The 112,161-nt window shown below is 38.9% G+C and overlaps 1 protein-coding gene across 6 annotated transcripts; it reads left to right on the top strand.

Annotated features, from left to right (window-relative positions):
* The first annotated feature begins 15,492 nt into the window (after window positions 1-15,492).
* On the top strand, window positions 15,493-106,616 carry gria3a (glutamate receptor, ionotropic, AMPA 3a). Of its 6 annotated transcripts, none has more exons than XR_007438612.1 (16): window positions 15,495-15,940; window positions 20,614-20,772; window positions 42,583-42,822; window positions 53,846-54,033; window positions 60,510-60,563; window positions 61,762-61,923; window positions 63,663-63,830; window positions 65,256-65,360; window positions 65,669-65,776; window positions 70,913-71,119; window positions 76,615-76,988; window positions 78,981-79,179; window positions 87,948-88,195; window positions 90,341-90,455; window positions 96,886-97,000; window positions 100,429-100,522. XR_007438612.1 is itself a non-coding variant. In XM_007235838.3 (16 exons), the coding sequence occupies exons 1-15, from the start codon at window positions 15,853-15,855 to the stop codon at window positions 100,672-100,674; spliced, it is 2,661 nt and encodes an 886-aa protein (XP_007235900.1). In that variant the 5' UTR covers window positions 15,498-15,852; the 3' UTR covers window positions 100,675-100,682; window positions 104,369-106,616. The 6 variants fall into 6 exon arrangements, 5 of the variants coding, with proteins under 5 accessions (XP_015457541.1, XP_049332784.1, XP_007235903.2 ...); XM_007235838.3 differs by lacking the exon at window positions 96,886-97,000 and adding an exon at window positions 104,369-106,616 and having other exon boundaries at window positions 15,498-15,940; window positions 100,429-100,682; XM_007235839.3 differs by lacking the exon at window positions 90,341-90,455 and adding an exon at window positions 104,369-106,616 and having other exon boundaries at window positions 15,499-15,940; window positions 100,429-100,682.
* Window positions 106,617-112,161: the final 5,545 nt, after the last annotated feature.

Here is a 112,161-nt window from a genome sequence, read left to right as displayed (position 1 = left end):
AAATCAGGAAACATTTTTCCAGTGCTCCCCAATTATGTAGCATTTATGACATATATATATATATTTGACGGAATTAACTATTCTGAAAACAAAAGGAACTTTTTTTACCAATAAACTAAATTTTTGGGTGTATTACATATACTACATTTTAAGGGGTGCCAATATTTCTTTCTATATCTACTATACTATATGGACAAAAGTATTTTGACACTTGGAGTTGAGTGGAGTAACTGTCTCTACTGTCCAGGGAAGACTTTCTACTAGATTTTGGAGAACAGATGTAAAGGATTTGATTGCATTCAGTGACAAAATATTAGTAAGGCTGTTAGAGTTTTGGTTAATCACCACTCTACCTTACCTTTAACTCCTCAACTCTACAGGATCTAGACAAGATATGCAAATTAAAGTAGCTGAATGAATTCTGTAGAAGGGGTGTTCTTATACGTATATTCAGATTTGGATATGTAGTGTTTGCTTAGAGAGTCTTGTTCATATCGTCGCTGTCCAATCAAAAACATGTATCTCCAAAACAGCAACTTTACAGGACAGTGATACAACCATACAACTTTCAATGGAACTTAATGTAAAAAAAAGAAAAAAGAAATTTCCTTTAGTCCGTTCATCAAGGAACTTTGACACAGTGTAAGGGACAGTTTGTCTGTTTAAATTATGTTGTAAACTAATATTGAGATTTTCACAGTTTATATTATAAATTCTGTTTCTACCTGGGCTGAATGATAAAATGTAAAATGTTTAATTTTGTGAATTCTGATCATTCTCTTGAAGCCTTGAAGCCGTGCCAGAATCTCATCTCTCTCATCTTTATTTAAATATCACTCAACTCAGCGCGGCACACATACAGCTCATTAACACATTTACATATCATTAACATCATATTTACACTAATGGATATTCTCTGGGACTCTGAACTCTAAACTACACTCACTTCTGCTTTCTGTCTCTCTCTCTCTCTCTCTCTCTCTCTGTTTTTTCTCTCTTTCTCTGCAGTAGAGTGTGTTTTTTAGTATTTGATGAATTATTGAAGAGTGTGTTGTGTTTATGGTGTGTGTGTGTGTGTGTGTGTGTGTGTGTAAGCTGTGATTGTATATGTCAGGTCTTTATGGGGCTTTTTTGAATTAGTGACACACACACACACACAAACACACACAGACTTACACAGACCCTTCTCTCCACTGAAGTGTGTGAATGCTTTGACTGATGTAATGATAGATTTGTTTAGTGGGGAAGAGAGGCTGTGTGTGTGTGTGTGTGTAGCTCTGAGCAAGTCTGAATGCTTCATTGCACCTTCACTGAAGAATCTCAGCCGGGGAATAACACACACCAGCGTAAAGGACAGGAGTGTGTGTGTGAAATATAGTGAGGGAGAAATGGAATGGAATGAGAGTGAGAAAAAGAATGAGGGAAGGAAGAGGGTGAAAGATGGTCTTGCAGTGGGAGTGTGTGTATGTGGTTATGTGTGTGTGTGTGTGTGTGTGTGTAGTTGTTAGGGGAGGATTGTGATGTGAAAACTAATGCAAAAACACTGTATCTCCTAACTGCTAACATTACCGCAGAAGGAAAAATGTGTCTAGAGCCCTATCCGGACAGGATTAGTTTCTCAGGGACGTCTGTGAAAAATATTTCACACTTTTACTCAGTGATAAAACTTATGCATCTGGAGTGGAGTTTTTTTTTTTTTTTTGCTTTCACTGTCACGTGACATTACGTTCAGTAGCTCCTCTATTTTCACTCGCTGTTGTGTTTACGTGGATCTCTCAGCTGGGCCAGGACAAGGTGATTCAAGTGCCGATTAGAAAACACAGGTTTATTACAAACACACATCCCAAAGGGATTAGTTTACACAGTACAGCAAGATAATAGAAGGGCAGCAATAAACAGCAACATACCAGAACGTAGTGAGCCAAAGCCAGGGTTGGTACACTGTAAAACAAGCAGGTATAATGGGATAGGGTAGAGAGTAGTCAGAGAGAAAGCAAAGTCAGTAACTAAAGAACTATATGGCCAGGCAAGAGAATAAACTAAGAGCAGAATAGGGTCGATAACAAGAAGGCAAGAGAGCAAGGAAAACGCATCGTAACAGAGCTAGAGAACTAGATAATACTCGGCAGGAAACAGAGGACTGTTTATACTGATGCAAACCAGTGGTGGATGCTGGTCTTTCAAGGAGGGGAAGCTCAATTTCGGCCAACATCTTAACATATGTCGTTTTATTTATACATAAATTCTACTCTTCCTGAGATTTTTATTTTTTGTTAACAAAAGTCATTATTTTCAAGTTTTCACTACACAACAAAAAGGTACCCATTCTTTACATTAAACAATTACATAAAAAAATGATATGACATGAACAAACATAAAATGATCAGTAAAAAAAACATTACGCAAAATCTTTAAAGTTGGTAAAGGAAAAAAATGCAGGTAAATTTATTTCCTTTTTGGACAGTTTTAATTTCCTTGAATAATCCCTTTATTATTTTTAATTATTTTCATTATTTTTAATAATAACACAATACTTACTACTGGCCCCTGTTTATTTATGCCCTTCATCAAGAGGCATGGACAACTGTACATTTTATTTGTTACAGCACTTCCAGTCAGCCAGCTCACTTTATCATACCAGGACAGCTGAAAATACCTGTTACTTTTCCCCTCATTTAGCACCGAAATTAATCTGAGCAGTTGATTTGCTGCTGTTTAACTCTATTATTTGTGCAGCTTGCACTGGCGCGAGGCTAGTGTGAAGTGTGTCCGTCTGTGAGTGCTTTGTGACGGGCTGAGCAGCACCCGCTGGACAGAAACTGCGATAGAAAAGAGTGATAAAAGTCAGAAAGAGTAACAGAAGTCAGTCTCCAAACACAAGCAGCTACAGAAAAGCACCAGAAAATGCCGTTATAAGGATTAGGAAAGTCTCCGGTTCAACTCAGAACAGAATGAAAGTTAAATGCTTCCAGGATGTTTAAAGATCGCTGATTCGCTCATTTCACTGTCAATCAAAAAGGGACTCCGCTTCAGACAGATCATCCACTCATCATGCAGAAGCTGAGCGTCCGGGCCGGCCGAGGCCAGCCCACTGTCCCATAGACCCCCAGAGACGCTGAGCGTCCGATGGGCGGGAAAAAGCCCAGCATTTATCCAATGACTCGTCTCGTTTCGCCGCGCGCTTTGCTCCGCTATTGAAGTCTGTGTACGCTCAGCGTCTGCACTGTTTAAAGCAGCGCTGTGTAGCTGCGGGAATGAGTGAGAGGAAAGCCGCGGCGTTACCAGTGATAAGAAGCAGATTCTGAACTAAGTTCAGCGTGTTGTAGAACATATTTAATCAGTGACATGTACACACAATAGTATATATTTAATCTTTTTTTTTTTTTTTACATTTTAGGGGAAGCTGAGCTTCCCTTGCAGTCTTAGAGCAATCGCCACTGATGCAAACAGGTGTGGGAAATGAGCTATCAGAATGTGGGCGAGGCTAAACGCTGCAGAGTCACATATTCAGCATTGAGTCATTGTAGTTAATGGGCTGAGAATGCTGGGAAATGGAGTCTTTAGGAGAACCATAGTCCTAAATAGGCAGACTGACATCATCAGGGCTGACAGGATCTCCGTGGAAACGTGCGCACAAAGTGCGATTACAGTGCATAGCAGAGAACAAATGGCTATTTTTTAAATGCGAGGTGACGAAACTAACTTTACCGGAGGACCACAGAGTAGAGGTGGGCGATACAGGGAATTTTGGTATCGATCCAATACCAAGTAAATGCAGAGCCAGTATTGCCGATATCGATACTGATACCGATACTTTTCAATATTTAAGCTTTATACATGCAAATGATCCAAAAATCCAGGATATAATTTTGCCAAACATTGTAAGTGATAGCAAAATACTCTATCACAATCAACATTTTTTGTTTAGAAACAATGGAACAGTAACAAAACAAAGTTTGCCTTAACATTAGGAAAATTTATGTCTTTAAAAAAATAAAATAAAAATTCTACCCTCACTAGACATCTTTTCTAATTCTAGACATCTTTTCTAAAAAAAAGGAATTGTCTTTCTTTCAGTGCAGTTATTTCAGTTTTTTTTGTAAAAAAATATCACTCAACACAAATCTCCTGAGGTAGATTCGTGTCAACTCATGGAGAGCGCTGAGTGGGCGGGGCCAGGCTGAGCCACGTGACACATGTGCAACAACAAGAGACCAGAGAGTAGACTGTGGTGAATCTCGTGCAAAGCAGTCAGTGCGTGCGGCAGAGAAAAAAGCTTGAATATCGATATTTTTACACGAGTATTGCTCAATACCAATACCAGCGTTGGTATCGATATTATCGATATTTGGATCGATCCGCCCACCTCTACCACAGAGTTCAGCGAAAAACAGTAGGTAATTCAGCCTGTAATTTTCTCAGAGAAGGCCTGAGAAAAACACATACATATTCTTTCCTGAAGGGAATAAAATCACAGAGAACCCCCCATGGGCGTGGTAGTGGGGGGAAAAGTGGACCTGACTACCCAGGGCCCGAGTAGGGAGAGGGGCCCATGAAAATCCTGATTTTTTTTTTTTTCGCTCACTTTCCTTTGTTTACTGGCATGGATAGGGGCCCATTAACATAGAGGGTGTACAGGGCCCAGAATTTGCTGCTACGCCCCTGGAACCCCCCTTAAAAGAGAAAATTACCCCAGGACCCCCTGAGAAACTAATCCCATTCTGATAGGGCTTATGTGTTTCTCTGTCATACTCATTCATTCTGGAGCATTTCAATTGGTTCATCCACCATGAAATATTGACTCTGTAAGTGCGTTCCGAAGCCTGGGCTCTTTAGTAGGACTGTCCTATAGGGACTCCTTCTCAGTAGCCTGTTGTTTGGTCACATATTGAACAGTCCAACAAGGCTTTGTGATGATCTCACCAAAAAGCTTCCCCCTCTTGCAGTTGTAGCTCAGAAATGGAGGTCATTGCATTTGTGCTCTTTTCTAATATGCTATAAACTAACATTTCAAAATAAACTTTGCTCTGAAGTCTTATGGAATTTTCACACCTAAAAGTCCAGACCAGAGACTGCAGAAGGGAAGGTAGCCCTTGTTGAAAAGACTACACACACTGATGGTGAGTTAGTTGCGGGGAAACACACCTGTTATGCAAATAACTGATGGCAGATACATGGGTTAATATGGTGCTACATTGTTTTAGTACAATCTACTAAGATACAGTGATTAAAATCTACTTCCGTGAGATTCAGTGTTACACAGTTACTTTTACTGAAGAAATTCTAAATAAACCCACTAAGAATTGTAACATCTACTTGAATACAGTGGTGCATAAAGATATATTTATGTATAAATTGGATCTAAAACATGATTAGACTTTCAAACAAAGTCCTAAAGTAGATAAAGAGAACCCAGTTAAACAAATCAGACACAAATATTATACTTGGTCATTTATTTATTTAGGAAAATGATCCAATATTACATGGTTTGAGTGGTAAAAGTATGTGAAACTTTGCTTCCAGTATCTGATGTGACCCTTCTTTGCAGCAATACGTAAACCAGTAACTGTTGATCAGTCAGGTACATTGGCTCCCATTCCTCCCTACAGGATACAGACATCCCAAGTTGCAAAAGTTGATTTCAGGGAGGTTAGGGAGGCTTGTGTGTTTAGGGTCATTGTCTTGTTGCGTGACCCACCTTTCTTGAGATTTAGTTCCTGAAAAAATGTCCTGACATTTACCTTTAGAATTCTATGATTCAGAATTAAGGTCTTTTAAAAATAGAAGAGCTTGGTAGTACTTAACATCAACATCCCTCATTTTAAATGTAACATATTAGTATAGAATTGTCCTTTCACAATAGATAAAAGTGCTGCAACAGTTCTAATAGGAAAACGTGATTGATATTCATGGTTGGGTCTCGAACAGCTCCAGTTGGGAACTGAACCTCAGGGGTCGGACCGGGTCAGACTAGACTCTTTCCAGGATGCAGCTCAGCAGAGCTCTGCAGCTCTACACCTGTGTTCAGCTCCCACAGGCCTCGCTAATCTGCTGCTGAGCTGAATCAGGAGAGTTAAATGAAGAAGAACTCTAAAGTTTGCAGTGTTTCAGTCGCCAGGACCAGCATCCAACACACTAAATCATCAATATGCTGAGCTACTGGAAATTCCATCTCTCTTAAAGTAGAAATAAACTCTACATTGCAGCATTTTTTTCTTCTTTTATAATAAATGATTTGTCCAACAATAGCCCTTTCATGCCATTACTCAAACCCGACTTAAAGGGGACATATTGTATTCAGGGTTAGCTTGTGCCAAATGGCAAAACACAAACACACTTGGCAGAAGCACACAGACAGTAGCTAAAGATCCCTCAGTCTGATGAAGTCTGCTGGATAATTCTGCTGCGTTCTGTCCAAAGTTCTCATCTTGCAGTCTGAAATGGCTGACCTTCAACTGATCTAGTGGGTGGAGCTCTGGTTGGGGTTGACTGGTGAGGGGTGGTGCCAGAGTGATTTAATGCACATTTCCTTATTGTGCCGTCACAATAAGGGAGCCACCAAATGGCTCATAAAAGTAGATGATTCCTGAAAGCAAAATCTTTAAACTGATCCACAAAAAACGCATAGGTGGATGTTTTTTCTTTTGGAGTGTTTATAGGGGCAGACGAGACACAAGTGGAAATAAAAAAATGCGTAATATGTGCCCTTTAAGTGCACTCCAGAGGATAAACACTGCCTTAATTTATGTTGGGTGCTAATACTAAAACTATTTTTTGAGTAGAAACGATGTACCATACAGCTCTGAAAAAAATAAGAAATCACTAATAAAAAAAATTTGTTTCTTTGATTTTACCTAATTGAAAACCTCTGAAATATAATAAAGAGGAAGATGGATGATCACAAGCCATCAAACCAAGCTGAACAGTTTGAATTTTTGAATCAGGAGCGGCATAAAGTTCTCCAAAAGCAGCATGTAAGACTGGTGGAGGAGAACATGCCAAGATGCATAAAAACTGTTATTAAAAGCCAGAGTTATTCCACCAAACATTGATTTCTGAACTCTCAAAACTTTATGAATATAAACTTGTTTTCTTTGCAGTATTTGAGCCATTTCTCATTTTCTGCAAATAAACACTCTAAATGACAATATTTTTATTTGGAATTAGGGAGAAATGTCTGTAGTTCATTTTACTCAAACATATACCCATAAATAGCAACATGCCTGGAACAATATTAGGGAAATTAGAGGACAATTGCAAGCCACTGTATAAAGTAAGGAAAATTACTAATTGAATCAATCAACAAATAAAAAAGTTCTGGAGAGCCTTGTAGTAACATATGTTGGCATAGAAATGGTTGATTAACTTGGTCAAACTGGTCATGGTGGTCAACCACTCTAGTGATGCTGGTTGATTAACTTGGTAATGGTGGTCATGCTTGGCGATCAGCTTAGTTATTTTGGACATGTTGGTTGTCCAGCAGGGTCAAGTTTGGTCAACTAAAGCTGGTCAGGTTGTTGTTTTCAGCAGGGATATGTGTGTGTGTTTCTGTGTGTGTGTGTGTGTGTGTGTGTGTGTTTGTGTTTGAGATGACTCAGCGTGTGGTAAGGTTTCAGTCGCCCTGCCTAAAGGTTTTCAGGTCTGTTCTGTTGGTTCTCTGTGACTGTTGTCTGTGTGTGTTCACACTGTTCAGTGATTGATTAATCTGACACTGACATCTTATTGGCCGGCCATCCACCAGCAGAGCCTGCTGGGTACATTTATTATTGTGTCTTTTCTTGCAGCTGTCGCTGTGGTGAGATCACAGGGATGACTGCCACAAACACTGAACTTTCAGAAACAGCTAATCCCCCCCCCCCACACACACACACACAGAGGCATAAGTCTGCCTAAGGAGACAGTGACCACTGAAGCATCAGCACTTTAGCCTGTACTAATTACACAGACATCACACACAGTCTCGCTCTGCCTGTCCGTGCTAATTACACACACACTCAGTGAGCAGCAAGTGACACGAAACTGACGGACACCACCACATCATTTCATGTACATCTGCACACACACACACACACACACACACACACACACACACACATTATTGTATTGATGTAGAGCTTTTAGACCAAAATCATGTGTTTTTCATGTGTAGATCATGGTCAGCAGGTGTTAATAGTACATGGTGCTGAACACAGAACACAGAGAATTGGTCATGATTCAATGATACAAAACAATTTAAACCCCTCTATGTGTGTTTTTCAGGCCTCTCTCTGATTCATTCATTCATTCCTCACGTACATCCTCATCTTATGTTACAACATTAATTACATCATCGACTTATGGTACGATATATGGACATGACCTTAGTCATTTTTGCTGACCCCAACATTATTGCCCATTATTTTTACCTATCAAGGCGAGCCCATTAACATCAGTAGACTGATATGTTGACATTTAAAAACGTATAAAAAAATAAAATGGCTTTATTTTGATGGGAGCAATCTGGGAAGCCTCCACCCATGGATTCTGTACGTATATATCCTTTAATTTTCATTTTATCCTTTTATTTGATCATTTTATTCATTATTCTTTTTTTTATATTGATTTTATGTGATCATTCAATAATGATAAACCCATTACAGCAGCTAATGTAGCACATAGCAGACAACGACCTTTATATTCAGGGTTAATTAACTATATATTTTACATCAAAATCAACAGCCAGACAATCCTACTAAAATACACACAATGCTATAGGTTGCTATACAATGCAATACAATCTAGTCCTGTTAAATTAAAGGCACAGGCCATCCAAAAATCTAAATCTGTCAGCAGTTTTTTTGACCTGAACAGAAATAACATCAGTTTATTGATTCACAACCTCCAGAGTATGTTCACATTTGCAATTCCATCTTAAAATGATACATATATAACATTGGATCTGTAGTATATGAAGTGCTTTAGTGATTTTTTTTAATACATTTCTGCTTATGTTATGCATAAATTAAAAACAGTCCACATAAACTAGACATGCAATCTTTAAAGCTGAAGATCCTCATCCTGAAACCTGTGTGTCGCCATAGCACAATTTAGGTTGGAAGGGTAAATTGGCAGCATTTGAGGTGGAATGGTAAATTCAGACAATTTAAAATCTTTATGTGAGTGATTTACTGAAAGCAACAAAGTGTGTTTAAGAAAACTAAATAGCAGCTACTTAAACAAAGTACCACGACTTGTGCAGGAACTACCTTACTGAAGACCCAAGCCATGACTTTTCTTTCTTTTGTCTCGTTTTGTCTACGGTGTTTATGTTACTGTCAGCGTCAGTGTACAGAGCTAACAGTAAAATTATTTATATATATAGCCCCTGACCCCCCACCTACAACCAAATCACCCTTTTTGGGGGGCCTCACGGCTTAATTAGGGGGTTCAGACCCCCCTACCCCTGCCTTGTGGTTTTGACTTTTATAATCACACAGGTATATCATAGCAGTTGTAACACCAAGTTATCTTGAATGGGATCATACATGTGAAATAGATAAGGGTAATTAAATTCATAGGATTAATAGTTTTTTTCTTATTACTGTAATTAATATATACTAACGTTGATTAACATGTTTTACTCCATAATCCGTACAATTGTTATGCATTTATAACCATGCATATATGTCACCGGGGAAAGGACGCACACCAAATGACAAAATAACTTTTTTTCCGGGTATTTTATTCTGATTAAAATTTTACTCAAAACAATTAAAATAAAATGAATACACTGTAAAACCCTAGCTCACCTCGATTTACTCAGCTTTACTCAACAAGATTTGAGCATTTCATCAAGAGAACTTGGACAAACAGCTTCTGTAACCCAGAAAAATACAAGGCTTGAACACAAGGAGCACACTACCCCACAGAAACAATGCCATCTGCCCGCATCTGGTTGTGATTCATTCAAAATACATGTTGTAGGCCAACTAAACCTTATATTGTTCAGTATTTCCTGATTTTTACCTCTTATTTCATTAGGATGACTCTGGATGGATCCTAAAATGGAGCACCACCATACACTGCAGCTTGAGACTCCTTCTCTACCATGCTCTTAGCTCCTCCCTTTCCTCTCTCAGGGTGACAACACCTCTGATTGTGTTTCTTAAAGTTACAGACAAACATTTTAAAGGTGTATTCTCAATTCACCACCTGGCTACACATATCACCAGTGGTAGTTACCAAGTACACTGTAATTGTGTGGATGAACTAACAGGTACAATTTTATAACATTGTGTTACCTACTGTCTGGCTTCCATATTGTATGAATTCACAATACATAGCTCTCTAACTAGCTTATCTGTTAGCTCTCATCATACAGCATGCCCTAAGCTGAGTATTACAGTCAGCATGACAGAATGACTGATTATCCTTATCTGTCTGACTGATGTGAACATTTATTCACAAGAGGTGTTGATATGGGAATAGAAAATATGTTCTACTGGAATCTATTTAGCTACATAAAATATCAATAGAACAGTTTACCCCATGATATTGTGAGCTCTTGTACTGCTGAAGGCTTACATTGATCTGCAGCTCTCTGATTAGAGTGTAAAGAGATACTGAGAGGAAAGGGTGAAACAGAAATCATGGATAAGAGACGGACAGAGAGAGAGAGAATGAGAGCTGGACGGAGAGGACTAAGAAAACAAAGTCAGAGGAGTGATACGGGATAGTCCCAATAGTTAAATATCTATAATCTAAATAGTTGCAGGGAAAAAATGAAAAAATAAGACTATAATCCCACAGTTAGATCATTCCAAACATTACTCAACTATTTTAAGTTAAATTGACATTTGGGGCCACACATATATCATAACAGATTCTTGAGTTGAATTACCTTATAATAACCAAGTTTAGTCTGATGCCATTGACCTCTTATTTTCTATTTGCATACTGGGTGTGTCCACCAGTTTCTGACTCTCACCATCAGTGTGTAGTGATTCCCTCCAGGCTACCTTAAGTAAACTTGTAGCACATATATTATGAATAATTGTCTGGACCCTCTGTTGTATGCTGTAAGAGGAAGCATCCATTTCTGATCTGCAAACTATGTGCTGTTGTTCACAATGTAGCATTTTCTTTCTCTTTCTCTCTAATTTTAAATGTTAAGTATTTCAAATCTACATTTCACTGAAATGAAATAAAAAGTACTTAATACAAATCTATTGTATTCCTCTGAATTCAAAGTATATAATTATATAAAACAAATGATATTACATCTTACAACAACTCACAATTAGAGCAAAATAACTAAAATAACTCAAGGTTTCAGTAAACATTACTTAAAAATATTTACATAAATTCACCTTATCCAGACTTACAGTGTAGGTGTAGAAGGAGAGAAAGCAAAAAAAAAATGAAAAAAGGAAGGAAAGAGAAAGGGAGAACAGTAAAGAGAAGGGAAAGGTTGTCAAAAAGAGTGAAAAGAGTGAGACAGACAATTAAAAAAAAGAAAGTTAGGTGCTAGTTTTCATTGGCCTTGTAGAGACTGTAGGAACAGAGAGTGAGGGGAGTGAGTGCTGGTGGTTTTTAATGGCTGTGTGAAAATAATTTTATAATTATATAAAACAAATGATATAACATCTTACAATATTACAACTTATGATTAGGGCATAATAGCTATGATTAACTCAAGGTTTCAGTAAACATAAAATATATATATAAATTCACCGTATCCAGACTTACAGTGTAGGTGTAAAAGAAGATAAAGAAAAAAACTGAGAAAAATGAAAGAAAAGAAAGGATAAACAGTAAAGAGAAGGCAAAGGGTGTAAAGAGTAAAAATAGACAGTGAAAAAAAGACAGTTAGCTGCTAGTTTTCTTTGGCCTTGCAGAGACTGTAGGAACAGAGAGTAAGGGGAGTGAGTGCTGGTGGTTTTCAATGGCTGTGTGAAAATAAAAGGAGAGAGGGGGATGATACAAAAAGAGAGGGGGGGATAGGAACAACCAAAGGGTAAACAAGTGAGAGATGGAACAAAAAGAGAAGGCGTAAAGAAGATGTGCAACGAGTTTGAGAGAACGACATAGGGATAAATTAATGTGGGGTAGAAAGGGGGTCGTGAAAGTGTTTTTTTTTTGGGGGGGGGGGATGAGAAAAAGAGAGAGACAGAGAAAGAGAGAGACAGTTAGCCGGTGGAGTGTCAGTGGGTGTATTTGGAGCACTGATGTCTCTGCTGGGCCGAATATAGGACAGCTCCAACCCTCAGGCTTCTCACTGCACTGTGTGTGTGTGAGAGTATCTCCTGTCTGGTCCAGTTCCCGTATTGTACTGTGTGTGTGATGGATGTTCAGTGAGAGATTAGACTCTGAATCAGTTCAGCTGCTGATGATTCTGATTCTGATTCAGACTGAGCTCTGAGCAGTGATGTGCTGTTAGGCTTAGTAAATCAGTGCAGCTGATCCGATCAGAGCGACTGCAGTCTGGAATAAACACTGTGTTAAACAGGTCAATCAATGTGCTGCAACCCCCCCCCCCCCCCCTCCATAGCTGTTAATCATCAAATTGAATGGACCAACAGAAATTACGTAAGGTGACTTGTGACATTACCTTCCATTAAAAGTTAAATTAACTTGAATTTAGAGAACTTCTCTCTGTCCTTTAAAGTTATTTTTATAAGGGATTTAGTCCTGACAGTGATGATGTACTTCATAACCTACATACTGGTGTTGTGGTACTCAAGACGTGTCTCAAATGATTAGTCTCTGCCCGGTCTCAGTGTCATTGTTATTTTTACGTTTTTAAGGTTTCTGTTCTGATAAAAGGCAAAGATGTTTGAGGCATGTAAACCTGAGAATGCCATAATAACTGTATGGTGGTGAGAGCATCATGCTCTGGGATTGTTTCGTTGCCAGTTAACAGGATAAACAACTGAAATACAGTTGCAAGAAAAAAGTATGTGAACCCCCAAATGATTACTTGGATTTCTGCTTAAATTGGTCATTACATGTTATTAAGTCACAACAATAGACAAACACAGTCTGCTTAAACTAATAACACACCAAAAGTTATATGTTTGCATGATTTTATTGAACACAACATGTTAACATTCACAGTGTGGGTGGAAAAAGTATGTGAACCCTTAGGCTAATGACTTTTTTAAGAGGTAATTTGAGCCAGGATGTGATGAGATTGAGATTGAGATTGAGATTGGATGTGTTGGTTAAAGCTGCCTTGCCCTATAAAAACACACACCAGTTTTGAGTTTGCTGTTTTTAAGAAGCATTGCTTGATGTGAATCTGGAAAGGGTTACAAAAGTATCTCTAAAAGTCTTGATGTTTATGTGTCGTCCTGTAAAGATGACTTCAAGAGCACAGCGCAGAAAAAAATCAAGAATCATCAGCGCTACCAAAAGAATCTGGACAAGGGGTAAATTGCTAAAAAATGATTTGGACTTTAGACTGTGTTGAATCTTCGATGTAGCCTATGCAAGTGCCCTACATTGTTGTGGGTCTTTTGTGTGTTCTTTTGTATTTGTTTGTTGGTTGGTCTGCGTCGCTCTGCAGTACCGCAAAGGTGGAAATGCAAAAGTAAAAAGATGAAGCACAGTAAACTAATCATAGTTGCTCTGATTTGCACTGCCACAAAGAATAGTACTCTTTTAGAAAGCTGTGTGTTAGGGTGCCCCATTGGTTACGGTGTTGTGTACTTGGCTATGCATAAGGTACTAGATTGTGGCAAAACTTGGCAGGTACTTACTGTATATCTCAGGCAGATATCTAAATAATTACAGGCGTGGAGTGATGAGTCTTGCAACAAGCAGTCACAGAATTGCTTCCCTTTGCTGTCCTATAAAAAATGATCTCAGAAGATATATTTTTTTGGTAGTGTACTTCTTGGTGAGAGATCACTGGCTCAAATACATGCCTCTATGATGCACCAGTTGACAAATTTCTTGCCAACCGTGTGCATTTATGGGACCAGCTGGGACACCAGGTCGGCAGCTTACTGTGCATAATCGGTGCATAAATGTGCAAATGTCTCCGTGTCCAACTGTGTCTCATCTTGTATCCAGAGGCAGCTGAACATGTTACTAGAGCCTTTCCACAATTAACTTATATTTCGCCTAAATTTGGTAATCACTTACATATACTCCCTGGCCAAGGTAGGTTACCACCTGGATTTAACTGAGCAAATAGGTAAGAGCCTCCCATTGGACAATTAGTGCATGAGTGATAATGTTTCAGCTGGCAACAAGTTATTTAACCCGAACTGATGCAGTGAGTAGCTTCTAATTTTTTAAACAACCATGTGGAAAGACTCATCCTATGGTTGACTCATCCTATGGTTCCTCTTCGAGGAAGGAACGTGGTAAAAATAAATCTTGTTTAATAGTTAAAGTAAGAGCACTTCCACGTGAACAATGTGGAAGGGATTAAACTAAACAGCTGTGTAGCCCTAAGAAAGCCACTTATCAGTGAGGCTAACCGGCAAAAATGGCTTCAATCTGCTAAGGGGCATGGAAATTTGACTCAGTAACTTAGAGCAATGAAGGAAGGTCATGTTTCTGATGAGTCCAGTTTTAACTGTTACAGAGTGATGGGTGTATCAAGGTAAGAAGAGTGGTGGCTGAAGTGATGCACACTTCATGCCTAGTGTCAACTAGAAGCCTGTGAGGACAGTGGTATGATCTGGGGTTGCTGCAGTTGGTCAGGGGTAGGTTTAGCAAGGTCAGCAGACTACCTGAATATACTGAACGGCCAGGTTATTCCATCAATGGAATATTCAATATTCCAAGTTGACAATACCAGAACTCATCGGGCTAATAGTTCAGGGAGCATGGGATCATCATTTTCACGCATGAATTGGCCTCCACAGAGTCCAGACCTTAACTTCATTGAGAATCTTTTTGGGATGTGCTGGAGCAGACTTACCACAGTGCTCCAAATCTCCCATTATTAATACATTAAGATCTTGGGGGGAAATGAATGCAACTCGGAACAGAAATAAATGTTGTGATGTTGCAGAAGCTTGTGAAAATGATGCCACAGCGAATGCGTGCCATAAACAAAGCTAAAGTGTGTGACCATTTTTTTTTATATCATCATTACATTCACACACATAAAGTTCCTTTTTGGTGCGGTATTTTTTGTCAGTGAGTATGAGAGGATAGAAATCACAGAAAAAAGAATCACAGACAGATTAATAATGCCATGACATTCAGGATGTTCAGGATGGTGAGTGTCTGTTAACTTTAACCAGACTGTTTAAATTAAGATGAAATGCAAAAATAATGTGATTCAAATGTGCACAAATGTAGTCGTTAGTCCTGGCGCAAACGAGACATTTCTTCACAGTCAGCGCACATGTATGGGGGGATGCTCGAGGCTCGGGCTGATGTGTGTGTGTGTGATTTTTTTCTTTCTCTCAGAAATCTCACCAGTTCACTCAGAGCCCCCCCTGCAAACCCCCCGAGTGAGTGCGTGTAAGTGTGTGTATGTGTACGTGTGTATCGGCCGCGTCCACACGAGGGGAGCTCGCGTGCTGCTCCTCTGCGCTCACGCGGACGGAGCGCGGCTGCGCGGGTTTTCTGCAGTGGCGCGGGGTTGTGGGCGCGCGCGCGCGCGCTGCTGGAGTTCCACGTCACATCAGGTCGATCAGCGCTGAGGGCGCGCGCCGCTCTGTCCGGCTCTCGCGCTCGTTGCCTGTGTGTGTGTGTGAGAGTGAGTGAGTGAGCGTGTGAGTGTCTGCTGCCTCGCGCTCCCGTCCCCCCGGTGCGGCGCGGCTGAGGCGCGCGCTCCCCGCTCTCTCTGCATGCGGCGCACGAGGCGAACAACCGGAGATCATTAAAACCGCCATCAAAACACCCGCCATGGGGTCCCGCGCGCTCGCGCCGCTGCTGCTCCTGCCGTGGCTCGCGAGCCAATCGCGAGGCGGGTTCCCGAACCAGATCAATATAGGTGAGCGGATTTTTAAAAATTGTTTATTTATTTATTATGAGGCTCATGTATTAATTTATTAAAAGGTTCCGCGCGCCTGTGATGCCAGTCTCGCGATGCTGATTTTTTTTCCCGCCGGAAAGTTTCCCCTCAGAAGGTTAATTAATAAGCCTCTAGTCTAATGCTGTGATGAACACTGGATTTACTCTTCAAAAACCTGCTGCACTCGTCTTTCTCTATTTATCTTTTTACTCTTTCTGTCCCACTTTCTTCTTTCTTTTTTATCTTCCTCCCTGCTGTGAGAATGAACATGCACTGAATGTTAAACTGCTTAGCGTTTTCCCACTGATCACACACACTGTTTCACTTCTCTTTTTTCACTTCATTCCTCTCTTCTCACTGCTTCACTCCTCTTTCTTCTCACTGCTTCACTCCTCTCTCTTCTTACTGCTTCATTCCTCTCTCTTCTCACTGCTTCACTCCTCTTTCTTCTCACTGCTTCACTTCTTTCTTCTCACTGCTTCACTCCTCTTTCTTCACTTCATTCTTCTCTTCTCACTGCTTCACTCCTCTGTCTTCTCACTGCTTCACTCCTCTCTCTTCTCACTGCTTCACTCCTCTGTCTTCTCACTGCTTCACTCCTCTCTCTTCTCACTGCTTCACGTCTCTCTCTTCTCACCTCTTCACTTCTCTCTCTTTTCACTGCTTCACTAAGATCTCTTCTCATTGCTTCACTTCTCTCTCTTCTCACTGCTTCACTCCTCTCTCTTCTCACTGCTTCATTCCTCTCTTCTCACTGCTTCACGTCTCTCTCTTCTCACCTCTTCACTTCTCTCTCTTTTCACTGCTTCACTAATATCTCTTCTCATTGCTTCACTTCTCTCTCTTCTCACTGCTTCATTCCTCTCTCTTCTCACTGCTTCACTTCTCTCTCTTCTCACTGCTTCACTCCTCTCTTCTCACTGCTTCACTCCTCTTTCTTCACACTTCTTCACTCCTCTCTCTTTTCTGCTTCAGTCCTCTCCCTTCTCACTGCTTCACTCCTCCGTCTTCTCATAGCTTCACTCCTCTCTCTTCTCACTGCTTCATTCCTCTCTCTTCTCACTGCTTCACTCCTCCGTCTTCTCACAGCTTCACTCCTCTCTCTTCTCACTGCTTCATTCCTCTCTCTTCTCACTGCTTCATTCCTCTCTCTTCTCACTCCTTCACTTCTCTCTCTTCTCACTGCTTCACTCCTCTCTCTTCTCACTGCTTCACTCCTCTTTCTTCACACTTCTTCACTCCTCCCTCTTTTCTGCTTCAGTCCTCTCTCTTCTCACTGCTTCACTCCTCCGTCTTCTCACAGCTTCACTCCTCTCTCTTCTCACTGCTTCATTCCTCTCTCTTCTCACTGCTTCATTCCTCTCTCTTCTCACTGCTTCACTCCTCTCTCTTCACACCTCTTCACTCCACTCTCTTTTCTGCTTCAGTCCTCTCTTCTCACTGCTTAAGTCTATCTTTTCTCACCGCTTCATCCCTCTCTCTTCTTACTGTTTTACTCCTCTATCTTCTCACTCCGCTTCACTCCTCTCTCTTCTCTCTTCAACTCTTCACTCCTCTCTCTTTACACTGCTTCACTCCTTTCTCTTCTCACTTCTTCACTCCTCTCTCCTCTCACTGCTTCATTGCTCTCTCCTCTCATTGCTTCATTATTCTCTTCAACTCTTCACTCCTCTCTCTTTTCTGCTTCATTCCTTTCTCTTCTTCACTCCCTTTCTCTTCTTACTTCTTCACTTTTCTCTCTCCTCACTGCTTCACTCCTCTCTCTCTTTTCATTGGTTCATTCCTCTCTCCTCTCACCACTTCACTCCTCTCTCTCTTTTCATTGGTTCATTCCTCTCTCTCCTCTCACCACTTCACTCCTCTCTCCTCTCACCACTTCACTCCTCTCTCCTCTCACCACTTCACTCCTCTCTCTTCTCACTGATTTATTTTTCTCGCTTTACGGCTTAATTTCTCTTTCTTCTGACTGCCTCACTCCTCTCTCTTCTCACTGCTTCATTCTTATCTCTTTTTGGTACATCACTTCTCTCTTTGCTGCTTCACTCCTCTCACTCCTTCATTCCTCTCTCTCTTCACTGCTTCACTCCTCTTTCTCCACACTGCTTCATTCCTCTCGCTTTACTGCTACCCTCCTCTCTCTTCTCACTGCTTCACTCCCCTCTCTCCTCACTCCTTCATTCCTCTTTCTCTTCACCGCTTCACTCCTCTCTCCTCTCACTGCTTAATTCCTCTCTCTTCAACGCTTCACTTCTCTCTCTTCTCAGTGCTTTATTTCTCTCTTCACTGCTTCACTCCTCTCTCTCTTCACTGCTTTATTCCTCTCTCTGTATTCACTGCTTCACTTCTCCCTCTTCCTTGCTTTCCTCTTTTCTTTTCTCAGTGCTTCATTTCTCTCTCTTCATAATGCTTTATTCTCCTTTGTTCTCACTGCTTCATTCCTTTCTCTTCAACGCTTCACTACTCTCTTCACTGCTTCACTCCTCTCTCTCCTCCCTGTTCACTCCTCTTTTCACTGCTTCACTCCTCTCTTAACTGCTTTTGTTCATTTGTTTTTCTTTCTTTTTTATTTATTACGTTGTTTCTTTCTTTCTTTCTTTCTTTCTTTCTTTCTTTCTTGTCTCTTTTTTCTTTCCCTCTATGCTCTTTTCTCTTAATTTTCTTTTTCTTTCTGATTGTTTAATATTTGTCTGTTGTTCTTTTTTTCTTTGCTGTGCGTGTGCTGTGATCAGTGAGAGGTGGAGTGTGATTGTGAAGTGACTCTGACAGGACGTTTCTGTTAGCCTTGCTGATTAGTGGAACACTCAGAGCCGCTGACTCAAACAAAAGCACACTTGTTTTTTACATTATATTTAATTAATGTGGCTTTAATAGGACTAGCAGGCAGTTATGTCATCACTCCTGTGAGACAGGCAGGAATCTACTGGAGTTACACTATATGGACACAAGTATTGGGACACTTGCTCATCAAATCAAGGGAATTAAGAGTTTATCCTACTTTTTTGGGGATAAATGCACATCAGCATGTATGCGTGGTATAAAACTGATTTTAAGCACTTATATATGGGATGTTATACAGTTATACATGGGTTGTTTTTTGAATAAATGAACCAATCAGCTTACTGAATACACTGCAAGTGGAGAAGAGTCACTAATCAAATACTGTGATGCTGGTTGGAACCCCCCTAATGGGAGTTATTGTGGATGGTGGATTCCAGAGCATCAAAGCTGACATGATTCTTAATTCACATGGCAGCATTAAGCAGAGAAACTGCACAGCTTATGTGCTAATGATGAAGTGTCGCTTTTTTAAAAATGCACAGATGTGAACATCAGTGAGCCAGCAGATGAAAACAAAAAAGATGATGAGACATCTACAAAACTTCATATGGTATATTGTGAACTGGTTAATCACATCAGTTTGTACAGGCTTTTTTTGACACAATGGCAAGATTAGCATTAACGTAACTTTGCTCACTTTTCACACTACGTGGTTGGATCAGCTGTGAGCACATTACCTTGCAACAGCATGTTAAGGACCTGGAGAAGAAGATATGCTGTATGTAGTGCAGTACTGTAATGAAGACATTAATAAACTTTTATTTTAAAAAATCTGCCAGTTAAGTGTGTCTCATCATGCACATGCTAAAACTGTCTGTAACAGATTGTGCCTCATTTAGTAGTGTATCACAGGTACTGTATCACACAGCAACACACTGTATTACATGTTACATAACGTAACGTGGGTTATGTGTTACAGCAGTGAAACTTTTTAGACCATGTACCAACAATGACTTAACTAAAACGTCCAAGTATCACCTACTAGCCATTTCACAGGAACACATGTACAACACCCATGCTTATATATACAGCTTTGGAAAAAAAAATAGAGACCACTTAAAAATGATGAGTTTCTTTGATTTTACCAAATTTAAAAAAAAACTCTGGAATATAATTAAGAGAAAGATGGATGATCACAAGTTATCAAACCAAGATGAACTGCTTAGATTTTTGCACCAGGATTGGCATAAAGTTATCCAAAAGCAGTGCGTAAGACTGGTGGAGGAGAACATTCCAAGATGCATGAAAACTGTGACTAAAAACCAGAGTTATTCTACCAAATACAGATTTTTGAACTCCTAAAACTTATGATACTATGAATATGAACTTGTTTTCTTTGCATTATTTGAGGTCTGACAGCTTCTGAAAAGCATCTTTTTTGTTATTTCAGTCATTTCTCATTTTCTGCAGATAAATGCTCTAAATGATAATATCTTTATTTGAAATTTGGGAGGATTTGAGAAAAAATGTTTTGCGTAGTTTATAGTATAAACACATACCACTAAACACAAACAAAAGTAGAGAAAATTGCAATTGGAAACTTTATAGATTTCAGTCCTTATCATTTTAATATAAGCAGAACTTTTTCCTGAGGTCATCTTGTGTACCACCTTGGGATGCTTTGTGTACCACAAGTACAACCCGTACCACAGTTTGAGAACCACTGTGTTACAGTATGCATGTTGCAGTGTATGTTTCTTTGTATTGGTGTGTGTTACTGTGACACATACTGCAACACAAAAACACATGAACTCTTTATGTCATTTTTTCTTCTCTCCTGTTTATTTATTTCATTTTGCTCTGCTCTCTTACAGGTGGGCTGTTTATGCGCTCTGCAGTGCAGGAGCACAGTGCGTTCCGCTTTGCGGTTCAGCTCTACAACACCAATCAGAACGTAACAGAGAAACCGTTCCACCTCAACTACAACGTAGACAACCTGGAGTCCTCAAACAGCTTCTCCGTAACACACGCTTGTGAGTCTCACACAGGCACACACACACACACACACAGACTTGTACACAGACTACACAATAACATTGTCAAAAATTCTGTCATGGTATTTCCCATAAACTCAATATTGTAATACCACAATAGTCTTGAAAGCAGTGTATTTTGTATTTATTTAGGTATTTACTGTGATTGCAGTTTAAACGCAGTATTCTACACTTTTTTATACAAAATCAAGGTCTAGGTAAGTTACTGAAGCTAAAGGTCTGTAGACTGAATGTTTGAGGCTAAAGATCTGTAGACTGAATGTGTGAGGCTAAAGGTCTGTAGACTGAATGTTTGAGGCTAAAGGTCTGTAGACTGAATGTTTGAGGCTAAAAGTCTGTAGACTGAATGTGTGAGGCTAAACGTCTGTAGACTGAATGTGTTGTGCTAAAGGTCTGTAAACTGAATATGTGGCGCTAAAGGTCTGGTGACTGAATGTTTGAGGCAAAAAGTCTGTAGACTGAATGTGTGAGGCTAAAGGTCTGTAGACTGAATGTGTGAGGCTAAAGGTCTGAAGACGGAATATTTGAGGATAAAGATCTGTAGACTGAATGTGTGAGGCTAAAGATCTGTAGACTGAATGTGTGAGGCTAAAGGTCTGTAGACTGAATGTTTGAGGCTAAAGGTCTGTAGACTGAATGTGTGAGGCTAAAAGTCTGTAGACTGAATGTGTGAGGCTAAAGGTCTGTAGACAGAATGTTTGAGGCTAAAGATCTGTAGACTGAATGTGTGAAGCTAAAGGTCTGTAGACTGAATGTTTGAGGCTAAAGGTCTGTAGACTGAATGTGCTGCTCTAAAAGGTCTGTAGACTGAATGTATGGCTCTAAAAGTCTGTAGACTGAATGTGTGGTTCTAAAGGTCTGTGGACTAAATGTGCGGCTCTAAAGGTTTGTAGTTTGAATGTGCGGCTCTAAAGGTCTGTAGACTGAATGTGCGGCTCTAAAGGTCTGTAGACTGAATGTGCGGCTCTAAAGGTCTGTAGACTAAATGTTCGGCTCTAAAAGTCTGTAGACTGAATGCGTGGTTCTCTAAAGGTCTGTAGACTGAATGTGCGGCTCTAAAGGTCTGTAGACTGAATGTGTGGCTCTAAAGGTCTGTAGATTGAATGTGCAGCTCTAAAGGTCTGTAGATTGAATGTGCGGCTCTAAAGGTCTGTTAATTGAATGTTTGGCTCTAAAGGTCTGTAGACTGAATGTGCGGCTCTAAAGGTCTGTTAATTGAATGTGCGGCTCTAAAGGTCTGTAGACTGAATGTGCGGCTCTAAAGGTCTGTAGACTGAATGTGCGGCTCTAAAGGTCTGTAGACTAAATGTTCGTCTCTAAAAGTCTGTAGACTGAATGTGTGGTTCTAAAGGTCTGTAGACTGAATGTGCGGCTCTAAAGGTCTGTAGATTGAATGTGCGGCTCTAAAGGTCTGTAGACTGAATGTGTGGCTCTAAAGGTCTGTAGATTGAATGTGTGGTTCTAAAGGTCTGTAGATTGAATGTGCGGCTCTAAAGGTCTGTAGACTGAATGTGCGGCTCTAAAGGTCTGTAGACTGAATGTGCGGCTCTAAAGGTCTGTAGACTAAATGGTCGGCTCTAAAAGTCTGTAGACTGAATGTGTGGTTCTAAAGGTCTGTAGACTGAATGTGCGGCTCTAAAGGTCTGTAGATTGAATGTGCGGCTCTAAAGGTCTGTAGACTGAATGTGTGGCTCTAAAGGTCTGTAGATTGAATGTGCGGCTCTAAAGGTCTGTAGACTGAATGTGCGGCTATAAAGGTCTGTTAATTGAATGTTTGGCTCTAAAGGTCTGTAGACTGAACAGAAAGCTGGTGAATGGTGACTGATCTGTTTTTAAACTTTAGCCATGATTTTGCATGACACCTTATTAATGTAAATGTGACTTTAAACACAGTAAACACTAAATTTAAACTAAATTTAAGATCACAGTAGCTTGTTTTCTGTTTACAGACACTGATGTGTGATAGAGTGAAGGTTCACAATTTGTGCTTTCCTCACACTTCCTTCACCTCATCAATTCAGTGTATAATCCGAGATCTCTGAGGGTTAAAGACTGATAAAGACGAGATTTTAGAGCTGAAGAGCTGGAGCTTCAGGGACTGTGTGTGTATGTGTGTTTGATGGTGGTGGGGAATGACGGTTGCACACAAGCTCAGAACAGTGGAAGACTCAGTGCCCTGTAACCAGCGCTCTCTGTGTGTGTGTGTGTGTGTGTGTGTGTATGAGTGATTATAAAATGCCTGTTTACGGCTGCTGTCATTACCGCTCTGTGTCTATAACTGCCCTGACTGCTCAGCTGAGATTGTGTGGGTGGGTGTAAAAGGTCAGTGTCTTTGTCACTTCTAAAACCAGGTTATGGTTCTGGTTTAATCAGGAAATGTGTGTTTCTTTGCTTGTGTATCTGGATGTGTGTGTGTATGTCTGTTGTGGTTGCGCAAAATAAACAACACAAAAATTACAGTTATGCTGTTTTATACTGCAGTTATACAACAGCAAATCAGAAAAGGTTAAAAAAGAAAGTTCTTCAATTTTAGTTAAGTGTGGATAGTATAAACCCAAGACTTTTCAATTTATATGTTTACATACATCCATTTCTGCATTTTAGGAATGCAACACATGGCAAATAAAGTTGGGAACTATACATAAATTACTGATTTGTAATGTCATCCCTTCTTACAACTTTTAAAATATATTTTTGCACAGTGGATCCCTAACAATGAGGAGTTTTAAGTGTTATTTTGTTTCATTCTTCCTGCAAACATGCCTTAGCTCATTCAGACCTGAATTATGTTCCAGTGACAAATATAAGAATGTTGATTTCTGTCTGCAATTCACCCAAAATACAACTCTAATAGTCTAAAGAGGAATTAAAAAATAAATCCAATTTAATTTGCTTTTTATGTCTGTGTTTATTTTTTTTTATTTTATTTGATTGACCTTTGTACTTCACAAATCATCCATAAACAGTAACATTTACATAAAAGTGTTCTAAATCACATACAATTAGTAAAAATAGCTCTTACTTTGTTGGCTCCAGTACTGCCATGTCATAATGTCTAAGTTGCTGTTTTTTCTCAATTGCAGTGGGAGGGAGCTAAACTACTGTATTTTTTTCATTGACTTGATTAATATTCTATTCTGATGGACAATAGGCTTTAATTAGTGATACTTGCAACAAAACATAAAAAAGAAAACACATGTCTATTGTGATGGATGCAGGGTCTGAAAGGGTTAAGATGTGCAACAGTACAGGATTGTCATTGTCACGTTTTTAACATCAAAATTCTCCACATGTTCTCATTTGGGGAGAATCCATACCCTCTTATACTGCAGCCATGCCTTTGTAACATATGCAGCATGTGGTTTTGCATTGTCTTGTTGAAAATGCATTGATGTCCCTGAAAAAGGGGTCATATTACGACAGGCTCTGGCTTGTTTACTTGTTGCTGATAACAGTCTGGATGGTCCTTTCCTTTTTGTCTTTGGTCCGGAGAACACAATGTCCACTTTCTCCAGAAAATATCTGGAACACTGTAATACTCATTTGTCTGACCCCAATACACGTTTCCACAGTGTGATAGTACGTCCCAGATACCTCAGAGCCCAGCAAAAGCTTCTGGACATGTTTAATGTATGGCTTCTGTTTTGCGCAGTAAAATTTTATGTGGAACCTCATTATGAGCCCTAAATTGCCTCTATCCCAATATTCTTAGAATGTGCCTCAGATGCAGAATTGTTTGTGTATATGATGCTTTTTTAATTGCTGCTGTTTCTGTTTATTAGTTAATCATTCAAATAATTGGATCATTTGCACATTGCAGGTTTCTTTAACAGGTTTTCTTAGAGCACAAGACTTTGATTCCAGCAGCAAGTGGTGTTTAAATGTATTATATATATTGCACACAAACATTTTCTAATGTAATCTAAATGTTTTTATTATTTAAAATGAAGATGTACATGTTTCAAAGCAAAAATCTTAACAATACACTACGTAACGATAAACTACAATCTAGCAACTGAGCCATTAAACTGGATTCAGTGTTTGTCAGTGTCATATTCAAACTAAAGGTGTTATCTAGTTTTACCTAGATATTATGGTATATGGATGTTTATAGGAATGTTTAAGTGTGAGTTTGAATAGAAAGTGTTTTTAAATAAAATGAAATGGCGTTTGTACAGTTGCACAAAATGCTCACAATTGCTTTATATTTAAAGAGAAACTTGTTGCTCTGTTGCTCCCATTGTAATGTATCCTATTATTTCATGGATTTATTTATTGTGCTGTGAAAATACAATACAAGTCAAAAGTTTGGACACATTGTATTTGGCTTAACCAGTTTTAAAGGGTGAATTCATAAGTCAATGTTTGAAGTCTTTTTCAAATGTGTTTTTTGAAATTTAAACTTAAAAGTGAAATATTTACGTTATATAGTGAAATATTTACACTAACTGGAACAGACCATAATAAACTTAAGAAAAAAACAGTATTTGATTAAAAAACATGTATAACAACCTCGACAATATGTATGTACTTCCACATATATATTGTCTTAACATAAAAAAAACTTAATAATAATGTCTATTAAATTACACTTTTCATTTTGATGGGTCTCTGATATTTCTCTGTAATTAAAAAAATCGAGGACAATCTATTGACCATTTATAAACACACGACAAACCAGTAATATATGTGCTGTAATGTATATGTTTTGCATGTATATGTATGTCTTACACGATTAGTATGCAGTGTAGTGGGCAGTGTAGCAGCTGTGCTGTGTCTCTAAAACAGTCTATTGATTTTTACTCCTAACTATTTCCTACATCCAGTTTCCATGTCATACTGTGCATCTTTTAACATCAGTCTTTAAAATTTGCCAAAAGTAGTGACACTTACCCTAATTAAAAGTTAAAACATCTAATCAAATGTAAGTTTTCTCTTGTTCTAGTTTTCTAACAGCTTTCAAAACAAGTCAAATCTTAGTATGCAAACATATTATAAAACAAATATATGTTTAAGATCTCAAAAAAAAAACAGTACTCTAATTTTAGTTGACCTTAAAGATGATATTGTGCTTAATAGGTGGACTGTTTCATGTATGTTTTTCCGATTAATACGTACAGTATATCGTGCAGCTCTTGTGAGTGTGTGAGCAGAATACACACAGTCTGCTTCTGGCTGTGGCTGGTTTACCTCAGGGAAATACAGATGGGCACTCAGAGTGAGTAAACACACACACAAAAACACACACACACACACAAACAAACACACTTTCCAAACAGCAGTTCACAGATGAAAGTAAACTGAAGTTTGATGCATATTTAAAGTTTAATACACAAACCCATCACTGCTGAAACATCCCTCAATAAAGCCATCTAGCAGAGGGAGAGGGAGAGAGAGAGAGAGAGAGAGAGAGAGAGAGAGAGAGAGAGAGAGAAAGGAGGAGAGAAAGAGATGGGGAAACTAGAATGAGACAGAGAGAAAGAAAAAAACTAAATAGAATATTAATTGTGGTTATGTTGAGATGTGAAAAACACACTGATTACAACACACTTCTGAAGGTGATGTAGTCCAATTTACACAATTAATTCATTATAATCAAAATATTTGGTTAATGAATTGCTGTATTTGAGGGTGTGCACATTCAGTGCCTTCCATAATGTTTAGAAAAAAAGCCACAGTTTTCATTTATTAATTTATTAAAATCAGTTTTCATTGATTTATTATAACCAATCTTGGTAAAAGAACAGACTCTCCCCCGCTGGCCTGTACTCACATTGCGTTTAAACAATCCGTGCGTGAGCATGCTTACGTCATTACTCACTGCCCAGTGGGCTTGCTGGTGTTATGTTGAATTTAGCACCCCCTCGGAAGCGTGTCTTCCTGATAAAAGTGGAGATAATTAATTTTAACTTACTTAGAAATACGTGCAAAAGTTATGGTTATCTCAGTCATGGTTACATACATAGCTGGCAGTGGTGCTGAATTTGGCACAACACCGTCATTTTTACAGGATTGCATCACTGGCATCACTGGCATCATCTTCACACTACATGCATGCCGAGCCTCAGTCCAAGTGAACCGTGCCCTGGCCCACCTCTTTAAGCAGGTTTTGACTAATATATCAGGCTTACTATTTAAATTCTACTGAGCATTCATTGCTGAGTTGAAAAGAAAACTTAAAGGAAAAAGCACTGAATGAATGAGAGCTGAAGATAGCTGAATCTGACACTTGGAGGCGCATAAAGAGAGAAGATTCTCAGCACCTGGTGATGTCTTTACATCTCAGACTTCAAGCAATATTGCATGAAAGAGAAAAGCAGCAAAGTTCTAAATATGAATGCTTTATTGTACTCATCATCGTTATGCCCCAACATTATGGTGGCATAAAAAAACAGAGGCTATGTAAAAAGTGCTGTAGTTTCAATATGGTTGGACCAAAATCATGCATATTAGCATTAATATAAATGCACCACACTCCTTGATGCGTGTGTAAATGTATGTTCACAGTTCTTGTAGTCAGTTCTTTGGTTGGGCTGCGAGGGGCATGACTGAGGCAACAGCTCTGGGAAAGAAGCTGTTTTTTCGTCTGTTGGAACGGGATCTAATTTATCGTCCCGAACCGCTTGCAAGACAGAAGTGGTTCAGACAAGGAATGGCCTAGTTTGTGTGGTGTCTTTGATTATGCTGCTTGCCTGTTTCTTCAGGCTTAGCATGAACCGTGGCCACATTTTGCCAACATCATCAATAAGGTTACAGAATATCACTGTGACACAAAGCCCTGTATCATCAGAAAAACATTAATCCAATCACTCCGCTTGATCTTGTTCTTTCTGCTACACCAAAAAGTGTATTAATGCACCTTTATGCTTCTCACTGCAGCAGAATACTTGGATTCAATAATAAAGAACATGTGGCTGTAGTATGTTTTATTGTAAAATTTAATTTCTTAGCTGCATTCCATATCTAAAACATTGTCTTTGTATAAGCAAAATACAGTAACTTCTTAATGAGGCCTTTAAAGTTCAGTTGGACTTTACAGCAAAATCTGGAACACCTTCAAAGCCATGGGAGGCCTATTTTGTAGTGTTTCAAATGAAAGAGAAAATAGGCATCTTCCCAGACACATACCACCGGAAACCTGAAGGAGAGTGCAGACCACAGTCATTCATCCATGGTATTGATAATACATTAGTTAGCTCTCAGTCAATCTCTGTCTACCCTCCTGCACAGGGTGATACCACACTGCAGCCCTCAGCCAGGGTTTCTCACACTAGAAGAAATCAACTTGTGCTCTATATAGTCAGTCCTTTGAGTGGGTTGAGGAAGGTTAACCTGTAGCAAAAAAATAACTCTATGAGGTTATTGGTATTGGCCAAACTCAGAGTCAAATATGCAATCCAGTCCTAAAAGCTAATCAGATCATTTTCGCAAGTTAAAGATTACAGCATCACTTTTGGAGGCTCACCGGACATTGTAGTTCGTTTTTTTAACTGCTAGATTGATCTACGGAGCTTGTACAAGACTGCAGAAACTCACTAATGCCAGTGTTATAGTCCTCATTCTGGTTTGTAGAACATGTAAAACAAACTGCCTTGTGTAGGAAGCAGAGTAAAGACATTTAACACCACTAACATTATACCCCTCTTGAGAGTACGTTCATTGGCTCATGCAGTGAGTTACTATTAGCACAGCAACAAAACAAAGCTAACCACACAAAACAGCAAACAGTGAGGAGCACATTTAAGTACCAAAAGTACCACCAAAGTACCACCAAAAGTACAGCACAACAGTCAAAAACAAATTTCTTAGTGTTTCTTAGTGCTGGATAAACAGACTTTTTGGTTGGGGTCCCAATCTGAGCTTTACAGTGCAGTTTTGCATGGGAACACAAAGATTCTTTTAGCTTGAGCTTTGAGTTTGGCAGCATTTAAAATCTTGTTTATTCCAAAAAAGTGAGAAAGGCTTAGAGAAGGCGCAGAAACATTACAGAAGCCCTGTCTGAAGATGCACTACCAAGTTGATCTGGAAAGGATAATGTGGCATCCAGCCCTTCTTTTTTACTGAAGGAAATTCGTAAATCCCACACTGATTGGTCCATCTCTATTTTTTAGCAATCACACTTGATCTTAAAACAATTATTGTATCACAACCATAACCATTTATACAAACTGGCAAAGACTTTTTTCATCCTTTTTTCATCCCTCTAACCACATCACAAAGCCTCCATCTTTTTCCAGTTTGTTTCATTAGTACACGACAAAAGCATAATTAAAACGTTTCTCAGTCTGTAGACTGAGCAAACAGAAGGGAGTTTAAATGCAGTTTACAGCTGCTCTTAAGACAGCTGCATTCTTCAGTAGGCAGGGGTCACCATTTTTTGGCAGAAGAAAGAAGACATCATCAAACTGGCCTGAAAACACACAGAACAAGTTCCTCCCAAAACTCCCCAGCAATCTTTAAAAGTCCACTGGTGTCCCATCTGTTTTTGGAGCTTTTCTAGACGTGAGCTGATGTGCAGTCTCTGTGACCTTCTCAACAGTTCTAGTTAAGCAACCAGTGCTTTCTTTTGCCTTGGGTTCAGCTGAGGAAAGGCTTGGGAACAGAACAAGACTGAGCCAGGGCACCAGCCACAAACAGTTTGCAAAATTCAAATCTACAGCCAGTTGCTGCAGATTATAACAGTACAGAGGACTTATTGAAGGATGTTGGTGATCGTTTTTTGGCTGTGGAACATGGCGTCCATGTCATGTACAGACCTTTGTATCTTCTAGAATTTTTGCAGCAGTGGGGGTGTTTACTACAGTATCACAAACTGGCTGTACAGGGCTAGCATAGTATGGTTAGCTGAGGTAACCTAGCCTTAGGATTTGTGTGTGTTCATCTAAAGAGTGGCTGTTTTTCTCTGTTCACATTTCTATAAATTATGTGCAAGTGCTGTTCTCTGCCATTTCAAATGTAACATTTGTGTAATGTTGCATTTCACAAATTTTGAAACAGTGGCGACAATACTTTGAGGTAATGCTAGGCGGTATGACCAAAACGTATATTACAGTATTTTTCAAGATTTTGATACAGTATATCACAGTATTTTATTTTATTTTACTTATCATACTTTGTATGACTGGGCTTTTATATAGGTTTGAGACCTACTCTACTGTTAGGAGTACATATAATATAAAACACCAAGGCTTTAAATAAAGGCTTTGATTACTATTGGGTTTACTTTGTCCCACAAAATTACACAATATATGAAGAAATTAGACTTAATTAGCAAATAAACAGCTAAAGAATGTAAATAACAGATACGCCAACAACTTTAACTCTTCCTTTTCAAAAGTAAATATTTTAAATAGTTCAAGCCATCAGAGGCATTACAGTATTAAAATCAGTCACAATTCCCCTTCTTTTCTAGTTAACAAATACAATCAGCTTAGTGCGTATTAATATTATTCTTCATGCTGCAGTATTAATATATTTAAACAGGGCTATAGTTACTGCTCACCTTGTATCCACAAATTTTAGGGAGTTGCGTCACTTGCTGAATAAATGATTCTGTACTCAGGACCGTTTCTGGGCTTGTCTGTGTAATAAAGTGCGGTTCTCAGGCAGGAGGGAGCGAGGGATGAGTGTTAAGGCTCGTAAAGCTAAGCTCCAGTGTGTTAGCTTATGCTAACTGGCTAGCGTTAGCTAGTGAGCTGTCACAGTGTGCTTCTTTGGCGGTGCTGTTCTACACAGGGCTCCACAGCGCCTCTAGAGGTATGGCGGTATGAGAAAAGTGCTTACCGGTTCTTAATCCCCTTCCAATAATATATATGAACCGATATACCACCCAGCACTACTTTCAGGCCACCGTTGCAAAATGCATGTAACCGAGGCAGACAGATATCACGCTCTGTTTGTCTTTTTATTTCAAATAGCACCAATTTCCTGCCAGGTCTGTAGCCCAAAAGCATTTTGACTGATCATGAATTGTTAAATTGTATTCTTCATCACTTGGATAGTTGTGTTTGTCTCAGTTTGGCTGTGAAGTGAGTTTACAGCTTTTTGCTTTCATGAGGCGCAATATGTTTGCCCGTAACTTTTTACCCACAGCTAGAAGCGCGTCCTCGGAGGTCGCTTCAGCGCTGGGAACACATCTAAACCCATTAGAGCGGGACAGAGATGGCTCCTCTGCCGCAAGGCACCATGACTCCTCTATTCACTGCACTGAGTGGCAGATGGTCCGAACAGTCTACAGTGAAAACAGTCTGTTTTACAGAATAGAAAAAGAGGAAAGTGCACACACTTTTTTATACAGCAAGGTGGATATTTAAAAAAACTTGTTAAAAAACTTGTTATATCATCCTTAGACCCAGACCCACGTTTTAATATTTAGGTGCTGAAGTGAAAACTAAAAGAATGAAAAATGCTCTTATTTTTTTATTGCATGTCCCTTGTAGCAAACATTTGGTATTGCTTGGTCTCAGAATGTGGGGGTTATATAATGACATTGTATTCATTTTTATGAAGAGTTTGTGTTAGATTTTTTTTTCATTTAATTAAAAAAACAAGAAGATGAGGAAAACAAACCTGAGCCCTAATGGGCTTTCTCCAGAGATGAGGACCTCCTGCTGCTTTGCTTGCTCTAAAATATTTAAAGCTAAAATTCAAATTAAACCTCCTTCACATCCTGTATTTGAATAAAATCATTTCAGTTAAAAAGGATATAAAAAGGATGTTGAATAAAATGTGTTTAGAAAGGGTTAAGATTTTATTGAACATTTCCCAATCTACTCATTAGGACTCCCCCTATCACTAGTGATGCCCCAGCAAAAGAAAGGTGAAGCACATTCCTCCTCCGATACACCGCCTCTTTTTGAGCTTCTGCTGATGCAGAATTGCCGAGTAGCATCACAGAGCACTCAGAGGAAAGCACAGAGACTCGGTTCCGATACATCAGCTCACAGATGCCTTGTGCTGATTGACATCACCCTTTGGAGTGATGCGGGGAGAGATAGCCATCTACCCACCCAGAGAAAACAAGGCCAATTGTGCTCTCTCAGGGCTCCAGTAACATTTTGATCACAATTAATTGTACCAGTTTTGGGGGCCATGTAACTGGTAATGGCTGAGAGGACAAACTGTATATCGATGGTGCAAGCTCTAGAAGAACAATTTGTGTGGAAATCAACTTTAATCGCCAGGTTTCAGGAGGATGTAATGCAGAAAAGGGATCCAATATTGTTACAAGCCTGCTACTACATAAAATATTTTTCTAAGTGTAGTTTGATTACTCTCCACCTTCCACTGAAGATTGGAGAACATCTCTCTCTCTCTCTCTCTCTCTCTCTCTGTTTTGCTTCCCCCTCCAATTTTTTTCTTTCCATCTCTGTCTCTCTGTCTCTCCTCTGCTTGGCGGAGGGTTGAAGTGGCAGATGGACGGATAGTGAGAATAGATGACAGCAGCTGTAACCTGTCCCCTCGATTAGAGAGGAAAAGAGAAAGACAGATAGAGAGAGAGAAAGAGGGGTATTTAAGTCAGGCTGGAGGTAACACAGGGGCAAGACTGTTTAAACAACAAGCATGGAGCTTGAGTTCAGCTACTTTAAGCTGCACCCATTGCTGACACAGATGTGCAAGTGCACACATACACAGCTCTTCTCGCCCCTGTAGAAAAGTACAGCCAATAAAAGCAGGACTCTGGAGCAGATAAACATGAACCCACTGGCACCATGCCTAATGCCAGTTAGCTAGAGGGGTATAGAGCCCCCATTATTAAGCTGTGGAGCAGTGGAACTTTCTTCTCTGGAATGATGGAGCTCACTATGATGAACTCACTATGACTCTTGTTGCAGTTTGTAGTTGAGAAGACAGTATTGCCTAAACAGCAGAGACAGTTACTCAAAACAAACAATAGCAGGATAACTGTTGATTTTGGAAGAAGCAATGAGTGATGAGGCATCCCCTAGTGTGGGGAGAATAGTGAGTATGGGGTTGTGTGAGGAGAAAAGTGAGAATAGGGTAATGCGGGGAGAATAGAGAGAATAGGGTAGTGTGTGGAAAATAGTGAGAACAGGATAGTATGGGGTAAATAGTGAGTATAGGGTAGTGTTGGGAGAATAGTGAGAATAGGGTAGTGTGTGGAAAATAGTGAGAACAGGGTAGTATGGGGTAAAAAGTGAGTATAGGGTAGTGTTGGGAGAACAGTGAGAATAGGGTAGTATGGGCAGAATAGTGAGAATAGGGTAGTATGGGGAGAATAGTGAGTATGGGGTAGTTTGGGGAAAATAGTGAGTATAGGGTTCTATAGCAAGAGTAGTGAGAGTAGGGTAGTATGGGGAGAATAGTGAGAATAGGGAAGTATGGGGAGAATAGTGAGAATGTGGTAGTTTGGGAAAAAAGTCAGTATAATATTGAAGTGTGGGGAGAATAGTGAGGATAGGGTAGTATGGGAAGATTTCTGAGTATAGGGTAGTATGGGGAGATAGTAAATATAGGTAATATAGGGTGATATAGGATAGTAGGGGGAGAAAAGTGAGAATATGGTAGTATGGGGAGAATAGTGAGAATAGGGTAGTGTGGAAAGAATAGTGAAAATAGGATAGTGTGTGGAAAATAGTGAGTATAGGGTACTATGGGAAGAGTAGTGAGAATAGGCTAGTATGGGGTGAAAAGTGAGAATAGGGTAGTATGGGGAGAATAGTGAGAATAAGGTAATAAATGGTGGTATAGGGTACTATAGGAAGAATAGTGAGAATAGGGTAATAAATGTTGGTATAGGGTACTATAGGAAGAATAGTGAGAATAGGGTAATAAATGTTGGTATAGGGTACTATGGGAAGAATAGTGAGTATAGGGTAATAAAGGGTGGTATAGGGTACTATAGGAAGAATAGTGAGTATAGGGTAATAAAGGGTGGTATAAGGTACTATAGGTAGAATAGTAAGTATAGGGTAGTATGGGTAGATTAGTGAGTATAGTGTAGTATGGGTAGAATAGAGAGTATAGGATAGCATAGGGGGTATAGTGTAGTATGGGGCTCTCCCAATTTTTATCCCGTTCATTTTCCCTCTCTTTTTAATTATGCCCTTCTTTTGTTTACCTCTCGTTTTTATTTTGCTTTCTCTTTTTCACTCTATTTGTCCTTTCTTTTCAGTTCTTTTATCTCTATCTCTTTTTGGTCTCTCTCTCTCTCTCTCTCTCTCTCTCTCTCTCTCTCTCTCTCTCTCTCTTTCTCTCTCTCTGTTCCACTCCCCCAACTCTCTCTGCAGTGATTTTTACTCTTGATGACGGCTGGCCGCACTGAGATTGGATCGATAGTGTGAGGGCACCGGACGGACACACACACACACACACACACATACACACACAGACACACAGTGTCAGTCAGTAGTGCTGGTCGATAGTGTGAGCAGTGCTGGAGGGGTATCTGCTCTCTAATCTGCAGTGTTTCATGTAGATCAGGAACAGCTTTACCTATTTGTTTATTACAGTTTTGGAAAATCCGCTAACATGAAAGAACCCAAAACCTAATTTTTCTACATTTACCTTATTCCTTTTGAACTTGTAAACTAGTCATAATTCATATAAATACAAAATAATGGCATAATTAATTATGTACACACAATAATGTCAGTGAATGGTCAATAACTGTTGTAAATAATGTGGTTGATCAAATGAATTACTTAACATTAGAAATGAATTGCTATTTTTAAGCATTGTTATGTATTGACTTCGCATCACAACTGAATCCATCACATATAGTGATTAATCTTAATACACAAAATGAAGAGACTAAATACACAAAGAAAGTGAAAAATCCCATCTGAAAACTACTCTACTCTCAATCTCTAAATACATAAATTGACTAATCACATCTGAGCACACTAAAATAGTCGTATCACATTTAAATACATACAATATAATGACAATTAAATAAAAAATAATGTGAATAATCTCAGTTAAATGCACTACATAATGCATGAAACTGATTAATAAGGGCTAATTTAATTTACAAAATTGATTCATCATGTTCAACTTCAGCAAAGAAATGTGATAAATGATGATTGTTTAAATAAAATCGTTATTGGTAAAGCTCTCATAAAGAAAAACGTAAAAAGAAGAATTAATTGTGACACACTAAAAAAAGTGAATAATCATGATATGCCAGATAATAATGCAATTAACTGCATAATTATTTAAATCCTTTGTTCCATATAAATAAATGACAGATAAATATTTCAGCTAATCAAGTGTCACCGTCATAACTGTGCACTTCAGTGGGGTAATGGATTCTGCCATCACTCCAAAGTGACTTTTTCAATTACACGGACTAAAGACTGCTTATCAGTGTGTGTGAGACAGCACTTGTGTGTGTGTGTGTGTGTGTGTGTGTGGTGCAGCTGTTGGCAGGTGTTTTGGGGTGACACACTCGGACAGAAGTTTAACTTTGTTTTTTGGGGAACAAACATTGCGGCCGAGTTGCATCATGTAAGGCTGGTTTAAATGGACCGTCATTCATCATTCAACAGCAGCTCTACACACACACACATAAGCACACACACACACACACATACACACACACTGCAGCTGTGCTAAGAGCTTCTAAAGCCTCTAATGGACACATGCACACAGGCACACACACAGCCTGCTGTAAGTGAAGTTTTTTTTGTCTTGTTTTTAAAAGAGAGCAGAAGAAAAATAGTGTTTACTCATTCTGATCCACTCTGATATATTAAAAAAAATCCCTTCAGATCAGCCTGGGGTGCACAAACATTGCACATGACTGCAGTCCTTATCATCCAACTCTGCTGTTTCTTTAGTTTTACTCTGGAACTAGTAGGCTAATGTAGCTAGCAAGTAAACGTAACCACAGTCTGCACCAGTGTTCATGTGTTTGTTACACAGTAGTGTACACTGCACACTGAAGTTGCAGTTTTAAGAACTTTGCTGCATTAACAACGTCTCCATACACTTAACATTGATTGGTTTGTAGAATGTTGTCAGTTCAGCGAGCTGCCTTTCCAGGTGTTGTGCTGAATTCTGCCATCCTGACAGAATTCAACTTCCCTTGAAGGGGCCACAGAATGCATCAGAATGAGCGCAACAGGCCTTCCTCAGATTCCTTTTATTTCTGTTTATTAGGGGTGTCACGATTCTCTAAATCCTCGATTCGATTTCATTTTCGATTTGAGGGTCACGATTCGATTCGATTCTCGATTTTCTTGTTTTTTTTCTTGTTATTATTTTATGCCTCATAAAATTTAAATAATATATTTATTATTATAATTATTATTATTATAAATATTATAAATATTATTATTATTATTTATTAAGATATATATGGTAATGCCATCTAGTGACTTTTTTTGGTAGCAACAGTGTGCACTATTAAAACAAGCAGTTTATCAGAGCTGTGTGTGGATGGCTGGTGAAACTGCTCATTACATGAAGCTGCAGTTCTTCATCCAACCACTAGCAGCAGCAGCACAAGCCCTGCTCTCTTCACTCAGTCACTACTTCAGTACAGCCCAGCCACGGGCTACAGAGCTCAGCCAGTCCGTTTTTACTGTTTCTGTAAACAAATAAAGGTTTTAACCCCACTAACCGGATAATACAGCTCACTACAGTTCATCTTTCAGCCCAAGCAGCTAACAGCAGCAGGTTAGAACAGCCGACACGGAGGCACTGCTCGGATTACATTATGAACAGGTCAGTTAGCGCGCTGCTAACCTCAGGATGTTTATAACTACGGAGTTTAGTGGACACACCACGGCCGCCAGGTAAGTCTTTTAAAGGCTACTGAAGACTATTAAAGGCTATTAGAGTGTAACCCCTGGCTCCCAGGGGTTACAAGAGGTTATTGAAAGCATTATTGGGGGGCAGAAATCAGTACAGGCTGGTTAGATAAGTGATGTGGGTATTGTCTTATAAATATTTACACATAACTTATATCTCTCCTGAAAAGCTTTTATTTTAGTCAGAAACACGCTTGTGTTTACTTTATCTGAGAGAAAGTTTTTTTAATTCAATGGAAAGCAACAGGTGTAGTCAATTATAAGTTTAAGATTTTTAATCCACCTCACTGTGATCTATAGTCAGTGTTCTCAAGTCACACTGACACACGCATTTCAGCGAGTTCACACGCTCTCACCTGCGCGCACCCACCCCTCCGTTAGATACAGATACAAAACCTGCGCGCCCAACCCCCGCCCCCCCTCCCCCGTTGGACAGATAAAAACAGTGATCACACTCCCGCCGACTGCGCTCATGCAGTGCCTATCTCTATTTAAATGAATAGGATGCGCTGTGTTGGTGCCGCGCCATTTGCGTAGCGCGCGCGGGAGGGATCGTCGATCCTCTTTTTGACTTCGATACTCGAGATCGTGACCTCATTTCGATTCGATTTCGATAAAATATCGAGATCGTGACACCCCTACTGTTTATAAATAAGGGTTAATCTACAGTTACAGTAGATACAGCAGCCATGACGCACTTGCACGCACAAAGGAGACAAATTCTACCAAAAAAACATATTTTCTTCTGTATTGTTTAAAGGCTGATGATAGCAGCAACTTCTTTAATTGGTCTAAACAAGTCCAAACCATATAGAAAAGTGTTTTTACACTGCAAACAAACTGGACTATGTTTGGATCCTGGCTGAGAACACCTCTTGCGGTCGAACAAAACCGAAAAGGAAAAGTCTAAAATTCCAGATCCAACAAAGCAGTTGTGAAAGAAACACCCTTAAATCCCAAAAGTTAGCAGTCTATATTTCTCTGTTACTCTCTCTCTCTCTTCCTCTGTCTGTTTATCTCACTCTTTATTCTTATTCTCCTGGCCACTGTTCTATTTCTCTTGTTCTCTCTCTTTCTCTCTGTGAATCACTCTCTTATGGTCTCTTACACTCTCGCAATATTTCTCTCTCTCTCTCTCTCTCTCTCTCTCTGTGAATCACTCTCATTGTCTCTTACACTCTCACTATCTCTGTCTCTCTCTCTCTCTCTCTGTCATCTTTCTTTCTCGCTTGCTCTCTCTCACACTGTCTTCTCTGTGATGGTGAAGTTTCTGTAAAGCCCTGCGGATTCTGGAACATTTGGAGGGTTTTTCATCCCAGAGTGTGTTCTGACATCGGCAATGTCACTGACCCACCCCCGGCTTGACACACACACACACACACACACACACACACACACACACACACACACAAAATCTGTCTTTCTAGTACAAATGGTCAGTGAATGTGTGTAAGTATTCGTGTATTTGTTTTTGAGAAAGCGTATGTGACAGTGTGTGTGACCTGTCTACCCTTGAGTAGTGAGCATATATATGTATGTGTGTGTATTGAACTTGTGTGTGTGTATTGACCTGTCCAACTTGTATGTGTGTCTGTGTGTATGTGTGTATTGATCTGAACTTGTGTCACCCAGTTCATATTGTCTCTCAAAGACAGCAGGGACTGTTTGTGTAATGCACTGTTTGGTTGATAATGATAAATTACAGAATTTGATTCATACAGTTTAACACAATATGATAAATATATTGTGCAGGTTATATGCTGCAACACAACAAAGTTATAATACAGTGTAATACAATATCATTAAAATGCTGTACTGATAGAATACAAAACAAAATGCTACACTTACAAAATAATACACTTCAGTACAAAACAGTATAATACAAAATCATGCGCTTGGTTTAAATATGATGTGATAATAAAAAAATGTGATTGGCTGGAGTGTTGTGTTAGTGAACGTGATCGGCTGGAGTGTTGTGTTAGTGAATGTGATTGGCTGGAGTGTTGTGTTAGTGAATGTGATTGGCTGGAGTGTTGTGTTAGTGAATGTGATCGGCTGGAGTGTTGTGTTAGTAAATGTGATTAGTTTGAGTGTTGTGTCAGTATATATGATCGGCCGTAGTGTTGTGTTAGTGAATGTGATTGGCTGTAGTGTTGTGTTAGTGAATGTGATTGGCTGTAGTGTTGTGTCAGTATATATGATTGGATGTAGTGTTTTGTTAGTGAATGTGATTGGCTGGAGTGTTGTGTTAGTGAACGTGATCGGCTGGAGTGTTGTGTTAGTGAATGTGATTGGCTGGAGTGTTGTGTTAGTGAATGTGATTGGCTGGAGTGTTGTGTCAGTATATATGATTGGATGTAGTGTTGTGTTAGTGAATGTGATCGGCCGTAGTGTTGTGTTAGTGAATGTGATTGGCTGTAGTGTTGTGTCAGTATATATGATTGGATGTAGTGTTGTGTTAGTGAATGTGATTGGTTGTAGTGTTGTTCCAGTAAATGTGATTGGTTGTGGTGATGTGTTATGAAATGTGACCCTCTGGTTTAAGCAGTAAGCTTTAAATTTAGCTGACATCATAAAATCTGACATCACATCGTTCTGCTTAAGGTATTTTTTTTTACCTGCACCTCTGTCCTTTTTTTCTTTCTCTCTCTCTTGCTGTCTCTCTCTCTCTCTCTCTCTCTCTTCATCTTATCTTGCTGTGTCCCACCCTCAGATCAATTTCTTTTTCCTACTATGAGAACTTTGGTTTCAGACTGTTCAGACTGAGTCAGGACACTCAGCACCGGGTTTCATCTTTGCTTATATTGGTTTAATTATAGGACTATGGGCTAAAATAATACATACAATTTTATAGAGTGAACACAGTTATTAAGTACTGTAAGCAGTTAATGAGTAGAATGGAAATGTCTATCATCACACCTTCACTTGATGTTGTCTATTGTTTGTTGTCCCATCTTGCACCATGGTTCCGGAGGAACGTAATTTCACTACACTGTGTACCTGTACTCAGATATAATGACAATAAAAGCCCCTTGACTTGACTTGACTGATGAGTACAGTGGTGTGACTGCTGTAGGTGTTGGTATTGTTTGTAGCTGATCAGCATCTTTGCTTTAACATGCTTATGGGTGCAGTGGTCCTGCTGCAGTTGCCCAGTGATCTGTGATGTCATCATGCTAACCACTGATGTTTATTGTAAGTGATGGGTCAGCAGAGCTAGACTGTCATCAGCCTCCACCAACACACACACACACACAGACACACACACACACACACACACACACATACAACTCCTGGATGTTTTAACGCTTTAAGTTTGAATGTTGAAGTGTTCAAGTCCTCTAAAATCAGATAAATTGGTTTGTTTCTCTGTCACTGGAGTGAGTGAAAGAAAATCACAGTAATGCATAGTGTGTAAGTGTGTGAGTGTGTGTAAGTGCGTGTGAATGTGTGTAAGTGTGCGAGTGTGACAGGTTTGAGGCTTCAGGCAGATCATAAACAGCTGGTGCATGCATTCGAGCCATTGCACTGTGTGTGTGCGCATTTGCGTGTATGTGGCCCCTTAAACCATGCTAGCTCTGACCTGCTTAATCTCTGTTCATGTGTAGAAATACCATCTGACATTAGCAAATGTTTCATTTGTGTTCATTATTTAACCCCTACTTAACTCCCATGTTCTGTGCATTAATATAAATAACATATACTGAGCTAATAATAGAAAATGATACATAAAACACGTTGATACTGAATTGTGGATACTGAATAATAACGTATGCTTGATGTTGAATTATTCATAGTAGGTTTTGATAGTAGATTAGTAGATTGAATAATTTAAAGTAGGCGTTTAATAGGGGTGTCACGATTCTCTAAACCCTCGATTCGATTTCATTTTCGATTTGAGGGTCACGATTCGATTCGATTCTCGATTTTCTTGTTTTTTTTTCTTGTTATTATTTTATGCCTCATAAAATTTAAATAATATATTTATTATTATTATTATTATAAATATTATAAATATTATTATTATTATTTATTAAGATATATATGGTAATGCCATCTAGTGACTTTTTTTGGTAGCAACAGTGTGCACTATTAAAACAAGCAGTTTATCAGAGCTGTGTGTGGATGGCTGGTGAAACTGCTCATTACATGAAGCTGCAGTTCTTCATCCAACCACTAGCAGCAGCAGCACAAGCCCCGCTCTCTTCACTCAGTCACTACTTCAGTACAGCCCAGCCACGGGCTACAGAGCTCAGCCAGTCCGTTTTTACTGTTTCTGTAAACAAATAAAGGTTTTAACCCCACTAACCGGATAATACAGCTCACTACAGTTCATCTTTCAGCCCAAGCAGCTAACAGCAGCAGGTTAGAACAGCCGACACGGAGGCACTGCTCGGATTACATTATAAACAGGTCAGTTAGCGCGCTGCTAACCTCAGGATGTTTATAACTACGGAGTTTAGTGGACACACCACGGCCGCCAGGTAAGTCTTTTAAAGGCTACTGAAGACTATTAAAGGCTATTAGAGTGTAACCCCTGGCTCCCAGGGGTTACAAGAGGTTATTGAAAGCATTATTGGGGGGGCAGAAATCAGTACAGGCTGGTTAGATAAGTGATGTGGGTATTGTCTTATAAATATTTACACATAACTTATATCTCTCCTGAAAAGCTTTTATTTTAGTCAGAAACACGCTTGTGTTTACTTTATCTGAGAGAAAGATGTTTTTTTAATTCAATGGAAAGCAACAGGTGTAGTCAATTATAAGTTTAAGATTTTTAATCCACCTCACTGTGATCTATAGTCAGTGTTCTCAAGTCACACTGACACACGCATTTCAGCGAGTTCACACGCTCTCACCTGCGCGCACCCACCCCTCCGTTAGATACAGATACAAAACCTGCGCGCCCAACCCCCGCCCCCCCTCCCCCTTTGGACAGATAAAAACAGTGATCACACTCCCGCCGACTGCGCTCATGCAGTGGCTATCTCTATTTAAATGAATAGGATGCGCTGTGTTGGTGCCGCGCCATTTGCGTAGCGCGCTGCGCTATTTGCGTAGCGCGCGCGGGAGGGATCGTCGATCCTCTTTTTGACTTCGATACTCGAGATCGTGACCTCATTTCGATTCGATTTCGATAAAATATCGAGATCGTGACACCCCTAGCGTTTAATAAACCAAAGTGTAAACAATCCATAGTGGGTTTTGAGTTATTTATTGGAGTTACTGAATGATTTGTAGTAGATTTTAATTAGTTGAATTGAATATAAAACAGTTGTTAATGAATACATCATAGTGAACAGTGAATAATACTCAGTAGATATTGAATTAAACATAGTGTCTAGTGGATAATTCATAGTAGATACTGATTAATTTATATTACATACTGAATAATTCATAGTGGATGAAGAATAGTTCATAGTGGATAAACACTAATAAACAACCATTCAGGTAGAAAGTAATGCAAATATAATAATTATATGAATAATAATGTTAGTATAAACTAGATTTGTATTGTTACTTGATGACCTTCGCTGCTGCTAATGTACAGTTATGTAAACAGTTATGTGTGTGTGTGTTGCTATGATGCTGCTGTCCCCTGTGCTGGATAATTTTAGCAGTAGACAGATACAGACACACACACACACACACACACACACACACAGAATAGAATAGCTTCAGAGGAGAAAAAATAGGCAGGTCTGAGAGAGACACAGGTGTGTTTGCTTATATGTTTATTAGATCTGTAAAAAAATTTCACTCAGTTGTAATTTATATGATTATCGAGTTTAAATTGTACAAATGGCAGTTTGAGAACTGATGGATGAAAATAATAATAATTCATTAATGATAGTCAGCACACAAACATTCCTCATAGTGACCATACTCATATAAATCTGTGTTCCTGTATTAAAGAAGCAGAAAAAAAGAATGTTACAGTATCACTAATCACAGATCACATTAAAGAAAAGTAATAATGTGTATTTTTCTCTCTCTTTCTCTATCTTTGCAGTTTGTTCCCAGTTCTCTCGGGGTGTGTATGCGATCTTTGGGTTCTATGACCAGCGCTCGATGAACACGCTCTCGTCGTTCTGTGGTGCGCTCCACACCTCGTTTATCACTCCGTCATTTCCCCTCGACGCTGACGTCCAGTTTGTCCTGCAGATGAGACCCAGCCTGAAGGGCGCGCTGCTCAGCCTGCTGGGACATTACAGATGGGACAGATTCGTCTACCTGTATGATACGGAAAGAGGTTAGAACACATATTTACCAAAACACACTAACCCACAACTTAGTGAGACCTTCCCCTGACTGTGATTTGGTTCTTATTACAACTTTGTTTGTCCTCAAACTCTTCCCCTGCTTGTGATTGGTCCTATCACTACCTAAAATTATGCATATTGTTGCTGTCCTATGAAAAACACCTCCATCTCCATTTTTGTTGGTTTTTAGTTTACTACATAATTTGTAGTACTGTGAACGGACCAATAGAAACTCTTCAAAATGACCTGAAATAAACTATTTTTACATTGACCTCCATTGAAAGTTTACAAGGTTTTTTCTCTCTCCTGTAAAGTTGCTGTTTTGGAGATAAGTGTTTTTTTTAATTGGACAGCGACGATATGTTTGTTTTCAAGGTGTTTTGTAGTATACGGTGCCCTGCTAAAGTATTTAGTCTTCCTAAAAGTTATTAGATCTGTCTGTATTACACACATCACCAGAACTTGGTAGAACCACCATTTACTATAATAATATAACAGTGTTCAAGTTTCAAGATTTAGTGACTGGAGAAGATCTTCCTGTATTTTGCACCCTCCAGCCATCCTTCCTTTTACAGTTTTACAAAATTCTTAGTTTTCCTTAAGGAACACCGGCGATACTACATGATGCTCCCACCACCATACTTCACTCTGAGGAAAAACATCCTCACAACATGATGCTCCCACCATCATACTTCCCTGTGAGGAAAAACATCCTCACAACATGATGCTCCCTCCATCATACTTTACTCTGAGGAAAAATATCCTCACAACATAATACTCCTACCACCATACTTCACTCTGAGGAAAAACATCCTCACAACATGATGCTCCCACCATTATACTTCATTCTGAGGAAAAACATCCTCACAACATCATACTCCTACCACCATACTTCACTCTGAGGAAAAATATCCTCACAACATGATGCTCCCACCACCATACTTCACTCTGAGAAAAAACATACTCACAACATGATGCTCCCACCATCATACTTCACTCTGAGGATAAACATCCTCACAACATGATGCTCCCACCATCATACTTCACTCAGAGGAAAAACATCCTCACAACATGATGCTCCCACCATCATACTTCACTCTGAGGAAAAACATCCTCACAACATGATGCTCCTACCACCATACTTCACTCTGAGGAAAAACATCCTCACAACATGATGCTCCTACCATCATACTTCACTCTGAGGAAAAATATCCTCACAACATGATACTCCAACCATCATACTTCACTTGAGGAAAAATATCCTCACAACATGATGCTCCCTCCATCATACTTCACTCTGAGGAAAAGTATCCTCACAACATGATGCTCCCTCCATCATACTTCACTCTGAGGAAAAACATCCTCACAACATGATGCTCCTACCACCATACTTCACTCTGAGGAAAAACATCCTCACAACATGATGCTCCTACCATCATACTTCACTCTGAGGAAAAATATCCTCACAACATGATACTCCAACCATCTTACTTCACTTGAGGAAAAATATCCTCACAACATGATGCTCCCTCCATCATACTTCACTCTGAGGAAAAGTATCCTCACAACATGATGCTCCCTCCATCATACTTCACTCTGAGGAAAAACATCCTCACAACATGATGCTCCCACCACCATACTTCACTCTGAGGAAAAACATCCTCACAACATGATGCTCCCACCATTATACTTCACTCTGAGGAAAAACATCCTCACAACATGATGCTCCCTCCATCATACTTCACTCTGAGGAAAAGTATCCTCACAACATGATGCTCCCTCCATCATACTTCACTCTGAGGAAAAGTATCCTCACAACATGATGCTCCCTCCATCATACTTCACTCTGAGGAAAAACATCCTCACAACATGATGCTCCCACCATTATACTTCACTCTGAGGAAAAACATCCTCACAACATGATGCTCCCACTCCCATACTTCACTCAGTCCTCACTGAGGTGTTTATGAAGGAATGGGCAGTGTTAGGTTTGAGGGGTTGAATTCTTTTGCGAACAGAAGTTGTTTAGTCACGTAATATTTTTTCATAGAACCTAAATTAATTCAGGATAATAAACCTTGAAGGTCAGTCTTTAAAAAAAAGACACAATAGAACAAAATTTGTACAGGTCTTTTGGTATCATGATTAATTTACTTTTTATTCACGTGTATTGTCAGAGAAATGTTGTACAGTGCTAACATGCATTCAACAAATCTTGTGTATTTTTAAGACACACACACACACACACACACAAACTAACACTATCACAAACAATGCAGGCGTGTGTGGGATCGTGTGAACTACACTCTACGTGTGTCTGGGTGCATTAGCCTTTGCGTGTGTGTGCGTGTGTGTGTGTGTGTGTGTGTGTGTGTGTGTGTGTGCTGTGCATGCAGAGTGAGTCAGACGTGATTAATCGCTCACAGCTAAACGACTCAGCAGGGCAGTGCTCACACACACGCTAATTAAAACAGAGAGTGAGTGTGTGTGTCTGTGTGAGGGAAAGATGGGGTGTGTGCACCTTTTAAAGAGCATGTATCCTGCGTTCCTTCTGTATTTCATTTTTCCCTCCACACTTGAACATTTTAGCCAAAACCAGCCTTAAATGAGTTTTTTTTATAATTTTACGTTATCCCCTTGAATTAAACAGTACATGGACCTTTAAAGAACTTGTTAGTGGGTTAATGGATGTGGTTAAACTGCTGTAGGCTGAATGGTAGGGGTGTCACGATTCTCTAAATCCTCGATTCGATTTCATTTTCGATTTGAGGGTCACGATTCGATTCGATTCTCGATTTTCTTGTTTTTTTTTCTTGTTATTATTTTATGCCTCATAAAATTTAAATAATATATTTATTATTATTATTATAAATATTATAAATATTATTATTATTATTTATTAAGATATATATGGTAATGCCATCTAGTGACTTTTTTTGGTAGCAACAGTGTGCACTATTAAAACAAGCAGTTTATCAGAGCTGTGTGTGGATGGCTGGTGAAACTGCTCACTTACATGAAGCTGCAGTTCTTCATCAAACCACTAGTCGGAGCTGCAGCAGCACAAGCCCCGCTCTCTTCACTCAGTCACTACTTCAGTACAGCCCAGCCACGGGCTACAGGGCTCAGCCAGTCCGTTTTTACTGTTTCTGTAAACAAATAAAGGTTTTAACCCCACTAACCGGATAATACAGCTCACTACAGTTCATCTTTCAGCCCAAACAGCTAACAGCAGCAGGTTAGAACAGCCGACACGGAGTCACTGCTGGGATTACATTATAAACAGGTCAGTTAGCGCGCTGCTAACCTCAGGATGTTTATAACTAAGTTACGGAGTTTAGTGGACACACCACGGCCGCCAGGTAAGTCTTTTAAAGGCTACTGAAGACTATTAAAGGCTATTAGAGGTTATTGAAAGCATTATTGGGGGGCAGAAATCAGTACAGGCTGGTTAGATAAGTGATGTGGGTATTGTCTTATAAATATTTACACATAACTTATATCTCTCCTGAAAAGCTTTTATTTTAGTCAGAAACACGCTTGTGTTTACTTTATCTGAGAGAAAGATGTTTTTTTAATTCAATGGAAAGCAACAGGTGTAGTCAATTATAAGTTTAAGATTTTTAATCCACCTCACTGTGATCTATAGTCAGTGTTCTCAAGTCACACTGACACACGCATTTCAGCGAGTTCACACGCTCTCACCTGCGCGCACCCACCCCTCCGTCAGATACAGATACAAAACCTGCGCGCCCAACCCCCGCCCCCCCTCCCCCGTTGGACAGATAAAAAACAGTGATCACACTCCCGCCGACACTCAAAACTTGAGAGCCCTGTCTATATTTCTATAAATCCGTTTTCAGTTTCTCCTCCGTGGTTGAAAGGCAGCTGTCTCTCACACAGCAGAACTGAGGGCGGGGCTGCGCTCATGCAGCGGCTCTCTATTTAAATGAATAGGATGCGCTGTGTTGGTGCCGCGCCATTTGCGTAGCGCGCTGCGCTATTTGCGTAGCGCGCGCGGGAGGGATCGTCGATCCTCTTTTTGACTTCGATACTCGAGACCATGACCTCATTTCGATTCGATTTCGATAAAATATCGAGATCGTGACACCCCTACTGAATGGGTTAAGCAAAACTACTGTAGGATAAAGGGATGGAGCTTAACTGCTGAAGACTAAATGGGTGGAGCTAAACTGCTGTAGGCTGAATGGGTGGAGCTAAACTGTTGTAGGCTAAATGGGTGGAGCTAAACTGGTGTAGGCTGAATAGGTGGAGCTAAATTGCTATAGGATAAATGGATGGAGCTAAACTGCTGTAGGCTGAATAGGTGGAACTAAGCTAATGTGGGTGGAGCTAAACCACTGTAGACCGAATGTGAGGAGCTAAACTGCTGTAGGGTGGATGGGTGGGACTAAACTGTTATAGAATAAATAGGTATAACTAAACTGCTATAGGATACATGGGTGGGGGGCTTAACTGCTGTAGGCTGGATGGGTGGAGCTAAAATGCTGTAGGCTGAATGGGTGGGGCTAAACTGCTGTAGACTGAATGGGTGGAGCTAAACTGCTGTAGGCTGAATGGGTGCAAATAAACCACTGTAAGCTGAATAGGTGGAGCTAAAGTGCTGTAAACTGACAATCATTATAAAAAACAATAAACAAAAACAAAAAAAAAAACAAATGCACCCAGAAGGAAGTGTCAGATTACAATGGTCTTAAAAGGAAGATAAAGTTACCAAGAACAATCAATTGTTATTATTTAGGTTGATATGGCCAATATTTATTGCACTATACATACAGAAATTTTGTGTAACTCATGGGTAATGCGTGTGTAATGCAACATGCCAGATATCTTGACATGAAGTTCTAGAGGTTCATCATAGGAAGGGCCTCTGGGTTCTTCAGGATCTGATATATGTCAAAGTGCTGTGTTGTTGTATTGTACACAATTGAACCCAACACCATGACAACAGGCCTACATCTAAAGAGATGTGTGAGGTCTGACAATTAACTGTTCATCTTGGGGCTGACCATAGCGCCTTCACACATGAAATAGTTGTTCGAATCCACCAAAATTGTCTTGGTGTACACTCTCTCTTTGGTGAAGACTTAATACACATTGCCCACATCAGTCTGAATTTTAATAATTTAATTTTCTGGTCACCTTTATCTGCAATCTGACACTTCCTTTTGGGTGCAACTATGGTTTGAGGATGAGTAAATATATATATATATATATATATATATATATATATATATATATATATATATATATATATATATATATATATATATATATATATGTAGCCAGGTGGTGAATTGAGTATACACCTTTAAAATGTGTGTCTGTAACTTTAAGAAACACAATCAGAAGTGTTGTCACCCTGAGAGAGGAAAGGGAGGAGCTAAGAGCATGGTAGAGAAGGAGGCTCAAGCTGCAGTGAATGGTGGTGCTTCATTTTAGGATCCATCCAGAGCCATCCTAATGAAATAAGAGGTAAAAATCAGGAAATACTGAACAATATAAGGTTTAGTTGGCCTATAACAGTAGTAGATGCCTATATTGCCTTTCTAAACATGTATTTTGGATGAATCACAACCATATGCGGGCAGATGGCATTGTTTCAGTGGGGTAGTGTGCTCCTCGTGTTCAAGCCTTGTATTTTTCTGGGTTACAGAAGCTGTTTATCCAAGTTCTCTTAAAGAAATGCTCAAATCTTGTTGAGTAAAGCTGAGTAAATCGAGGTGAGCTTAAAAACAAATATTAAAAGAGCTCTGTTAATGGTATTAATGTGGTATTAATGTTATTTATCTATTTTCTGTAATTAGTGCCACTACCAAATACTGTGCTGTGTTCTAAGCTAGGGTTTTACAGTGTATTCATTTTATTTTTGTTATTTTGAGTACAATTGAGTACAAGCTCTGATAAAAGTCTATAAATCTGTACACTGCAGTTGCAGTAAGTCAAAGATAGGTGGTTTAGTGTTGTTGTGCATTGAGACTAATATTTCTGCTCAGCAAGTGCTGATTGTCTTTATTTTGCTTTTATTTTATATTTGAGGCTCATTATCTGTACGAAGCCAGTGATTTATTTTTGTTTGTTTATTTCCTATTGTTTTATAATTAATATACATTTTATATTCAATATTTCATAAAAATCCCTGGGGTGGGATCTATCGGAATATAATACCCGAAAGAGTGTTTTGTCATTTGGTGTGCGTCCTTTCCCTGGTGACATATATATAACTAAAATGTTAACTTTAAAACTTTGCAGGTCAGATGCATCCTTTTTTCTTTTTACAAAGATCATCAGATAAAAGCTCTTAAGTTATAATGGAAATCTACATTAAGTTCATTGTGAGAGTATAATTGTTTCGCTTTCAGATGTCATTGCATTTCAGAACAGTTTTGAGGCATCATCCTTAGAGAGGACAAAAAATAGAGTCAGTAAAATAAACACATGAAAGCAAACTCACACACACACACACACACACACAAACTCACAGGCAGACACAAACGCACACACTTCGGCAGCAGATTATGCTGGTTATGCTTGTTTATTTTGTGTTTATTTGTGTCTACATGTTTACTGAATTCTGATGTGGAGTGTACCGACAGCTTTGGTATAATCTTCTGTGTGTGAGGGAAAGAGAGCAAGAGAGAGTGAGAGAGAGAGAGAGAGAGAGAGAGAGAGAACAGTGCTGAGGTAATTGTAATTGATACTTCCAAAAACAGGATGAATAGAGGGCAGGACAGACAGAGAGAGACACCTGTGATTTGTACTAATTCACATTTTGCTCACTGGCCCTATTGTCCTAAAACATTGCATTTTAAACAGATGAGCTTGTGTGTCTATGTGTGTATTGTTATTTCGGTGCATTGCAAGGTCACCCAAGACATTGATGTCAAGAATAGGTTACTGATACACAGGACCTTTAGACATACAAGCTCTGTACTGAAGTCAATACAACTGGACCATGTCCAAGAGACCATGCTATTGGAAAGGAGACCATTCCATCAGACCAAGAACCTGTTGTGCTGTCAGACCAAGAATCCATTAAATCTAACCAATAGTCTATTCCAACTTCCCAAGAGACCATTCTGTCAGGCGTCAAGAATTCATGCTGTCAAACCAGAAATCTGTGCTGTCAAACCAAGAATCCATGTCACTGAACCAATAGTCGGTTACAACATGTGAAGAGACCAAGAATCTAACTGTCAAACCAAGATTCCATGCTGTCAAACCAAGAATCCATGCTGTCAAACCAAGAATCCATACTATCCAACCAAGAATCTTCACTGTCCAACCAAAAATACATGCTGTCAAACCAAGAATCCTTACTGTCCAACCAAGAATCCATGCTGTTAAACCAAGAATCCATGCTGTCAAACCAAGAATCCATGCTGTCAAACCAAGAATCGATTTTATCGAACCAAGAGTCCATTTTATGGAACCAAGAGACCTACCAATAGTCGGTTCCAACATGTTAAGAGACCAAGAATCTAACTGTCAAACCAAGATTCCATGCTGTCAAAAACAAGGATCCATGCTGTCAAACCAAGAATTCATACTATCAAACCAAGATTCCATACTATCCAACCAAGAATCTTTACTGTCCAACCAAGAATCCATACTGTCCAACCAAGAATCCATGCTGTCGGACTAAGAATCCATTTTATCGCACCAAGAGTTCACTCCAAGATGCTGTGCTGTCAGACAAAGAATCAGTTCCAATGAACCAACAGTCTATTCTATCATACCAAGAGACAACACTGAATCCATACTGTCGGACTAAGAATCCATTCCATTGAACCCAGAGTCTATTCCATCAAACCAAAAGACCATTCCTTCAGACCAAGAATCCATACTGTCAGACTAAGAATCCATTCCATTGAACCAAGAATACATTCCATCAAACCACGTTTCAAGAATCAAGAATCCATGCTGTCAAACCAAAAATCCATACTGTCATAGCAAGCATCCATTGAATTGAACCAATAGTCTATTCCATTATACCAAGATATCATTCCATCAGACCAAGACTTCATACTGTCGGACTAATAATTAACTCCATTAAACCTAGTGGGCACACCAAAAATCCATGCTGTGGAACCAAGAATCTATTCCATCAAACCAATAGTCTATTCCATCATACCAAAATACCATTCCTTCAGACCAAGAATCCATGCTGTGGAACTAAAAATCAATTTTATCAAACCAATTGTCTATTTTAACATACCAAGAGACCATGTCTGTTGCACCAAGAGTTGATGATGTCAGACCAAGAGTCCCTAAAATTGACCTATAAACCATTTTATTAAATAAAGAATACAGTGTATTCCAGTGTATCAAGAGGCCATACTGCCTGCCCAAGAGTCTATGCCATCGGACAAAGATTCCATGCACTCGAACCAAGGGTTCATATCTGTCAGACCATGCTGGCAGCCCAAGGATTCTTGATGGTGAATAAAGAATTCATGCCCTCAGACAAAGATTCCATGCTTTTCCAGGCCATCAGAACAGAATTCCAAGAGTCCATGCTGCAGGACCAAAAAACCATGCAGTCGAACCGAGTCTGTGTGTTACATCAAGAATCCATGCTGTTGGGCCAAAAATCTGTTTATTGAACCAAGAATCCATGCTCTCAGACCATAAGTCCATGTCTGTTGGATCAAGAGCCATTTCAGTCTGACCAGGCGTCCATTAGAACTCCAAATCCATAACTGAATCTAGATTTCTTGCTCTCGGACCAAGATTCCATCAGATTTGGCATCCATTCCTGTTGGACAAGAAATCCTCCACGTCAGACCAAGAGTCCCTCCAGTCTGACCACAAGTTTGGCATCAGATTTCTTTTTATAGATTTAGTTAAGATGATTTGGAGTCTCAAAGAGATGTGCTGTCTAAATGTGGGTGGAGCCTCTGGCTGCTGCTGTGACCCAAACCACACACTACTGTGCTAAACAGTGTTTAAATTAGCGCAGCACCATTAGCAGCACATTCATTAGTGTGTGTAGTTCAGCAGAGTGTGGTTTTGGATGCTTAAGATCTTCACAGATTTACATGTTTATTGCTAGAGTAATACAGCAGTTGGACAAAATTGCAAGGATCAGCGTGAATTCTTGCAATCGCAGGATTGTGAACTGCCGGAGGTACGGAGGGTGTTAACCCGCTACATGCTGTGTCATTTCTTAGCTGGTTGTGCGCTACAGTTTGAGATGACTGGGTCTGTGGTTGGTTGGGGTTAATATGTGTGTGTATGTGTGTTACTATTACATTAGAGCTGATGTAATTAAATCCAACGTCCCTCCATCCATCATGTTGTACCTCATCCCTTCCATTTTCTCTTTTCATCTTCATTCTGTCAGCTGCTTCACCATTGCTCTCTCTCTTACAAAGTGTTTAATTCATTTCATTAATTTTCATAAATCACAGAAAATCTGGATAGATGTCTTTGATTACAATAGACACTTTAACTACCAAGCCATAAAACGATATTTACTACACCTGCAACCATCAGCCCATTCAACATCAATCTGTCTCTCTCTCTCTCTCTTTCTCTTTCTCACTCTGTGCACACAAGGCCAGCTAGCTCTGCAGTGAAATGCTCAGCAATTGCTTCACATATAAGGTTACTACAGGACAGAAACAGGGCTATATATTTTCAGTTTCAGGGCTATTTAAAGAATTAAGCACAAGAAACCAGACATGTGGCGACTCGACTCTCACTCAACGTTCAAGACAAAGCCTGTTGTCTTGGCACTTGAATAGATTCTGATCTCACCATCTCCAGTATAATCAAAACAGTCACAAAAAAACAGCCTTTCATCACCATAAAAACAGCCCGAATCAAAGGCTAAGTGTCCCAACAAGACACTAGAGAGACTCATCCATGTTTTTATCTCAAGCATCTCACTCAAGATTGATTACTGTAATGCAGTTTAGTGCCTGGCCCATGTGAAAGTATATTCATGTCGATCCTGAGCTTGAATTGCTCCTTCTGACGATTGCAAGAAGTCTCCCGATTCCAGGGTGATCATAAACAATGATCTTCCTTCATTAGCCTGTAGTGTGTGGTGTTCATAATCCAATCTTTAGTCCTCTGATCTTCTCCCACTGCGGTCAGGGCCACTTCAGTCAGGAATCGTAAATATGCAACACGCTCAATATTTACGACTCAGTGTCCTGTAGTGTGGAGTGGGTTCTCTAGTGTGAAAAAATCAGCCTGTTTTTGAGTGTAGAACATTGCTTTTTCTACAGAACCCTAATATAACTTGTTTAGAAAAAAATAAAATAGGTCAGCTTTTACAATCAACCAGAGATTTCCGTGAACTGCTATGTTTTTAAATCTGTATAAAAGATGGATAAGGCTTTGGTTCTTGTTGGATGCGCTGTATTTTTAAATGTGAGTGTTTTGTGAAATGAAATATATTCCAACTCTAAAATGGTTAGTCTTATCAGGACTGGTGTAATTATATGTAGCAGTGTGATTAAAACACAATTTGTTTTAATTTGTAAAAAGGAGTAGAGCATACTTTGGAATTCCAAAGCAAACAGTTGGCAATATCTCAACAACCCTGAGAAATACTATTTCAACTTTAACCTATTAACATGCCCTGACCCAGGCTACAGGTGTAGGTAATACAAAATCCTTATTGGCCTTTAGTACTGCATATTCAAAAGTAATCTCTTAGTGGAACCCTGTCAACCCTATTAACAGCAACATGCTACCTGGAAGACCGAAGCAACAGCATAGCAACCACTTGCAACAACATAGCAACAAAACACCTAATAACTGCCGGTCAACTCCATATAAATCTTTTGGGATACAGTAGCAGCCACCAAGAAACAACCTATAAATGCTATATGCCTATAAAACACCCACCAACCACCTAGCAGCTCCATAGCAACCACCTACCTACCTCCTTGGAATCACTATGCAAGAAAGCTGTTTTTTAGTTTGTTTACGCTGTACATTATGTGTATTAATTTACCACCTCCTCCTCTCTCTCAGGTTTCTCTATGCTGCAGGCTATAATGGAGTCAGCAGTGGCGAACAACTGGCAGGTAACGGCCCGCTCTGTGGGAAACATTGTGGATCCTCTGGAGTTCCGCAGGATCATAGAGGAGATGGACCGTCGGCAGGAGAAGCGATTTCTGATCGACTGTGAGGTGGAGCGCATCAACGCTATTATGGAACAGGTATGCGTTAAGAATCGATATTTTGAGGCCTAACAAAGTGCTAAAGATGTATGTTGGCTTTGTCTGCGCCGCTGAATATTTTGCAAAATTTTTATTTTTTTGTGTTGGTTCAGCATATAAGTGAAAAAGCTGGGTAATTTATACTGAACAACAACTAATTTATTTTCGTTTTTTTTTTAGATCTCAGTGACTGATTTATTTTAGGACTTCTTCAAGCAGGAGTGGCACTTTATCGGCTTTATAGCCAAAAAGTGTTAGCAATTGCAGCTAAACCAGTCCAACGGCTCCAAAGGCACACTTTGTGACCCTTAGCTGTAGGGCTGTCTCAATAATCATTTTATGTGGTTGATATACCATCCCAGTTCATTGCCATAAACAATATTATTGAAATTTTAAGACCATTAATAGCCACTGACATAATGACAACAGAAATAGCATAACAAAGCAATAATACCCTTTTAAAGACAACACAATTTTAATTAATCTGTAATATATGTGAAAAAAACATACAAACACAATAGACAATATCACAATTATCCAATGTTATTGTGGCCATGTTATCATTTACATGTCATCATGTCTACACAGATTTCTCTTCTAAAAACTGTTAATTTGGGTGAGTTAAGTGCTTCCGTTTATTTACAGTAGGCTTAGATTCCCGAATTTCTCCAGCACTAAGGCTGGAGCATTAGCATTAGCCAGCAATGCTAGCTGGTTAGAAGCAGGCTACAAGCCAATAATACTCACCTCTGAACAGCGAAAGTGTTAGCACGGTAAGGGAGTAAAGCTAATGCTGCTCCAGCAATGCTAGTCGGGGTTAGGAGCAGGCTACACGCCGATAATACTCACTTCTGAACGGAGAAATAGCTGGTGCTGGAGAACTAAATTAAAACTCCTGTATAACGCTGTAAATACTGCTCCTTGCAACCTGACTGGTAAAATTTATACATAAGGCACACTGGATTAAAAGGTGCATTGATGATTTTTGGGAAAATAAAAGGGTTTTAAGTGCCGTAGAATCCCTGTGCATTGTGCATTGGTAGATATCTTGTTTCTTTTATCTCATATTAAAATTTATATCAACCCCGTTTTCTAAAGCCTGTCTTAAACTGTCTCTTTTACGCCCCCTTGTGGTGCACTGGAAGTTCTCTGGTCTTTCAGCTCTGAGATCAGAGGTTTAAGCCCTGCTTGGGGATTTGCTTTAGCTTTAGCTTTGTTGTTCAGAAGCTCCTTCTCTCCAATAGAAAAGAGACACTGGCTAGAAACGCTGAACAGCTCTGGTGTGGAGAGCCTGGCTGATAAATATGAGCGCTCTTTGGTTTTATGGTTATTGCTTGCAGTGCTCGCAGTTCGAACGTGATGTTATTCTGCTTGGCTCATTAAGGCCGAGGAGAGCTGACGAATGACAGCTTAGGTGGCTGCCCTACTTGGGGGATGTACTTCGGCTGTTACTAATGGCTAGTGGGGTTTGCTGGCTTTCAAGTGCATGGTGCACTGGTCTCAAGAGATATTGGAGATATATAGAACACCTCTCAGCCAATCACGTTGCAAGGATTGAATCTATCCTGTCTTGCATGTGTTGAATGGTGCTGGTGCTTGAGTGTGTTATTAGGAACGTGCGAGATAAGTAAAGCCATGCCTCTCTGAGTGTGTGTGTGTGTGTTTTCAGAAAATTAAAGTATTGGTGAAAAACTGAGAGAGCATTTTTCAGTGTGTGTGTGTGTGTGTGTAAGTAGGGCATAGCGTCCTGCAACAAGGGAACAGTCAGAAAACTAAAAATACATTCCCTCCTCCTTCTCTTCCAAAAATACAGCTCTCAGAGCCGGCAACACACACACAATTCACATTAACACACTGTCTCTGTCTACCTTGACCTCTGTGTGTCTTTTCTGGCCTTCTTCTTCCCTCTGTGAGTGTGTGTGATCTCTTTTCTACCCAACAAAATCATCTTATACAAGCTATTATACAAGGAGAATACACACTAGCGTTAAACACACACATACACACGTGCACACACACAATTCACACTCTCTTTGTCTACCTTGACCTCTGTCTTTTCTGGCCTTCTTCTACCCTCTGTGTGTGTGTAATCTCTCTTCTAGCTGTCACATAGGTACTACACAAAGATAATAGACTCTAGCCTTAAACACACACACACACTTCTCCATTGTGTCCTGATTTGTACACTCTTTAGTTATAAAAAGAGGGATCTTTAGGGATACATTAGTAAATGCAGCAATTTTATATAGAACCATCTCATAGTTCTCATAGTCAGTGTGTTGTATATGAGAGAAATGGCCATTGTTAAGACCTGAGCCATTTTGATGAGGTCCAGATGGTCCACAGTGGTCTGAGGATGGACAAACAACCTGCCAGGCTGTTGGGTTCCAGTGGTATTAAGGTGCTAGTGTTTACAAAGAGTATCCTTTCAGGGGAGAACCAACAGAAAGGCTACTGTGACACAAGACCCTGCATGCCCCGCCCTCCGGCGAAAAAGTTTAGCAGAGCTCATCTTTATTCAAATGAATTCGGCCGCCGCGCTGCGTCCAGCCAATAAGGGAAAAGCAGGCTGCGACTTTACACACAAATACACACACTTAACAACCGCCTTTGATCCACAGAAGAGAAGCTGACAATTGCGGAATATGGATTTATAGACTTCTAGATTTCAGTGAGATTGATTAAAGTTTTAAAATCTTAAATTATAATTGATTTCATCTGTTGCTTCCTTTCAATTAAAAAAAGTCACAGACGTGAGAGCCGAGAGATCCGACATGGCGACATGCGTTGAAGAAAAGTGCCAGTGGACACGTAACGTAAGAGAGGACACGGGCATAAGAGACTGAATGTCTCAACATACAGTGCAGTGTATGTATAGCTGCAGACCAGTCAGGGTGCCCTTGCTGACCCCTGTCCACCTGCACCTACAGTGGTCATGTGTTCCTCAGTGGCCTAGTCTGATGAGTGCTGTATTCTTTTTCATCACATGGATGGTTTGGTTTGTGTGTGTGTGCCGTTTACCTGTGTGAGGCACAGGAACAATAAACGAGTATGTAGGCCAAACCGTGATCAAAGAAATGTGTGTGTGTGTTAGAATAAAATGCTCTTTGAATATCAGCTAATTCCTAAGGGCACCGGTCCATTAAAGTGTTTCTTCTTGTGTGTAACTAATAGTTTCTGTATTGTGTGGAGTCCATCATGCACGACACAGACACACAAAAACCCCAGCAGGCCCAGGCCCCGCCCACTGATGTGCAATTTTGTTGTGAGGTTGGACAAGCTTTGATCCCATGTGACTCTAATGAGAGACTGTTACATACTCCTCAGTTTTCTGATTAACAATCACATTTTAATATCAGACAGAGATAACCTGAGTAAATATAAAAAGCAGTTTTAAATTATAATTTATTTATTAAGTTAAAAATATATATCCAAACCTACTTAACCCTGTGTGAAAAAAGTATTTGCCCCTAAACCTAATAACTTGGTTGTGCCACCCTTTTGGCAGCAATCAAGCATTACAGATAACTGGCAACAAGTCTTTCACATCTCTGTAGAGGAATTTTGGTTCACATTTGGAGGGTTTTCCAGCATGAACCGCCTGTTTAAGACCGTGCCACAGCATCGATTAGCATTAGCATTTCTGCGGTAAGCGCTAGCTCTTTTGCCATTCAGAGGTGAGTATATCAGACTGTAGTCTGTGTGTTTACCATGTTAAAACAAGCTATGTGGGATGAACCACTAGCTAATATAACCCTGGCTTACTTACATTTAAGCTTACTGTAAATAAACGGAAATGCTTTACTCACCCAAATAAACAGAATTTCGGAGAGAAATCTGTGTAGATTAACATCCAGTCCTTGTGTGACTTTAATTTTTTTTTTTTTTTTATGAATTTCAATTTTGTTTATCATTTTTTAGCTTACCGTATTTTTCGGACTATAAGGCGCACCGTATTATAAGGCGCACGATGAGTGAACGGTCTATTTTTAGTGTTAGTCCATACACAAGGCGCACTGGATTATAAGGCGCACTAAATGAAACTTTATTTATATCAGTAACAATAACTCTGAGCAATAAATCCTTCACAATATCTGTGAAAAATAACAACATCTCTGAGCAATAAATCAACAAGCACAGCAAGTACGTATTACTCCGCGGCGCTCCTGACAACGGTAGCCGCAACGCTCCGACAGACCATAATATTATGTTGAAGCACAGCAAGTACGTATTACTCCGCGACGCTCCTGACAACGGTAGCCGCAACGCTCCGACAGACCATAATATTATGTTGAAGCACAGCAAGTACGTATTACTCCGCGACGCTCCTGACAACGGTAGCCGCAACGCTCCGACAGACCATAATATTATGTTGAAGCACAGCAAGTACGTATTACTCCGCGAGGCTCCTGACAACGGTAGCCGCAACGCTCCGACAGACCATAATATTATGTTGAAGCACAGCAAGTACCGCATTACTCCGCGAGGCTTCTGACTATAATAGCGTGTTGTGCCGAATTCGGTGAATAAAACGGTTTTAAAACAGAGATAAAGATTGGATAAGTTTCATTTCTGGATGAAGTGATTTCCAGCGCTGTTTGGATATAACTGTGGATTACAGGAGACTGGATTGATGGATTCTCTTTAGTCTGGACGCGTTTTGAAGGTAGGACCTGTGGCTGAGCGCGGGTGTGTGTTCGGGGGGTGGCGGCAGTGACCGGAGGTTACAAAAGGACAAAAGGAGAGCCTTTTATTACTGGAAACATGCGCTCTGACGCAGCTCTAATTCATGAAACATACATCCTACAGTAAAAGCACAGTTCTGGAATCCGGAGAGCCAGACGGTTCGAATGGTGTATGACATGACCGCATTCGATGAAATATGGACGAACGATAAACGCAAATATGAGAGTTATGAATTATTAAAATCATAACCAAGGCATATTTCGCCCTAAATGTTTATTTTCTGAAAGGATATTCCGCTAAATAGGCTAAATAGCTCAAAAGCAGAGATTCTAAGCTTTAAAATGGTATATTGGATGTCTATATTGAACCTGTAACTGTTCATAACTATTCAGAAACACAGCCAGTTATGAAATATTAAATATTTCTGGCCCGCCGGTGGGCCAGCGCGTGTTAAGAGGTTAACTTTACTTAGAAGTGGGCGCTAAAAAGAAACAGTTTGTGCTATTACCCCAGAACGGGTGGAAAGGAAAGTTTACCGGCACCTTGTTCTGGCCACGGAGCTACAGTGGAAACTAGCTACCCTGAGCCACAGCCGAGAGGCAGTACGGCAGTCAAAGGTAACCGCGCGCTAGCCCAAGAGGGGGATCTTTTTCTGGCGTGGGTGAGGAATTCTGCACAACAGAGCGCCGTGTACCACATAAAAATCGAGGTCAGTAAACACAAACAAAATCCATACACAAGGCGCACTGCATTATAAGGCGCAATGACGATTTTTGGGAAAAAATAAGTATTTTAAGTGCGCCTTATAGCCCGAAAAATACGGTAGCTTTGCAGGCAAGACCTGCAGAATTAGAAGAAAAACATGGCGACACTCCTGTTTCATACAAGTGCCCCATAATGTGCCTTATAATCCAGTTCACCTTATGTAGTAAAATAGACCATAAAATAGATGCCTAATAATAGTGCACTTTATAATCTGGTGTGCCTTATAGTGAGAAACATATCGTAGATATTTTTCTAAATGTGAAGAAATAGTTAATATTTGAATTCTGGTCGAAAGTTTGTTCACTTTGAACTCGATTGCATTCAGTTCTGAGAGCGAGAGCGTCTGTGAGGTCAGGCTGTGATGTTACGTGATAGATGCTACCACTCATCGCTCTTCCCAAAGGTACTGGTTGGAGGTCTATCCCTTTAGTGAACACAGCGGGGGGCTTTATTCCCCTCTATCCCCCTCACACATGACATTGGGTAAGATGACCTCAGGTTCATCTGGCTCACAGCTGCTCTAGAGCGGCCCGTTCTGTTGGTCTGAGCTTTTCTGTGGAGACTTTACAGCTGCGAATAAACGCCTTTGTCAGCAGTGGGTGAACCTAAAGCAGCTTAGGAATGGTTGTCTGTTTTCTTTATATGTTTATTGGATCGTGATTCTGTTTGAATTGCTGCGGAGCCTCACGTGGCCCTCAGCTCGTTCCCTGCGTAGCTGCAGTCGTGGAGTTCGGGGAGGTGAGCTCTCTGTAATAGTTATGGTTTGTGGGGTTCTAAAGGGATCGGGATGAAGATGCTCCAGTTTTGGGTTTATTTTTAGGGGAAGATTAGAGGGACTATATGACGGAGTGGAGGGATAAAATGAGAGAGAGAAAGAGAGAGATCAAGTACAGCGCACCCACTGTGGACCTGACACAAATATTCCTTCAGTTTATGAATACAAGATTAGATTTCGAAGGATGATCTGTAATTTAAAAAATAAATGATGGCATAATATTTGTGTTTGTGTGTGTGATTGTGCGCAGGTTGTGACCTCAGGGAAGAACAGTCGTGGATATCACTACATCCTGGCAAATCTGGTGAGAAGGAATAACTGTTGTTGTATTTGAAGTATTATTTTTTTACAATTTTATTTCCCATTTTCTGCGCAATTTTCAAGGCCAATTACCCAACCCATTCATTAGGAGTCCCTCTATCACTAGTGATGTCCCAACACCAGGAGGGTAAAGACTAGCACATGCCTCCTCCGATACATGTAAAGTCAGCCATCGCCTCTTTTTGAACTGCTGCCCACCCAGAGAGATCAAGGCCAGTTGTGCTCTCTCAGGGGTTCGGTAGCTGATGGCAAGCTACATGAACAGGATTCAAACCAGCGACCTATTGATATAATGGGTTTTGCTTTTATTTGTTAGTGTATTTCAGAGTGCTTAATTTGTCTTTGCCTTTTCAAGAAAGTGTAAAATACAGTCAAAAGATTGGACACACACTCTCATTCATACATTGTAAATTAATACTATAGTCATCTAGACTATGAAGGAACACATAAGGAATCGTGTAGTAACTTAAAAGTGTTAAACAAACCAAACTAAATACTCTGTGAAGAAGCATTTAGGTGGCTCTTATCTGCAGTGCTGTGATTCTGAGACCGGTATTTCTGGTAACTTATCCCATGTAACAGAGGCAACTCTTGGTCTTCCTTTTATGATGAGGTCCTGATGAGAGCCAGTTTGATCATAACATTTTTGATCGTCTTTGCGACTGAACTTGAGGGTAGTTTCAAAGTTCTTAAAATTAACCGGATTTACTGAACTTAGTTTCCTAATTAAGTATTAAGTATTTTTTCTTTACTTGGTTGAATAGTTTTGGCCATAATATGGATAAGAACATTACTCAAATAGAGCTATTCACTACATACCAACTCTACCTCTTCACAACTGATGCTCTCAAACACATTATGAGACAAGAAATTCAAGTAATTAACTCTTAACAACTCTACCTCATAAAGCTGACTGAGAAAATCCAACCAAGATGTGCAAAACCAACTGTTATCTAAGCAAAAATCTAAAATATAAAACATATTTTGGTTTGTTTAACATTTTGTTGTTTACTAAATAATTCCATACTATTTCCTCATAGTTTAAATTACTTTACATTATTATATGACATTAACATTTCTACTGTTTTATATAATTTAATATTAGTTAATATCATTATTGTCATTATTAAACACATCAGTCTGTTTATAGTGTGTTTATGTTGAATATTCTTTTGTTGCAGGGTTTCTCCAACATGAGTGTGGATAAGGTGTTCTCTGGAGGTGCTAACATAACAGGGTTCCAGATAATAAACCCGGAGAACCCGATAGTGCAGCAGTTCCTGCAGCGCTGGGACCGGCTGGATGAGCGAGAGTTTCCTGATGCAAAAAACACACCACTAAAGGTTCCAGTCTTTTACTCTTTATTGATCTTACAATTTAAAGCTAATTATTTCTAGTTCCACATTTACCGTATTTTTCGGGCTATAAGGCGCACTTAAAATACTTATTTTTTCCCAAAAATCGTCATTGCGCCTTATAATGCAGTGCGCCTTGTGTATGGATTTTGTTTGTGTTTACTGACCTCGATTTTTATGTGGTACACGGCGCTCTGTTGTGCAGAATTCCTCACCCACGCCAGAAAAAGATCCCCCTCTTGGGCTAGCGCGCGGTTACCTTTGACTGCCGTACTGCCTCTCGGCTGTGGCTCAGGGTAGCTAGTTTCCACTGTAGCTCCGTGGCCAGAACAAGGTGCCGGTAAACTTTCCTTTCCACCCGTTCTGGGGTAATAGCACAAACTGTTTCTTTTTAGCGCCCACTTCTAAGTAAAGTTAACCTCTTAACACGCGCTGGCCCACCGGCGGGCCAGAAATATTTAATATTTCATAACTGGCTGTGTTTCTGAATAGTTATGAACAGTTACAGGTTCAATATAGACATCCAATATACCATTTTAAAGCTTAGAATCTCTGCTTTTGAGCTATTTAGCCTATTTAGCGGAATATCCTTTCAGAAAATAAACATTTAGGGCGAAATATGCCTTGGTTATGATTTTAATAATTCATAACTCTCATATTTGCGTTTATCGTTCGTCCATATTTCATCGAATGCGGTCATGTCATACACCATTCGAACCGTCTGGCTCTCCGGATTCCAGAACTGTGCTTTTACTGTAGGATGTATGTTTCATGAATTAGAGCTGCGTCAGAGCGCATGTTTCCAGTAATAAAAGGCTCTCCTTTTGTCCTGGGGTAACCTCCGGTCACTGCCGCCACCCCCCGAACACACACCCGCGCTCAGCCACAGGTCCTACCTTCAAAACGCGTCCAGACTAAAGAGAATCCATCAATCCAGTCTCCTGTAATCCACAGTTATATCCAAACAGCGCTGGAAATCACTTCATCCAGAAATGAAACTTATCCAATCTTTATCTCTGTTTTAAAACCGTTTTATTCACCGAATTCGGCACAACACGCTATTATAGTCAGAAGCCTCGCGGAGTAATGCGGTTCTTGCTGTGCTTCAACATAATATTATGGTCTGTCGGAGCGTTGCGGCTACCGTTGTCAGGAGCGTCGCGGATATTGTGAAGGATTTATTGCTCAGAGTTATTGTTACTGATATAAATAAAGTTTCATTTAGTGCGCCTTATAATCCAGTGCGCCTTGTGTATGGACTAACACTAAAAATAGACCGTTCACTCATCGTGCGCCTTATAATACGGTGCGCCTTATAGTCCGAAAAATACGGTAATTACATTTACAGCTGGGGTCAGATTTTTACGTATACTCATTAAGGACAGGAATATCATGCCAATATTTTGGACTGTTCTTTTTCTGTAGCAGAATGAGTTACAGCATTCCAGGTGTATCATATTTTACACATACTGTACTTGAGTTTTTGAGAACTGATAATTATATGATTAATTTACCAATATTATTTTTATATTATTTTTTTTTCTGCCAATCGCTCATTTGTGTTTTTATGATTTTATCTTTCACTGTTTGTTTCAGTTCTTGGTTTTTACAGGACAAATGAGGGCCATCTTCAACATACTGCTGTGTTTAAATGAATGAATATATGGACCCAATGTCTCACAGGGTGTAAAACTAAACATGTGTGTGTGTGTGTGTGTGCATGTCAGTACACCTCAGCCTTGACTCATGATGCGATCCTGGTGATAGCGGAGGCGTTCCGGTACCTGCGGCGCCAGCGAGTGGACATCTCCCGGCGGGGAAGTGCGGGAGACTGTCTGGCCAATCCGGCTGTGCCCTGGAGCCAGGGCATCGACATCGAGAGGGCGCTCAAAATGGTAGGAGGGTGATCAGTAGGACCAAGCAGTACTGTATCGGTTTGATTATAAAATGGATCAATGGCAAGAGTTGATGATTTCGACAGCATTCAGATATTCCACAGAATAAAACACATTTAAGAATGCTGACAGAGCAATTAGCAATTAAAACACTGTTTAACCCTCATGTGAGATCATTTCAGCTGGATGTATTGTTTCCTACATACCTTAATCCTCTGCCAAGCTCAGGATATGCCTGTTTTCTTACTGGTTTGCTACAGTGTGTAGTCTTGTTTACAGAATATGTGAGTTAAAAATAAAAAGACAGACAGATAGATATATATATATATATAGATATATAGATGCTATATCTATGTTGCTCTATGTGTTTTGTTAGGTGGGTACTACTGTTGCTCTATGTGTTGTTGTTTGTTGGGTATTTCTGTTGTTCTGTGCACTACTGTTTGGCAGGTGTAACGGTTGCTCTGTGTGTGTTATTTGATGTGAGCTACTGTTGCTCTATGTGTTGTTGTTTGGTGGGCGTTACTGTTGCTCTATGTGTTGTTTGGTGGGCGTTACTGTTGCTCCATGTGTTGTTTTGTGGGTGTTACTGTTGCTCTATGTATTGTTGTTTGGTGTGAGCTACTGTTGCTCTATGTGTTGTTGTTTAGTGTGAGCTACTGTTGCACTATGTGTTGTTTGGTGGGCATTACTGTTGCTGTATATGTTGTTGTTTGATATGAGCTACTGCTGCTCCATGTGTTATTTGGTGGGTGTTACTGTTGCTCTATGTATTGTTGTTTGGTGTGAGCTACTGTTGCTCTATGTGTTATTTGGTGGGTATTACTGTTGCTCTGTGGTGTTGTGTGGTGTGTGTAACTGTTGCTCTATGTGTTGTTTGTTGGGTGTTTCTGTTGCTCTATGTGTTGTTGTTTGTTGGGTGTTTCTGTTGCTCTGTGCACTCCTGTTTGGCAGGTGTAACTGTTGCTCTGTGTGTGTTGTTTGGTGGGTGTTACTGTTGCTCTGTGTGTGTTTGACAGGTGTTTCTGTTGCCCTGTAGGTGTGGTTTGGTGTTTTTTTTTCTGTTGCTTTGTGTTGTTTGGTGGCCGTTTCTGTAGCTCTATGTGTTGCTTTGTGAATGTTCCTCTTGCTCCGTTTGTGTTACTGTTGTACTTTGTGGGTTATGGTTCTTTGTGTTGTTTGGTGGGTGTTACTGTTGTTCTGTGTGATGTTTGGTGGCTGTTACTGATTATCGTTGTGTTTCTGTTTTGTGGGCATCAATCTTTCTCTGTGAGTTGTTTAGTGGGTATAGCTGTTGCTTAGTGTGCTGTTGTTTGGTGGGTGTTACTGTAGGTCTATGTGATGTTATTTAGTGGGTATAGCTGTTGCTTTGTGTGCTGTTGTTTGGTGGGTGTTACTGTTGTTCTGTGTGCTGTTGTTGTGCAGGTTCAGGTTCAGGGGATGACGGGGAATATTCAGTTTGACTCGTTTGGCCGACGTTCAAACTACACCATTGATGTTTATGAAATGAAGCCTGGAGGAGCCAGAAAGGTGAGTAAGTTACCTGTACAGGTTACCTGTGTTGCTGTTTAATTATACTAAAAAAATATATTAAGATATACACTTACAGACTTTTCTCATGATTATCATTATTATAGTCAACTTAAATTCTTAAATTAATAGTATAACACTGATAATAATATTAAATGGGATGTTCTAATTTCTTTCAATGACTGTAAATAGATAAAAAAGACAAAAAAGTATCTACGGAGATATGCGTACATAGATTGGGTTGTCAGTTTGTTAAGTGTTTTGTTCTCACTGTTGCGATTGCTGTTTGTTGTTCGTGTGTGTTGCAGATTGGGTACTGGAACGAATATGAGAAATTTGTTTATATAGTGGAGCTGCAGGTTACCAACGAGTCCTCTTCTGTGGAAAACCGAACAATTGTGGTCACTACTATTATGGTACACTTTCCCAAGCTGCTTTTAAAACGTCCCAACCATGAGTCCTTCTGCCTCTCTGGGCAGAGTGTCGGCGTTACGCTCGGTCCCGGGGGGGCAGAACCATTTTCTCTTTCATTTTGCTTTCCACCCACTCACTACATGTTGAAACAGTCGATCACTTGAGAGTGTTTCAACTGTATCCGTGTGGGTGCCAAAGCATCGTCACTTTCCCTACCACGGTGGCCTGTTGTAGCAGTGACATCACAATACCGGCTTTGGTAATGAAATAGGCTAGGCTCTCTCTCTGTCTCTCTCTCTTGCCCATATCATACGTAAGTACACACCTGTGCTGCTAAATGAGCCGCAACAATCTGGATGGATGCTAATGACACACACACACACACACTCACACACACACACTCATGCACGCAAGCAAGCACACACACACTCATACACACTCACACACATACACAAAGACACAAACAGATGGCTGACAGTAACTGATTTTCTCACTGGGTGACACAAAGCTTTGAGTATTTGAAGTGGACGTAAAGTGCTCCCCTACTGGCCTTTACAGACCCAGCCCACTCTCAGATCTCAACCCTGTCCTGTGTCACCTTCGATCTGTGCTGAAGCGCCTTCTTTTACATCCAGCTGTCCAATCAGCAGCAGCCAAGATCAGCCAATCAGACAGAGAGAATATAGGCACTGTAACTTAATAGTGTAATTATTAGTGCGATTAAACTAGAAACTATTGGAGCTACAACAAGAATGAGTTAGTGTAAATAAAAAAAAAATGCAATGTTATATATTTAAAAAATACATAATATAATAAAATTGAACAAAACATGTGTTGTTAACATAAACATGACATTAAACATGATCATATTCAGAATGAAGACAAAAATAAAAATGTTATTATTAATAAAAAAACATAAATACTACTATTACTGATTCTTTGCTTTGTAGTGGTTATTTAATATTTAATGTTATTATATTATTATATATTATTATTATATTATTAACAAATAAAATTAAAGATACGATAATAAAAAAAAAAATGTTGGTTTGATGATTGCTGAAAATGGGAATAAACATAACTCTAGACAGGATATATTTGATATTTTCATAAAAGGCCCTAAAATAGAAAATCCAAAACCAGCTCAGAGCTTCCAGTTCAGTGTTCTAAGAAATACGCATTCATAATATTAGAATATGAAAGAGTTCATTTCCATAAATATGTGACTTTTAATTGAAGTCCCAGAAGAGTGTGTGTGAGAGAGAGAGAGAGAGAGAGAGAGAGAGAGAGAGAATGAGAGTAAAGAACTGTAAAGAACTGCTAATTGCAGGAGGTTAGCAGGCTGGAGCTGTAAGCCAGCAGGGCCTGACACTAAAGAGCAGAGGTTGGGGGAGGAAACGAGAATAACGTTAATTAAACAGTGGATGAAGATAATTAATGAAACGGCTCTGTTAATTACATAACGGAGCGCTACGCTAATGCTATAGGTCATTAACAAGTGAAGAGAGGAAGAGGATTTCAAGGGCATGATGGGGCTTTTAAAACTAGTAGCTAGTCTGGTGCTTATAGGCTAGTAAACTTTTAAAAGACTGGGTAAATGAATGTTTTGTGAACAGCTTTTGTTTACTTGTTTGGAAGAATACGGTATTATTTGCTAACACACAAAGAGAAAGGCTAAGAGATGGAAGGCTAATTGAATTTGTACATATGTGTTGTTATTTTAATTAGCTATAAGCTATTGTTTGTGTGTGTTATAGACATTCATTAGCAGTTTCACATCTTGCATGGAGATTAGTTTATGTTTGTTAGAGTTTGTTTACTAGGTTTTAGGTTGAATTAGTTTGTAGTGATTTATTAATTACTAGTATTACGCAAAAACAGATTTGCTTGACTACTTCACATGGTAAGCAGGTTTATTTCACTATATTAGTGTGGTTTGTGGTTTGGGGTTGGTTATGTCAGTTTACTTTGTTACTTTTATATTTAAAAGCACATTTGTATATTTGCTAGCAGTTATTTACTAGGGTAGCTTAGTTAGCGCTTTTGTGTTTTTTTATATCAGTATTAGCTTGTGATGAAGAGCTACAAGCAGGATTATATAAACAAGGACAAAAGAAACACAGGTGATACTGATTAATATTCTAGAGATAATGAGTGGGATAACAGTTCCTGATTAGTGAATTGTAATTTAGTATGTCAGACTGCAAGGGATTCAGAGAGAGAACCAAGGAGTATGATAGCTAGGCTAATGTATATTGTGAATTGTTTTTTTTAGTTTAGATTGTGTTAAGATTTAATGTTTGCTAAGCTATTTAAGCTTGTGATTGGGTTTTCTAGGCTACTTTAGATTGTGTGCAGATGTAATGTTTGCTAAGCTAAATTAGCTTGTAAATTTGTTTTCTAGGCTAGTTTAGATTGTGTGTAGATTTCATGTTTGCTAAGCTAATTTAGCTTGTGAATGGGTTTTCTAGGCTACTTTAGATTGTGTGCAGATGTAATGTTTGCTAGGCTAATTTAGCTTGTGAATGGGTTTTCTAGGCTAGTTTAGATTGTGTGTAGATTTCATGTTTGCTAAGCTAATTTAGCTTGTGAATGGGTTTTCTAGGCTAGTTTAGATTGCCTGAGATCCACAGTCATATTTAAATGTACCATAAGGTTCGCCTTATCTTACATTTAAAGGACATGACTGCTTCTTCTGACTCTGCCTATGATCTGCTCATCATAGACAAAATCAGAACAACAACAAAAAAAAAACACAGAGTTAGCCGATAGCAAATACTAAATAGCAGGGCTAACAAGCTAAAAAAAACAAAAAAAAAAAAAAAAACATTTTTTAGTAGGAAGCACAGTGAAGTCTAGTGCTGCTCTGACTGGATGGCTGTGAGATCTTTCAAAATGTGTAGTTTAGTGATTCACCCATGTAAAATACTCAACATTACACAGTGTGTGAGCATGACACTGTGTTTAGGTGTAGTATAAATGTTAAACAATAAACCCAGTTTAATTATAATGACATTTATACCGTGCTGTAATGTGCTGAGGTTCATTGGATGGAATGAACTCATGTAATGTTCTAATGTTTAATTAATTATTCTGATCTGAATGGACGTGTGAGAAGAGAAGAGTAACATTACCCACCATGTTGTGCCCTATAAAGGCTTTCAGCACAAATCTGAGAATAACACTGAATACCCCTCCCACTTCACGCATGCACTGAGGTGATCGAGTGAGCAATTGGATGATCGAGTGAGTAAATGAGTGAGTGGGTGAATGAGTGAGTGATTAAGTGAGTCAGTAAATGAGTGAGTGATTAAGTGAGTGAACAATCGGATGATCGAGTGAGTGGGTGAACGAGTGAGTGATTAAGTGAGTCAGTAAATGAGTGAGTGATCATGTGAGTGAACAATTGGATGATCGAGTGAGTAAATGAGTAAGTGAGTGAATGAGTGAGTGATTAAGTGAGTCAGTAAATGAGTGAGTGATTAAGTGAGTGAACAATCGGATGATCAAGTGAGTAATTAAGTGAGTAAGCAATTAATTAAGTGAGTCAGTAAATGAGTGAGTGAATGAGTGAGTGAGTAAATAAGTGAGTGAGCGATTGGATGATCGAGTGAGTAAATGAGTGAGTGGGTGAATGAGTGAATGATTAAGTGAGTGAGGGATTGAATATATAAGTGAGTAAATGAGTGAGTGGGTGAATGAGTGAAGTCTACATTTGTGAGGACAGTCAACACTTAATCAAGTGTTTCCTGCTCATAAGTGTAGTAAAACAAGTGTACATGTGTGTGTTTTCATACACAATCAGGACTAACCAAATTTTAAAAACAAAAAATGCTTGCAGTTAAAGATAAAAGATCTTTAACTTTTTAAGGTGTATTATTTTATTTTCTTAAATAACTGTGGTTCATAGAACAAGAGTGAAAAAGGAAAGGAGTTCCCCAAAAGATTTGAGCTCTAAGATGACTGTCATCACATTGGGAAAGGCCTGGAGATGCAAACTGCCAAACCATGGGCTCCTCTAAGCAGCTGCTTAAAGCCCTATGAAAAGATTGATGCCCATAAAGCAGGAGGAGGCTCAGTTTGTATATAATTAACAGATAATGAACAGGCACCTTGGTGATCATGTTAAGTTCTGGAAAAGCAAGAAACTGTCATAAGAAAAAGAACTGTCATAGGATTGCCAAAAAAAGGCAAATCAGAACTTCTGTTTGACTTCGGCCTGTCATGTTAAAAAAATTGGACGATCTATCATCCCAGAATTTATTGCGATACATGATATTATTATTATTTTAAGACCATAACATTCCACTGATATAATGATAATATATTAGCACAACAAAACAATTGTACCCTATTAAAGACAATAAAGTTTTACTTAATCATATTTTTTAGATAACCTACTGCAGTGTGATACACTGTGTGTATGGAGTCTCAATTATATAAGCATTGGTCTGGTATTGCATGACTGGCTATAACACTGTTCACTGTTATATATGTGAACAAACATACAAATAAACACAATATAGACGATATCACAATTATCAAATATTGTTGAGGTCATGTCCATCTTGTTATGATATATATGAACTGACATATATGTATAATATACATTGGGAATATGAATACTACATTTAACTACCTACATATGTATTAATATAAAATATAGTGTCCTGACAAGTTATAAAAACAAATGTGTCTTCGTCTGTGTGAGTGTGGGTGGGTGTGTGTGAACTCCTCTCTATACTTAATAAAACTCACAGCCAAGATCTGTCCAAACTCCTTTCCCCACGATTACTATCCACAATCCAGAAAGCACAGAGTGACCCCAGCAATCCCATTTAACCCAGAACAAACCCTGCTTCACTGCTGTGTGTGCTCTCTAATGAAGGCTGGCTGCTGTGGCTCGGACCACAATTACTGTGCCCTGCTGTTTGTGACTAATCTCGAGTGTGTCTGCGTTACAGTGAACTGGAGACTTATTATCTGTAATGAATGTGTAAATGTTTGCATGAGTGCCCGTGTGGCCTTTTCAGCATGGCTGCATGTTGTCGTTGTACCTCCTGTGAGTGTTTCTCTCTCTCTCTCTCTCTGTGTGTGTAAGATGACCCCTGCTGACCCCTGTCTGATCTGGTTAACAGGAGGCTCCGTATGTGATGTATAAGAGGAATTATATGCAGTTGGAGGGTAATGAACGCTATGAGGGCTACTGCGTGGACTTGGCCTCAGAGATCGCCAAGCACGTAGGAATCAAATACAAACTGTCCATCGTGGCTGACGGCAAATATGGGGCCCGTGACCCCGAGACCAGGACCTGGAACGGCATGGTGGGAGAACTGGTGTATGGGGTAAGTCGGAGGTCACTACAGGTGGTCAGGGGGTGGGGTCAATGAAAGATGGATGTGTGAAGCTAGCAACACTCTAAAGCTAAAGTCACCCGCTTTGATGTCAAAAACAATGTGTAAATTTGTAAATGTAGACTTACTACCTTTTTAATAAACAGTACATAATGTAGATTACAAATTGTACATTAAACATACCCAAAAATTATTAGGATGCCCCTATTGTTTAGTTGTCCAGTAGCAGCACTGAGCGACCCAGACAAGCTGTTTTTTTATTTTAATATCTTAGCAATAACTTTATTACTGCACTTTACTTGTCAGACCTCTAAATCTTCTCTTCACTGCTGAAACTAAAACTTAGTTTAAATGTTATGCTGAGCTAAAGGCTGCTGAGTTGCCATGTGGGTCAGCCAGACCTCTTACGGTACCAGTTTTTGCCATTTTACTACAGTCTTTTGAAGGTGTAGGAAACAGTACTTACCACTGTCTGGCTTCATCTGTAATTTCTCTAAAGAAAATACTTTACTGTTATCTGTTTTCTAGTTATAATCATCATGAAAGCGTGAATGTGCTGTGTAATTGTTGTGTTGTGTAATTGAAGTATTGCTTTACTACTGACAAAAGATTTGTAAACTGGCATTTTTAAAATCAATTTCCAAAGCTTGGTTTATTTCCATTGCCATTTCCAATTGAAGTAAAATAAATAAAATTGCAATAAAAAAAAAATGCATTTTTATACCATTTCTGTTTTTTGACTGGACCTGAAGCTTAAATATCAAAAATAAAGGAAACAAATATGGTTGTTCTAAAACTTTTGACCAGTAGTGTATGTAGAGTCACTACTTTGCTTTACTCTAGAAATTGAATCATATATCTGCATAAAGTAATTAATTACATTTACATTACAACAAACAAATTTTCAACTCCAGCCTTACGTTAACTTTAAAAATAACTTTAGAATTTAATTCAGATCATTAATGAGGTATTACCTTTTTTCACACAAACAGACAGTAGTAATGTTGTCTTCATTATATATATAACTCATATACAGTGGCGTAAAAAAGTATTCGCCTTCCTACAGATTTTTTTTCTTCTTTTTTTACATTTTTCTGATTATCAATTATATTTTTTAAACAATGATTTCATTTATTAAGAGAAAGTAAATGATCACAACCATATCTAGCCCTTTGTAAAAAAAAAGTGTCCCCCCCCCCTCCCATAAATTAACTGTGATTAATCACACTTTCTGTAGTTCACTAGCCACAGCCAGGCGTGATTACTACCCGCCCTGTAGAATCAAGAAATCACATATAAAATATATTCTCTGCTACATTCGTTATCCGTACCATTTCTCTCTATAGTGTAGTGTAGTTTTGGCTCTCTGGGGTGACCCGTGGCTGGACGTTTCTTTCTGTCTGAGTGTTGCTAACTCCACCCAGGTCTTCGGTCTTGGTCAGTTTTCACAGCCCTGAAAATCCAACACAACTGGATCAAAAATTGCCAAATTCCCTGTTCAGGCGTATGAAGGACGCCATTCAGAATGTGTTCTATAATAATGTGCATTCTGTGCCGTCCTGACCTATCCACTCGCTATAGTCTTCATTTACGTCAAGAATGTATTCAGTTTTGGTCTGAGATTATGGAATTTTAAATATACAGTTTCTGAATAATGTTTTTAGCATAGTAAATCAGTAGTACCATGTGACCGAAACATTTGCTGATAAATTAGGTGGTATAAAACAGTTTGCTTTTTAAACTGTTTTAAACATTTCTTCAAATTGGTGATGAGAAAACTTGGTAAACACAAAAATTATATATTTTGTTTACTAATATTACACTACACTTTTCTATTCTAATACTATAATAATTTGAATTAACAGAATATCAGCAGTAGGTAATTTAGTAGTTTAGGTTGAACAAAAAAACTGTAACACAGTATTTTTTGTAAAGATGTTGTTCACTTATTGTCCACTGAAATGGACACTACTGAGACATTAGTGGTAGTGGACATTCTGTGGTAAATGTCAAACTGATACTCGTCCGTAGATCATCTTTGTACACTGGAACGGTAAGAATATGATTTTTTTTGTTACATTATATTCAGTGAAGACTTTTGACTCAGAGCTGCTGCCACTCTTTAACCTTTATAACTGACTGATACCTGCTAACAGCTTAACTAGAAGTAGATACCTAGAATCTAGAACCTAAAGCTGGAATTCCTAACTGTGATGGAACCAGTCAAGTAACAACTAATGGTCGAGTTTGTTTAGCTTATCTGCCCAGATACCACTGAGAAAACAGTCCTGATTGGACAGTTTTCTGTTTATTGTTTTACAAATGTAATTCTTTTTTACCACTGCAGTGTAATCAGAGTTTAAAAACAAGGACTGTTATACTGAATAACAATGAACTAAAATTTATTTTAAGTTACATTTATTTAGGATATTTATTATTATTTTTTTCCCAGAATGAATTTGCAATGCCTTTTTTAAATGTCTAGAATGCCCTCAGTCCTTCCTACTGATTTTCAATACATAATCTCTGATGTAGTAATGAGCCCGGATAGAGTAGAAAGTGCTGGATGCGCTAAATCAGAACTGCAGACTGCTGGGCTCAGATAAATCAATACTGGGAGAACGGGTCATGAGTGATCCATCAGTAGGTCAGTACTCTCAGTCTGACTGTACAGAGTGATGTACAGTATGCAATCATCCATTCAGAGGCATTGGCTGCTATTGATTGATTAAACAGGTAATTTCTACAGTTTTACACATTTCTATTTTCCATTCAACTAAATAAATACATATGTGAATAAAAAAGTTCAAGTAAAATCTCATTTTACACCTCTACCCTGCTTCCCCTCAGCCTAAATGTAGCTTTCTAATTAACATGTGTATCCAAGTTAGTTTTATACAGAGGAAAATATACTGTAGCTATCAGCCAATAGAAGGCCTGGGCCTTGTACAAACTGACTGCATGCTTAAATCAGTAAACACTCTCCTCAGACGCTCCAACGAGCATCAAGCTGCAGCTCCTTTTACACCCTCTTCATCCATTTTATTTTGTGAATCATTTAGTGAATCTATTACGTTTAGTAATGGCTCACTAACTCCACACACATTCAGTTTTACAGCTAAATGCAATGAAGTGGAAACTGTTATTATATGACTACGCTGTTAAAACAAATCTGTGGTTGCCAGAATTTCACTGTTAATATAAGGCAAAATACTGCCACTTACGTTGCCATTATTGCACCCCAAAATGCATGTTCTCAAAGTAAAAGATGGCAACTGTAAATTTTATACTCAAAAACGTTTTCCTTTTGCAACATTTTATTGGGAAAAGTACTGTGGAAAACATCTGTAAACAATCTCTAGTATTTATAGTAAAGGATGTGGTTGTCAGAACTGTTCTTTAGTAAATACAGTTCATTGTGTCCTGTAGAGTTATTTGTACTGAGGATTATATGAAGTTAGAGGTTGATTTCATATTTTACTATAATAACACAATAATTATTAAATTTAACAGTGACAAAATGTTTTTCTCAAAAAAAAAAATCTTGTTGGCTCTTAAATAAATATTATAAAATATTTATGTTATTAACACTAGGGGTTTGCCATATTGAATCGTGAGCAATAATATCGCCAAAATGTGTGATTATATTTATTGCAAAAACTGAAATATTGTGATGTTATTTTAGGGCCACCTTTTTGCTGTTTGTAGCAAAAGAAAATTAACACTGTTCTCATTTCCTATTAAATATCTATTAGAGACAAATTATATCTGTCAAGCATCATTCATTTTACCTCAATCCTGGATATCTGGAGTACATTATTAGTATTATGACATATTGGATCATTGACTTCTGTTACAAAAATACCAGGGATGTGCCACATTGTATTGTATGTAATAATATCCCCAAATTAAATGTAATATTTGTTTTGTTCCAGTAAAGTATTCTTGATTTTTTTTTAATTCAATGTTTTTTTTTTTTATATTCCCAATATATATAATTATATAAAATATAAAATTTATATTCCCCCCAAGATTTTTTTTTTAAACAAATAAATACTCTTTAGTATTGTGATATATTTTAGGGCCATATGTAAGACTATGTAACATTGAAATAATGAATTTGGTGACCATTTGATTTGTGAATAAAACAGGTAGTGAGAAGCATTCTTTATAATCAAAAAACACATGTTTATTCTATTACCAGAAAATGATGCTCATTTACAATAATGTGCAAAAATAACAATTGCTATGGTTGTGTCTGATTTAAAACAGATTTGACCAAATAAGTCTTGGCTAAATTAGCTTCTTAGCTTCAGTGCTAATTGATTGGGTGTGTAGTTCTGTTACTTACCGGTAGTTACTTGGTAACATTAGCCTCAAAGCTGCAGTGCTAATTGGTGAATTATACAATTTTATTACTTGTTGGCTACATTAGCAACGTAGTTTCAGTGCTAATTGGTGAATTATACAATTGTATTACTTATTGGCTACATTAGCAACGTAGCTTCAGTCCTAATTGGTGAATTATACAATTGTATTACTTATTGGCTACATTAGCAACGTAGCTTTAGTGCTAATTGGTGAATTATACAATTTTATAACTTGTTGGCTACATTAGCAACATGGCTTTAGTAATAATATCTATAATAATATTTATTGAGTGTGCAGTTTGGTTGCTTAGTTAGTTAATTGGCTACATAAGTCTCAAAGCTTCAATGCTAATAGGCGAGTTGTACAATTATATTACTAGTTGGCTACATTAGCAACATAGCTTTAGTGCTAATTGGTGAATTATACAATTTTATTACTAATTGGCTACATTAACAACACAGCTTCAGTGCTAATTGGTGAATTATACAATTTTATTACGTGTTAGCTACATTAGCAACGTAGCTTCAGTGCTAATTTGTAACTTATACAATTGCATTACTTATTGGTTACATAAGCAATGTAGCTTCAGTGCAAATTGGTGGATTATAGAATTATATTACTAGTTGGCTACATTAGCAACATAGCTTCAGTGCTAATTGGTGAGTTATACAGTTTTATTACTTGTTGGATACATTAGCAATGTAGCTTCAATGCTAATTGGTGAGTTTTCCAATTCTATTATTTGTTGGCTACATTAGCAACACAGCTTCAGTAATAATTAATTGAGTGTGCAGTTTGATTACTTAGTTAGTTAATTGGCTACATAAACCTCAAAGCTTCAGTGCTAATTGGGGAGTCATACAATTTTATTACTAGTTGGCTACATAAGAAATGTAGCTTCAGTGCTAATTGATTCACAATACACTTCTATGACTTGTTAGATTCATTAGCCTTGTATTTTCAGTGTAAATAAACAAATCTAGGATATCCAACAGATTGACTACATATAGGGAAAAGGGGACAGGGCTTGTGTTAATGAGATTTTCTTCTTGGTGATTGGTCACATGTGATTGTAACTCTCTCTGTCCATTCTATGTGTGTGTGTGTGTTTGTAGAGAGCGGACATAGCGGTCGCACCGCTGACCATTACTCTGGTACGAGAGGAAGTGATAGACTTCTCGAAGCCCTTCATGAGCCTGGGTATCTCCATCATGATCAAGAAGCCGCAGAAGTCAAAGCCCGGCGTGTTCTCGTTCCTGGACCCGCTGGCCTACGAGATCTGGATGTGCATCGTGTTCGCCTACATCGGCGTGAGTGTCGTTCTTTTCCTGGTCAGCCGCTTCAGCCCGTATGAGTGGCACCTGGACGACAGTGACGAGGCAAAGGACCCACAGAGCCCTCCAGACCCTCCCAATGACTTTGGCATCTTCAACAGCTTGTGGTTCTCTCTGGGAGCCTTCATGCAGCAAGGATGCGATATCTCGCCAAGGTTGGTTCTCCATTCAAAACCCAGAAACGACCATCCTTCACCTCATACATCTTCATCATCTCCCCATTCTCTCTTTGTCGATCTCTCTCTCTCTCTTTCTCACACCAGTTGTTTCTCTGCATTTTATAGTTGTTTCGTCCTTCAGTCACGATGCCATGGTGCTTATCTGTTATTTCGGTTGAACATTGCTTGCTTTCATTGCATTAACTGTTCATTCATTAATTCATTTATTCATTCATTTATTCATTCATTGAATCATTTTTCTGTATGCTGTCTGAGTTCAGCTCATTTTGTTTATCTCTTTTTTCTTGTTTAAATTTCTCTTTTTTACCTCTTTTGAAAATTCTCCTTCTCGCTTCGGTTTATTTAGGGAGTGTCCACTAAAGTAACTCATATTCACCATGTGCTGACTGTAAAATGCACAGACTCAGTGAGTATGTCTCTCTCGACCGCTCGCTCTCTCTCTTTCTCTCTTTGACTCTCTCTATCCTGTCTATATCTCTTTCTCTCTCCTTGTCTTTCTCTCGCTCTTCGTTGTTTCTCTTGGAGGGTTACCGTGTTTTTGCTGCATGTCTCCGTTTCACTTTCAGCAGTCTGGTGTGTATGAGCTGTTTTACTGGAACCTCACTCAGCTCGATTCACTCCTTCATCAGGACCCGTCTTTCATCGCCCCATTACTCATTTCATCATGCCTCTCGGAGTTTTCATTCATTTATTCATTCACTCCATTTTCACTTCTATCTTCTGACGATCCATTTTCTGGAATATCTTCCTCCATTCTTGACATGTATCCGTCCTGTCATCCTTCATCATCTTTCGCCTCTTCATGAGTTTGGACTGTACTGTTTGTCCTTTCTTTGACCTGAGGCTGTAAGCGTGGAATGCTCTAACGTTTCATAAGTCTGGAGAAGAATAACACTTTCAGCTTTGTGGAGAAAACCTTCAGAGCATTACTGCAGTCTAGAAACAGAAACATCTGGAGTAGCACTTTTCTTAATAAACTGTGCTTTGGAGAAAAATGAACTGTTCTGGAATAGTTTGGGATTTGCACTGCTCTGGAGTAGATTTATATTTAAGCTGCTCTATAGTAAAGTTAGCTGTTTAAACTCTTCTAGAGTAAGTTAAGCTGTTCTTTAGTTTAACTACTCAGGAGCTGAATTGTCTGTTGATTTAAAAAGAGTAGGATTAGCTGTTTAATATAAAATGCTCTGTGGTAAAATTAGCTAGAGTAGGATTATCTGTTTTTAAAAAAACATTTCTCTGTAGACAAAATAGCTATCCTAGATTTAATGTGCTCTAGAGTATGATTATATGTTTTTAATATACTTTGCTCTGTGCAAAAATAGCTATTCTAGACTCAATCTGCTCTAGAGTAGGATTCATTTTTTTATTTAATTTGTTTTATAGTAAGATATGTTCTCCTGGATTTAAACTGCTCTAGACTATGATTAGATGTACCAGATTTAAACTGTTCTTGAGTTTGATTTGCTATCTTAGATGTTCACTGCTCTGTAGTAAAATTAGCAGTTCCAGATTAAACTGCTTTAGAGTAGGATTTGCTGTTGTTGATGTATATTGCACTAAAGTAAGATTAGCTCTTCTTGATGTAGACTGGTCTAGAATAGAAACAGCTGTTACTGTTTGTATTGCTCAATAGTAGGTTGATCTGTTCTGGATTTTTAATGCTCTTACTCCTCTCTAGACTATGTTAATTGGTTAGAATGTACACAGCTGGGTTATGTTTCTCGGAAGTAGAGTAGTGTTCTGGATTAACATGTTTCCAGTATAACATTAGCTGTTCTTGATTGGGATTAACATGTCTACTGCAGTGCGCTTGCTTTTTGTTCTCGCTCTCTGTCCCTTTTTTCCAGTTTCCCCTCAACCCCCTCTACTTCTCTCTTTATATTTCCTCTTGATGCACTCTCTGTCCTTCTCTTTCTCTTTTTTCCATCTCTTTTCCCCTTCACTCCCTATTTTTCCCCTTTCTCTCAGGTCTCTGTCAGGTCGTATTGTAGGTGGTGTTTGGTGGTTCTTCACTCTCATCATCATCTCATCCTACACGGCTAACCTGGCTGCGTTCCTCACTGTGGAGAGGATGGTCTCTCCTATAGAGAGTGCTGAAGATCTGGCCAAACAGACGGAGATAGCGTACGGCACGCTGGACTCCGGATCCACTAAAGAGTTTTTTAGGGTAAGGCGCTCTCCTACCCAACACACTCTAGAAAAAGCATGACAAGCTTGACACAGATGTATTGTTGTTTTGGGTACAACAAAAGTTAATAGAATAAGCCTTTACGTCCTTTATGATGCTAATTGTCAGGACCATTTTCCAACTTCTTTATCCTTAAACTGACTGTTTTTTTTTTTTGTTGTTGCTCTAAAGTCTGATCAACGTAAATGATCTCTGTTATGATTGACTACCCTGTATTGTCCCTGCATCCAAACTAGGCTGCATTTCTCAGCCCATATTTCTTGGATGGCTGTCCTAAAGTAAACAAAACCCTTCATGTAGACCCAGAAATGCAGCTGACATTCAGATTTAGCTGTTTTTGACTTGTTGACTTGAAGTGCTACCCATGCTACCTCGACTGCCGCCTACACTTTGGAATGCAGCTCTTATAACTTTTATAGCATGAGGGGGGCCAAACTGCTGTGGGATAAATGGGTGGGGCTAAAATAATACATGTTAAATGGGTGGAACTGAATCAGATTCTTATAGATATAGTTTTTTTGTGTTTAAATGAAGCAAGCTGAGTGCTGTGAGATTGATTAAATGCACTTCTTTAACAGAAGAAAAAGTCTTTGTACAGATGTTCCTCCAGAGTTTCTAGAGTATTTTTAACAGGCTCTTTACTGCAGTAACAATATCTACATTTCTGGCAAGTCTGTAAGACTATATGTGTTGGAACACTGCTGTGTGTTGAGAAGGGTCTGATTGCACTCAGCCTCACAAGAGCATCAGTCAGGTGAGGTACAGATGTTGCATGATTAGCTTTGCTGCTTAAACTCATCTTAGATGTGTTCGTTACTCCAGAGAATGTAGTTTCACTGATCCTCAGCCCAGTGCGGGGGCACAGTGACCTTAGACTCATGTCCTCACAGCTGCTCCACAGAGTCCTGCTTTATTGGTCAGTGTGTTTCTATTGAGATTAAACAGCTTAATGTAAGTGAACGCCTGGTTCAGCAAGTACTGATGAAAATGATTGGAGCTTTAACTTGTATTTGACTCAAATAATAAGTGTATGTGTGTCTCTGTATATGTATGTAAGTATGTCCACACATATGTTGGAGGTTGTTGTGTGTGTTTGTGTGTGTTGTGTAAGAATAGGGACATAAGGCCCGGGCATTTTTTTAGGCTGACCCAGATAGTCCACTTCGCTGACGTGATGAGGTCATCTCTGTCACTACACATTACCATCACAAACAGCCTGTGGTGTGTGTGTGCAAGTGTGTATGTGTGTGACTCAGCAGATTATAGTGCTGTTGCTCATATGGCCTAAGTTGTAAACAGTGCTGTTTGGGTAAAACTGGAGCTTAAAACCTGTTGCTGTATTTTCGCTTCTCCATAAACTTCATTTACCTCCGTGGGGGAACCGTACAGCCCCTAGAGGGCGATGTTCACCTCTCATATCTTTGAACCTTCTCACACCTGTTCAGCTGTGTCACCAGGACTGGATATTACAAAAAACTAATGTTAATGAGAAATAAGCACCCATCACAGACTTTCAGACTGCAAAGTTAAAATACAACAATGAGTGAGGTATCAGAAATGGTATCGTCTACTATAAATATAAATTAAATTAAGCATAATTAGCTTTGGTCTCACATTAAAGTTTCACTGATTTAGTACTGAAAAGATGATGCAGCATTACTTGACCTCTGCTGACACTCGTCCTACAGCTCCTGAATGGAGGGAAGAAGGAAATCTCCATTTACAGAGTAATTTAATCTGTGCCTGGGCTTATTCTATTTCTGTAGCCTGGCCATCTCATATTCTGTCCATTACACCAAAAAATAACTAAGCAAGTCTGTATTGAATGGATGTAAATGTAAAATAATATGTCGAAAATGTAATTAAAATATATGTTTCTTGTCTTTTAGTCAGGATGTTTCTTTAGAAGTAAAAAAAATATATATACATAAAAAATACTGAACACTTGCCAGCACATTTCAGTTTTTGTTAGAGCAGACATATGTTAATGTTACTAACAATGAGAGCTTATTGGCCGGCATTTTGCCTATTAAGTGATGAATGTTCAGCATTCTGCCTGTTAAATGCTGATTGGTCAGAATTCTGCCTATTATGTGCTAATTCGTTTGTATTCTGCATATTAGGAGCTTCTTTGCTTGCATTCTACCTATTTAGTGCTGATTGGTCAGAATTCTGCCTATTAAGAGCTGATTGGTTTGTATTCAGCCTTTAAAGAGCTGATTGGTTTGTATTCTGCTTATTACAAGCTGATTGGCTCATACTCTGCTTATTAAGAGCTGATTGGACAGAATTCTGCCTATTATGTGCTGATTCGTTTGTATTCTGTGAATTAAGAGCTTATTTGTTTGTATTCTACCTATTAAGAGCTGATTGGTCAGAATTCTGCCTCTCAAGTGCTTATTGGTCAGAATTCTTCCTCTCAAGTGCTGATTGGTCAAAAGGTGCTGATTGGTCAGAATTCTTCCTCTCAATTGTGCCTATTAGGAACTGATTGGTTAATATTCTATCTATGAAGAGCTGATTGGTTTGTATTCTCCCTATTAATAGCTGAATGGTTTGTATTCTGCCTCTTAATAGCTGCTTGGTTTGTATTATGCTTATAACAAGTTCATTGGTTTGTATTGTGCTTATTATAAGCTGCTGGGCTCATATTCTGCCTATTAAGAGCTGATTGGTTTGTATTCTGCCTATTAAGAGCTGATTGGTTTGTATTCTGCCTATTAAGAGCTGATTGGTTTGTATTCTGCCTATTAAGAGCTGATTGGTTTGTATTCTGCCTATTAAGAGCTGATTAGTTTGTATTCTGCCTATTAAGAGCTGATTAGTTTGTATTCTGCCTATTAAGAGCTGATTAGTTTGTATTCTGCTTATTATAAGCTGATTGGCTCATATTCTGCTTATTAAGAGCTGATTGGTTTGTATTTTGCCCATTAAGAGCTGATTGGTTTGTATTCTGCCTATTAAGAGCTGATTGGTTTGTATTCTGCCCATTAAGAGCTGATTGGTTTGTATTCTGCCTATTAAGAGCTGATTGGTTTGTATTCTGCCTATTAAGAGCTGATTGGTTTGTATTCTGCCTATTAAGAGCTGATTGGTTTGTATTCTGCCCATTAAGAGCTGATTGGTTTGTATTCTGCCTATAAGAGCTGATTGGTTTGTATTCTGCCTATTAAGAGCTGATTGGTTTGTATTCTGCCCATTAAGAGCTGATTGGTTTGTATTCTGCCTATAAGAGCTGATTGGTTTGTATTCTGCCTATAAGAGCTGATTGGTTTGTATTCTGTTTATTAATGGACCACCATTCTCATTACTGAGTGCTAAATGGCTGGTGAGCTGATTCACTTACTGGTTGGCTGTAGGTGCTCACAGATGTCTGGCTGAAAATCAGAGAAGAGTCAGGCTGTAAAACTAGATTGAGAAATGCTTGACGCTGTTCTGTAACAAGGGAATTAGATCACATTTTTGTGTACATTTACAAATAAGGATTTTACACAAAAAAATCGATATAAACCCTTTCGTTTTAAACGTTTAAGGCACTGTCAAGTGGCATTTCTTATTGGAACAGTTAACCTGGAGCATTAGGAGAAAGCAAAGCATTAAACGTGCAGAGCAGAGGACCAGCGCTGAGAAACACTGCATTAGAAATACATTCTCTGCTGCACCTGCCGCAGAATCTAACACTGCAGCTGGACACATAAAGGCTGCATGTTGTCGCCCTCTAGTGGCCAGCTGCTGCTGCTGTGGCAGCGTAAAATAACTGCAGGAATTCCAGCCACACAAAAACAAACACACACACACCTGTTAACCACACTAACTAATATCTGTCCATTTTATCCAGTTGTGTTCTTGATAGCAGTGTTTAATAAAGAACCTGTAGAAACAACCATATAAACACAAGTCTCTACAGGAATTAATCTCTGATTTTGGAATAATGTCTGATATATTCTGCACTGGGGTACACTTTCTATTATCAACAGGTGAAAAGCAGGAATACACCATTGTTTCGGTTCATCTACTTCAGTCTTCTGTTATATTTACATCCAGTTCTAGAGTGCAAGACTGTGCAATTCTTAGACCCAATCCCATTTCTCTTTTGTACCCCTACCCCTTGTTTTTGAGTGTAACACTTTCCCTTGGAACAGAGTTACAAGGGGAAGGGGTGAAATCCTCCTTCTAAGGGGTGAAATTCTCCCCTTCAAGCATTCGATACAGATATATACAGCTCTCTCTGACAGCTGTTCTGATTTTGCTATTTATAGGTATATGTTTGAGTAAAATGAACATTGTTCTTTTTTCTGTAAACTATTTATGCATCTTGACATGTTCTCCTCCACCAGTCTTACACACTGCTTTTGGATAACTTCATGCCACTCTTGGTGCAAAAAAATCATGCATTTCAGTTTGGTTTAATGACTTGTGATCATCCATCTTCCTCTTAATTATATTCCAGAGGTTTAAAATTAGGTAAAATCAAAGAAACTCATAATCTTTAAATGGAAAACAATTACAGCTCTGAAGGATTTAATAATAATTATATTTCATAATAAACTTTATAGTTAGAGAATAAGGGACAGAGAGAAACATATCCCTTTTTTCTAAGTAGTTTTTGTAAATGTTTCAAATTACATATCTTACTTTTGCAATTAGGTCATTTTACAAGACACTATGCTTAGTTATTTTTGTGCACATTTACACATGTAATTTCCTGGGGACAGAAATGGCACTCATTCTGTGGAATGACCCATATACATATACACTGCGCAAAAAAATGAAGGAATGCTTAATCTACACAGTATAACACAAACAAAAAAAACATACACGTCAAAAACATCAATCTACCCAAGACAACCGCCAAAAAAGCAATGGTTTTCCACTGGTGTCCACAGAAGAATACTCTCTCCTTATCCATACTGACTGATTCTTCTCTAGTTTTGCTTTTTTATAGTGTCCTTGCAGCCCTTTCAGTTTGCACAGGTAATTCAGCTTCTTCAGGATGGCACATCCATTCATGATGGTTTGTTGTGTCTCTCAGCACAATTTTAAAAGCATGGAGGAGATAGCTGAATGTGGTCAACTGAAACCTTTATTCGAGATTTAGGTTGCCAAATTTGGAACAGGGGCTCTATTGTGGGATGTCAGCCTCTCAGTACATGATTGTTCTCAATTTTCATGGAAGTAACATCCTGAAACAAATTGTACTATTCCTGCAGTTCAACAATAAAGATACCTGAAGCACACACCTGCAAAATTGTATGATGTGTGGGACAGACCTGTCCAGGATAACATCTCCTGCTTTGAACCTGGTGCTGATTTCACAGTGGATGAGCAACTCTTTTCAACAAAAGCACAGCGCTGCTGCTCCACCTTGGGTATGCCAAACAAACCAGAAGTAGCAGACCTAGACGCTGTCCTGGGCAGAAACTCAAAGATAGAGAGAGTTTGGTGTCTGAAATTGGCTGAGCTTTATGTAGAAAATGAAGAAACATCACCGCAGACAGAGTTTTTCTTCCCTTGACCCAAATAAGGCACTGCCACACAAGAAGAACAGTCTGATTGGCACCATGAACAAAATTCAAAGCAAACTGCCACCATCTGTGAAAAAGAAAAGAGTTCTTCACCACCAAAAGTGACAAGTCCACCCGTATGATGTACCCATAGAAATCACACAAAAATATGTGTATTCCTAGCGCTGTCAACTACACAGCTGGCACTGGTGGTGGACACAAAGCCAAAGCAAACCTTGAAATGGTCTGTTACTGCAGCACCACAAAAGTTGGCGTAGGTGTATAGGACCAAATGTCCAAATACTATTCTGTCAGGAGGGCACAAGGGGATGGCCAGGGGTGATTTTCTGTTATGTTTTTGATCTGACAGAAACCACATCAGTGCTCAGTCCTTTAGAAGCCCTGCACAAATTATTATGTGATGAAACTTTATTCTCCAGCTGTCAGATGAGATTTTGTGAACCCTTTAGAATTGTCTTTATTTCAGAATAAATGTGACCTTAAACTTTGTCAGATTTTTACAGTCCATAAAAATGGGCAAGATGAACTAAATCAAACAAATAAGACAAAATGTTATTATCTGGTGTGAAATCTAGAACATTTGGCAACATTTTATTTGAAGGGTAACTGCATATGCACTGAAGAATGCATTTCTGAAACATGAATAAAATATTTATAACTATCTTATATCCAGGATATGACACATTTATGGAACATGACGTTTTATTTCTAAAACTACATATTGCATTGCATTATATGTATACAGCTCTAGAAACAATTAAGAGATTTTTCTAAATCAGTTTATCTGATTTTGCTAGTTATAGGTTTATGTCTGAGTACAATTTACGTTGTTGTTTTATTCTATAAACTACGGACAACATTTCATCCAAATTCCAAATAAAAATATTGTTATTTAGAGCATTTGTTTGCAGAAAATAAGAAATGCCTGAAATACCTTAAAAGCTGCAGAGCTATCAGACCTCAAATAATGCAAAGAAAACAAGTTCATATTCATAAAGTTTTAAGAGTTCAAAAATCAATATTTGGGGAAATAACTCTGTTTTTGTAAACACAGTTTTCATGCATCTTGGCATGTTCTTCTCCATCAGTCTTACACACTGCTTTTGGATAACTTTATGCCACTCCTGGTACAAAAATTGAGGCAACAAACTGGTTTCCCAATAGGAATGAGTGTCTAATGGAGTGAACAATGAGAGGACACAGTGTTTAAAAACTTCAGCAGCACTGCTGTGTCTGATTCAGTCATGGTATAGATACCTTGGGTCGTGTGCATATGTGTAAAAACTTGGGTGTTAATCGATGTATAACACCCACAAATCCAGAAGACAAACCAGAAGACTCCTCAGAGATTAAATGCTTCTTGGATCTTTGGAGAGGTGGAGCTCCAAACTGTAAAAAAATCACTTTGTAATGTGAAACATTGTCAGATGCTGGAAAGCTGAAGTTTACACTGATTGCACTGATTGTATTAATTCTGTTAACATACTGATTCAAGTGATGTGCTGTAACTTTAATGATAATCCAATCTAAAATATTCACCAGCCATCAGCTACAGCTGTTTGTCAGCATTTATATTTAAATAAATACATTTTCTGGATTTTGTGTTCAGCTGGAATTTGCAGTAGCTGCTTATTCTGCAGTTCAGTCTGTCCCTTATAACTTCCCAGAGGTGTGTGTACACACACACATACGTTTTTTTTTTTAGAATAAACCCCCACACACCAGCTGTTTGGAGGTCATGCTAACCTACTTAAGCTCTATGGGATGAGTTTGTGTGTGTGTGTGTGTGTGTGCGTGCGCGTGAGCAGTCCTGAGTTTGTCCTACTTATCTAAGGAGTATGTGTGTTTGTCCTATTAATGTCTGTGTACGCGCGTGTGTGTGTATGTGTGTTCTCAAGAGGTTCTTCTTGACTTCCACTTGGTGGCTGTTAGCAGCACTGCTGCAGAGATGAGGTCACATTCCTCCTGCAGAACCACAGTATCCAACCAGAGGCCACAGGGTCATGGCTGGGTCTTTTTCAGGTCATGACTGGGGTATTTTTAGGTTATGACGGTTATGAATATGATGAGGCTATTTTTATCTTATGACAGGGTTATTTTAGGCTTTCAGAGGGTTTTTAAGGTTATAACAGGGTTATTTTCAGAATATAATGGGGATATTTTTAGGTTATGTAGGCTATCAGAGGGTTTTTCAGGTTATAACAGGGTTATTTTCAGAATACAATGAGGCTATTTTTAGGTTATGACAGGGTTATTTTAGGCTATCAAAGGGTTTTTCAAGTTATAACGGTTGTTTTCAGAATATGATGGGGCTATTTTTAGGTTATGACAGGGTTATTTTAGGCTATCAGAGGGTTTTTCAGGTTATAACAGGGTTATTTTCAGAATATGATGGGGCTATTTTTAGGTTATGACAGAGTTATTTTAGGCTATCAGAGGGTTTTTCAAGTTATAACAGGGTTATTTTCAGAATATGATGAGGCTATTTTTAATCTTATGACAGGGTTATTGTAGGCTATCAGAGGGTTTTCAGGTTATAACAGGGTTATTTTCAGAATATGATGAGGCTATTTTTAATCTTATGACAGGGTTATTGTAGGCTATCAGAGGGTTTTCAGGTTATAACAGGGTTATTTTCAGAATATGATGGGGCTATTTTTAGGTTATGACAGGGTTATTTTAGGCTATCAGGTGTTTCATGTTATAACAGGGTTATTTTCAGAATATGATGAGGCTATTTTTAGGTTATGACAGGGTTATTTTAGGCTATCAGGTGTTTCATGTTATAACAGGGTTATTTTCAGAATATGATGAGGCTATTTTTAGGTTATGACAGGGTTATTTTAGGCTATCAGAGGGTTTTTTTTTTTCAATTTATGACAGTTTTATTTTCAGGATGTGATGAGGCTATTTTTAGGTTATTTCAGGGTTGTGTTCAGATTATGGCAGGGTTAATTTTAAGTACTGACTTGGTTATTTGGATGTTATGCATGGATTACTTAAAGTCATTTTTAGGTTTAGTTCAGGATATTAGAGGTTTATTTTTTTAGAGTATTCTGGTTTTATTATTTTGACTGGATTATTGTTTGGAATTGCCCATATATATATTTTTTTATTTTTTTATTATTTTCAGGCGACATCAGGGTTATTATAATGTTATGACGGGGTTCTCTCACTCTGTCTCTGTGTTTTTCTTTCTCTCTCTCTCGCGCTGTTTCTCAGCGCTCTAAGATTGCGGTTTATGAGAAGATGTGGTCGTATATGAAGTCGGCTGAGCCCTCGGTGTTTGCCAAGACCACGCCGGATGGAGTGGCGCGTGTGCGGAAGTCGAAGGGGAAGTTTGCGTTTCTTCTCGAGTCCACCATGAACGAGTACATCGAGCAGAGAAAGCCATGCGATACCATGAAGGTGGGAGGGAACCTGGACTCCAAAGGATACGGAGTGGCCACGCCCAAGGGGTCGGCATTAAGGTGGGTGGAATAATATAACAATCCAGTAATGTTGTTATAGTATTCCACCCCCCCTGATACCACCATCTCTCTCTCTCTCTCTCTCTCTCTTTTTATCTGTCTGTCCTGCTGCTCTATTTCTATTTGTCTGTCTCCCTATCTCTCTCTCTTCATTTTTCTCTTATACTGTTTTTTCTTTCACTCTTTTCATATTTCACTTGTTCTTCTACTCACTCTCTCTTTTATTTTGCCTTCACAAATCCTGGTTTTTCTTTTTCTTCTGTCTCCTCTTTTTGACTTTCCCTGTTTTGGTTTCTACATTATCATCTTTTTTCCGTTATCCTTATTTTCTCTTTTCATCTGTCGCTTTGTCTTTCTTCTCCTTCTTGTTTCTGTTTCTCTCTGTTGTTCTGTCTCTCTGAGGTCATGAAGAGGTAATGCAGTGTCACGTGTTCTGTTTGTTTGTAATCATCTGTTTGAAAGGCACTGAAAGTCATTGGTTTATTTGTTTTCTCTGCTCTGTGTTAACATTGTTGATGTTGTGTTTCTCTCAACAGAAAGAAACGTATTGTGTTCATTTTTGCAGTTTTCCATATGTGGTGCATTTTTGCTTTTCGTTCTGTCCCTCTACTTTCTTCTCCTCCTTTCCCTCTGTGCTTATTGTTTCTGCTGGATGCATTTCTTAAGTGTTTCAGCTTGTTTATGTGTGTGTCGCATTCTGATGTGTCGTCCCTTGCTGCCCGGTGTTGTGTGACTGCTCTTTCTCTCTCTTTCTGCATGTTGTTTGCTTCTCTTTCGTTTATTTTTCTTCTCCTCCTGATGACGGACTATCCCTCCATTCTGCATTTCTCTGCTAACCCCACCCACACTCAGTGTTTCACACCTCTCACGCCCACACACGCTTCTGCCTGCACCCAGCAATCGCAGTTAAACAACCAGCAAATCAAACAGCCCCTTTAATTAACCAATTAACCAATCTCTCCTTCTTGTACTCTCCTCTTTAACAAAGCATTTGAGAGCTCTGTTTCTGCATAATCCCCTCACACTAAGCTCAACCCACAGATGTACACTTCTGCAGTGACTGCTGCACTGTTTTACAAGCCTTACAGAACACTACTAAAATACCCATTCATCCCTAATGAGAGACTGTAACACACTCCTCAGATTATGATATCACAATACCTACCTTTAGAGTGTGTTATTAATTTATATTCACTCTAATAAGAGACTGTAACACACTCCTCAGTTTATAATATCACAATACCTACATTAAAAGTGTGTTATTAATATACAGCGGTTAGACAATGAAACTGAAACACCTGGTTTTAGACCACAATAATTGATTTTGGTGACGGACAGTTCTGGTGGAAACAGGAGAGTTGAGGTGCACATTGAATTCTGCCGTGATTTGAGCAGCCGTGTTTTATGTTTTTTGAATACAATCTGGGTTAGCATCCGAACATCCCTTTCAGACAGCTTCCTCTTACAGCGTCCACAGTTAATCCTGTTGGATGTGGTTCGTCCTTCTTGGTTGTGTGCTGACGTTACCCTGGATACCGTGGCTCTTGATACATCACAAAGACTTGCTGTCTTGATCACAGATGTGCCAGCAAGACGTGCACCAACAATTTGTCCTATTTTGAACTCTGGTATATCACCCATAATGTTGTGTGCATTGCATTATTTTGAGCAAAACTGTGCTCTTACCCTGCTGATTGAACTATCATACTCTGCTCTTACTGCGCAATTGATGAAGATAGACCACCAGGCTGGTCCAATTTAGCCATGAAACTTCCCACACTAAAATGACAGTTTCATTGTTCAACCCCTGTATATTCACTCTAATGAGAGACTGTAACACACACCTCAGTTTATAATATCACAATACCTACATTTAGAGTGTGTTATTAATATATATTTATATTAATATATATTCATTCTAAGAGACATAGTCTCTGATTGGGGTTGACTGGGATTATTTTAATCAGTGTTTTGTTAAACCTGTCTAACAGAGCAGCAGTAGCTATGGAAGAACACATTTGTGGGCAGAGCCTGGTTGCGAGGGGTTTAATTGCTAAGGATACATCATTACCAGTCCACTGCGGTATTAGATTTCTCACGGACCTGATCCTTTTTTTCTTACGAGTTATGTTTTATCGTTTCAAGAAGTGCTGTGAACCTGGCTGTGCTAAAGCTGAATGAACAGGGCCTTTTGGACAAGCTGAAAAACAAATGGTGGTACGACAAAGGGGAGTGTGGCAGCGGGGGAGGCGACTCCAAGGTCAGCCTCAGTCTCAACAAACAAACAAACAAACAAGCAAACAAACAAAAACCTGCAACGAGTAATCGGCAAGGCTGTGACCCATGACCCCCAGCAACAGTAACAGCCTGAGCACTTTACCATGACTATGACCAGTCACGACCAGTCGCTGCCACTGCTGTAGTGGGTGTTTTTTGGGTGTGGACGGAGCAAACTGCGATCAGACTGAACCCTTAATCAGGCTAACAGAGGGAAGAGAGCAGAGAGAGAGAGGGAGAGAGAGAGAGAAGGGGGATGAAACAAAGGTACAAAAGAAAGATGCGCAAACTTTAGGAAATGTAGATTTGTTGTTGTTGCTGCTTATACATAAAGTCGTCTGTGTGATCTAGTGAAGATTAGCATATTGTGTCAGTTTATGTGACCCTTGTGTGACACTGTGTTCACAATAGGGGGCGACACTGGGCAAAAAATGGGCAAAAAAACATCCATCTCAATCTTTACATTTGGGTGGATAAAGCTATAATGATTAGTGCTGCACTGAAACAGGGTTTTGTTCCATGACAGAGATGTTTAAACAAAACTCAAAATATCTGATGTTTAGTAATATTGTAAATACCTCAAGATATTTACAGTTTCATAAAATACTTGCTCTTAACATGGCTGTTGTTGATATTAGCAAACCTGGTGCCTTATTTTCCTGCGCTGAGTTTAGCTCTACAGCCTGCTTCTGAAAACTGGAGAACAAAGCACCATTTTACTATTTTAACCAGACTTTTTATCGTGTCTAGCGTTTCTGATGTGGCTAGGGGCCTGCTCAGCATTTACAGCACACTTTATTACCTAGAGATTTCAGGGCACTATTAAGTATGAGTTTGAGGGCACTACATAATTTTTGTGTACAGCGTAGCTCACTGCATCTCTTTAATAATAAGCAACAGACAGTAGAATGGAATTTGCTTTTACAATTCTTTCTGAATTTCAAATACTGTTCTATATGCGTAGTTAATTAAAGACAGGCTTATGTTAATGAGCAACAAAAAATATTAAATAAACTGTACCACAGTTTATGACTTTAAATCAGAATTTAGTTTGTTTTTTGTATGGAGAATTAAACATGCCCAGCCACTCACGTGTTTGTTTATGCTACTTTTAATTTATGAAAAGTTTAATTTATGCTAAATTTTATTTATTTTTGTTAATGAGAACCTTGGTTGAATGCCCACATGAAACAAACATAGTGAGATATCGACAACTTGTCGCCCCCTAGTGTAAGGGTCTGTTTAGTCTTGCTTGTATTTTATTTATATGTAGTGTTTTACATATTTGTCCATTTCTAACCATATCTAGTACTACAACTAGTTTAATTCTAGCTGGAGGACGAGTGAAATAAGCGTTTATAATATTAGATGTGAGTCTAAGAAGTAGTTTGGGGGTAGTTAGGGTTGCCAAGCAGTTGTGAAAAGTGCCATGTGCGTTTCGGTTGCTTTTCTCATCTTCATGGCAACCAGGGAAATCATAGGCTGCTATGTAAAAAGTACAGCGGACAAATTTTATAGAGTTTTACTGTTTACTTTTTTAACTTTTTTTACTGTTCAAATCTCACCAACTCAGTTCACAAACTCTCCAACTGTTGGAATGCAAGGAATGAAAGAGTCAGGAACAGGTGTAGAGTCAGGAACAGCGAGGCGAACAGCGAAGTCTTGAGGGGACTAAGCATCACAGGCAAACGTGAGAAGTCTAATGAAAAATAAAAACTACTGTTCCCACAATCCCACACACAGCAGGCTCACTCTCCACTCATTTTGAAAAAGGACGACGTTAAGAAACACCAAACTCCAAACTCTTAGTCCAAGAAAAGCCATTCACACACACACACACACACACTCTTCTCTAACTCCTGTGCTTGCCTTTTAGTCACCCAGTGCTTGGTTACTCCCGCACAGTGAAGCAGCCGACCTCCAGATTCCGATTGGCTATAGCAGTTCATTCTCTTCTCCGATTGGCTCTCAGATTCTAGGACATTTCAGAAACATGTCCCGGATGGCCGTCTGATCTGTGCGGAGCTGCACCGAGCATGCTGGGTAGAGGGTGTCTAGTCCGTTATGACATCAGGACTGCATGTTTCTCATTTATTCACCTGCCTGTAGCCCTGCAATGCATGATGGGAGTAATTCAACTCTTCACAGCAAATATACTGCACATGTTGTGTATAGTGTGAACCAGAAACTCTAGAGAATGTGCAGAGTTTTAGCTCTGCATGAGTATGAAATGCTTTTTGAGCACAAATTATTTATTCGATACTGGTTTTAACTAATTAGTAATTAGTTGGCAGTGTTTAGATGACCTATGGCCTGGTCTAACTGGAAATGTCATTTGGATTAGATCAGATTGTGAATCCAAATTTATGTGTACTAGTTGTATTTAAAGAGGTAATATTGATTACGCTATTTTACAAAATGTTAACATTTCTGAAGAAGGCTTGTTTGATTTGAAATGACAGTATGGATTTTTCAGGTGAACTATTGCTGAGGAATCATATGGGGTAAGACGTTTAATTGACATTTTGCTTTTGTCTGTTGTAAATATATTTTGTTGTATGTTTATAATTGATTGCTATGTTTAACTGCCAAAGTGAAAGTTTCTCAAGTTTCACAAAAATCTTTTAAAAAATTTACTATGAAAATTTTTTAAGACACAGCTCACTTATGAGGTACCATGTGCTACTTGTAATATTAATAAAACTTTTTCCAGCTAAGTCTTTATGCAGCAGCAGACCTTCAACTCTGCATGGAAACTCTCTTGCCCAAAATTTGCTGTAATTTTAATATCTAGCACTACATATTCTTCTCAACATTTCTGATTCCGTTTTGGCATTAGTGATATTGGCAGAACTCCACTTTTGCACTGGTTCTTAATATATTTAGCTCTAATTATTGCTACATTACTGCCAGAATTGTTTGAGGTTGGCGTCATGCTCATATTACACCTGTAGCACTTTTTTGGAGTTTTTTAACCAGGATGCATGTATTTACATTGCTTTTGTACAGTGGAAACAACTCCTGCTTTGAGCAGTATGCTTCTATATCATGTACGTTCCCAAACTACAGGTAAATCTTGCTGTTTAAATAAGATAAACTGCATGTGTAAATTGGATGTAAATTTTGAAGCACCATGCTGTTTACTTTATAGAAATGTACAGTATATTTCCTTTTTAATATTAATTACTGAAGATATTATACTTTATTTATAATAGTATAAACCTTGTTAAATTATCTGTATTTATGCAGAAGTTTTGGTACAAATGTTAGTTGCAATGCTATCCTTAATTTCATCATTTTTTTCAGGCTCAAAAGTTTGTATCTATCCAGTGTTGGTACCCAATGAAGGTTTCATGTTGGTCTTGGAATGCACTGTATCCATACACTATATATAACTATTTTTGTGTGTGTGCTGCAGAGGTGTTTGTGTTGGTGCAGATTTAGTGTCAGTGGACAGCTGGTGATGGCTACTAGACATAATGGAGTTTGTATCTACTGTTGGTACAAAGTGGAGGTGTTAGTGCCAGTACCCACTGTTGTTAAACAGTAGAGGGTTTGGGGATGGTGCTTAATAAATGGTTTGGTTTCTTTTCCCATATTATTGGTTGCCTTTAGTGCCCAGTAGAAGGTGTGGTGTTGATGCCCACTAAAGGCTTTGGTTCTGGTTCTCAGTAAATGTTTTGATGTTGTTTCCAAGAAGAAGGTTTGGTCTTGGTGCCCAGTGAACAGTTTGAAACTGGTACCCAGTGAAGGGTTTGGTGATGGTATATAGTAGAATGTTTGCTATTGATGCCCAGTAGAAGACTTGGTGTTGGCACCAGTATGTTTGCTGTTGATGGTCATTTGATGATGGTGTCCAGTGAATGGTTTGGTAGTGTTTCCCAGTATAATGTTTCGTGTTGGTGCCCAGTAGAAGGTTTGGTGATAGTGCCCAGTAAATGATTTGGTGTTGGTTCCCAGTAGAAGTTTTCATGTTGTTTTTTAAGTAGAAGGCTTGGTGATGGTGCCCAGTGTATGGTTTGGTGATGGCACATAGTACAAAGTTTGGGATTAGTGCCCAGTATAAGGTTTGGGGTTGACCCCCAGTAGAAGATTTGGTGTTGGTGCTCAGTGAAGGGTTTGTAACAGGTAACCAATAGAAGATTAGGTGTTGGTGCCCAGTTTGGTGATGGTACATAGTACAAGGTTTGGGATTAGTGCGCAGTATATGGTTTGGTGTTGGTGGTCAGTTGAAGGTTTGGTGTTGATGCCCAGTATGTTTGGTTTTGGTGTCAAGTACAAGGTGTTATAATGGTTCCCAGTGAACGGTTTGGAAGTGGTGCCCAGTAGAAGGTTTAGTGTTGGTGCCTAGATAGCTAGTAAGGTTACATTTTATATCTTACAGTGTGTTATGTGGCTCTCTGATTGTCCTTTTCTATGTTTTGTACTTTCATTTGTAACACAATTGACCAACATGACTGAACCAGAGCAGATGTGTATAAGTGTTTTAAATTTGTTACTTATGACATCCTGAAGGTCAGGTCCAGTCTATCTTGTGTAAATTCAATAATGGTCAGCATGTCAATCCTGCAGCTGCCTAAAGACCTGGTGGAAAATTATTAGCAAATTTCCTTTACTGAATTATTGTTAAACATCCCATTCAACCTTAATGAAAGACTATAACACACAAACACACACCTTAGTTTATATTACAAAACATACATTTAGAGCGTGTTTTTAATAATTCATCCTAATAAGAGACACACACCTCACCTCACCTTATATTACATTATTTTTTTTAATTTTGAGTAGGAGTGAATGGTATGAAATATTTTTGTGTTTTTTTAATGCAGCTTTTCACATTCTCTGAGTTTTTGAAAAACAATGAATGCATGGTAGCTTTTGCTGTACAAAACAAATGATAATTGTGTTGAGAATATTATGTTATCTCGTTTGTGTTTTTGTATCAAGTACATTATCATGACCTTCTCCATCATCCCTATATATATATATATATTGTTTTCAAACTTTTTTTGAGTGTAATCTACTGAACATCCACAACAACATTAAGAGTGCATAGACCTAAGCAGTGGTAACATTTTTTCAAACTAATATTATTTTCATGCATAAGGCTGAACAAAAATACTGTGTCTACATTTTTATTAGTTGTTATCCTATGACAGTATGTTGCCTTGGTCTGTATTAACGTGTCTGTATTAAAGTGATAAATATAATTTGAAGTCAATGATCCTGGAAAAATGTAGCTGTGTGCTAGAGTTTGTCTTTAGTTTGAATGGGATTTTTAGCAATATTCTCACAACAGAATATTGAGTTCGACCTAAGAGTATCTTATTTGTGAGCTGTGTTTAATTAGTTTATTTAGCTAATAGTGTCCACATATCATTAATCTTACTCCTAGGCAATACCAGCTGTAAAGTATTTAAGAGGCCATAGGTCTAGCATTTCAGTTTAAATATGTAAGACAGTAGAGCATTAGCTAACATCTGACCCCCGGTGAGTGCCAAGTGACGTATATTTGCTGGTGTTGAATTACAAACCGTCGTCATTCAACAGAAAGGAAATAAACTGAGTTACCCAGCAGCCCTGTTGATGACATAATTAACATCTTACACATCAAAACACCTCGCAGGCATGTATTTCAGACTTGGAAAAAAGGCATATTGACAAGAAACAAGCACAGACAGGGCAACCTGACAGATTAGCTGCTTAGCTTAGAAAAAAACAAGCCAGTTTTAATGATGTGGGTTGCAAATGTAATGTGCACATGCATGTGAGGTGCTTTTTGGTGTGTAAAACTGTTCGGCCTGCGCCCTCACCCTCTCTGAATGCTGATTTTCTGTCTGTTAGTCAAGAAAGGGTTCCAGATCCTGCCTGATCCAGCTTGCCTAATTTAGGCTCAAGAACAGCTGCACTATTTTTGTAAAGACCAAAAAAAATTTTGCTTTAACAATGACAACAGCAACCGCAGCAGCGACAACTAACATTATTCACCTTCTCCAATGCTCTCTACTGTGTGCTCTGTTTTGGCTGTGTTACCCATGGTTACTGTGTGACCAGTCTCTCTCTGCCTGTGTTGGAACAGTGAGTGCCGATTACTCAAAGCGATTACAGTAGGTCCTGGTACTGTCAGGTAGCACTGCCAGGTCAAAAGGTAACACCAATGCTAGCCATGCTTGCCTGTTCCTTTCCCTTCCTTTCTCTTTCTCTCTCTCTCTCTCTCTTTGTCTCTCTCTTTCTCTGATTTCACTCTTTTATCACTCTCGCTGTAAATGTTTATCCAGACCAGGTGATCCTACAGTATCGCTTTGGTTATAGAGATCTAAAAGAAAAAAAAGATAAAAGTAGATGTTAAGTATTAATAACATAAAATAACATAATGCTGCGATGTTATTTATGTTATTTCCCTCGTGAAGAACTCCTGTAAACCTTGCAGTATTGAAACTCAGTGAACAAGGCATCTTAGACAAGCTGAAAAACAAGTGGTGGTACGATAAAGGGGAATGTGGGACCAAGGATTCGGGAAGTAAGGTCAGTTTCCAGAATGACACACAAACCAAACACTTACGCTTAGAGCTTCAGCTTTGACAGTGCATTTAAACCACTCTTTTTTTGCCACTGTAGTGAATTGTAAATTGGGCCTAATTGCTCAGACAGCAAGACATGAGTACTGGAGAAGTGCACAGTGCCTCCTACAGTACTGGTCTTCAGTATTTTATTTATATAAACCTTAATAATGCTTCACCATTACGCCACCTGCACACACACATGTACAGCAAATAGCGCATGATAAGTGGAATAAATACACCATAGATCAGCCATAACATTAAAACTACCCCTTTCTGTGCCACCAAAATTGGGACGTGTACTCCACAAGACCTCTGAAGGTGTCCTGTGGTATCTGGCACCAAGACGTTACCAGCAAAAGTCCTAAACACTGGAGGTAGGAACTCCATTAATCGTATTAATGATCCTATCACAGGCTAACTTGTTTACTTTTCTTGGAGCACTTTTGGTAGGTACTGACCCTTCATACCTGAAAAAAAAAAAACCACAAGCCAAAACTCTGAGCTCAGATGCTTATGATGTTTATTTGTTTCTTGCCCTTAACTTCAAGAACTGTCTGTTAATTTGCTGCCTGATGTACAGTATCCACCCCTTGACAGGTGCCACAGTATCCAGATAGTCAATGTTATTAACTTTACCTGTCATTAGTTTTAATGTTATGGCTGATTTGTGTAAATATGCTAGTAGCAAACATTCGCAGTGCATAGGTAAAGCTAGTAATTGAGTACTTTAGTCATATACAGTGACTTAGAAAACTCATAGAACAGTATTTCTATTTTATTGCTAATTAGATAAATTTATATTTTAGTAGTACATTTACACTTATCGTCAAAAAATAATTGCACCCAGAAGGAAGTATCAGACTGCTATGCTATTGGGAAAATAAAGGTTAGTAGGAACAATAAATGATTGAAGATTTAGACTGATACACACAAATGCTCGAATTGCGTTCAAACTCTTCTCTAAGATATACTACAACACACCAGCACACGTTTCAATCCTGTCGATTCATTCCTTCTGGGGTGCAGCTATTTTTTTTTGACGATGAGTCCAAAGTGATTACTGCATAAGAGAGAGTGTTTAGAGTATAAGCACTTTTGTGTTTACGTTTTATAAATTATGAACAGTTATTTAGAGTAAGTTAGTATTTAAGTATTTAAATAGAGTTTAAGTATTATGGCACTGTATAAGTGGTGTAAAGCTGCGTTAAATGATAAATTGTACTCCTATAGAGTTAATTCCTTAGATATGACCCTTCTGCTGCTGCACTAACCGCCCTCGTGCAGAAACACGTTTTTGTTGGTGTGCGTCTGATTCGCATATGTGCAACTGCGTGTGTCACGTCCGGTAACATTGTGTGGTGTGAAGTGTTAGTTCCTCCTGTGACTCCGCCCCTCTCCCAACCTCGGCACGGTTCACTTTTGCAGGAGAGTGTTGCTGTGGCAAGGTTAAAAACGAGAGGCAGCGTAGCGAGGAGGACAGAGCCTCGGTCACCACAACGCTACCGGATCAGAATACACCAGTTCTTTAACCTTCTGAGCGGCACACACGCGCACACACACACACACCATACACACCTTAACAGCACACACAGCCAAGCAACCATGTCAGCTTCACCACCCGTCTACATCTGCCATAACCATGGCAACTACAGTTACACACACTTACACATACGCACACCCACCAAAACGCCTCAGCGACGGAGGCACACTGTTGCTGCCTCCGTTGCCACGGCAACCGCGCTCTCATAGGGTTAAATTGTGAATGGTCTCACGCCGAACGAATGCGCTTGTGTGTGTGGGGCAGGTTGCTGTGGCAGCAGAACGGTGCGAGAGTGTGTGTGAGTTTGTGTGTGCGTGAGTTGTTGAGGCTTGTCTGTGTTTGATATGTGACGCTGCTCCACGGGCCAGCCGAGCATGCCGGTGTCCTTCAGTGAGTTTTGAAAGCTGTGAAGTTTGCAGAAGTAGTTCAGAGAGGGGAATCGCCATAATAACATTTTAACCCTTCCTCACCCTCCTCTTCCACACGGCCACCCGGGAGAAACCACACAACGAGGACTTTACCGGATAGCTTTACCATAATCAGTGTTTCTGCTCTGATGATTTGTGTTCACTTCTATTGGCTCAGTGTTGGCTCTGCAGAGGTGTGTGTGTATGTGAGTGGTGTGTGTGCATGTTTATGATGGTGTATGTGAGTTTTAAAGGGGGTGGGTGGTTGGGTTTTTAATCCTCAGTTCACTTCTGTCTCTATTGCCAGTAGAGTGTTAGGATGATGAAAGAGAAAGAATATTGTGTATCTTAACCTCTCAAAGCCAACCTGAGCAGTTAATCCAGAGATACTTGAACTCCAATGCAAATTTAGTGCCAAAGTTAAGCCAGGCAGTTTAAATCAGACTACACTGTCCAGATCAGGATTTACAGGATTTGCTGAAAAAGACCCTACAGAGTAAACCAGACCCTACAGAGAAAACAGGACTCTGTAGTCTAAATAAGGTCTTACAGTGTAAATCAAGGCATACAGCCTAAATCATACTGTCTATAAAAGTTCATACAGTCTAAAATCAGGGTTCATATTCAGAATTTTTCACTCTCAATCAAACTGTATAGTCTAAATGCAAATCTAAACCAGGCCCTAGTTCAAATCAAACATTACTGAGTACATCCGATCCTGCAGACTTGCAGATCTGCAATCTAAAATCAGGCCTCACAGTCTAATTAGGCCATGCAGTCCAAATCAGGCCCTAAAGTCTTAATTAAATCTGCATTCTAAATCAGGCTCTCCAGGCTTAATCAAATGTGCATTCTAAATCAGACTCTACAGTCCAAATTAGGACCCACAATCTAAATCAAGCCCTACAGTCTGAATTAGAACATACAGTCTAAATCAAATCTCCATTCTAAATCAGGTCCTATAGTCCAAATTATTACCTACAGGTGTAATCAGGCTTTACAGTCTAAATCAGGCTTTACAGTATAATTAAATCTGTATTCTACAGTCTTAATGAACTCCGCATTCTAAATTTTAATCTACACCATTGGCTCTCTAGTGTAATTACACCTTCGTGGTGGTTAAGGCATGTTGGAAAGACTGTAGGACTTGGCGGACAGTATTTTAAGCATCTCTGATTTAACCTTTCATCTCTAATGTTTTCCTATCCTTTCCACCAACACACACTTCCTCCCTAACCCAGTCTCTCCAGTTCCTCCGAGTGTGTGAGAGCGCGTTTGTGTGATAGGAAATGTGCATACACGCAAGTGTGACTGCAGTGTGAGTGCCTGCCCATGTGCATGTGTGTGCTTCTCTATTATCTCTGCTGTAGAGTGTGCTCTCTAATAGTTTCTCTAAAATACTGTGTGTATGTATGTGTGTGACTGTAACTCTGTGCTCTGCAGGATAAGACGAGTGCATTGAGCCTCAGTAATGTGGCGGGTGTGTTCTACATCCTGGTGGGCGGTCTGGGGCTGGCCATGACTGTGGCGCTGGTGGAGTTCTGCTATAAATCCCGGCAGGAGACCAAACGGCTCAAACTGGCCAAAAACGCTCAGAACTTCAAAGCTGCTCCTCCAGCAAACACACAGAGCTTCGCCACCTACAGAGAGGGCTACAATGTCTACGGCACTGAGAGCGTCAAGATATAGCAAATGAAGTGCGTACAGAAGCATGCTGTCTCAGAGTGTTATTATAACAGTGTTTCGTAATACAACAAAAATATTGTCTTTAAAACAGTACATTTACATAAGAGAGAAACAGCAGATTTATTTTTAAATGATGTAGAAAAAAATGCAGACTGCACACTGGCTGGAGTAAACATTTAAATAATATTATAAAATTAGAATCTCTTAGTTTTCTAAATAAAGGTTTAAACTTTTTTCATCAAACAATATTAAGCTCAGATACTTAAACCTTAATCGACTAAATGAACACTACCACAATGCAGCTCTCAGCTCGAACAGCAAAAGGCGTAGTCTTACGTTTTTTATGCTATTTTTTATTTTATATAAAGCCAAGCTATGGTCTGATAAATCACAATATAGCAAAGTAACAAATCACACTGTGATAGTAAAATAAGCTTTGAAACATTAGAATGATATAAACAAGCACCACTGACTTGCGCATTGCACACTGTAGCTACTCCACTCGTCCGCAACTGCAGCCTTCCACTCGGCTAAAATGAAAAGCTCCGCATGTTGGTCAATGGCTGTTTAAATCGGGTTTGGACTCATAATGATAGTTTCTGGGCCGGACTGGATTAGGCTGGGGCAAAATGTGTACAGTATCGTTAGGGTCGGACTAGAGTTTTTGGGCCCAATTTAAACTCTAGTAAGAGCTAATCAATAGACTTATTCTATATTTCAGCAGTAGCAACGCTGTGGGTAGATCACCGAATAAAATTGCTGAAACAATACCAGGGTCTGTAAAAAAAAGTTAAGTTTAAAGTTGGAAAGAGGACTGATTGTGAGTGCCAGAATGATGGGATATTCATTTTCTGAAGTTATTTGGGCATTTTACATTCCTCCATCCACAGTGTCATATGGACAGTGTAGTGTTTGGTAATGATCAATGTCTAGACAGAATTGTCTGGGCAAACACACAACTGGCACAAATTACATCCGCATTCAATGTCCCCACAAGCATGCTCCACAGTCAGTGGACACAATACTAGTTTTGTCCTATGACTTTTGGTGCATCAGTGTAAATAGAACATGTAAATAAATAAACATAAAAATGTTAAATGTACTAAATGTAACTGAAACATGCCTGAGTGAAACAAAAGCTAACTAGAAAAAAAGGTGCATCCTAGCTGTGCGTGTTCACAGATTAGAAGTCTAAACTGATGCTGTTGCACCAGTGAGCCAAGTTTTAGAGTGTCCTGTAGTAAATTCCAGCTGCAGCTAAGAGTATATCTTTCAGCGTCATTAAAACCACTCAGAGCCTGAAGTGGGATTCAGTCACTGGAAACAGTCTGATGATAATTTGGATCATTGTGTTGCACAGTTGCAATGGGCCAGTAAGCAGTTTATGCATAAACGTTAACCAGTGTGTTTTCCAACACACAGCCAGAGAGGAATACAAAGTGATAGTGGTAGGGGTCACCAGTTGTGAAACTTAAAGCATAATTGATAGAATCTAATGATGTAATATAAAGTGTATTGAGCATTTTCCTTCATTTACCATTTCCACCTTGTGGTGACACAAGACCATAGCAAGACAGAACATCTGTATAAATGACCAGGATTTGCTGGTTCATGTAATTACCTGATACCAAAACAACACTGTCCACCCTTTACTTTTATCATGCATCCGCTTATTCAGTTATTGTACAAACAGTCCACTCTAAAATAATTTAATTACGCTGAGGAACTGTTCAACTGCTCAGCTCAATTCCAGATTGATTCAGTGATATATTTTTCCTCTTTGAGATTCAAGAGAAATCCAGCTGTTGTTGAGTTTACTGGTACTTTAGAAACTGAGTATATACACTCTGGATTACACTGTTACAGTGTGTGAATAAGTACAGAAGATGGTGACACAAACTGACTTAAATAGTACATTTTCTGAAAAGAAAAAAAAGAAAATTATGTTTTGACTCACACCGACAATGTTAGGGGTGTAAGGAAATAATAAATGTATTGTAATATTTTGTTTGGCAATACTGTATGGATTTTCAACAACATAGTATTGAGTTTTACTTAATAGTTAACATATAAAAATTGGCGTCAGATAGTGGTTCAGTTTGTGTTGTGTTTAAACCCAGATTTGATAGCAGTGTTCACAGATAGCACATGATTGCATAAAAAATTGATTGCATAATAACTCAGATTTAATAATTATGAAATTATACAAACCTACCACTGTTTTAAAGGCGGGAAAACCACATATTTATGTTTTTAATTAAAACTGAGTGGCGTCTAATGTTAATACATACATTTTACAGAAATCCGAATAACACATTCACCTCACTATAAAACATTGTTTATTATTTCATTAGTTAAACAAAAAAACAGATATCAGCCCTGAATATGTACCATTACACACACACACACACAAAATGACTTGGCTGCAGTGTTTAAAATAAAACTGAGAGGCAGGTAGGTCATTCAGAACAGATTATACATTATTAAAGACATACAATAAAAAAAAGGTACTACTAAAATAAGTAAAGAATTTCCCAATATATAAACTGATCCTAAAGTGATTTTACTTAAGTATTATTTGGGGTGGGAGAAAATATGTTATGACGATATACTGTATCATTTTTGTTTGTGATTCATATTATCAATATGTGCCGTCAAATATTGATATTTTAATTTAAACATAGACATTCTAAAGTCCATAAGACTCACCCACAATTTGATTTAGTAGTTTTTTCTTCAGTACTCCACAAGGGGGCACTAATCAAATGAATAACATAAACCTGCAGTAAATAATAATATTGGTTGTCAAATTCTGATGCATTAAATACATTTATAAATACATCATTCCTGTTTTTTCTTAATTCAGGAGCATTCTATCCTCTTCAGCAACACAGATGCTGTGAAGCATATTGTGTATTGCAGAATCACAGTATTGGTTATCCTCGTTATAATGGTCAATGTATCATGATAAAATTGTATTGTGAAATTCCCTGTGATTACCCCCCTTAGTATTAATTAGCGCCAAATCTAAAAGCTGCTAAAGCATATTTCAAGGTACTTGTGACAAAACACTGAGAAAAAGTTTAATAATTTCAAGGTAAATATTAGTAAGTTTTTTATAAGTTTTGTTTAGTTAAACAAACATTTATTAGTATATTTTTGTAAACAGCAATGACTTGCCTAGGCTCATTGTAATTTAATACATGTATGATAACAAATACATAATGTAACATAAAAGTATTGTAATTAAATAAAATATTCTAACACAAAACTATAGTGCAGAATATGTAGTATGTGCATATTTTCTTTCAAGCTTTACAGTACATAGCACAAACCCAAATTTTTTTTTTTTTTTTTTTACTGTTTAAAAATTCTAACGCTATTATTGTGTGTGATATGTTATGGTACACCCCTAGTTCAGATACTGAACATGTCTTGGTTGATTAACTGCATCACGGGTCAGTGATCAATCATGCTCATTTGCCCAGCAGCTCCTTCAACAGTTGTGGATTTCACATTGCTACATACTGACAGATGGCGCTGGATCAACATGGACTCTGTCACTGAAGAGTTTATGTGTTAGCAGTTCCATGCTGATATCAGTCAGAATGTGTTTATCATTGTTTCTACAGAAATGAATGTGTTGTTAGCAGATATTCCTTCAGGAAAGCTGAGACTCATCTTTGTATGTTTCCAGATGGATGCTCGTCCCCACCTGAAGATGTCACAGATGCACGGGGGGGGGACCAGATTCTCAGAGACTTTGAATTTGGACAGGATATAGAGTGGCCCCTCCCACCACTCTCCTCAACAGACACCCCAGCTCTATCTCCCTTCCTTCTGGTTTTGCTGTAACCATAGCGACTGCACTCTCGGATTCCACGACCTGTCGTCTCGCAGTGCCTTACAGAACATCCCTCCAGCTCGCCTGGACATGCAAGCCAACAAACAAATAACAACCTGCAAACAAATGATGCAACTGCTGTGAGAGTCCAGCTGAACTGGGAGCCATTTCAGTGTCACAGTGCTTAAGCTCCACTGCTTCTGTAAGAAATCGACCCAGAGCATGCTCACATCACAATGCTTCCCTCTGAGTGCTCTCAGTACTTTAGAACCATCAGGCAGACATTGGTCTCAATAGCAAGCCACACCACAAGTGATGATATGGTGCTCCCCTGGCTGCTCGCTGTATGTTCACAGCAGAAGTGACGCCACACCCATCAAGGTTACAACTTCTGCAGCTGAAAGATGTCCAAAAACTTTGACTTGATTCTAGTCTCCACCAATCAACTCTAGAGCAGTTCAACTCCATGACAAAGCAGAATAGTCCCTTTTATTAGCAACCCATCTCTGATCTGTAGCAGTTCAAGCTTATTCTGGTGTATAGAGGACCTTAATTCAGGACTGTTCCAGAAGTGTTAAGTAGCATTAGAGAGGAATTCAGAGGATCTACTCTGAAGCAATTTATTTTTGACTTTATTGCAGTTCATCTCTGTTGATTTGTAATGGTTTAGCTTTAAAGTCAAATACAGAGTAGCTCAGTTCCATTCTGTGACAGTTTAGTCCCCTTTCAGTATGATTCAGCCTAAGTTTAGAGTGGTTCACACCTAAAGTGGTTCTATTACAGTTTACTTCTTTTAATTTAGTGGTCTAGCTGTAGAGCATAACTGTTGTGTGATTCAGCTCAATCCAGAGTAATTCAGCTCGGTTGTTCATGCCCAGTTCATGCCTATTTATAAGTCCCTCTCTGGAGCTACACTACACACTGTAGAGTGTTTTAGTTCCATTCAAGAGCAGTTTAGTCCCATTCCAGAGTTATTCAGTTCTATTCTTGATAGGTTCTTACGTATTCTGATGCAGTTCATATCTACTGGTTTAGTGGTTTAGATGCAATGCATCATTGTATAGTATTTCAGTTTTATTCCAGACCAATACAGCTCCAGTCAAGAACAGTTTAAAAGCATTCCAGAGTAGTTTGAATCAGTTCCAGAGCATTCTAATTTTAACGTCTATTCTGATTCTTTTTTTTCTGTTCAGCCTTATTCTAAGGCAGTTAATTACTAATACAAGACAGTTTGGCTTCACTATATTAATGCACTATAGAACAGTCTATGCAGAGCAGTTGAGCTCCACATTAGAGTGGCTCAGCTGTAGTCAAGTGGTCCACCTGACAGTTCTGCTCCATTTCAGAACTGGTCATTACTATTCCAGAGCAGTTCGGCCCAAATCCAAAGCACCTCAGTCTCATTTCAAATTAGCTCCATTTCAGAGTGGTGCAGATGTAGTCCAGAAGTCGGTTCCAACACTCATTTTAGCAGTCTGTCCACCATTAAACTGACAGAAATGTCTACCCTACCTTTATTCCATGGGTTCTGGTCCTAGACATCTAAATGTTTATTGAAGCTTCATATAAAAACAGAACAGGCACTAAAAGAGTGCGGTCGCTAAAAGAGTTCGGTCATGAACTAAATGCTTCTTATAGGAAGACTTTCTGCTTCTTTTTCTCTCTCTGTGCTTTTGCCCTTTAGATCACAATGACGTGGTGAAAAAAGATAAGTTAAAATCACAGGTTTTATAGTTTATTATTTTAGTTGAATGACTCAAAAAAAACTGTGATTGTGGTCTTTAAAATAAAGTTAAATACTGTATAAATGTTAAAGAAAAGAGAAAGTGAATCTCTAGTTTTATAAATCACCAGGAGATGAATCTGTTAAAATATATTTGTTTAGGTCATTTTATAAACACTGCTATTTATGATTAATTCTGATTAAGATTGCATGTAAGGTTAGCAGTAGGTTCTCATTCCCTTTTCTTGTCTTTCTTCTCTTTATCCTCAAGTTTTCTTCTTATCTTAAATCCCACCTGTGTCAGAAAAGAAATGCATGAATGCCTGTAGTAACTTTAGTTTTATTACATTTTGTTAATAAAGATTAGACTGAAAATGAGTTTGAATCCCTGGAGTGTTGTTTTACGCTGTGAAGTGTGGATGGTACAGAAACAAAGTAAAAATTAAATTAAAAATTAACATAAAATAAAAATAAGATTAGCTCATTTAGCAAAAAGCTTATTATTTGCTACATCTCATGTGTTTCTTTAAAGACTAATTTCATTTATTCATAATCTGCTATAAATAATTTAGTGTCTACAATGACTTATTCAATAACTATTGTTGATTGTTCAGTACCCACTATGGATCCACTCAGCTACTTGATTAGGTTCTGTTCAGTTTTGTAGTGGTATGCTGTAAACCACACATTTCAGGATTTAGTGAGGACAAACCTCCTATACTTTGCTGTTCTCACACTGTGGGGAGCTGACAGGGCGATGTGTTCTCCTGCAGGTACTGATTACACTCAGTGCGCACCTGGCCGATCCAGCATGCTCATTAAAATGAATAAAAGGCGAGGAACTATTAAATAAGGTTATAGAAGGGAACAGAACTTTTTTTTACATCTCAAATAAAAAGAGTTAGTATTTTAAATTAAAATATCTTAACATCATAAACAATAAACAAAGAAAAGACAAAAAATTTAAAAAGTCTCTAAACATTAGAGTTTGTAATAATAAAGTCAAGGAGCTCAGGTTTATCAGCAAGTCAGGAGCAGGTTTCCTAAAATATTTACATGCTAAGTATTTGTGTTGTATTACAAACTCCTAAACATAAAGGTTTATCATTTTAAAACAGTTAAAACAATGTAATGATTAAATGATTCATATGAAGCAAATAATTAAACCTAAGTAGTAGTGGGGGTGATAGTAGTAGTAGCATTAGTGTAGAAGAAGTAGTAGTGATAGCATTAGTGGTGCAGGGGTGTAGTATAAGTAGTGGTGGTGGAAGTAGAGGTGGTAGTAGTAGTGGCATTAGTCTAGTAGAAGTAGTAGTGATAGTATAAGTGGTGGTGGAAGTAGAGGTAGTAGTAGTAGTGGCATTAGTCTAGTAGAAGTAGTAGTGATAATATTGGTGGTGGTGGACGTAGAGGTTGTAGCAGTAGTGGCATTAGTGTAGTAGAAGTAGTAGTGATATTATTAGAGGTGGTTTAGGCAGGGGTGGTAGTATAAGTAGTGTTGGTGTAAGTAGAGGGAGTAGTAGTAGTAGAGGTAGTAGTGATAGTATTAGTGGTGATGAAAGTAGATGTGGTGGTAGTAGAAGTGGCATTAGTGTAGAAGAAGTAGCAGTGATAGTATTATTGGTGGTTTTAGCAGGGGTGTAGTATAAGTAGTGGAGGTGGAAGTAAAGGTACTAGTAGTAATGGCATTAGTGTAGTAGAAGTAGTAGTGATAGTATTAGTGGTGGTGGAAGTAGAGGTAGTAGTAGTAGTGGCATTATTCTAGTAGAAGTAGTTGTGATAGTATTAGTGGTGGTGGACGTAGAGGTTGTAGCAGTAGTGGCATTAGTGTAGTAAAAGTAGTAGTGATAGTATTAGAGGTGGTTTAGGCAGGGGTGGTAGTATAAGTAGTGTTGGTGGAAGTAGAGGGGGTAGTAGAGGTAGTAGTGATAGTATTAGTGGTGATAAAAGTAGAGGTGGTAGTAGTAGAAGTGGCATTAGTGTAGAAGAAGTAGCAGTGATAGTATTAGTGGTGGTTTTAGCAGGGGTGTAGTATAAGTAGTGGTGGTGGAAGTAGAGGTGGTAGTAGTAGTGGCTTTAGTCTAGTAGAAGTAGTAGTGATAGTATTAGTGATGGTTTTAGCAGGGGTGTAGTATAAGTAGTGGTGGTGGAAGTAGAGGGGGTAGTAGAGGTAGTAGTGATAGTATTAGTGGTGATAAAAGTAGCGGTGTTAGTAGTAGAAGTGGCATTAGTGTAGAAGAAGTAGCAGTGATAGTATTAGTGGTGGTTTTAGCACGGGTGTAGTATAAGTAGTGGTGGTGGAAGTAGAGGTGGTAGTAGTAGTGGCTTTAGTCTAGTAGAAGTAGTAGTAATAGTATTAGTGGTGGTGGAAGTAGAGGTAGTAGTAGTAGTGGCATTAGTCTAGTAGAAGTAGTAGTGATAGTATTAGTGGTGGTGGACCTAGATGTTGTAGCAGTAGTGGCATTAGTGTAGTAAAAGTAGTAGTGATAGTATTAGAGGTGGTTTAGGCAGGGGTGGTAGTATAAGTAGTGTTGATGAAAGTAGAGGTGGTAGTAGTAGAAGTGGCATTAGTGTAGAAGAAGTAGCAGTGATAGTATTAGTGGTGGTTTTAGTAGGGGTGTTAGTATAAGTAGTGGTGGTGGAAGTAAAGGTACTAGTAGTAATGGCATTAGTGTGGTAGAAGTAGTAGTGATAGTATTAGTGGTGATGGAAGTAGAAGTAGTAGTAGTAATGGCATTAGTGCAGTAGAAGTAGCAGTGATAGTATTAGGGGTGGTTTTAGCAGGGGTGTAGTATAAGTAGTGGGGGTGGAAGTAAAGGTAGTAGTACTAATGACATTTGTGATAGTAGTGATAGTACTAATGGCATTAGTGGCAGTAGTGATAGTATTAGTGGTGGTGGAAGTAAAGGTAGTAGTAGTAATGGCATTAGTGTAGTAGAAGTGATAGTATTAGTGGTGGTGGAAGTAGAGGTAGTAGTAGTAGTAGTGGCATTAGTGTAGCAGAAGTAGTAGTGATAGTATTAGTGGTGGTGGAAGTAGAGGTAGTAGTAGTAGTAGTGGCATTAGTGTAGCAGAAGTAGTAGTGATAGTATTAGTGGTGGTGGAAGTAGAAGTAATGGCATTAGTGTAGTAGAAGTAGTTGTGATAGTATTAGTGGTGGTGGAAGTAAAGGTAGTAGTAATGGCATCAGTCTAGTAGAAGTAGTAGTGATAGTATTAGTGGTGGTGGACGTAGAGGTTGTAGCAGTAGTGGCATTAGTGTAGTAAAAGTAGTAGTGATAGTATTAGAGGTGGTTTAGGCAGGGGTGGTAGTATAAGTAGTGTTGGTGGAAGTAGAGGGGGTAGTAGAGGTAGTAGTGATAGTATTAGTGGTGATAAAAGTAGAGGTGGTAGTAGTAGAAGTGGCATTAGTGTAGAAGAAGTAGCAGTGATAGTATTAGTGGTGGTTTTAGCAGGGGTGTAGTATAAGTAGTGGTGGTGGAAGTAGAGGTGGTAGTAGTAGTGGCTTTAGTCTAGTAGAAGTAGTAGTGATAGTATTAGTGATGGTTTTAGCAGGGGTGTAGTATAAGTAGTGGTGGTGGAAGTAGAGGGGGTAGTAGAGGTAGTAGTGATAGTATTAGTGGTGATAAAAGTAGCGGTGTTAGCAGTAGAAGTGGCATTAGTGTAGAAGAAGTAGCAGTGATAGTATTAGTGGTGGTTTTAGCACGGGTGTAGTATAAGTAGTGGTGGTGGAAGTAGAGGTGGTAGTAGTAGTGGCTTTAGTCTAGTAGAAGTAGTAGTAATAGTATTAGTGGTGGTGGAAGTAGAGGTAGTAGTAGTAGTGGCATTAGTCTAGTAGAAGTAGTAGTGATAGTATTAGTGGTGGTGGACCTAGATGTTGTAGCAGTAGTGGCATTAGTGTAGTAAAAGTAGTAGTGATAGTATTAGAGGTGGTTTAGGCAGGGGTGGTAGTATAAGTAGTGTTGATGAAAGTAGAGGTGGTAGTAGTAGAAGTGGCATTAGTGTAGAAGAAGTAGCAGTGATAGTATTAGTGGTGGTTTTAGTAGGGGTGTTAGTATACGTAGTGGTGGTGGAAGTAAAGGTACTAGTAGTAATGGCATTAGTGTGGTAGAAGTAGTAGTGATAGTATTAGTGGTGATGGAAGTAGAAGTAGTAGTAGTAATGGCATTAGTGCAGTAGAAGTAGCAGTGATAGTATTAGGGGTGGTTTTAGCAGGGGTGTAGTATAAGTAGTGGGGGTGGAAGTAAAGGTAGTAGTACTAATGACATTTGTGATAGTAGTGATAGTACTAATGGCATTAGTGGCAGTAGTGATAGTATTAGTGGTGGTGGAAGTAAAGGTAGTAGTAGTAATGGCATTAGTGTAGTAGAAGTGATAGTATTAGTGGTGGTGGAAGTAGAGGTAGTAGTAGTAGTAGTGGCATTAGTGTAGCAGAAGTAGTAGTGATAGTATTAGTGGTGGTGGAAGTAGAAGTAATGGCATTAGTGTAGTAGAAGTAGTTGTGATAGTATTAGTGGTGGTAGAAGTAAAGGTAGTAGTAATGGCATCAGTCTAGTAGAAGTAGTAGTGATAGTATTAGTGGTGGTGGAAGTAGAGCTAGTGGTAGTAGTAGTGGCATTAGTGTAGTAGAAGTAGTAGTGATAGTACTAGTGGTGGTGGACGTAGAGGTAGTAGTAGTAATGGCATTAGTGTAGTAGAAGTAGTAGTGATAGTTTTAGTGGTGGTGGAAGTAAAGGTCATAGTAGTAGTGGCATTAGTGTAGTAGAAGTAGTAGTGGTAGTATTAGTGGTGGTTTTAGCAGGGGTGGAAGTATAAGTAGTGGTAGTGGAAGTAGAAGTAGTGGCATTAGTGTACTAGAAGTAGTAGTGACGGAATCAGTGGTGTCGTAGTAGAAGTGGTGGTGGTAGTACTACTAGCAGAGGTGGTAGTAATAATAATGGTGGTAGTAACTTTAGTAGTAGCGTTAGTTACATTAGTAGTAGTTGTTGCATTAGTAGTAGTAGAATCAGTGATGGTGGTAGAAATTGTAGCAGAGTTGGTGGTAGTAGTAGTAGTAGTAATTGTGGAAAGCTCACACTACATGCTTAAATTGTTTGTTGTGTACAAACACATAACAGACGAACAGTGATATTTGAGAAGTGAAGTGAAGTTTATAGGAATTACAGAAAATGTGCAATAATTCTTTAAACAAAATTAGGCAGGTGCATAAATAAATTTGGGCACCCCAACAAAAAATCACATCAATATTTAGTAGAGCTTCATTTTGCAGAAATAACAGATTCCCAGTACCTGCACTGACCACACAGCCCCACAGCATGATGGAACCACACCCAAATTTTACTGTTTGTGGCATGTGCTCAGAAAAGGCTTCTCCTGCATCACTTTTCCATACAGCCTCTCCCTGTGTAAAGTGTGCTGAATAGTTGAACGATGCACAGTGACTCCATCTGCAGCAAGATGATGTGGTCTTTGGAGGTCTAAGGGTTGACTATGACTGTTCTCACCATCCTTCTCCTCTGATTATCTGAGATTTTTCTTGTTCTGCTACTTTGGGCCTTAACTAGAACTGTCTGTGTTCTTCCATTCCTTCACCATGTTCCTTACAGTGGAAACTGACAGCTGAAATCTCTGAGATAGCTTTTTTATTTTTCCCCTAAACCATGATGTTGAACAATCTTCAGAGAAGATGCAAAAAGGAGAAAAACTTGCAACTGGCCACCTTAACCCTTTCTCATAATTCAGGATTTACCTGTGTATGTAGGTCAAGGGTCAATTAACTTACTAAACACATTTTGTGTTCCAGTAATTAGTGCTATTCAAATGAATAAAACAGCAAGGGTGCCCACATTTTTGCACCTGCCTAATTATGTTTAAAGAATCATTGCATACTTTCTGTAAATCTTATAAACTTAAATTTTTCAAAA

The sequence above is a fragment of the Astyanax mexicanus genome, chromosome 1 (assembly GCF_023375975.1).
Source record: "Astyanax mexicanus isolate ESR-SI-001 chromosome 1, AstMex3_surface, whole genome shotgun sequence".
Taxonomy (NCBI): domain Eukaryota; kingdom Metazoa; phylum Chordata; class Actinopteri; order Characiformes; family Acestrorhamphidae; genus Astyanax; species Astyanax mexicanus.
Note: the sequence above shows the minus strand (reverse complement) of the source record. Positions and strands in the feature narration are given on the sequence as shown.

Bases quoted from the DNA above. Each gene is read 5' to 3' on its own strand.
- gria3a (XM_007235838.3), top strand. From the start codon at position 15,853: ATGGGGTCCCGCGCGCTCGCGCCGCTGCTGCTCCTGCCGTGGCTCGCG. The intron at 20,773-42,582 runs GTGAGTCTCACA...CTATCTTTGCAG, and splicing joins CTTCTCCGTAACACACGCTT to TTTGTTCCCAGTTCTCTCGG. The intron at 65,777-70,912 runs GTACACTTTCCC...TCTGGTTAACAG, and splicing joins TTGTGGTCACTACTATTATG to GAGGCTCCGTATGTGATGTA.